The sequence below is a fragment of the Staurois parvus genome, unplaced genomic scaffold (genome assembly GCF_062004578.1).
Source record: "Staurois parvus isolate SC_StPar_1 unplaced genomic scaffold, SC_StPar_1.0 ptg000764l, whole genome shotgun sequence".
Lineage (NCBI taxonomy): Eukaryota > Metazoa > Chordata > Amphibia > Anura > Ranidae > Staurois > Staurois parvus.
Genome location: NW_028318560.1, coordinates 277830 through 391161, shown reverse-complemented (window position 1 = coordinate 391161; position 113332 = coordinate 277830). Strand labels below are relative to the sequence as shown.

Below are 113332 nucleotides of genomic sequence, written 5' to 3'. Positions count from 1 at the left end.
CGCAGTAGTTGTAAGGGGACAGGATCCAGGGGGAAGGTGGTGAGACAGGCTTCTGAGAAAACCTTTGTGACCTCTTCTGTAGTAGCGAGGTCAAAAGAGGAAAGTGTTGAGGGAGGTTTAGTATAAGGTATGCTAAGTGGGATGGATGTCTGTGCAGTGGAGATTCCCCTACGAAATGATAAAGGTCCAGGCCTTCAGGTTTTAGAAAAGATAAACCATATTCATAACTGCCCAGTCGGCAGTTATGAATATGGTTTATCCTTTCTAAAACCTGAAGGTCTGGACCTTTTTTGGGAGAGATATAGGAAGTGCAGGGGCCTTCAGCAGTGGCGAGGTTTGGTGGCAAAGGTGGTTTCAAGGTAGCCTTTGATAAAATTCCTCTTTTGTTCTGGAGAGGGATTATGGAAAATATCATCCGCCTGATCCTTACCAGAACTGTAAGCAAGGCATAGCAGTTAAGACGGTCATTGGCCTGAAAGACAGTACAGGCTCCCTGATAAAGTCCAGATTAGGGATCTTGGAGATCTTTGGGTCGTATTATGCAGACCTCCTGGGAAGAAAGGACCTTAGCCGGGAAAGCTTTCTGGCTTCTACTCCAGGATTGGGAAATGGTGCATTGCTTTTGATGAATTTGACAGAACCAATTTCAGTGGATGAGGTAGTTTGTGCTATAGACAAGCTGGCTACCAAAAAATCTCCGGGGCCAGATGGATTGACAGCTGAATTTTACAAGTGTTTTAAGTCCTCTGGCTCCCTTTTTAGCGGAGGTTTTTAACAGCTGTCTAGAAGAGGGTTCGGTCCCTCCCTCCATGAGGCAATCTGCTGTGATTCTTCTGTCAAAAGGTAAAGACCCCTCAATGATTGAGAACTGGCGCCCCATCAGTCTTCTCAATGTTGATAGAAAGATCTTGGCAAAATTTTTTTTTTGGCGCTTGTCGTCAGTAGCAGGCGATTTGTTGTCCAGCCATCAGCACTGTTTGGTCCAAGGTAGAAGTACCTTTTCAGCAGGTTTGGCTGTCTGAGAAAGATTTGTGTGTCATCAGCATAGAGATGGTACTTAAAGCCATTGGAGTTTATCAAATGACCAAGGGAGGAGGTGTAGAGGAAGAAGAGTAGGGGTCCAAGGACGAAACCTTGAGGGACCCCTACAGAAAGAGGGAGTGGAAAGGAGGAGATAGAGTTATAGGTAACACTGAAGGAGAGCTGCGATAGGTAGGAGGATAACCAGGAGAGAGTAGAGACTCAGAAGCCAAGAGAGTGGAGTTTTTTGAGGAGGAGGGGATGGTCAACCGTATCAAAAGCCGCAGAGAGGTCAAGTAGTAAGAGTACGGAGTAGTGGTCATTGGTTGGGATGAGTATGGAGTAATGGCCATTGGTTTTAGCAGTTACTAGATCATTAGTGAGTTTTAGTTGGGCGATTTCAGTGGAGTGGAATGAGCAAAAGCCAGACTGTAAAGGGTCAAGAAGGTGGTCAGTGAGGTAGGAGCTCAGGTGATTGTAGACTAAGCGTTCTAAGAGTTTAGAGGTAAACGGGATCAGGGAGATGGGTCTTAAGTTGTTCAGGTTGGTGGGGTCCAGGGAGGGCTATTTAAGTATGGGAGTGATGTCTGCATGCTTTAGAGGGGAGGGGAAGGCACCGTTAGAGAGGGAGAGACTGAAGATGTGAGTGAGGGAGCATAGGATAGAAGAAGAAAGTGACCATAGTAGTTGTGAGAAGACAGGATCCAGGGGGCAGGTGGTGAGACGGGCTTCTGAGAAAACCTTAGTGACCTCTTCAGTAGTAGCAAGGTCAAAAGAGGAAAGTGTTGAGGGAGGTTTAGTATAAGGTATGCTAAGTGGGATGGATGTCTGTGCAGTGGAGATTCCCCTACGAAATGATTTGTAATATCATAAGCAGTGAGTGAGGTACTGGGTGGAGGTGGAGAAAGTAGAGAGTTAAAAGTAGAGGAGACGGCGAGGACTGGATGACAAGCTATTGATGAGAGTGACAAAATAGGCTTGTTTGGCAGTATGGAGGGAGGAATTGTATATTAAGGCAGATTTATATTGGGTGAAAGCTTAGTGTGATTTGGTTTTATGCCACAATCACTGAAGCGCGCGACTATATCTATTAAGATTTCTGGTGTTGTCAGTCTGCCAAGGTTGTAATGGTCGGGGCCTGATGCGTGTAGTTAGCGGAAAAAGTGAGTCTAATGTAGATGAAAATGAACTGTTGTAGACAGCAGTGGCCAGGGCAGGGGAGAGATTGTCATAGAGTTGGTCAGTTGCAGATGGGAAAGGAGCAGGGTTCAAGTTGTGAAGGTTTCTGCAGGTACTTGTTTGCTGCTTGGAGGGATAGGTGTTTGAAGATGAGGACACTGCGAAGGTGATGAGATTGTGATCAGAGAGAGGAAAGGGGGCATGTGTGAGGTTGTAGGGAGTGCAACAAAAAACAAGGTATGGGTATTCCCATCAGAGTGAGTGGAGGACTGTGTCCATTGTATTAAGGCAAAAGATGAGGTTAGGTTGAAGAGTTGGGATGTAGCCGGGTTGTTGATATTAATAGGGATGTTAAAATCTCAGAGAATGATAGTGGGTAGTTCAGAGGAGAGAAAGTAGGGTAGCCAGGCGGAGAAATTAGAGATGAGCGAATCGAAGTAGGCGAAGTGGAATTCGAGTCGAATATTGGAAAATTTTCGATTCGCGCCGAATCCGAAAAATAGCCTACTTCGGACGCGCGAATCGAAATTTTTCCTAAAAAGGCGGCGGACATGTGCGGCGACGGAGCGGGGATGTCTGGGAAGGCGCGCAGACAAGGCGCGCTGACCCATAATGCATTCCTTAATGACATGTGATCGCATTAGCCAATCAGCAGCCAGCCAGCCAGCACTGTGTAATGGTCGAGCTATAAATAGCGGCCATTTTAGAATTCTTCATTTGCCTCCAGTCATTCAAGAGAGGCAGACCGCTCTGTATTAGGGACAGAGTTAGGGCCACAGAAACGTTACTTGGGGACAGAGAAACGTTACTTAGGGACAGAGAAACATTACTCAGGGACACAGAATTGTTAATGAGGGCCACAGAATTGTTACTTAGGGCCAAAGAAACGCTAGTTAGGGCCACAGAATTGTTACTCAGGGACAGACAGAATTGTTACTGAGTGCCAGAGAATTGTTACTTAGGGCCACAGAAACGTTAGTTAGGGCCACAGAATTGTTACTCAGGGACAGACACAGAATTGTTACTGAGGGCCACAGAACTGTTACTTAGGGCCACAGAAACGTTATTAGGGCCACAGAATTGTTACTCAGGGATAGACAGAATTGTTACTGAGTGCCAGAGAACTGTTACTTAGGGCCACAGAATTGTTACTCAGGGACAGACAGAATTGTTACTGAGTGCCAGAGAATTGTTACTTAGGGCCACAGAAACGTTAGTTAGGGCCACAGAATTGTTACTCAGGGACAGACACAGAATTGTTACTGAGGGCCACAGAACTGTTACTTAGGGCCACAGAAACGTTATTAGGGCCACAGAATTGTTACTCAGGGACAGACAGAATTGTTACTGAGTGCCAGAGAATTGTTACTTAGGGCCACAGAAACGTTAGTTAGGGCCACAGAAACGTTAGTTAGGGCCACAGAATTGTTACTCAGGGTCAGACACAGAACTGTTACTTAGGGCCACAGAACTGTTACTTAGGGCCACAGAAACGTTACTTAGGGCCACATAATTGTTACTCAGGGACAGACACAGAATTGTTACTGAGGGCCACAGAACTGTTACTTAGGGCCACAGAACTGTTACTTAGGGCCACAGAAACGTTAGTTAGGGCCACAGAATTGTTACTCAGGGTCAGACACAGAACTGTTACTTAGGGCCACAGAACTGTTACTTAGGGCCACAGAAACGTTACTTAGGGCCACAGAATTGTTACTCAGGGACAGACACAGAATTGTTACTGAGGGCCACAGAACTGTTACTTAGGGCCACAGAAACGTTATTAGGGCCACAGAATTGTTACTCAGGGACAGACAGAATTGTTACTGAGTGCCAGAGAATTGTTACTTAGGGCCACAGAAACGTTAGTTAGGGCCACAGAAACGTTAGTTAGGGCCACAGAATTGTTACTCAGGGTCAGACACAGAACTGTTACTGAGTGCCACAGAACTGTTACTTAGGGCCACAGAAACGTTACTTAGGGCCACAGAATTGTTACTCAGGGACAGACACAGAATTGTTACTGAGGGCCACAGAACTGTTACTTAGGGCCACAGAAACGTTAGTTAGGGCCACAGAATTGTTACTCAGGGTCAGACACAGAATTGTTACTTAGGGCCACAGAACTGTTACTTAGGGCCACAGAAACGTTACTTAGGGCCACAAAATTGTTACTCAGGGACAGACAGAATTGTTACTGAGTGCCAGAGAATTGTTACTTAGGGCCACAGAAACGTTAGTTAGGGCCACAGAATTGTTACTCAGGGACAGACACAGAATTGTTACTGAGGGCCACAGAACTGTTACTTAGGGCCACAGAAACGTTATTAGGGCCACAGAATTGTTACTCAGGGACAGACAGAATTGTTACTGAGTGCCAGAGAATTGTTACTTAGGGCCACAGAAACGTTAGTTAGGGCCACAGAATTGTTACTCAGGGACAGACACAGAATTGTTACTGAGGGCCACAGAACTGTTACTTAGGGCCACAGAAACATTATTAGGGCCACAGAATTGTTACTCAGGGACAGACAGAATTGTTACTAAGGGCCACAGAATTGTTACTTAGGGCCACAGAAACGTTACTCAGGGACACAGAATTTTTACTGAGGGCCACAGAACTGTTACTTAGGGCCACAGAAACGTTAGTTAGGGCCACAGAATTGTTACTCAGGGACAGACAGAATTGTTACTGAGTGCCAGAGAATTGTTACTTAGGGCCACAGAAACGTTAGGGCCACAGAATTGTTACTCAGGGACAGACACAGAATTTTTACTGAGGGCCACAGAACTGTTACTTAGGGCCACAGAAACGTTAGTTAGGGCCACAGAATTGTTACTCAGGGACAGACACAGAATTGTTACTGAGGGCCACAGAATTGTTACTTAGGGCCACAGAAACGTTACTCAGGGACACAGAATTGTTACTGAGGGCCACAGAACCGTTACTTAGGGCCACAGAATTGTTACTCAGGGACACAGAATTGTTACTGAGGGCCACAGAACTGTTACTTAGGGCCACAGAATTGTTACTCGGACAGACACAGAATTGTTACTCAGGGACACAGAATTGTTACTGAGGGACACAGAACTGTTACTTAGGGCCACAGAATTGTTACTCGGACAGACACAGAATTGTTACTCAGGGACACAGAATTGTTACTGAGGGCCACAGAACCGTTACTTAGGGCCACATAAACGTTAATCAGGTCACAGAATTGTTACTGAGGGCCACAGAACCGTTACTTAGGGCCACAGAATTGTTACTCACGGACATACACAGAATTGTTTCTTGAGGGACACAGAATTGTTACTGAGGGCCACAGAACCGTTACTTAGGGCCACAGAAACGTTAATCCGGGACACAGAATTGTTACTGAGGGCCACAGAACCGTTACTTAGGGCCACAGAATTGTTACTCAGGGACACAGAATTGTTACTGAGGGCCACAGAACCGTTACTTAGGGCCACAGAATTGTTACTCAGGGCCACAGAACCGTTACTTAGTGCCACAGAAACGTTAATCAGGGACACAGAATTGTTACTGAGGGCCACAGAACCGTTACTTAGGGCCACATAAACGTTAATCAGGGACACAGAATTGTTACCGAGGGCCACAGAACCGTTACTTAGGGCCACAGAATTGTTACTCACGGACAGACACAGAATTGTTTCTTGAGGGACACAGAATTGTTACTGAGGGCCACAGAACCGTTACTTAGGGCCACAGAACCGTTAATCAGGGACACAGAATTGTTACTGAGGGCCACAGAACCGTTACTTAGGGCCACAGAATTGTTACTCAGGGACACAGAATTTTTACTGAGGGCCACAGAACTGTTACTTAGGGCCACAGAATTGTTACTCGGACAGACACAGAATTGTTACTCAGGGACACAGAATTGTTACTGAGGGCCACAGAACCGTTACTTAGTGCCACAGAAACGTTAATCAGGGACACAGAATTGTTACTGAGGGCCACAGAACCGTTACTTAGGGCCACATAAACGTTACTCAGGGACACAGAATTGTTACTGAGGGCCACAGAACCGTTACTTAGGGCCACAGAATTATTACTCACGGACAGACACAGAATTGTTTCTTGAGGGACACAGAATTTTTACTGAGGGCCACAGAACCGTTACTTAGGGCCACAGAAACGTTAATCAGGGACACAGAATTGTTACTGAGGGCCACAGAACCGTTACTTAGGGCCACGTAAACGTTAATCAGGGACAGACACAGAATTGTTACTGAGGGACACAGAATTGTTACTGAGGGCCACAGAACCGTTACTTAGGGCCACATAAACGTTAATCAGGGGGACACAGAATTGTTACTGAGGGCCACAGAAACGTTACTTAGGGCCACATAATTGTTACTCAGGGACAGACACAGAATTGTTACTGAGGGACACAGAATTGTTACTGAGGGACACAGAACCGTTACTTAGGGCCACAGAATTGTTACTCAGGGACAGACACAGAATTGTTACTCAGGGACACAGAATTGTTACTCAGGGACACAGAATCGTTGAATTAAAGAGTATGTCAGACAACATGCAGAGGAGTGGCAGAGGAGGCAATGTTTTAGGAGCGAGCAGACGTGGCAGCAGAGGAAGGGGTCGAGGCAGCACTATTCGCAGCCAGAGGCCAGTGCTCCCGGTGTCATCCAGCGGTCGTGTCTCCACCGACAACCCTGCCGTCATCGATTGGTTGGCTCGGTCGTCTTCCTCTTCCCAGGTCACCTCTGACACCTACAGCCAACGGTCGGTGGGTACGTCAGACACAACCGTTAGTTGGCATGGCCCGGGACCAAGCCCACTGAAATCACGTGTCCTCTACCTGCCCCTGTCCTTTGGTGTTCCCTCACCAAGCGAAGTATTGCATGCTGTGGGCTCAGCCCCACTGTACAGTGAGGAAGAGCTAACAGAGGGCGGTCAGGAACGTGGGGAGACATCCGCCTTTTCAGCAGCCAGGCGAAGAAGTACTGGCGAGGAGAGTGGCTCGGTAGCCGGTCTAGAGACAGGTCTGTCTCCTGACCCACACGCAGCCGAGGGGGCTAGTAGTGAGGCGGAGACCCTACTTGATGATGAGGAGGTTGATCGCACTTGGCAGCCACGTCGTCATCAGGCAATTTCTTCCGCATCATCAGGAGAAGAGGGTGGCAGCTTGGCAGCGAGCGAAACAGTCGGTGGGTTGCCCAGGAGACAGCAGCAGGGTCGCAGCAGTGTCAGTGGAGCCAAATGGCCACGGAGTAGAGCACCAGCTCCACTGCAGCCTACCACCACGGCCAGTAGTGGTGCCGGTGTGCACGGAGGAAGCAGCAGTCAGCCAGTGAGGAGTATCGGGGGCAAAGTTTCCTACTCGGCGGTGTGGCAATTTTTCGTCAAGCCGCCCGAGGAAGTAAACGTAGCCGTATGTCGACTATGTGGCCAGAAAGTCAAGCGTGGCCAGGGGGCCCATGTTGGGACTACAGCGTTGCGGCAGCATATGCAGCGTCGCCATTTGGTGGCCTGGGAAAACCGTGATAAAGATACGGCGGTTCTGCCCGCCCCAGCCCCCGCTCCATCACCCGCTCCGTTACTTGCTCCGTCACCCGACGTCAATCGCCCTCCATCAGCCAGTCAAGGCTCCAACACCTCTGCTGAGGGGAGTTGTCGCTCGTTGGCATCTTCCGCTCGTTCAGATGCTCCTTCTCCTGCTACTCCTCTTCACGGATTCCGTCAGCAGTCTTTCTTGGAATTCGTTTCCAAGAGACAACAGTTTGCGAGCACGCACCCGACGGTGCAAAAGCTGAACGTCCTCCTGTCCAAGTTGCTGGTGCTGCAGTCCCTCCCTTTCCAAGTGGTGGACTCAGCACCTTTCCGAGAAATGATGGCTTGTGCCGCGCCGCGGTGGAGAGTGCCAAGCCGTAATTTCTTCGCCAAAAAGGCAGTGCCAGCCCTGCATTCACATGTAGAAGAGATGGTGGGCCAGTCTTTGAGCATGTCGGTCTCTGCAAAAGTGCACGGCAGCGCCGACGTGTGGAGCTGTAACTACGGTCAGGGACAGTACATGTCATTTACGGCCCACTGGGTGAACGTGGTGCCGTCACAGCCGCACCAGCAACTTGGACAGGTCACGCCGCTTTTGCCTCCACGTTTGCACGTCCTTGGTCCACAAAAGATGTCCGCCTCTACCACCTCTTCTTCCGCCGTGTCCTCAGCCGCCACCCCCGTGCCAAGTCCCATTACCCGAGCGGCATATCACATGTGCAGGGCGCAACGGTGTCACGCTGTTCTGCACCTGGTATGCCTTGGCGAACGTAGTCACACAGGGGAGGAACTTCTCAGTGTAATGAACAGAGAAATCGACAGATGGCTGTCTCCGCGCAAACTGAAAATCGGAACCATGTTGACCGACAACGGAAAGAACATGGTGTCCGCTCTGCGTCAAGGAAGGTTGTGCCATGCGCCATGCATGGCTCACGTGTTCAATCTGGTTGTCAAGCGGTTCCTAAAATTCACCATCCCACTGCAAGACATCCTTAAAATGTCACGTAAACTTTGCATGCATTTCAGCCATTCCTACACCGCAAAGCACACCCTCATTGAGCTGCAGCGGCAGAACGGAATTCCACATCATCGCCTGTTCTGCGACATTGCAACAAGGTGGAATTCAACCCTACACATGTTAGACCGCCTTTACGAGCAGCGAAAGGCCATCACCGATTCCCTGATGTTACAAGCGGATAAAGGTACTCCCCTGTGTAACTTCGATGTCAGCCATTGGCAGCTCATGCGTGACACCTGCCGCTTGCTCAGGCCCTTTGAGGAGGCCACGCTATTCGTGAGTCGGCAGGACTATGGGATGAACAACGTCATTCCTCTGTTGCACGTCCTTGGACAAATACTGTTAACAATGGCTGGTCAGGGTGCGGTAGACGTGGCGCACAGATCTCAACGCCACATGACCCCTGTGGGGGCAGGACAGGAAGAAGAGGAGGAGGTAGAGGAGGACATTTGTGCTCAGGAATTATTGAGTGAAATGGGTGGTTTTTCCACTCAGCGGACAGGAGTGGAGGAGCAGGAGCATCTGGTAGAGGAGGAGGAGGAGGAGACAGAGGACCCAGACGCACCGTGGCAGTATGCTGTGGAGATGGAGGCAGGGAGTCCCTTGCATTCCTTGGCACAAATGGCCCATAGCATGCTCGCTTGCTTGTGTAGCGACAGCCGAATAATAACCATCAGACAGAGGGATGACTTTTGGCTGTCCACCTTGTTGGACCCTCGCTACCGTTCCAAAATGGTGGCCTTTTTCACACCTGCTGAGAGGGAGGCCAAAATAACGTACTATAAAAACCACCTATGTAGTCAGTTGGTCTCTGCCTTTGTGCGCCAACGTCCATCCTCAGACACTGTGGGCCCTGTGCGCTCGCGTTCCGCTGCCATGGCAGCAGGGGAGGGGTGGGGTGGTAGGAGCAGTGGCAGCTCCACCAGCAGCGGCTGCCTCAGTCTGCAGTCGATGATGAGTAGCTTTCTTCACCAGCGCAGTGAGGAAACTACTAACCAGCCGCAGCAGCAGCAGCAGCAGCATCAGGTGGACCTGGAGCAGGACCTCAAACAACAGGCTTGGGCCTACTTGGACAGCACCCTGCCAACCGAGGTAGACAATCCCCTTGACTACTGGGCAACGAAACTTGACCTTTGGCCCCAACTAGCTGAATTTGCCCTTGAAAGGCTGTCATGCCCAGCCAGTAGCGTGGCATCGGAGCGCGTGTTTAGTGCGGCAGGAGGTATTGTAACTCCGCGGAGGACACGACTGTCCACCCAAAGTGTGGAGAGACTCACGTTTGTGAAAATGAATCAGGCGTGGATTAGTCTGGATTTCAAACCACTAGTTCCTGACACAACTGACTAAATCCGCCATGAATCATGCCTCAAACATGTGCCACTTTCAGGTCTCCTCACACACTGCTGGTGTGTTGAATTTTTTGTCATAGGGTGCTGGCAGATTACGGGCCTCCCATAGCTGCTGCCAGGCCCCTAATCTGCCATGGGCCCCTATACCGCCTCCTCATGCTGCTGCCAAGTCCAGAGTCTCTCATGGGTCCCTGTACGGCCTCCCATTGCTGCTGTCTCCATCGCCACACTCTGCCATGTGCCACTTTCAGGTCTCCTCACACTGCTGGTGTGTTGAATTTTTTGACATAGGGTGCTGGTAGATTACGGGCCTCCTATAGCTGCTGCCAGGCCCCTAATCTGCCATAGGCCCCTATATACCGCCTCCTCATGCTGCTGCCAGGTCCAGAGTCTCTCATGGGTCCCTGTACGGCCTCCCATTGCTGCTGTCTCCATCGCCACACTCTGCCATGTGCCACTTTCAGGTCTCCTCACACTGCTGGTGTGTTGAATTTTTTGACATAGGGTGCTGGCAGATTACGGGCCTCCTATAGCTGCTGCCAGGCCCCTAATCTGCCATAGGCCCCTATATACCGCCTCCTCATGCTGCTGCCAGGTCCAGAGTCTCTCATGGGTCCCTGTACGGCCTCCCATTGCTGCTGTCTCCATCGCCACACTCTGCCATGTGCCACTTTCAGGTCTCCTCACACACTGCTGGTGTGTTGAATTTTTTGACATAGGGTGCTGGCAGATTACGGGCCTCCCATAGCTGCTGCCAGGCCCCTAATCTGCCATGGGCCCCTATATACCGCCTCCTCATGCTGCTGCCAAGTCCAGAGTCTCTCATGGGTCCCTGTACGGCCTCCCATTGCTGCTGTCTCCATCGCCACACTCTGCCATGTGCCACTTTCAGGTCTCCTCACACTGCTGGTGTGTTGAATTTTTTGACATAGGGTGCTGGCAGATTACGGGCCTCCTATAGCTGCTGCCAGGCCCCTAATCTGCCATAGGCCCCTATATACCGCCTCCTCATGCTGCTGCCAGGTCCAGAGTCTCTCATGGGTCCCTGTACGGCCTCCCATTGCTGCTGTCTCCATCGCCACACTCTGCCATGTGCCACTTTCAGGTCTCCTCACACACTGCTGGTGTGTTGAATTTTTTGACATAGGGTGCTGGCAGATTACGGGCCTCCCATAGCTGCTGCCAGGCCCCTAATCTGCCATGGGCCCCTATATACCGCCTCCTCATGCTGCTGCCAAGTCCAGAGTCTCTCATGGGTCCCTGTACGGCCTCCCATTGCTGCTGTCTCCATCACCACACTCTGCCATGTGCCACTTTCAGGTCTCCTCACACACTGCTGGTGTGTTGAATTTTTTGACATAGGGTGCTGGCAGATTACGGGCCTCCCATAGCTGCTGCCAGGCCCCTAATCTGCCATAGGCCCCTAAATACCGCCTCCTCATGCTGCTGCCAAGTCCAGAGTCTCTCATGGGTCCCTGTACGGCCTCCCATTGCTGCTGTCTCCATCGCCACACTCTGCCATGTGCCACTTTCAGGTCTCCTCACACACTGCTGGTGTGTTGAATTTTTTGACATAGGGTGCTGGCAGATTACGGGCCTCTCATAGCTGCTGCCAGGCCCCTAATCTGCCATGGGCCCCTATATACCGCCTCCTCATGCTGCTGCCAAGTCCAGAGTCTCTCATGGGTCCCTGTACGGCCTCCCATTGCTGCTGTCTCCATCGCCACACTCTGCCATGTGCCACTTTCAGGTCTCCTCACACACTGCTGGTGTGTTGAATTTTTTGACATAGGGTGCTGGCAGATTACGGGCCTCTCATAGCTGCTGCCAGGCCCCTAATCTGCCATGGGCCCCTATATACCGCCTCCTCATGCTGCTGCCAAGTCCAGAGTCTCTCATGGGTCCCTGTACGGCCTCCCATTGCTGCTGTCTCCATCGCCACACTCTGCCATGTGCCACTTTCAGGTCTCCTCACACTGCTGGTGTGTTGAATTTTTTGACATAGGGTGCTGGCAGATTACGGGCCTCCTATAGCTGCTGCCAGGCCCCTAATCTGCCATAGGCCCCTATATACCGCCTCCTCATGCTGCTGCCAGGTCCAGAGTCTCTCATGGGTCCCTGTACGGCCTCCCATTGCTGCTGTCTCCATCGCCACACTCTGCCATGTGCCACTTTCAGGTCTCCTCACACTGCTGGTGTGTTGAATTTTTTGACATAGGGTGCTGGCAGATTACGGGCCTCCCATAGCTGCTGCCAGGCCCCTAATCTGCCATGGGCCCCTATATACCGCCTCCTCATGCTGCTGCCAAGTCCAGAGTCTCTCATGGGTCCCTGTACGGCCTCCCATTGCTGCTGTCTCCATCGCCACACTCTGCCATGTGCCACTTTCAGGTCTCCTCACACTGCTGGTGTGTTGAATTTTTTGACATAGGGTGCTGGCAGATTACGGGCCTCCTATAGCTGCTGCCAGGCCCCTAATCTGCCATAGGCCCCTATATACCGCCTCCTCATGCTGCTGCCAGGTCCAGAGTCTCTCATGGGTCCCTGTACGGCCTCCCATTGCTGCTGTCTCCATCGCCACACTCTGCCATGTGCCACTTTCAGGTCTCCTCACACACTGCTGGTGTGTTGAATTTTTTGACATAGGGTGCTGGCAGATTACGGGCCTCCCATAGCTGCTGCCAGGCCCCTAATCTGCCATGGGCCCCTATATACCGCCTCCTCATGCTGCTGCCAAGTCCAGAGTCTCTCATGGGTCCCTGTACGGCCTCCCATTGCTGCTGTCTCCATCGCCACACTCTGCCATGTGCCACTTTCAGGTCTCCTCACACTGCTGGTGTGTTGAATTTTTTGACATAGGGTGCTGGCAGATTACGGGCCTCCTATAGCTGCTGCCAGGCCCCTAATCTGCCATAGGCCCCTATATACCGCCTCCTCATGCTGCTGCCAGGTCCAGAGTCTCTCATGGGTCCCTGTACGGCCTCCCATTGCTGCTGTCTCCATCGCCACACTCTGCCATGTGCCACTTTCAGGTCTCCTCACACACTGCTGGTGTGTTGAATTTTTTGACATAGGGTGCTGGCAGATTACGTGCCTCCCATAGCTGCTGCCAGGCCCCTAATCTGCCATGGGCCCCTATATACCGCCTCCTCATGCTGCTGCCAAGTCCAGAGTCTCTCATGGGTCCCTGTACGGCCTCCCATTGCTGCTGTCTCCATCGCCACACTCTGCCATGTGCCACTTTCAGGTCTCCTCACACACTGCTGGTGTGTTGAATTTTTTGACATAGGGTGCTGGCAGATTACGGGCCTCCCATAGCTGCTGCCAGGCCCCTAATCTGCCATAGGCCCCTATATACCGCCTCCTCATGCTGCTGCCAAGTCCAGAGTCTCTCATGGGTCCCTGTACGGCCTCCCATTGCTGCTGTCTCCATCGCCACACTCTGCCATGTGCCACTTTCAGGTCTCCTCACACACTGCTGGTGTGTTGAATTTTTTGACATAGGGTGCTGGCAGATTACGGGCCTCCCATAGCTGCTGCCAGGCCCCTAATCTGCCATGGGCCCCTATATACCGCCTCCTCATGCTGCTGCCAAGTCCAGAGTCTCTCATGGGTCCCTGTACGGCCTCCCATTGCTGCTGTCTCCATCACCACACTCTGCCATGTGCCACTTTCAGGTCTCCTCACACACTGCTGGTGTGTTGAATTTTTTGACATAGGGTGCTGGCAGATTACGGGCCTCCTATAGCTGCTGCCAGGCCCCTAATCTGCCATAGGCCCCTATATACCGCCTCCTCATGCTGCTGCCAGGTCCAGAGTCTCTCATGGGTCCCTGTACGGCCTCCCATTGCTGCTGTCTCCATCGCCACACTCTGCCATGTGCCACTTTCAGGTCTCCTCACACTGCTGGTGTGTTGAATTTTTTGACATAGGGTGCTGGCAGATTACGGGCCTCCCATAGCTGCTGCCAGGCCCCTAATCTGCCATGGGCCCCTATATACCGCCTCCTCATGCTGCTGCCAAGTCCAGAGTCTCTCATGGGTCCCTGTACGGCCTCCCATTGCTGCTGTCTCCATCGCCACACTCTGCCATGTGCCACTTTCAGGTCTCCTCACACTGCTGGTGTGTTGAATTTTTTGACATAGGGTGCTGGCAGATTACGGGCCTCCTATAGCTGCTGCCAGGCCCCTAATCTGCCATAGGCCCCTATATACCGCCTCCTCATGCTGCTGCCAGGTCCAGAGTCTCTCATGGGTCCCTGTACGGCCTCCCATTGCTGCTGTCTCCATCGCCACACTCTGCCATGTGCCACTTTCAGGTCTCCTCACACACTGCTGGTGTGTTGAATTTTTTGACATAGGGTGCTGGCAGATTACGGGCCTCCCATAGCTGCTGCCAGGCCCCTAATCTGCCATGGGCCCCTATATACCGCCTCCTCATGCTGCTGCCAAGTCCAGAGTCTCTCATGGGTCCCTGTACGGCCTCCCATTGCTGCTGTCTCCATCGCCACACTCTGCCATGTGCCACTTTCAGGTCTCCTCACACACTGCTGGTGTGTTGAATTTTTTGACATAGGGTGCTGGCAGATTACGGGCCTCCCATAGCTGCTGCCAGGCCCCTAATCTGCCATGGGCCCCTATATACCGCCTCCTCATGCTGCTGCCAAGTCCAGAGTCTCTCATGGGTCCCTGTACGGCCTCCCATTGCTGCTGTCTCCATCGCCACACTCTGCCATGTGCCACTTTCAGGTCTCCTCACACACTGCTGGTGTGTTGAATTTTTTGACATAGGGTGCTGGCAGATTACGGGCCTCCCATAGCTGCTGCCAGGCCCCTAATCTGCCACGGGCCCCTATATACCGCCTCCTCATGCTGCTGCCAAGTCCAGAGTCTCTCATGGGTCCCTGTACGGCCTCCCATTGCTGCTGTCTCCATCGCCACACTCTGCCATGTGCCACTTTCAGGTCTCCTCACACACTGCTGGTGTGTTGAATTTTTTGACATAGGGTGCTGGCAGATTACGGGCCTCCTATAGCTGCTGCCAGGCCCCTAATCTGCCATAGGCCCCTATATACCGCCTCCTCATGCTGCTGCCAGGTCCAGAGTCTCTCATGGGTCCCTGTACGGCCTCCCATTGCTGCTGTCTCCATCGCCACACTCTGCCATGTGCCACTTTCAGGTCTCCTCACACTGCTGGTGTGTTGAATTTTTTGACATAGGGTGCTGGCAGATTACGGGCCTCCTAAAGCTGCTGCCAGGCCCCTAATCTGCCATAGGCCCCTATATACCGCCTCCTCATGCTGCTGCCAGGTCCAGAGTCTCTCATGGGTCCCTGTACGGCCTCCCATTGCTGCTGTCTCCATCGCCACACTCTGCCATGTGCCACTTTCAGGTCTCCTCACACACTGCTGGTGTGTTGAATTTTTTGACATAGGGTGCTGGCAGATTACGGGCCTCCTATAGCTGCAGCCAGGCCCCTAATCTGCCATAGGCCCCTATATACCGCCTCCTCATGCTGCTGCCAGGTCCAGAGTCTCTCATGGGTCCCTGTACGGCCTCCCATTGCTGCTGTCTCCTTCGCCACACTCTGCCATGTGCCACTTTCAGGTCTCCTCACACTGCTGGTGTGTTGAATTTTTTGACATAGGGTGCTGGCAGATTACGGGTCTCCTATAGCTGCTGCCAGGCCCCTAATCTGCCATAGGCCCCTATATACCGCCTCCTCATACTGCTGCCAGGTCCAGAGTCTCTCATGGGTCCCTGTACGGCCTCCCATTGCTGCTGTCTCCATCGCCACACTCTGCCATGTGCCACTTTCAGGTCTCCTCACACACTGCTGGTGTGTTGAATTTTTTGACATAGGGTGCTGGCAGATTACGGGCCTCCCATAGCTGCTGCCAGGCCCCTAATCTGCCATGGGCCCCTATATACCGCCTCCTCATGCTGCTGCCAAGTCCAGAGTCTCTTATGGGTCCCTGTACGGCCTTCCATCGCTGCTGTCTCCATCGCCACACTCTGCCATGTGCCACTTTCAGGTCTCCTCACACACTGCTGGTGTGTTGAATTTTTTGACATAGGGTGCTGGCAGATTACGGGCCTCCCATAGCTGCTGCCAGGCCCCTAATCTGCCATGGGCCCCTATATACCGCCTCCTCATGCTGCTGCCAAGTCCAGAGTCTCTCATGGGTCCCTGTACGGCCTCCCATTGCTGCTGTCTCCATCGCCACACTCTGCCATGTGCCACTTTCAGGTCTCCTCACACTGCTGGTGTGTTGAATTTTTTGACATAGGGTGCTGGCAGATTACGGGCCTCCTATAGCTGCTGCCAGGCCCCTAATCTGCCACAGGCCCCTATATACCGCCTCCTCATGCTGCTGCCAGGTCCAGAGTCTCTCATGGGTCCCTGTACGGCCTCCCATTGCTGCTGTCTCCATCGCCACACTCTGCCATGTGCCACTTTCAGGTCTCCTCACACACTGCTGGTGTGTTGAATTTTTTGACATAGGGTGCTGGCAGATTACGGGCCTCCCATAGCTGCTGCCAGGCCCCTAATCTGCCATGGGCCCCTATATACCGCCTCCTCATGCTGCTGCCAAGTCCAGAGTCTCTCATGGGTCCCTGTACGGCCTCACATTGCTGCTGTCTCCATCGCCACACTCTGCCATGTGCCACTTTCAGGTCTCCTCACACACTGCTGGTGTGTTGAATTTTTTGACATAGGGTGCTGGCAGATTACGGGCCTCCCATAGCTGCTGCCAGGCCCCTAATCTGCCATGGGCCCCTATATACCGCCTCCTCATGCTGCTGCCAAGTCCAGAGTCTCTCATGGGTCCCTGTACGGCCTCCCATTGCTGCTGTCTCCATCGCCACACTCTGCCATGTGCCACTTTCAGGTCTCCTCACACACTGCTGGTGTGTTGAATTTTTTGACATAGGGTGCTGGCAGATTACGGGCCTCCCATAGCTGCTGCCAGGCCCCTAATCTGCCATAGGCCCCTATATACCGCCTCCTCATGCTGCTGCCAAGTCCAGAGTCTCTCATGGGTCCCTGTACGGCCTCCCATTGCTGCTGTCTCCATCGCCACACTCTGCCATGTGCCACTTTCAGGTCTCCTCACACACTGCTGGTGTGTTGAATTTTTTGACATAGGGTGCTGGCAGATTACGGGCCTCTCATAGCTGCTGCCAGGCCCCTAATCTGCCATGGGCCCCTATATACCGCCTCCTCATGCTGCTGCCAAGTCCAGAGTCTCTCATGGGTCCCTGTACGGCCTCCCATTGCTGCTGTCTCCATCGCCACACTCTGCCATGTGCCACTTTCAGGTCTCCTCACACTGCTGGTGTGTTGAATTTTTTGACATAGGGTGCTGGCAGATTACGGGCCTCCTATAGCTGCTGCCAGGCCCCTAATCTGCCATAGGCCCCTATATACCGCCTCCTCATGCTGCTGCCAGGTCCAGAGTCTCTCATGGGTCCCTGTACGGCCTCCCATTGCTGCTGTCTCCATCGCCACACTCTGCCATGTGCCACTTTCAGGTCTCCTCACACTGCTGGTGTGTTGAATTTTTTGACATAGGGTGCTGGCAGATTACGGGCCTCCCATAGCTGCTGCCAGGCCCCTAATCTGCCATGGGCCCCTATATACCGCCTCCTCATGCTGCTGCCAAGTCCAGAGTCTCTCATGGGTCCCTGTACGGCCTCCCATTGCTGCTGTCTCCATCGCCACACTCTGCCATGTGCCACTTTCAGGTCTCCTCACACTGCTGGTGTGTTGAATTTTTTGACATAGGGTGCTGGCAGATTACGGGCCTCCTATAGCTGCTGCCAGGCCCCTAATCTGCCATAGGCCCCTATATACCGCCTCCTCATGCTGCTGCCAGGTCCAGAGTCTCTCATGGGTCCCTGTACGGCCTCCCATTGCTGCTGTCTCCATCGCCACACTCTGCCATGTGCCACTTTCAGGTCTCCTCACACACTGCTGGTGTGTTGAATTTTTTGACATAGGGTGCTGGCAGATTACGGGCCTCCCATAGCTGCTGCCAGGCCCCTAATCTGCCATGGGCCCCTATATACCGCCTCCTCATGCTGCTGCCAAGTCCAGAGTCTCTCATGGGTCCCTGTACGGCCTCCCATTGCTGCTGTCTCCATCGCCACACTCTGCCATGTGCCACTTTCAGGTCTCCTCACACTGCTGGTGTGTTGAATTTTTTGACATAGGGTGCTGGCAGATTACGGGCCTCCTATAGCTGCTGCCAGGCCCCTAATCTGCCATAGGCCCCTATATACCGCCTCCTCATGCTGCTGCCAGGTCCAGAGTCTCTCATGGGTCCCTGTACGGCCTCCCATTGCTGCTGTCTCCATCGCCACACTCTGCCATGTGCCACTTTCAGGTCTCCTCACACACTGCTGGTGTGTTGAATTTTTTGACATAGGGTGCTGGCAGATTACGTGCCTCCCATAGCTGCTGCCAGGCCCCTAATCTGCCATGGGCCCCTATATACCGCCTCCTCATGCTGCTGCCAAGTCCAGAGTCTCTCATGGGTCCCTGTACGGCCTCCCATTGCTGCTGTCTCCATCGCCACACTCTGCCATGTGCCACTTTCAGGTCTCCTCACACACTGCTGGTGTGTTGAATTTTTTGACATAGGGTGCTGGCAGATTACGGGCCTCCCATAGCTGCTGCCAGGCCCCTAATCTGCCATAGGCCCCTATATACCGCCTCCTCATGCTGCTGCCAAGTCCAGAGTCTCTCATGGGTCCCTGTACGGCCTCCCATTGCTGCTGTCTCCATCGCCACACTCTGCCATGTGCCACTTTCAGGTCTCCTCACACACTGCTGGTGTGTTGAATTTTTTGACATAGGGTGCTGGCAGATTACGGGCCTCCCATAGCTGCTGCCAGGCCCCTAATCTGCCATGGGCCCCTATATACCGCCTCCTCATGCTGCTGCCAAGTCCAGAGTCTCTCATGGGTCCCTGTACGGCCTCCCATTGCTGCTGTCTCCATCACCACACTCTGCCATGTGCCACTTTCAGGTCTCCTCACACACTGCTGGTGTGTTGAATTTTTTGACATAGGGTGCTGGCAGATTACGGGCCTCCTATAGCTGCTGCCAGGCCCCTAATCTGCCATAGGCCCCTATATACCGCCTCCTCATGCTGCTGCCAGGTCCAGAGTCTCTCATGGGTCCCTGTACGGCCTCCCATTGCTGCTGTCTCCATCGCCACACTCTGCCATGTGCCACTTTCAGGTCTCCTCACACTGCTGGTGTGTTGAATTTTTTGACATAGGGTGCTGGCAGATTACGGGCCTCCCATAGCTGCTGCCAGGCCCCTAATCTGCCATGGGCCCCTATATACCGCCTCCTCATGCTGCTGCCAAGTCCAGAGTCTCTCATGGGTCCCTGTACGGCCTCCCATTGCTGCTGTCTCCATCGCCACACTCTGCCATGTGCCACTTTCAGGTCTCCTCACACTGCTGGTGTGTTGAATTTTTTGACATAGGGTGCTGGCAGATTACGGGCCTCCTATAGCTGCTGCCAGGCCCCTAATCTGCCATAGGCCCCTATATACCGCCTCCTCATGCTGCTGCCAGGTCCAGAGTCTCTCATGGGTCCCTGTACGGCCTCCCATTGCTGCTGTCTCCATCGCCACACTCTGCCATGTGCCACTTTCAGGTCTCCTCACACACTGCTGGTGTGTTGAATTTTTTGACATAGGGTGCTGGCAGATTACGGGCCTCCCATAGCTGCTGCCAGGCCCCTAATCTGCCATGGGCCCCTATATACCGCCTCCTCATGCTGCTGCCAAGTCCAGAGTCTCTCATGGGTCCCTGTACGGCCTCCCATTGCTGCTGTCTCCATCGCCACACTCTGCCATGTGCCACTTTCAGGTCTCCTCACACACTGCTGGTGTGTTGAATTTTTTGACATAGGGTGCTGGCAGATTACGGGCCTCCCATAGCTGCTGCCAGGCCCCTAATCTGCCATGGGCCCCTATATACCGCCTCCTCATGCTGCTGCCAAGTCCAGAGTCTCTCATGGGTCCCTGTACGGCCTCCCATTGCTGCTGTCTCCATCGCCACACTCTGCCATGTGCCACTTTCAGGTCTCCTCACACACTGCTGGTGTGTTGAATTTTTTGACATAGGGTGCTGGCAGATTACGGGCCTCCCATAGCTGCTGCCAGGCCCCTAATCTGCCACGGGCCCCTATATACCGCCTCCTCATGCTGCTGCCAAGTCCAGAGTCTCTCATGGGTCCCTGTACGGCCTCCCATTGCTGCTGTCTCCATCGCCACACTCTGCCATGTGCCACTTTCAGGTCTCCTCACACACTGCTGGTGTGTTGAATTTTTTGACATAGGGTGCTGGCAGATTACGGGCCTCCTATAGCTGCTGCCAGGCCCCTAATCTGCCATAGGCCCCTATATACCGCCTCCTCATGCTGCTGCCAGGTCCAGAGTCTCTCATGGGTCCCTGTACGGCCTCCCATTGCTGCTGTCTCCATCGCCACACTCTGCCATGTGCCACTTTCAGGTCTCCTCACACTGCTGGTGTGTTGAATTTTTTGACATAGGGTGCTGGCAGATTACGGGCCTCCTAAAGCTGCTGCCAGGCCCCTAATCTGCCATAGGCCCCTATATACCGCCTCCTCATGCTGCTGCCAGGTCCAGAGTCTCTCATGGGTCCCTGTACGGCCTCCCATTGCTGCTGTCTCCATCGCCACACTCTGCCATGTGCCACTTTCAGGTCTCCTCACACACTGCTGGTGTGTTGAATTTTTTGACATAGGGTGCTGGCAGATTACGGGCCTCCTATAGCTGCTGCCAGGCCCCTAATCTGCCATAGGCCCCTATATACCGCCTCCTCATGCTGCTGCCAGGTCCAGAGTCTCTCATGGGTCCCTGTACGGCCTCCCATTGCTGCTGTCTCCTTCGCCACACTCTGCCATGTGCCACTTTCAGGTCTCCTCACACTGCTGGTGTGTTGAATTTTTTGACATAGGGTGCTGGCAGATTACGGGTCTCCTATAGCTGCTGCCAGGCCCCTAATCTGCCATAGGCCCCTATATACCGCCTCCTCATACTGCTGCCAGGTCCAGAGTCTCTCATGGGTCCCTGTACGGCCTCCCATTGCTGCTGTCTCCATCGCCACACTCTGCCATGTGCCACTTTCAGGTCTCCTCACACACTGCTGGTGTGTTGAATTTTTTGACATAGGGTGCTGGCAGATTACGGGCCTCCCATAGCTGCTGCCAGGCCCCTAATCTGCCATGGGCCCCTATATACCGCCTCCTCATGCTGCTGCCAAGTCCAGAGTCTCTTATGGGTCCCTGTACGGCCTTCCATCGCTGCTGTCTCCATCGCCACACTCTGCCATGTGCCACTTTCAGGTCTCCTCACACACTGCTGGTGTGTTGAATTTTTTGACATAGGGTGCTGGCAGATTACGGGCCTCCCATAGCTGCTGCCAGGCCCCTAATCTGCCATGGGCCCCTATATACCGCCTCCTCATGCTGCTGCCAAGTCCAGAGTCTCTCATGGGTCCCTGTACGGCCTCCCATTGCTGCTGTCTCCATCGCCACACTCTGCCATGTGCCACTTTCAGGTCTCCTCACACTGCTGGTGTGTTGAATTTTTTGACATAGGGTGCTGGCAGATTACGGGCCTCCTATATCTGCTGCCAGGCCCCTAATCTGCCACAGGCCCCTATATACCGCCTCCTCATGCTGCTGCCAGGTCCAGAGTCTCTCATGGGTCCCTGTACGGCCTCCCATTGCTGCTGTCTCCTTCGCCACACTCTGCCATGTGCCACTTTCAGGTCTCCTCACACACTGCTGGTGTGTTGAATTTTTTGACATAGGGTGCTGGCAGATTACGGGCCTCCCATAGCTGCTGCCAGGCCCCTAATCTGCCATAGGCCCCTATATACCGCCTCCTCATGCTGCTGCCAAGTCCAGAGTCTCTCATGGGTCCCTGTACGGCCTCCCATTGCTGCTGTCTCCATCGCCACACTCTGCCATGTGCCACTTTCAGGTCTCCTCACACACTGCTGGTGTGTTGAATTTTTTGACATAGGGTGCTGGCAGATTACGGGCCTCTCATAGCTGCTGCCAGGCCCCTAATCTGCCATGGGCCCCTATATACCGCCTCCTCATGCTGCTGCCAAGTCCAGAGTCTCTCATGGGTCCCTGTACGGCCTCCCATTGCTGCTGTCTCCATCGCCACACTCTGCCATGTGCCACTTTCAGGTCTCCTCACACTGCTGGTGTGTTGAATTTTTTGACATAGGGTGCTGGCAGATTACGGGCCTCCTATAGCTGCTGCCAGGCCCCTAATCTGCCATAGGCCCCTATATACCGCCTCCTCATGCTGCTGCCAGGTCCAGAGTCTCTCATGGGTCCCTGTACGGCCTCCCATTGCTGCTGTCTCCATCGCCACACTCTGCCATGTGCCACTTTCAGGTCTCCTCACACTGCTGGTGTGTTGAATTTTTTGACATAGGGTGCTGGCAGATTACGGGCCTCCCATAGCTGCTGCCAGGCCCCTAATCTGCCATGGGCCCCTATATACCGCCTCCTCATGCTGCTGCCAAGTCCAGAGTCTCTCATGGGTCCCTGTACGGCCTCCCATTGCTGCTGTCTCCATCGCCACACTCTGCCATGTGCCACTTTCAGGTCTCCTCACACTGCTGGTGTGTTGAATTTTTTGACATAGGGTGCTGGCAGATTACGGGCCTCCTATAGCTGCTGCCAGGCCCCTAATCTGCCACAGGCCCCTATATACCGCCTCCTCATGCTGCTGCCAGGTCCAGAGTCTCTCATGGGTCCCTGTACGGCCTCCCATTGCTGCTGTCTCCATCGCCACACTCTGCCATGTGCCACTTTCAGGTCTCCTCACACACTGCTGGTGTGTTGAATTTTTTGACATAGGGTGCTGGCAGATTACGGGCCTCCCATAGCTGCTGCCAGGCCCCTAATCTGCCATGGGCCCCTATATACCGCCTCCTCATGCTGCTGCCAAGTCCAGAGTCTCTCATGGGTCCCTGTACGGCCTCCCATTGCTGCTGTCTCCATCGCCACACTCTGCCATGTGCCACTTTCAGGTCTCCTCACACTGCTGGTGTGTTGAATTTTTTGACATAGGGTGCTGGCAGATTACGGGCCTCCTATAGCTGCTGCCAGGCCCCTAATCTGCCATAGGCCCCTATATACCGCCTCCTCATGCTGCTGCCAGGTCCAGAGTCTCTCATGGGTCCCTGTACGGCCTCCCATTGCTGCTGTCTCCATCGCCACACTCTGCCATGTGCCACTTTCAGGTCTCCTCACACACTGCTGGTGTGTTGAATTTTTTGACATAGGGTGCTGGCAGATTACGTGCCTCCCATAGCTGCTGCCAGGCCCCTAATCTGCCATGGGCCCCTATATACCGCCTCCTCATGCTGCTGCCAAGTCCAGAGTCTCTCATGGGTCCCTGTACGGCCTCCCATTGCTGCTGTCTCCATCGCCACACTCTGCCATGTGCCACTTTCAGGTCTCCTCACACACTGCTGGTGTGTTGAATTTTTTGACATAGGGTGCTGGCAGATTACGGGCCTCCCATAGCTGCTGCCAGGCCCCTAATCTGCCATAGGCCCCTATATACCGCCTCCTCATGCTGCTGCCAAGTCCAGAGTCTCTCATGGGTCCCTGTACGGCCTCCCATTGCTGCTGTCTCCATCGCCACACTCTGCCATGTGCCACTTTCAGGTCTCCTCACACACTGCTGGTGTGTTGAATTTTTTGACATAGGGTGCTGGCAGATTACGGGCCTCCCATAGCTGCTGCCAGGCCCCTAATCTGCCACGGGCCCCTATATACTGCCTCCTCATGCTGCTGCCAAGTCCAGAGTCTCTCATGGGTCCCTGTACGGCCTCCCATTGCTGCTGTCTCCATCGCCACACTCTGCCATGTGCCACTTTCAGGTCTCCTCACACACTGCTGGTGTGTTGAATTTTTTGACATAGGGTGCTGGCAGATTACGGGCCTCCTATAGCTGCTGCCAGGCCCCTAATCTGCCATAGGCCCCTATATACCGCCTCCTCATGCTGCTGCCAGGTCCAGAGTCTCTCATGGGTCCCTGTACGGCCTCCCATTGCTGCTGTCTCCATCGCCACACTCTGCCATGTGCCACTTTCAGGTCTCCTCACACTGCTGGTGTGTTGAATTTTTTGACATAGGGTGCTGGCAGATTACGGGCCTCCCATAGCTGCTGCCAGGCCCCTAATCTGCCATGGGCCCCTATATACCGCCTCCTCATGCTGCTGCCAAGTCCAGAGTCTCTCATGGGTCCCTGTACGGCCTCCCATTGCTGCTGTCTCCATCGCCACACTCTGCCATGTGCCACTTTCAGGTCTCCTCACACTGCTGGTGTGTTGAATTTTTTGACATAGGGTGCTGGCAGATTTCGGGCCTCCTATAGCTGCTGCCAGGCCCCTAATCTGCCATAGGCCCCTATATACCGCCTCCTCATGCTGCTGCCAGGTCCAGAGTCTCTCATGGGTCCCTGTACGGCCTCCCATTGCTGCTGTCTCCTTCGCCACACTCTGCCATGTGCCACTTTCAGGTCTCCTCACACTGCTGGTGTGTTGAATTTTTTGACATAGGGTGCTGGCAGATTACGGGCCTCCTATAGCTGCTGCCAGGCCCCTAATCTGCCATAGGCCCCTATATACCGCCTCCTCATGCTGCTGCCAGGTCCAGAGTCTCTCATGGGTCCCTGTACGGCCTCCCATTGCTGCTGTCTCCATCGCCACACTCTGCCATGTGCCACTTTCAGGTCTCCTCACACACTGCTGGTGTGTTGAATTTTTTGACATAGGGTGCTGGCAGATTACGGGCCTCCCATAGCTGCTGCCAGGCCCCTAATCTGCCATGGGCCCCTATATACCGCCTCCTCATGCTGCTGCCAAGTCCAGAGTCTCTTATGGGTCCCTGTACGGCCTTCCATCGCTGCTGTCTCCATCGCCACACTCTGCCATGTGCCACTTTCAGGTCTCCTCACACACTGCTGGTGTGTTGAATTTTTTGACATAGGGTGCTGGCAGATTACGGGCCTCCCATAGCTGCTGCCAGGCCCCTAATCTGCCATGGGCCCCTATATACCGCCTCCTCATGCTGCTGCCAAGTCCAGAGTCTCTCATGGGTCCCTGTACGGCCTCCCATTGCTGCTGTCTCCATCGCCACACTCTGCCATGTGCCACTTTCAGGTCTCCTCACACTGCTGGTGTGTTGAATTTTTTGACATAGGGTGCTGGCAGATTACGGGCCTCCTATAGCTGCTGCCAGGCCCCTAATCTGCCACAGGCCCCTATATACCGCCTCCTCATGCTGCTGCCAGGTCCAGAGTCTCTCATGGGTCCCTGTACGGCCTCCCATTGCTGCTGTCTCCATCGCCACACTCTGCCATGTGCCACTTTCAGGTCTCCTCACACACTGCTGGTGTGTTGAATTTTTTGACATAGGGTGCTGGCAGATTACGGGCCTCCCATAGCTGCTGCCAGGCCCCTAATCTGCCATGGGCCCCTATATACCGCCTCCTCATGCTGCTGCCAAGTCCAGAGTCTCTCATGGGTCCCTGTACGGCCTCCCATTGCTGCTGTCTCCATCGCCACACTCTGCCATGTGCCACTTTCAGGTCTCCTCACACACTGCTGGTGTGTTGAATTTTTTGACATAGGGTGCTGGCAGATTACGGGCCTCCCATAGCTGCTGCCAGGCCCCTAAGCTGCCATGGGCCCCTATATACCGCCTCCTCATGCTGCTGCCAAGTCCAGAGTCTCTCATGGGTCCCTGTACGGCCTCCCATTGCTGCTGTCTCCATCGCCACACTCTGCCATGTGCCACTTTCAGGTCTCCTCACACACTGCTGGTGTGTTGAATTTTTTGACATAGGGTGCTGGCAGATTACGGGCCTCCTATATCTGCTGCCAGGCCCCTAATCTGCCATAGGCCCCTATATACCGCCTCCTCATGCTGCTGCCAGGTCCAGAGTCTCTCATGGGTCCCTGTACGGCCTCCCATTGCTGCTGTCTCCTTCGCCACACTCTGCCATGTGCCACTTTCAGGTCTCCTCACACTGCTGGTGTGTTGAATTTTTTGACATAGGGTGCTGGCAGATTACGGGCCTCCTATAGCTGCTGTCAGGCCCCTAATCTGCCATAGGCCCCTATATACCGCCTCCTCATGCTGCTGCCAGGTCCAGAGTCTCTCATGGGTCCCTGTACGGCCTCCCATTGCTGCTGTCTCCATCGCCACACTCTGCCATGTGCCACTTTCAGGTCTCCTCACACACTGCTGGTGTGTTGAATTTTTTGACATAGGGTGCTGGCAGATTACGGGCCTCCCATAGCTGCTGCCAGGCCCCTAATCTGCCATGGGCCCCTATATACCGCCTCCTCATGCTGCTGCCAAGTCCAGAGTCTCTCATGGGTCCCTGTACGGCCTCCCATTGCTGCTGTCTCCATCGCCACACTCTGCCATGTGCCACTTTCAGGTCTCCTCACACTGCTGGTGTGTTGAATTTTTTGACATAGGGTGCTGGCAGATTACGGGCCTCCTATAGCTGCTGCCAGGCCCCTAATCTGCCATAGGCCCCTATATACCGCCTCCTCATGCTGCTGCCAGGTCCAGAGTCTCTCATGGGTCCCTGTACGGCCTCCCATTGCTGCTGTCTCCATCGCCACACTCTGCCATGTGCCACTTTCAGGTCTCCTCACACACTGCTGGTGTGTTGAATTTTTTGACATAGGGTGCTGGCAGATTACGGGCCTCCCATAGCTGCTGCCAGGCCCCTAATCTGCCATGGGCCCCTATATACCGCCTCCTCATGCTGCTGCCAAGTCCAGAGTCTCTCATGGGTCCCTGTACGGCCTCCCATTGCTGCTGTCTCCATCGCCACACTCTGCCATGTGCCACTTTCAGGTCTCCTCACACACTGCTGGTGTGTTGAATTTTTTGACATAGGGTGCTGGCAGATTACGGGCCTCCTATAGCTGCTGCCAGGCCCCTAATCTGCCATAGGCCCCTATATACCGCCTCCTCATGCTGCTGCCAGGTCCAGAGTCTCTCATGGGTCCCTGTACGGCCTCCCATTGCTGCTGTCTCCATCGCCACACTCTGCCATGTGCCACTTTCAGGTCTCCTCACACACTGCTGGTGTGTTGAATTTTTTGACATAGGGTGCTGGCAGATTACGGGCCTCCCATAGCTGCTGCCAGGCCCCTAATCTGCCATGGGCCCCTATATACCGCCTCCTCATGCTGCTGCCAAGTCCAGAGTCTCTCATGGGTCCCTGTACGGCCTCCCATTGCTGCTGTCTCCATCGCCACACTCTGCCATGTGCCACTTTCAGGTCTCCTCACACACTGCTGGTGTGTTGAATTTTTTGACATAGGGTGCTGGCAGATTACGGGCCTCCTATAGCTGCTGCCAGGCCCCTAATCTGCCATAGGCCCCTATATACCGCCTCCTCATGCTGCTGCCAGGTCCAGAGTCTCTCATGGGTCCCTGTACGGCCTCCCATTGCTGCTGTCTCCATCGCCACACTCTGCCATGTGCCACTTTCAGGTCTCCTCACACACTGCTGGTGTGTTGAATTTTTTGACATAGGGTGCTGGCAGATTACGAGCCTCCTATAGCTGCTGCCAGGCCCCTAATCTGCCATAGGCCCCTATATACCGCCTCCTCATGCTGCTGCCAGGTCCAGAGTCTCTCATGGGTCCCTGTACGGCCTCCCATTGCTGCTGTCTCCATCGCCACACTCTGCCATGTGCCACTTTCAGGTCTCCTCACACACTGCTGGTGTGTTGAATTTTTTGACATAGGGTGCTGGCAGATTACGGGCCTCCCATAGCTGCTGCCAGGCCCCTAATCTGCCATGGGCCCCTATACCGCCTCCTCATGCTGCTGCCAGGTCCACAGTCTCTCATGCCATGTGCCACTTTCAGGTCTCCTCACACTGCTGGTGTGTTGAATTTTTTGACATAGGGTGCTGACAGATTACGGGCCTCCTATAGCTGCTGCCAGGCCCCTAATCTGCCATAGGCCCCTATATACTGCCTCCTCATGCTGCTGCCAGGTCCAGAGTCTCTCATGGGTCCCTGTACGGCCTCCCATTGCTGCTGTCTCCATCGCCACACTCTGCCATGTGCCACTTTCAGGTCTCCTCACACACTGCTGGTGTGTTGAATTTTTTGACATAGGGTGCTGGCAGATTACGGGCCTCCTATAGCTGCTGCCAGGCCCCTAATCTGCCATAGGCCCCTATATACCGCCTTCTCATGCTGCTGCCAGGTCCAGAGTCTCTCATGGGTCCCTGTACGGCCTCCCATTGCTGCTGTCTCCATCGCCACACTCTGCCATGTGCCACTTTCAGGTCTCCTCACACACTGCTGGTGTGTTGAATTTTTTGACATAGGGTGCTGGCAGATTACGGGCCTCCCATAGCTGCTGCCAGGCCCCTAATCTGCCATGGGCCCCTATACCGCCTCCTCATGCTGCTGCCAGGTCCAGGCGAACGTAGTCACACAGGGGAGGAACTTCTCAGTGTAATGAACAGAGAAATCGACAGATGGCTGTCTCCGCGCAAACTGAAAATCGGAACCATTTTGACCGACAACGGAAAGAACATGGTGTCTGCTCTGCGTCAAGTAAGGTTGTGCCATGCTCCATGCATGGCTCACGTGTTCAATCTGGTTGTCAAGCAGTTCATAAAATCCACCATCACACTGCAAGACATCCTTAAAATGTCACGTAAACTTTGCATGCATTTCAGCCATTCCTACACCGCAAAGCACACCCTCCTTGAGCTGCAGCGGCAGAACGGAATTGCACAGCATCGCCTGATCTGCGACGTTGCAACAAGGTGGAATTCAACCCTACACATGTTAGACCGCCTTTACGAACAGCGAAAGGCCATCACCGATTTCCTGATGTTACAAGCGGATAAAGGTACTCCCCTGTGTAACTTCGATGTCAGCCATTGGCAGCTCATGCGTGACACCTGCCGCTTGCTCAGGCCCTTTGAGGAGGCCACGCTATTCGTGAGTCGGCAGGACTATGGGATGAACGACGTCATTCCTCTGTTGCACGTCCTGGAACAAATGCTGTTAACAATGGCTGGTCAGGGTGCGGTAGACGTGGCGCACAGATCTCAACGCCACATGACCCCTGTGGGGGCAGGACAGGAAGAAGAGGAGGAGGTAGAGGAGGACATTGGTGCTCAGGAATTATTGAGTGAAATGGGTGGTTTTTCCACTCAGCGGACAGGAGTGGAGGAGCAGGAGCATCTGGTAGAGGAGGAGGAGACAGAGGACCCAGACGCACCGTGGCAGTATGCTGTGGAGATGGAGGCAGGGAGTACCTCGCATTCCTTGGCACAAATGGCCCATAGCATGCTCGGTTGCTTGCGTAGCGACAGCCGAATAATAACCATCAGACAGAGGGATGACTTTTGGCTGTCCACCTTGTTGGACCCTCGCTACCGTTCCAAAATGGTGGCCTTTTTCACACCTGCTGAGAGGGAGGCCAAAATAACGTACTATAAAAACCACCTATGTAGTCAGTTGGTCTCTGCCTTTGTGCGCCAACGTCCATCCTCAGACACTGTGGGCCCTGTGCGCTCGCGTTCCGCTGCCATGGCAGCAGGGGAGGGGTGGGGTGGTAGGAGCAGTGGCAGCTCCACCAGCAGCGGCTGCCTCAGTCTGCAGTCGATGATGAGTAGCTTTCTTCACCAGCGCAGTGAGGAAACTACTAACCAGCCGCAGCAGCAGCAGCAGCATCAGGTGGACCTGGAGCAGGACCTCAAACAACAGGCTTGGGCCTACTTGGACAGCACCCTGCCAACCGAGGTAGACAATCCCCTTGACTACTGGGCAACGAAACTTGACCTTTGGCCCCAACTAGCTGAATTTGCCCTTGAAAGGCTGTCATGCCCGGCCAGTAGCGTGGCATCGGAGCGCGTGTTTAGTGCGGCAGGAGGTATTGCAACTCCGCGGAGGACACGACTGTCCACCCAAAGTGTGGAGAGACTCACGGTTGTGAAAATGAATCAGGCGTGGATTAGTCTGGATTTCAAACCACTAGTTCCTGACACAACTGACTAAATCCGCCATGAATCATGCCCCAAACATGTGCCACTTTCAGGTCTCCTCACACTGCTGGTGTGTTCCATTTTTTGTCATAGGGTGCTGGCAGATTATGGGCCTCCCATAGCTGCTGCCAGGCCCCTAATCTGCCATGGGCCCCTATATACCGCCTCCTCATGCTGCTGCCAAGTCCAGAGTCTCTCATGGGTCCCTGTACGGCCTCCCATTGCTGCTGTCTCCATCGCCACACTCTGCCATGTGCAACTTTCAGGTCTCCTCACACTGCTGGTGTGTTCAATTTTTTGACATAGGGTGCTGGCAGATTACGGGCCTCCCATAGCTGCTGCCAGGCCCCTAATCTGCCATAGGCCCCTATACCGCCTCCTCATGCTGCTGGCAAGTCCAGAGTCTTTCATGGGTCCCTGTACGGCCTCCCATTGCTGCTGTCTCCATCGCCACACTCTGCCATGTGCCACTTTCAGGTCTCCTCACACTGCTGGTGTGTTGAATTTTTTGACATAGGGTGCTGGCAGATTACGGGCCTCCCATAGCTGCTGCCAGGCCCCTAATCTGCCATGGGCCCCTATACCGCCTCCTCATGCTGCTGCCAGGTCCAGAGTCTCTCATGGGTCCCTGTACGGCCTCCCATTGCTGCTGTCTCCATCGCCACACTCTGCCATGTGCCACTTCCAGGTCTCCTCACACACTGCTGGTGTGTTCCATTTTTTGTCATAGGGTGCTGGCAGATTACGGGCCTCCCATTGCTGCTGCCAGGCCTGTAATCTGCCATGGGCCCCGGTACTGCCTGGTCACGCTGCTGCTGGGTCCACAGTGTGACATGGGTCCCTGTACCGCCTCCCATTGCTCCCACTCTGCCATGTGCCACTTTCAGGTCTCCTCAGACTCCTGCTGGTTTCCATTTTGTCATAGGTTGCTGGCAGATTACAGGTCTCCTATAGGTGCTGCCAGGCCCCAAATCTGCCATGGGCCCCCGTACCGCCTCGTCACGCTGCTGCTGGGTCCACAGTGTGACATGGGTCCCTGTACTGCCTCCCATTGCTCCCACTCTGCCATGTGCCACTTTCAGGTCTCCTCACACTCCTGCTGGTTTCCATTTTGCCATAGGTTGCTGTATGGCCTCCCATTGCTGCTGCCTCCGCCGCCACACTGTGGCTCCAAACACTGGTTTTGGCCCCGTGACTGGCCAAATGAGTGAAGTGTGCGGTGATTCTAAGATCGACGGCACTCATCTGCATGTCATACTGACTGACAGTATTATTTCTCTTCCCCAGCAGACTCCAAGGGCATTTAAATTAAAGGTACAGTGTTCTGCACTAATATTAAGTCTCTCTGAAACCTAGAAACACCCTTTTTTAAGTTAAATTCACAGCGAATATATTCGACTCGAATCGAATATTTTCCACGAATTCGCCGAATCAGTCGAATCGAATTTTTGAATACTTCGCTCATCTCTAGGAGAAATCATCAAGAAAACGAGACACCGGTCCAGGAGGCCAGTAGATCACTGCAATCTTCAGAGAAATGAGAGAAAACAGCCGGGTGCAGTGAGTCTCGAAAGAAGAGAAGGCTAGAGAGGGAGGATTAGGGAGGAATTGAAAGGTGCTCAGTGGGGATAGAAGCAAACCAACCCCACCTCCTTTCCGACCACTGGGTCTGGGTGAGTGGGTCCAGAGAAGGCCTCCATAGGAAAGTGCTGCTGGAGAAGAATCTGCTGCTTGAAGGCAGGTTTCTGTAATTGCTAGTAGGTTAAGGGTGCGGGAGACAAAAAGGTCATGGACAGAGGTGAGCTTATTACAGACAGAGCGGGCCTTCCAGAACACACATTAAAAAGGGAGGGAGGGTTTTTGGGAGCACAGGGACTGATGTTAAATTGAGGGGATTGCGGCTATTACTGGAGGAAGAAGGGTGCCTGGTGTGGGGGTGAGATAGTGGAGGTCCAGGGTTTGGGGAGATATCTCCAGAGGTAAGGAGAAGGGTGAGGAAAGTAAGATGGGAGCGGGATGTACACAAGCCTTCCAGTCCTGGTGTTTGGGTCAGCAGGATAGTGAAGTATCAGCAGGAGGTGATGGGAGCAGTAGTAGGGAGATGGTAGCAGTGAGGGTGAGATGTACAAGTTTTTGTGTGGAGCAGAGGGGTAAAGAAGTGAGATTTTGGGAACGCAGTATAGTAATATGAGGAGGAGTAGAGGTGGCATATTAAACAGTAGATGGAGTGGGACTCAGACTTGTAGGAGATGTTTCCCAGGGTGTTTGCTTGCAGTCCATCCAGCATGCAGTAGAGTTCTTTGTTGTTTCTTTCTGCTGCTTGTGTTATCCTGCTTTAGTTCAAATGCAGCTTCACACAGAGACCTGCACTCCATCTCTGCCACCCGCCCGCCATGAGCTGGTCTAAATTTATAGGGAGATGGTCAAATGAGCAACACTTCTCCACCCCAATTAGGAACGGATAAGGATCACATGAATAGGGGGGGATGTTTCTCAAAGACAGACCAGACACAGCCCAGAGTCATAAAAGAAGTGCAAAAGGTGAGAACCAATCAGCACAGACCAAAATATATACACTAATTGTTCTGAGATTTGCAGAAAGTCTATGCCTTGCTGAAGTTGCAGTTTAGAGTGGAGATGAGAGCAGCAATTTACGCAGAGAACTGCACTCCATCTGTGATCTTTCTCTCCCTCCCTCTTTATCACTCGCTCTTTCTCTCCATCTATCTTTCTATCTCTCCTGATCTCTTTCTCTCCCTCTTTAACTCTCTATATATCTCTCTCTCCCTCCCTCTTTATATCTCTCCCTCCCTCCCTCCCTCTTTATATCTCTCCCTCCCTCCCTCCCTCTTTATATCTCTCCCTCCCTCCCTCCCTCTTTATATCTCTCCCTCCCTCCCTCCCTCTTTATATCTCTCCCTCCCTCTTTATATCTCTCTCTCTCCCTCTTTATATCTCTCTCTCTTGATCTCTCTTTTTCTCCCTCCCTCTTTATCTTTCTCTCTCTCTTTATCTCTCTTCTTCTTTTTCTCTCTTTATAACTATCTCCCTCTATCTTTCCATCTCTCTCTCTCTCTCTCTCTCTCTCTCTCTCTCTCTCTATTTCGCTCTCTATATCTTTCTCTCTCTCCCTCCCTCTCTTTATCTTTTTTCTCCCTCTTCATCTCTATATATTTATCTCTCTCCCTCTTTACCTCTTTCACTCTCTAGCTCTCTCTCTTTATATTTCTGTCTCTCATTCATGTATACAGTTATATATAGTTGTGTTCAAAATAATAGCAGTCAGACATCACTAACCGGATCAATCACTGTTTTTGGTAGAAATTATATTTCTACATGGCAAATAATTTCCTAGCAGGTGTAGTAGAGTAATAGAAATCCAACAGACCCAACAGTCATGACATGCATGCTGCTGATTCTGTGTCATTGAATCACTCATTGAAAGGGGCATGTTCAAAATAATAGCAGTGTGGAGTTCTATTAGTGAGGTCATTCATTCTTTGAAAAACAGGTGGCAATTATTGCCCTTATTTAAGGAAGGAAGGCAGCAAATGTTGTACATGCTGGTTACAGTGCATTTCTCTCTGAAATTCTGAGGAAAATGGGTCGTTCCAGACATTGTTCAGAAGAACAGCGTACCTTGATTAAAAAGTTGATTGGAGAGGGGAAAACATATATAGAAGTGCAGAAAATGATCGGCTGCTCAGCTAAAATGATTGCAAATGCTTTAAAATGGCAACCAAAACCTGAAAGACGTGGAAGAAAGCGAAAAACTACCATTGGAATGGATAGAAGAATAGCCAAAATGGCAAGGACTCAGCCAACAATCAGCTCCAGGAAGATGAAAGAAGGTGTAAAGTTCCCTGTGAGGACTGTTACAATTAGAAGACGTCTATGTGAAGCCAAGCTATCTGCAAGAAGTCCCCGCAAAGTCCCACTGTTGGAAAAAAGACGTGTGCTGAAGAGGTTACAATTTGCCAAAGATCACATTGACTGGCCTAAAGAGAAATGGAGCAACATTTTGTGGACTGATGAAAGTAAGATTGTTCTTTTTGGGTCTAGTGGGCGGAGACAGTTTGTCAGACGACCCCCAAACACTGAATTCAAGCCACAGTACACTGTGAAGACAGTGAAGCATGGTGGTGCAAGCATCATGATATGGGGATGTTTCTCATACTACGGTGTTGGGCCTATTTATCGCATACCAGGGATCATGGATCAGTTTGAATACATCAGAATACTTGAAGAGGTCATGCTGCCTTATACCAAAGAGGAAATGCCCTTGAAATGGGTGTTCCAACAAGACAACGACCCCAAACACACCAGTAAACGTGCAACATCTTGGTTCCAGACCAACAAGATGGACGTTATGGAGTGGCCAGCCCAATCCCCGGATCTTAATCCAATAGAAAACCTGTGGGGTGACATCAAAAATGCAGTTTCTGAGGCAAAACCAAAAAATAGAGAACAGCTGTGGAATGTAGTCCAATCATCCTGAGCTGGAATACCTGTTAACAGCACCCTGAAAGCGGTCTGCAAAACGCGGTGCGATGTGCAGAATCGGTGTGAATACCTGATCCGATGCTAGTGCAGACAAAAAAAAAGTCCTGCATGTTTTTGGTGCGGGTGTGGCACGCATAGAGCCATATAAAATGTATGTCTCCGATCGCACCGCACACAAATCACATGTGATTTGCACAGGAATGCGTTTCGGTTCCGCAGCGCATGTATGTAAACCCAGGCTAAATGGGCAAAGTCAGGGCCGGGACAAGGGGTGGGCAGGAGGGACAGCTGCTCTGGGCACAGTGGAGCAAGGGGGCAGAGAATAGATACAGGGCAGAAAAAACCATTCTACAATATGCATTAACAGTGGGGGAGGGGGTGCAGTTCTGCATTCTTGCCCCAGCCTCTAAATGAACTTGTCCTTGCCCTTGTACGGGCAAAGCAATGGGTTCACTTTAAAGGAAACCCTCCCAGACAACATGGAGACCCCCATTCTTATAAAATGCTGATTCCTGATTTTCATGTTCATCCTCTGGCTTCACTTCATTCACCTGCATTCTGCCTGTCATGCTCAACCACTGGCTTCATCAGTCTTGATTTCTGACCTGGAACCAGTATGTAGATAAGGACTTCTTAGTTTACCCTCATTGTTCTAATATACAGTGGAGCAAAAAAGTATTTAGTCAGCCACCAATTGTGCAAGTTCTCCCACTTACAAAGATGAGAGGCCTGTAATTGGCATCATAGGTAGACCTCAACTATGAGAGACAAAATGAGAAAACAAATCCAGACAATCACATTGGCTGATTTAGAAAGAATTTATTTGCAAATTATGGTGGAAAATAAGTATTTGGTCACCTACAAACAAGCAAGATTTCTGGCTCTCACAGACCTGTACCTTCTTCTTTAAGAGGCTCCTCTGTCCTGCACTAATTACCTGTATCAATGGCACCTGTTTGAACTTGTTATCAGTATAAAAGACACCTGTCCACAACCTCAAACAGTCACACTCCAAACTCCACTATGGTGAAGACCAAAGAGCTGTCGAAGGACACCAAAAACAAAATTGTAGACCTGCACCAGGCTGGGAAGACTGAATCTGCAATAGGCAAGCAGCTTGGTGTGAACAAATCAACTGTGGGAGCAATAATTAGAAAATGGAAGACATACAAGACCACTGATAATCTCCCTCGATCTGGGGCTCCACGCAAGATCTCACCCCGTGGGGTCAAAATGATCACAAGAACGGTGAGCAAAAATCCCAGGACCACACGGGGGGACCTAGTGAATGACCTGCAGAGAGCTGGGACCAACGTAACAAAGGCTACCATCAGTAACACACTACGCTGCCAGGGACTCAGATCCTGCAGTGCCAGACGTGTCCCCCTGCTTAAGCCAGTACATGTCCGGGCCCATCTGAAGTTTGCTAGAGAGCATTTGGATGATCCAGAAGAGGATTGGGAGAATGTCATATGGTCAGATGAAACCAAAATAGAACTGTTTGGTAGAAACACAACTCGTCGTGTTTGGAGGAGAGAGAATGCTGAGTTGCATCCAAGGAACACCATACCTACTGTGAAGCATTGGGATGGCAACATCATGCTTTGGGGCTGTTTCTCCGCAAAGGGACCAGGACGACTGATCCATGTACAGGACAGAATGAATGGGGCCATGTATCATGAGATTTTGAGTGCAAACCTCCTTCCATCAGCAAGGGCATTGAAGATGAAACGTGGCTGGGTCTTCCAACATGACAATGATCCCAAACATACCACCCGGGCAACGAAGGAGTGGCTTCGTAAGAAGCATTTCAAGGTCCTGGAGTGGCCTAGCCAGTCTCCAGATCTCAACCCCATAGAAAACCTTTGGAGGGAGTTGAAAGTCCGTGTTGCCCAGCGACAGCCCCAAAACATCACTGCTCTAGAGGAGATCTGTATGGAGGATGGGCCAACATACCAGCAACAGTGTGTGCCAACCTTGTGAAGACTTACAGGAAACGTCTGACCTCTGTCATTGCCAACAAAGGATATATAACAAAGTATTGACATGAACTTTTCATATTCACCAAATACTTATTTTCCACCATAATTTGCAAATAAATTCTTTCCAAATCAGCCAATGTGATTGTCGGGATTTTTTTTCTCATTTTGTCTCTCATAGTTGAGGTCTACCTATGATGCCAATTACAGGCCTCTCTCATCTTTGTAAGTGGCAGAACTTGCACAATTGGTGGCTGACTAAATACTTTTTTGCCCCACTGTACATGCTGGATCTGGGTCAGTGATTCCGATAGTCCTGAATTCAGAGGACCAGAAAAGCAAGCAGGCAACTAGTATTTGCAGGAGGAAGTTGGCGTTGATAGCTTCATTAACTTTAACCACTTGCCGACTGGCCAACTGTAATATTACTGGTGGCCAGTGTCTTGAGCAGGCACCGTGTCGTACTGGTACGTCCCGCTCATGTGCACTATGCACGCAAAGTGGGGCATGCAGCGGTGCTCAGTTTTGGGCCGCTGCAATAGGTCCAGATACTACATGATTGTTGTGCGATCGTGACATCTTGTAAACAATAGTTATGAATGGAATCCATTTATGGCATCATTGTTTACTATTGTGTGTGATCACTAATGATCCCATGATACCTGGGCCATTCACAGCACCCTGTACCATGTGAGTGCTGTGGCCAATCACAATAGTAAACAATGAGTCATGAATGAGAGGCGTTCATGACAGTTCAAAGGATTGTTGTTACAGCGATCATCATTGTAACAAGCAATCACAATGTAAAGAGAATAGTACAGTGACACTAAGGTGCATGTAAAAAAAATCGTAAAAAAGATAAGAATATGTGATAAAAATTCAATAAAAAAGTTTTATTTTATTTTACATACTGTCAGCAGTCAGTGTCCCTGATCACCGTCGCACCAGTCATAGGATGATGTTGTACTGCGCTAGTCACATGTATGTAAAAAAAAAAAAAATAATGAAACATTTTTTTTAATGTCATTTCTTTATTTTCCAAAAAAAATGTGGCAAAAAATTACAACTTCAAAAAACTCGCCATTCCTCTTAACACCTCAGACTGTCTACTTTCCACAAAGGGGACATTTGGGGAATACCTGAGAGGGGCCAGCTGGCTGCAGCTATGACAGATGCTGGGTGTCAGTGTTGTGTGTACAGAGGGGATGGAAGGAGTATGAGCAGAGAATGGCAGACACATCAGCAAGGAGGATGATGGAAGGATGGGATCTGCTGCTCCATGGAGTCTGGGGAGATCACAGCCAGGGAGGACTACAAGTACCAGCTGTACCCAGGATCCTGTTTCCTCTGGCTATGGAGTCACAGATCTGTAACTACTACACGCATGTTACATCTACTGCTGTTATATACTCTTATAGTGAGCAGATCTATACAGCCTGGAGGACTACAAGTACCAGCTGCACTGGGGATCCTACCTGATCAGCCTAGTGACTAGTCTCTCTCTCTTAACCTCTCTCTCTCCCTCTTTCTCTCTCTCCCTTCCTCTTTCTCTCTCTTTATAGCTCTCTCCCTCTCTCTATCTCTTTCAGCCTTTTTATATCTCTCTCCCAATATCTTTCTATCTCTCTCTCTTGATCTCTCTTTCTCTCCTTCCCTCTCTCTCTCCCTCTTTTTCTCTCTTTATATCTCTTGCCCTCTATTTTTCTATCTTTCTCTCACACTCGTTATCTCTCTCCTTTCTCCCTCTTCATATCTCTCTCCCTCTTCATATCTCTCTCCCTCTTTATCACTTTGTCTTTATCGTTCTTTCTCTCCCTCTCTTTTTATATCTCTTTTCTCCCTCCCTCTTTATTTTTCACTCTCTATTTCTATCTCTCTTTATCTCCCTCTTTATCTCTCTCCTTCTTTCTCTCTCTTTATACCTCTCTCCATCTATCTTTTCTATCTCTCTCTTGATCTCTTTCTCTCCCTCTTCATATCTCTCTCTCCCTCTTTATCACTTCCTCTTTATCTTTCTTTATCTTTCTTTCTCTCCCTCTTTATCTTTGTCTCTCCCTCTCTCTTTTTATATCTCTCTTCTCCCCCCTCTTTATCTTTCACTCTCTATTTCTATTTCTCTTTCTCTCCTTTCTCTCTCTCCATCTATCTTTCTATCTCTTGATCTCTTTTTCTCTCTCTCCCTCTTTCTCTCCCTCTCCCCCTCTCCCCCCCTCCCCATTTCTCTCTCTCTCCCTCTCTCTCTCCTTCTTCATCTCTCCCTCCCCCTCTCCCTCCCCCTCTTTGTATCTCCCTCCCTCTCTCTCTTTCCCTCCCTCTCTCCCTCTCTTTCCCTCCCTCCCTCTCTCTTTCCCTCCCTCCCTCTCTCTTTCCCCCCCTCTCTTTCCCCCCCTCTCTTCCCCCCCTCTCTCTTCCCCTCCCTCCCTCCCTCCCTCTCTCTTTCCCTCCCTCCCTCTCTCTTTCCCCCCCTGTCTCTTTCCCTCCCTCCCTCTCTCTCCCCCCTCTCTTTCCCTCTCTCTTTCCCTCCCTCCCTCTCCCCCCCTCTCTCTTTCCCTCCCTCCCCCCCCCTCTCTCTCCCCTCCCTCTCCCCCCCCTCTCTCTCTTTCCCTCTCTCCCTCCCTCCCCCTCTTTCTCTCCCTCTTAATCTCTTTCTCTTGTAAGGCGAGGACCTCATCTATCCAACCAATCTGTATCCGATCAGGCAGGTCCTCGCACTACGTTATTGTCGGTAGATCTCAAGGAGATTGTACAGTCAGACTGTAACGAGCTGTAGGGCTCTTTAAAGCGGAGTTCCACCCAAAATCTTTAAAGATTGGTCCCCCGCTCCCCATTAAGGATTGGCATCTTTGGGGAGCGGGTACCTGAAATTGACAGGTACCCGCTCCCACTTTTGCTGCAATCGCCTAGGCGATCGGAAGCGGAAGTTGTCCTCCCCCCTCCGTCCCCGTAGTCTTCTGGGACACGTGACAGGCCCCAGAAGACGACGGGGCCATTCAGGAAGTGCGGCGCTACTCACGCATGCGCAGTGGGCACCCGGCTGTGAAGCCACAAGCTGTCACAGCCGGGTGCCCACACTGAAAATGCCAGTGCCTGGAACACAGGACAGCCGGTGAAACAGGCTGCGAGGAGAAAACCGTGAGATCGAGGGACAGGTGAGTAGCTGTTTTTTAAAAAATCAGCAGCTGCAGTTTTTATAGCTGCTGACTTTTATTTTTTTATAGAATGAGTGGAATGCTGCTTTAATATTTAACAGGTTGTAACTTGGGAACAGTTTACGTCCTGCATACTGATTCCTGGACTACGGCTCCCAGAGTGCCTTGCGGCAGAACTGACTTCCTTTCATGTAGCAACCAGTAGGAGGCCTGCATGTGACGCTGCTGTGTGCAAAAGTCATGCCAGGGCTACGATTGTCATCATCAGCATCGTCTCATTTCCCTGTACAGTCCAGAGATCATCAGGACGGGTTCAGGTGGGTCTGACTTGTAGAGTTTGTTCTTAGTTTATAAATAAAGTTTTTCCTCCGGGCAATGTCAGTTGGCAACTTTTCTATTTAGTTTTGATACAACAGTTTGCTGTGAATTATTGCACCTTTGTATATCATTGTATCAATGTATCAATATTATTGTACAGGTGTGGGATCCTTAAAGTGATCTAATGAATTTACCAATGGAAGATTTGACAGTATTTTCCATGAAATGATACAAATTGTTATTTTTTTGCCACCTAAAACAACTCTTATTATTGTCTCTGCAATGGACAGCTCTACAGTCCCACAATTAGGACCCATTCACACCAGTCTGGTCCACTAAAGTGCTTTAAACAGTTCTAGTCTGAGCAAACTGTGACCTTCTTCTCATTCCCCGAAAAGTTGTCTTTTTTTTTTTGCTAGAAAATTATTTAGAAATCCCAAACATTAAATATTTTTTAAGTGGAGACCCTAGAGAATAAAATGTTTATTGTTGCAATTTTTTGTCACACGATATTTGCACAGCAGTTTATCAAATGCAATTTTTCAGGAAAAAATAAATTTCAATGCGTTTTTGTGAACACAGACACAATATAGAGCTACATAGTTAGTCTGGCTGAAAAAAGACAAAAGTCCATCCAGCTCAACCATTTAAAAAAAAAAAAAGTATAATCCTATACCCACAGTTGATCCAGAAGTTGGCAAAAAAAAACCCAGCAAAGCAGGAACCAATTTGCTCCTGCAGGGGAAACAAATCCTTCCTGATCCTCCTGAGAGACAATCAGATATTCCCTGGATCAACTTTACCTATAAATGTTATATCCAGTTATATTCTGATATTTGATCGCGTGTGCGGTTTTTATTTTTTGTGCTATAAAAAAAAATGACTGACAATTTTGAGAAAAAAAACAGTATTTTTGACATTTTGCTATTAAACATGTCCAGTAATAAAATTTTAAAAATCAAATTTCATCATAAATTTAGGTCAAAATGTATTCTGCTCCATGTCTTTGCTAAAAAAAAAATCCCAATACATGTAAATTAATTGGTTTACGTGAAAGTTATAGCGTCTACAAATGGCGGTATTGTCACGGTTCCCCCTCTCACTCCCTTGCTTCCCCCCTCACTTCCTCATTACATGTCCCTGCACCCGCACAAGCCCACATCAAAGTGGTGTGCCGGACGCCAGGGATCTGCCCCCTGCGGTGCGGTTTGCATCTCTTCTGGGCCGGACGCCAAAGAGTCTGACACCCCGCTGTGCCTGCATGTGGGTTTTCCACGTGCTGGCCACCTGGGTGTCTCCGCGCCCCCCCCCCCATTGTCTCGGCGGGCCCCGAGGTTTCCGCGCTCTGCGCTCGCCGGAGACAAAGGCCGCGCTCCCTTTGCGTGGCCGGAGTAAAGGGGCTGGGCTTGTTGCCCCTGGAAACCCAATGCCAGGCTGGCCATTGCTGGGGCAACCGGGAAGCGTCCAGCTCCGGCGATAAAGAGACCGGAGCAGGACCCGAGGAGTTCGTTCGTCCCCTGCTCGGGGCAGAGTGCTGTGAAGGGTCTGAGTTGCAGCCAGACTCCACAGCCAAGACCCTGCCAGACCCTGAAAGCCTGTCTACTGAGCACCCCTGCACCCTGCCCGCTGCTGGGTGCCCCTGGAAGCCCCTTCTGAGGGTCCCTGCACGCTGCCTGCTGTGAGTGTGCCTGGAAGCTGCCGCTGAGTGCCCCTGCACGCAGCCCGCTGTGAGTGTCCCTGGAAGCTGTCCGTTGCTGAGTGTCCCTGGAAGCTGATCGCTGGGAGTGTTCCTGGAAGCTGCCGCTGAGTGTCCCTGCACGCAGCTCGCTGTGAGTGTCCCTGGAAGCTGCCGCTGAGTGTCCCTGCACGCAGCCCGCTTTGAGTGTCCCTGGAAGCTGTCCGTTGCTGAGTGTCCCTGGAAGCTGATCGCTGGGAGTGTTCCTGGAAGCTGTCCGTTGCTGAGTGTCCCTGGAAGCTGATCGCTGGGAGTGTTCCTGAAAGCTGTCTGTTGCTGAGTCTCCCTGGAAGCTGTCCGTTGCTGAGTCTCCCTGGAAGCTGTCCTTTGCTGAGTGTCCCTGCACGCTGCCCTTTGCTGAGTGTCCCTGCACGCTGCCCTTTGCTGAGTGTCCCTGGAAGCTGTCCTTTGCTGAGTGTCCCTGGAAGCTGTCCTTTGCTGAGTGTCCCTGGAAGCTGTCCGTTGCTGAGTGTCCCTGGAAGCTGCCCTTTGCTGAGTGTCCCTGCACGCTGCCCTTTGCTGAGTGTCCCTGCACGCTGCCCGCTGCTGAGTGTCCCTGGAAGCTGCCCTTTGCTGAGTGTCCCTGCACGCTGCCCTTTGCTGAGTGTCCCTGCACGCTGCCCGCTGCTGAGTCTCCCTGGAAGCTGTCCTTTGCTGAGTGTCCCTGGGAGCTGTCCTTTGCTGAGTGTCCCTGGAAGCTGTCCGTTACTGAGTGTCCCTGCATGCTGCCCTTTGCTGAGTGTCCCTGGGAGCTGTCCTTTGCTGAGTGTCCCTGCACGCTGCCCGCTGCTGAGTGTCCCTGGAAGCTGTCCTTTGCTGAGTGTCCCTGGGAGCTGTCCTTTGCTGAGTGTCCCTGCACGCTGCCCTTTGCTGAGTGTCCCTGCATGCTGCCTTTGCTGAGTGTCCCTGCATGCTGCCCGCTGCTGAGTGTCCCTGGAAGCTATTTTTGCCTGAACTGCCCCCCTATTGTGTGCCCCGACTACCTTGGCCTGAACTGCCCCCTGCTGTGGGCCCGGATGATCTTTGTCTGAACTGTCCCCATGTTGTGTGCCCCAGATGTTATCCTTGTTGCCCCGATCAAGTGTCCCACATCCCTCAATAAAATAACCTTGTGAGCCCACTGCTCTCCGTGTGCGTTCTGTCCCACCCACACCTCAGTCGCTGGTAAATATACTGCGATTTTTTTATTTTTATTTTTTACTTGTAATGGCGGCGATCAGCGACTTATAGCAGGACTGCGGCGGACGTTTTGATACTGGGAGGAACTGACTAACTGCCATAACTGCCACTGACATCCCCAATGACACCAAGACAGTGATCAGTGTTAATAAAAAGCACTGACACTGTACTAATGGCTCTGGGCAGGAAGGGGTTAGCATGAGGGGCGATCAAAGGGTTAACTGTTTTGGGAGTGTTTTACTAGGGGGCTGTGTGTTTGTGCTTCACTGGAAGCACACTGCTTTGTATTGCCCTGCTGTACAGAGCCATTCAAAACAGTGTGCAGGAGCTGACAGGCAGGAGAACTGTTTAGTTGGAAAGCACAGGCTAGTAATCACCAGCCAGAACCTGGTGATTGACAGCTGCACCCGCGAGTGGTGGCACTGGTAGGGTGTGCGCACGCCTCACGCGGGCCCCCTACCTGGAAATGCAAAATCACGTATATATACTTGATTCTGCACACCCGTGCCACCATGTAGCAGAATATCTGCAAAAGGGCGGACGGGAAGCGGTCAAACCCCAAACCATAAAATGTCATAAATTGCAGCTTAAATAATGAAGATCTCCTGCGCTACTATTACGTGATAAATTACGTGACTGGGAGCTGCTAGCACCTAACCATATACCATGTGGAAATGAAAACTAACGAAACCAAAATGATGCAGCGCTACCCGAATAATAAAATAATACAATATGGCAAAAACAAACAAAGTGACATAAATATATATATGTGACAAAAAAAATCAGTGGATTGATTCTCTCTGGGGATCTCAATATAAAGTGACATAAAATATATAAATACCGTATTTTTCGCTCCATAAGACGCACTTTTTTCCCCCCAAAAAAGGGGGGAAAATGTCAGTGCGTCTTATGGAGCAAATATAAAGCAGCCGGTCCGGTATTTCTGCCTCAACCATGTCAGAATACCGGGCCGGCCGCTCAGCTGTTCTCTCCTGCAAGGCCTTACCTGTTCCTCGCTCCAGCGCTGCAGTCTTCCTGCGCTGGCTTCTTTGACATGTGCTGCGCTTTGTGAATGATCCGGTGTCTTCTGGGACACATGACAGGTCCCAGAAGGCGCCGGGCCATTCACAAAGCGCAGCGCTTCTCACGCATGCGCAGTGGGCACCCGGCTGTCACAGAAGCCGGCGCGGGAAGAAGAGAGAAGGACAGCTCCGCGGAAGTGGGAGCGGGTACCTGTCAAATTCAGGTACCCGCTCCCCCTCCCTCCCCAAAGGTCAGCAGTCTCTGGTCATTCCCTGCACTGTCTGCAATCTCTGGTTATTCCCTGCACTGTCTGCAGTCTCTGGTCATTCCCTGTACTGTCTGCAGTCTCTGGTCATTCCCTGCACTGTCTGCAGTCTCTGGTCATCTCCTGTACTATGTGTGCAGTCCCTGGTCATCTCCTGCACTGTGTCCGCAGTCTCTGGTCATCTCCTGTACTGTGTCCGCAGTCTCTGGTCATCCCCTGCACTGTGTCCGCAGTCTCTGGTCATCTCCTGCACTGTGTCCGCAGTCTCCGGTCATCTCCTGCACTGTGTCCGCAGTCTCCGGTCATCTCCTGCACTATGTCCGCAGTCTCCGGTCATCTCCTGTTCTGTGTCCGCAGTCTCTGGTCATCTCCTGCACTGTGTCCGCAGTCTCCGGTCATCTCCTGCACTGTGTCCGCAGTCTCCGGTCATCTCCTGCACTATGTCCGCAGTCTCCGGTCATCTCCTGTTCTGTGTCCGCAGTCTCTGGTCATCTCCTGTTCTGTGTCCGCAGTCTCTGGTCATCTCCTGTACTGTGTCCGCAGTCTCTGGTCATCTCCTGTACTGTGTCCGCAGTCTCTGGTCATCTCCTGTACTATGTCCGCAGTCTCTGGTCATCTCCTGTACTATGTGTGCAGTCTCTGGTCATCTCCTGTACTATGTGTGCAGTCTCTGGTCAGTCCCTGCACTGTCTGCAGTCTCTGGTCATCTCCTGTACTGTGTCCGTAGTCTCTGGTCATCTCCTGTACTGTGTCCGCAGTCTCTGGTCATCTCCTGTACTGTGTCCTCAGTCTCTGGTCATCTCCTGCACTGTGTCCGCAGTCTCTGGTCTTCTCCTGCACTGTGTCCGCAGTCTCTGGTCTTCTCCTGCACTGTGTCCGCAGTCTCTGGTCTTCTCCTGCACTGTGTCCGCAGTCTCTGGTCATCTCCTGTACTGTGTCCGCAGTCTCTGGTCATCCCCTGTACTGTGTCTGCAGTCCATTGGTTCAGAATATTTTTTTTTCTTGTTTTTCGCCTCTAAAACCTAGGTGCATCTTATGGTCAGGTGCGTCTTATGGAGCAAAAAATACGGTATGTGCCAATAAATCAGTGGATTGATCCTCTCTGGGATCTCAATATAAAGTGACATAAAATATATATACAGTCAGGTCCATAAATATTGGGACATTGACACAATTCTAACATTTTTGGCTCTATACACCACCACAATGGATTTGAAATGAAACGAACAAGATGTGCTTTAACTGCAGACTGTCGGCTTTAATTTGAGGGTATTTACATCCAAATCAGGTGAACGGTGTAGGAATTACAACAGTTTGTATATGTGCCTCCCACTTGATAAGGAACCAAAAGTAATGGGACAGAATAATAATCATAAATCAAACTTTCACTTTTTAATACTTGGCTGCCCTGTCCAGCCTGTGACACTTCCAACACACACACACATCGACCAAATGTCACTGTGACTCTCAAAGAGGGAGGGGGAGAATGAGGGGAGATATGTTTGTACAAGATGGATGATCCTTTGCCAAGATGGAGGTTGGAGCCAAAATGGTTGAACCGCGTCCATCTCTGTGGGCATGATTGCTACACTACGTGCAGGTGATATTGTGGATGTTCATCACCACCGATGGAAATAATCCATATGTGTCTAAAATGCCCCCTCACCTCCTTGATGTGACCCTCAAAGGGCCAAAACGCTTTTGTTATTTGATGCCAGGAATCTTTACTGGTAATGGACACCTGCTCAGGTAGATGATATCCTGCTCAGGTAGAGGATATCCCCCTCACTAGGAACAGCCAGATCCCCTCCAGTATAAAGCAGCCAGCCACCAACACACAGAGAGGATAAAGATAAAAAGAAACCTCCCATAGTGTAAATCCGTTTTAATAGGGACTCTTCAATCACAGCACAGCCAATTGCCCACTCACATTTAGTAAGATTATAACAAGCTTTTCAAAAGACCTCATGCTAAAGGTGTATTTGCATGGGAACTCATTGGGTGCAGTAAGATGGCGTCCGCGCCGTAAGTACGTCACCACGCTCGCGTCCTACGCGTTGCGTCACGCTATCGCGTGACTTTTTCAAGGCAAAGGATATGGGTGACATGCTGACATTATATAGGAGAGACAAATGTCAATCAGTGGAACCTGGGTGGACCTATCGCGGCCATTTTCTAGAAGTCCGATGATCGGGAAAGACCTGTCCTACCCTGCTAATCTCACATGACTAATTCCAGGGAGAGCTTATGAAGAAACTACTTAGAAAAACAGCATACCTAATTAAACAATACCTCAGTATTAAGTACTATTTATATTTTTATTGCTACAACCTATTGAAAGTAAAAAACATATATAAAAAAACTTTACTTCTAAAAACTATGGGTATAAACCTCTAAGCAGAAAAAAACAAATGGAGTCTAGATATTAACCCATTACAAGTTAATCTAGAGGTATATAACCCATTAACCAAATATATACAAATCTACATTACCCCTACTAAAAATATATCTTTAGTAACACATATATAAACAATACTAGGGGATATTGATAAAAAAAAACAATAAAAAAAATTTAAAAACGCATGATAAACATACAAAACATAAACGCATGGAAAAAACTAGGGATAGGGATCCTGATAAACTCTGATATAAAAATTATAATTCTAAAAAATAAATAAATATATTATTTGATACCCAATAAAAAGTATATAAATCTATTTTTAAAATTATATTATTTGATACCCAATAAAAAGTATATAAATCTATTTTTAAAATTATATATATAAAATTAATATACAGTGGGGATCGAAAGTTTGGGCACCCCAGCTAAAAATTTGTATTAATGTGCATAAAGAAGCCAAGGAAAGATGGAAAAATCTCCAAAAGGCATCAAATTACAGATTAAACATTCTTATAATATGTCAACAAAAGTTAGATTTTATTTCCATCATTTACACTTTAAAAAAAACAGAAAACTAAAAAATGTCGTCTGCAAAAGTTTGGGCACCCTGCAGAGTTAATATCTTGTACTGCCCCCTTTGGCAAGTATGACAGCTTGTAAACGCTTTTTGTAGCCAGCCAAGAGTCTTTCAATTCTTGTTTCAGGTATCTTTGCCCATTCTTCCTTACAAAAGTCTTCCAGTTCTTTGAGATTTCTGGGCTGTCTGTCACGCACTGCTCTTTTAAGGTCTATCCATAGATTTTCAATTATGTTGAGGTCAGGAGATTGTGAAGGCCATGGCAAAACCTTCAGTTTACACCTCTTGATGTAATCCCCCGTGGATTTCGAGGTGTGTTTAGGATCATTATCCATTTGTAGAAGCCATCCTCTCTAACTTCAGCTTTTTCACAGATGGCATCAAGTTACCATCCAAAATTTGCTGAAATTTTATTGAATCCATTTTTCCTTCTACTCGTGAGATGTTCCCTGTGCCACTGGCTGCAACACAACCCCAAAGCATGATTGATCCAACCCCATGCTTAACAGTTGGACAGAGGTTCTTTTCATTAAATTCTGTGCCCCTTCTTCTCCAAACGTACCTTTGCTCATTCCGGCCAAAAAGTTCAATTTTAACATCATCGGTCCACAGAACTTGTTTCCAAAATGCATCAGGCTTGTCTATATGTTCATTTGTAAAGTTCAAACGCTGATTTTTGTGGTGAGGACGTAGAAGAGGTTTTCTTCTGATGACTCTTCCATGAAGACCATATTTGTACAAGTATCTCTTTATAGTGGAATAGTGTACCACAACTCCAGTGTCTGCCAGATATTTCTGGAGGGATCGTGCAGTCAAACGTGGGTTTTGAATTGTTTTTCTCACAATCCTGTGAGCTGTTCTGTCTGATATTTTTCTTGGTCTTCCAGATGTTGCTTTAACTTCCACTGTTCCTGATGACTGCCATTTCTTAATTACATTCCGAACAGAGGATATTGACATCTGAAAACGCTTTGCTATCTTCCTATAGCCTTCTCCAGCTTTGTGAGCGTCAACTATTTTCAGTTTCAGTTTTCTAGACAACTGCTTAGAAGAACCCATGGTGCTGATTGTTGGGGCAAGGTCAGATGAGTCTGGGCATTTAAAATCTTTGAGATTGACATCACCTGGTCTTCCCAGACGATGATTGAGAACAATCCATGACACTGGCAGGTCTCAGCTTGGCAAAGGGGGCAGTGCATGCTATAAATTCTGCAGGGTGCCCAAACTTTTGCAGATGCCATTTTTTTCTTTTCTGTTATTTTGAAAGTGTACATGATGGAAATAAAATCTAACTTTTGTTGACATATTATAAAAATGTCTAATCTGTAATGTGATGCCTTTTGGAGATTTTTGCATCTTTCCTTGGCTTCTTTATGCACATTAATACAAATTTTTAGCTGGGGTGCCCAAACTTTCGATCCCCACTGTATATATATATATATATATATATATATATATATATATATATATATATATATATATATTTTTTTTTATTATTATAATGGCCAATAAAATAAATGAACCTATCTCCTCAAATGTTAATAAACCACTTGATAAATGTACTGATGATGAATGCACACTAGGTGAGTACATGTATACCCCAGGAAAGTACACCCTTACCGTCGGTGTACATAATTAATCACTAAAAATAATAAGAACACTTAAAAAACAGTCAGGTAACTATATTATTAGAATAATAAGGGATGCATAAATACTTAGAATTTATCCATGAAGTAATATGCCTAAATCAATTAAAAATCACTAATAAAGCAATTTAAATCAAACTCCACATTTAAACCTTTTGGCACTAAAGTCTGCATGGAAAAAATCGATCTTGATTCTGCTTAACTCAATGTTTGAACCTTATTACTACCTCTCCAGTGCCTTTTGTACTTTTCTATTTCCCAAAATGCCAGAGAAGATGGATCCTTATTATGATGTGTGGAGAAATGTCTAGAAACGTTATGCTCGGGGAAACCTTTTTTTAATATTCTGAACGTGTTCCCTCAACCGTTTCCATAACGGTCTCTTAGTCCTACCAATGTATTGCAATCCACACTTCCATTGTAATGCATAAATCACCCCTTCTGTTCTGCAAGAAATAAAATCTTTAATCTGAAATTCAGCCCCATTACTGTGGACAGAAAAATGATTACACTTCATATTCATTCCCTTTGTGGCCTTGCACGCGTAACATTTTTTACATGGGGGAAAAAAACTTTTTGATCTAAAAATGTAATACTTTTATGTGATACAGGAGGATCTAAAACATTTTTCACCAATTTTGTTCTTAATGTTGGAGCTCTTTTGTAGATACACTTAGGTTTTTCTGGTAACAGATCTGATAATGCTTGGTCAGCTTTAAGTAAAGGCCAATGTTTCCTAAAAACCTTTTTCACTTTTTTGTAATCCAAAACAATGGCTAGCTGATCATCAAAATCCACATTTATTTTGTAACTCAACAATCCACTACGATCCATGCTGGCAACCTCTTGTATTACCCCTTCAACTTTATTCTGCTGGTATCCCTTATCAAGGAAACGTTGAACAATAATATTAACTTGTTCCATATAATCGTCTTTAGTGGAACAATTATTATTATTATACAGTATTTATATAGCGCCAAAGGGTATGCTCAGCGCTGTACAATATAGTGGGAAACATAACATGAGACAAGACAGTAACAATACAATACACGAGGGGTTCGAGGGCCCTGCTCTTTCGAGCTTACAATCTAGGAGGGAGGGGAAGGTGGCACAGGAGGGGATGGCTGTGGGGGATGGAGTGGTGGGTGGAGTGGAGGAGGTTAGTTGTTAGGTGAGGTCGGGTGTTAGGTGAGGTTGCGGTAGGCTTCCCTGAAGAGGAGGGTTTTCAGGGTACGCCTGAAGGTGAGGAGGGTAGGTGACAGTCTGATGGATTGGGGTAGGGAGTTCCAGAGGATGGGGGAAGTCCTGGAGAAGTCCTGCAATCGGGCGTGGGAGGAGGAGACCAGGGAGCTAGAGAGTAGGAGGTCCTGTGAGGAGCGGAGGGCACGGGTAGGGTGGTATCTGGGTATCAGGTCAGTTATGTAGTTTGGGCGGCATTGTGAATGGCTTTGTAGGTCAGAGTTAGCAGTTTGAATTTGATGCGTTGGGAAATCGGGAGCCAATGAAGGGATTGGCAGAGGGGGGAAAAGATATGGAGCGCTTGGTGAGGTGGATGAGTCTGGCCGCTGAGTTTAGGATTGACTGGAGTGGGGATAGCGTTCGTTTGGGTAGGCCTGTGAGAAGGGAGTTGCAGTAGTCCAGGCATGAGATGATGAGGGAATGTACGAGTTGTTTGGTGGTGTCTGGGGTGAGGAATGTGCGTATCTTGGAGATGTTGCGGAGGTGGAGCCTGCAAGATCTAGATAGCAGTTGGATGTGGGGTAGGAACAATTCCTCCTAAGTCTGACACATTGTCCTTTAGGTATGTTTAGGAGCCACAGGGAATAATGACAGCTATCCATCGGGATATACCAGTTCCTGTCCACCCCCTTAAAAAACGTTTTTGTCATGATGTGTCCCTCTTTTATGAGGATAGTGAGATCCAGAAAATTTATCTGTGCATTAATGTGTTCCCACGAGAATCTAATATTTTTATTATTATTCAATTTATTAAAAAATAGTAATCCCCCTCTGTACCTTCCCAGACTATAAAAACATCATCTATGTATCTGTTGTACAGTACTAATCCTTTTGGGGGTGTTGGTACACTGCCTCTTTCTCCCAGTGTGTCATAAATAAATTCGCCACACTGGGGGCGAAGCGCGCTTGTGCCGATTGGATGCGGACAACCATTTTGTTAAAGATCTACCATCTTGTATATACCCTGCAAATGTCATTCTCACTCCGTTCAGTCTTCCCCCTCCCTTTTTTGAAGGAATGTGGTCTGTGTGTGTGCTGATTTCAGGAGTGCACAGGGCACAGCTGGATACGCTTCATGGTTATAAACCCAATTAGCTGGTTCCAGGATGTCTGTCAGGCTCTTGCCTTGGCCTGGTCGTAAAGCTATAAATCAGTCTGTCACTGGACCTGAAAAGCATTCCAGAATGGCAGTAAAACATACATCCCACTTGAAACCACTTTTTCATACAATTTTTATAAATCCCGGCAGGAACAAGGTACAATAAAACAAAGCATATATTCAGATAGGTCAGTTTAATACGAGTCACCTGATACCTTACACCCCTATGTGGCACCTACAGGAGAGTAGAAAGCAATATGTCCTTATCTGGAACGGTAAGATATGTCATATTTGATGCCTGGACGTTCAGGATATCATTCTGCATATTAATCTGCCAGTGGTTAGGATGCTACATGGACCTATAGAAGGGATTCGGTCATAGCCGGGGTCCCCACCTAAACACCCCTCCCCAAGTGAGGCGATTGGTTCTCTGCTTTAAGGAGACACCCTGCTGGGTTCCTAGGAAAAAGGTTGTCATGCCTGGAGAGAGAAATGAAGAGATTCTCCTTTTTAACATCAGGAACCAACTTCGGGAGAAAAGGTACCCTTTTGTTCAGGACACTTGAACTCTGCTTAAACCAAAGACTTCTGCAAGTATTCTACCTTCTTAAACTTCTTTCTTTATCTCTCTGTTGTGTTATTGCTCTCTCTATTTATATATATATATATATATATATATATACAGTATATATGTATTGGTTATATCTTTTCTGTAACTATTTTTATTGCACCATTTTGACCTTTTTAGTAATAAATCCTATTTTCTGAAAAGCGTTGAACTGTTTCTAAAGCTCTTTAATGCAAACTAAGAATCCCTGTCTCTGAAGAGCGCTACTGTGTGTTTTAAAACCTCTGGATACATCTGTCTGCGGTCACAGTGTGTATACAGACGCTTATTCAAACATCATAGTGTTACTGCTAAGATTTGTGAGTTTCCTCCTTCTCTGTACAAAGAGGTGGTGGTGGCAGTGTGAAGGGTTAATTGCGTAATTAACCTGACCCAGTAACAATCGCTCTCAGGCTGCCGACACATAGATTGTGGTCCAGTGAGCTGGAAAATCTCTGTGCAAGGTGTAGCTCAGCGTGGCATTGTTACGCAAGTGGCAGCGCGGTCTTAGATTGGCTGGTCCTTCGGTCACAAGTTGGTGAGAAGGGCTGGGGTCTGACACAGCGCCCGTCATAGCGTTCCCATAGCAACACCCTTGATTTGATGGTAAAATACTTTATCGTGTCAGAAATAATTGTGCGTCAGACAAAAGTCCATACATTCGATCAAAAATTTCCTCTGGGTCCATTTAAGGTTCCCAAGTGTTCTGAACCCTCAGCTAGTTGCTTCAATGGCGGCGTCATGACCAATAATGGTATAAAGTGATGACACATCCGCACACGCCTCAAACATTGAAGAAGGTTTTCCCTGTATACCCTCCAATAGCTGAATTAGATGTTTGATATCTCTCAAGTATGAACAAGTTTTTTTAACCAATGGTTGTAAAAATGTGTCTATGTACTGACCTAATCTAGCGAGAACAGATTTTATCCCATCGACAATGGGGCGTCCAGGTGGATTCGTAGGACTTTTATGAATTTTTGGAACTGTATAAATTATAGGGATTCTACGTGTGTCTGGAACCAGATACCTAGATTCTTTTTTATTGAGTAGACCATGATTTAATCCCTTTTTGACTAGCATATCTCTTTTTTTATACTTAGTTGTTTGGTCTTTACATAATACCTGATAAGTTCCTGTGTCATTGAGTTGTCCTTCTAATTCTTCGAAATAGTACTCTTTGGACAAAACAACAATTCCTCCTCCCTTGTCCGCTGGTCTAACTACTATATCTTGTCTTTTAGTTAATTTTTTTTAATACCTAATTCCAGCTTACTATTTGATTTTAGTTTAGGGATAACCAGCCTATCCAGATCTTGGTTAACCATTTTTTTTAAAAACATCTACCTGACTGTTATTAGAAACTTGTGGGTTAAAAAGTGATTTATTACGTAATGTGGTATAAGTAGTCTCACGGCTTGAAGCACTTTTAATCGTGCTTTTAGCCCCAGGTAATCCTAAAAATATTTCTTTATATTTAATCGTCTAATATACTTCTGGGTATCAACATAAATATCGAATTTATTTGCAGGCTATGGTGGAGCATATTTGAGGCCTTTATCGAATACCATGAGTTCTTCTGCCGTGAGGTCAGATCCACTCAGGTTAAATACCCCTTCTCCTATCACTCTCGTTTCCTTTTTGGTCTTCCGTCCTGCTCTACATCCCCTCCTTTTTGGCGGCTTCTTGGTCCCCATCCCTCCCTCCCTGGACTCCTCTCCATGTGATCTCTCTATAAAAAAACCCTTGACTGGTACTCGTATGCCAATGCATATTCATTCCTGAGTGGCTCGTACCTACTACTTAAGGGTATGGGACTCCTCCCTTCAAATCTAGGCTTGCCTGGGGTATACATGTACGCACCCAGTGTGCATTCATCATCAGTACATTTTATTAAGTTTTTTTTTTTTTTACATTTGAGGAGATAGGTTTATTTATTTTATTGGCTATTATAAAAAAAAAATATATATTTTATATATACATTTTTATAAATATATTTATTAATTTTATATATATATATATATAAAAAAATAAATATTTTGATACCCAGTAAAACGTATATAAATCTATTTTTAAAATTTTATATATATATATGTATATATATATATAATTTTAAAAATAGATTTATATACGTTTTATTGGGTATCAAAATTATTTATTTTTTTATAATTATTATTTTTATATCAGAGTTAATCAGGATCCCCATCCCTAGATAGTTTTTTCCATGCGTTTGTTTTGTATGTTTATCATGCGTTTTTAAATTATTTTTTTTTATTGTTTATCAATATCCCCTAGTATTGTTTATATACCATATTTTTCGCTCCATAAGATGCCCTGAGGAAGTCACATGACATTGTGATGCAACGCGTCGGCGGGACGTGGTGACGTATTTCCGGCGTGGCGGCCATCTTGGTACACCTGTTTTACTGAGTTGTACACCCATACATACATGCCCTCATCCGAAAGCATGAGGTCTTGAATTGGCTGCCACGTGAGTGAGAAACTTTTATATTATTTTATGCTATCTGTCCCTACTGTGGAAAATAAAATATACTGCACTATGGGAGGATCTATCGTATTTCTTATTTGAGAGATTGATGCTGCAAATTACCTGGAGAGGAGCCATTGGTGGAATATTAAGTCTTGAGAGATTTGGGTGCGACAAGGAGCAACATTTGGAGTGATAGCTATCTTGGAGGATCTGTGAGGGGGATCCACAAAAGCGCTTTGATCCGCAAGGGTCGAAGTGATGAGGTGAGAGGCTAATCCAGATGGTGGTCGGATTGTCAGAATTCACATTCACCCAAAGATCCACATGTCTTCTTGTTTATTTATGGTCACCAACAGTAGTCATTGGAAGCGCATGTTTTTTCGTTTTGTCACTATTAACTTCTTGCCGACCGCGCATAGCCGAATGACGGCTTCACCACGGCCGGCCAGTTCTGAGTGGACGTCATATGACGTCCTCCCAGAACGCGCTCTCCTGCGCGCCCCAGGGGGCGCGCACCCGGCGATCTCCGTGATCGCTGTGTCCTACGGACACAGCTGATCACGTGATGTGGTGAAAGGCCGATCCCACCGGCCTTTTACCACGTGATCAGCGGTGTCCAATGACACGCTGATCACAGGGAAATGCAAGTGCCGGTTCTCGGCTGCACTTTCCTCACGCTGTCAGATCGTGAGGAAAGTACTGCCGAGAACCGGCAGTTGTCAGAGCGGGGATCGGCACCGATCATCAGGGCACTGATGATCAGTGCCCTGATGATCGGTGCCCAGCAGTGACACCCGCAAGTTCCGCCCAGCAGTGCGCCCACTAGCCCCGCCCACCCGTTCCCAGCAGTGCCCCCACCTGTGCCCAGCAGTGCCCCCACCTGTGCCCAGCAGTGCCCCCACCTGTGCCACTCTGCAGTGCCACCTACATGTGCCACCTACCTGTGCCCAGCAGTGCCACCCACCTGTGCCCACCCACCAGTGCCACCCACCTGTGCCCACCAGTGCCACCCACCTGTGCCCACCCACCAGTGCTGCCCACCAGTGCCACCCACCAGTGCAGCCCAGCAGTGCTGCCAGTCAGTGCCACCAGTCAGTGCCCAGGGGTTGTGCCAGTCAGTGCCGCCAGTCAGTGCCCAGAAGTGATGCCAGTCAGTGCCGTCTATCAGTACCCATCATCAGTGTCACCTATCAGTGCTGCATATCAGTGCCGCCTACCCGTGGCCCCTAATTAGTGCTGTCTATCAGTGCCGCCTATCCGTGCCACCTCATTAGTACTGCCTATCAGTGCCCTTTAGTGCTGCCTATCAGTGCCCATCAGTGCCGCCTATCAGTGCCCATCAGTGCCGCCTCATCAACGCAAATCAGTGAAGGAGAAAAAATACCTCTTTGAAAAATTTTATAAAAGAAACAAATAAACTTTTTTTTTTTTTTCAAATTTTTTGCACTTTTTTTAATTTATAGCGCAAAAAGTAAAGCGCCCAGTGGTGATTAAATACCACCAAAAGAAAGCTCTATTTGTGAGAAAAAAATGATCAAAATTTCATATGGGTACAATGTTGCATGACCGCGCAATTGTCAATCAAAGTGCGGCAGCGCTGAAAGCTGAAAATTGGCCTGGTAAGGAAGGGGGTATAAGTGCCTGGTAGGCAAGGGGTTAATACCTATTGGACTTTGTGAGCACTGTTTGATGCATTGTTATATTGAGGTGTTCCCACTACACGAGAGGCACGTGTGATTCTATATTCACGGTATTATATATATCTATGTATATATGTAAATGTGTTTTTTATATGCTCTGAGTTATATGAATTTATTTTTGTAGATTTAATGAATCATGGGCACAAATTAATAATTAATAATAATTGATATCACTTTCACATTTTATTTTTATTTAAATTGATGCAATTTTGTGATCACACATCACCTATTAATTTATTATTTATGTGTATATGTACCTTAAGGAGTAGCGCTACATTCTTTATTGTATTTATCCATTGAAATGAACGCCACCTGAACACGCCGACGAGCGATTTCTCATTTTACAGCACATCCTGAAATTGGGGGCGGAATGTCCTATATGTGAACAGAGACTTTTTTCCTCTGTTTAAACCTGCTGATCTGGCCAGTAACACACCTCCTGTATTGGAGAGACACCACTCTGGAGGAATGAGCACAGGGGGCACAGCAGACAACAGCATTGTCAGTCTGGGGGGAGGGCAAAGTCTAATCTAGGGGGTGCTGGGGTAGGCTGTGCCCTCAGTTGTCCCCCCCCCCCTTCCCCATGTCTCTGAGAGTGCATCAACTGATCCATGAGCCAGTCTGACGCAGACAGTTGATGTAAGGGGGCACTCTGATGGGGGTAATTGATGTAAGAGGAGGACTTTATTAGGGACACTGATTTAAGGGGGTGCTGTAATGAGGGCACTTGATGTAAGGGGGAACTATGATGGGGACACCTGATGTGAGGGGTCACTTTGGTGGGGACAATTGATGTAAGGGGGAACTCTGTTGGGGACACTGATGTAAGGGGGCACTCTGGTGGGGACAATTGATGTATGGGGGACTCTATTGGGGACACTGATGTAAGGGGGCACTCTGGTGGGGACAATTGATGTAAGGGGGAACTCTATTAGGGACACTGATGTAAAGGGGCACTCTCTTGGGGACAATTGATGTGAGGGGGAAGTCTGGTGGGGACAATTGATGTAAGAGGGAACTCTATTAGGGACATTGATGTAAGGGAGCACTCTGGTAGGGACATTGATGTAAGGGGGCACTCTGGTGGGGATAATTGATCTAAGGGGACACTCTGGTGGGGACAATTGATGTAAGGAGGAACTCTATTAGGGACACTGATGTAAGGGGGCACTCTGGTGAGGACAATTGATGTAAGGGGGAACTCTATTAGGGACACTGATGTAAGGGGGCACTCTGGTAGGAACAATTGATGTAAGGGGGAACTCTATTAGGGACACTGATGTAAAAGGGCACTCTGGTGGGGACAATTGATGTAAGGGGGCACTCTATTAGAGACACTGATGTAAGGGGGCACTCTGGTGGGGACAATTGATGTAAGGGGGAACTCTATTAGGGACACTGATGTAAGGGGGCACTCTGGTAGGAACAATTGATGTAAGGGGGAACTCTATTAGGGACACTGATGTAAGGGGGCACTCTGGTGAGGACAATTGATGTAAGGGGGAACTCTATTAGGGACACTGATGTAAGGGGGCACTCTGGTGGGGACAATTGATGTAAGGGGGCACTCTATTAGAGACACTGATGTAAGGGGGCACCCTGGTGGGGACAATTGATGTAAGGGGGAACTCTATTAGGGACACTGATGTAAGGGGGAACTCTATTAGGGACACTGATGTAAGGGGGAACTCTATTAGGGACACTGATGTAAGGGGGCACTCTGGTGGGGACAATTGATGTAAGGGGGAACTCTATTAGGGACACTGATGTAAGGGGGCACTATGGTGGGGACAATTGATGTAAGGGGGCACTCTAATGGGGACAATTGCTGTAAGGGGGCACTATGGTGGGGACAATTGTTGTGTGGGGCACTCTGGTGGGGACAATTGATGTAAGGAGGCACTCTGGTGAGGACAATTGATGTAAGGGGGAACTCTATTAGAGACACTGATGTAAGGGGGCACTCTGATGGGGATACCTGATGGGGGAAGGACCTGTACAAGGCCATGATCACTAGAGATTATTTTGATCAAATTTAAAAATGTTAAAAATGACTTTATTGTGTAAAGATTCTATGAGATTTCAGTGATTGGTTTACATAGAGTTTCATTTTTATTGTCAGCATTAAGTTTTTATCCTTGAAAGCTGAACTCCAGGATAAGCCAATATTGTATAAATACATTCATAATCTGTATTCTTCTTTAACTCTCAGTGTGCTTTATGTATTTCTTCCAGATCTGTGCACATTTCTAGTGTGAATATTTTCTTCCTGTAATACAGACCGCTCACTGCTGCACTCTCTCCTTGTGCAGGGCGACCGGTCTTGTCTCCACCCCCTCCTGTAGTTTTCTGCAGGCAGACTGTAGTGAGTGGAGCTGTTGAGCCCCTCCTACAACCCTGCTCTGTGCACAGGCTGTGTACAGCACAGTGATGTCACTGCTAGTTTTGCAAGGTAATATCTGGGTTTGCAAAGACCTTTGGTGCACATGAAATATAATGAAAGGTTTTTATTGCCCAGAGTTCAGCTTTTAAAACTCTAACGTGGCTTCTTATTTGTCTTTGTATATTAATTTCTGTTTACATTTTCCCAACAGCAAACCACATGGCATCTGGCAGGTTACGAGTGGCAGTGATCGGCGCTGGAGCGGCAGGACTTTGTAGTGCCCGTCACATCCTCTCCCGACCTCTGGCTTTTGAACCTCCTGTGGTGTTTGAGATGACGGGACAAGTGGGGGGGACCTGGGTGTACATGGAAGAGGTGGACAGCGGTACACACATCCACTCCAGCATGTACAGAGACTTGAAGTAAGATCCCATATATGTCATCATGTGCTCTATGCTGTACTTCTAATGCTCACTTGTGTCATCAGCAGGGGCGGACTGACCATTCGTATACTCGGGCACTGCCTGAGGGCGCAGGGTCAGTAGGGGGCCCCATGAAATGCCCCTAGTACCTTTCATAGGTTTTTTTGGGTGTGGCTTGAGTGTGGGTGAGGACACAGGGGCCCCATGATCCCCTATTGCCCGGGGGCCCCATGAGTTGTCAGTCCGCCCCTGGTCATCAGGTATCGATAGAAATGTTATCACCTCGGCCAAAACATAAAATGGATCTAATAGTAGACATATGTTTCATCTGACATGCATGACACAAGTAATGTGTAACAATTCCAAACATTTATATCACATCATTTCCCCTGACAATCCCTTCATCATTTCTCTCCAGAAGTAGAGGATCATCTCTCCAATACACCTCTAATTAACCACTTCATGTCCGGACACTTTCCCCCCCTTCCAGTCCGGACACTTTCACCCCCTTCCAGTCCGGACACTTTCCCCCCTTCCAGTCCGGACACTTTCACCCCCTTCCAGTCCGGACACTTTCCCCCCCTTCCTGTCCGGACACTTTCCCCGCCTTCCAGTCCGGACACTTTCCCCCCCTTCCAGTCCGGACACTTTCCCCCCCTTCCAGTCCGGACACTTTCACCCCCTTCCAGTCCGGACACTTTCCCCCCCTTCCAGTCCGGACACTTTCCCCCCTTCCAGTCCGGACACTTTCCCCCCCTTCCAGTCCGGACACTTTCACCCCCTTCCAGTCCGGACACTTTCCCCCCTTCCAGTCCGGACACTTTCACCCCCTTCCAGTCCGGACACTTTCACCCCCTTCCAGTCCGGACACTTTCACCCCCTTCCTGTCCGGACACTTTCCCCCCCTTCCTGTCCAGGCCAATTTTCAGCTTTCAGCGCTATCACACTTTGAATGACAATTGCGCGGTCATGCAACACTGTACCCAGGGGCGGACTGACCATTTGGAAACTCGGACACTGCCCGAGGGCCTGGGGTCAGTAGGGGGCCCCCTGAGATGCCCCTGGTCCCTTTTTCATAGGCTTTTTTCAGTTTGAGCAAGGACACAGGGGCCCCATCATCCCCTATTGCCCGGGGGCCCCATGAGTTGTCAGTCCGCCCCTGACTGTACCCATATGAATTTTTTAGCATTTTTTTGAGACAGATAAAGCTTTATTGTGGTGGTATTTCTTCACCACTGGGATTTTTATTTTTTCTGCTATATAAATGAAAAAGTCCAAACATTTTGAGAAAAAAAGTGTTTTTCTTATAAAATTTTGCAAATAAATATTTCATCATAAATCTTGGCCAAAATGCATTCAGTTATCTTTTTAGTAAAAAATAAAATCAAATTAGTTTATAACCAAAAATTATAATTTTTCACATTTTGTTTTTCCATTTTTATTTTATATTTGTTTTTTTTTTTTTTAACATACTGTCACCCTAGCAGTACAGTGACACTGTACTACTTCTGGGGGGTGATGAAGATTTTTTTAATCTTTTTTTACACATTGCTTTTACCACCACTGGGATTTTTATTTTTTAGCTGTATAAATGAAAAAGTCCAAACATTTTGAAAAAAAAGTGTTTTTCTTATACAATCTTGCAAATAAATAAATCTTGGTCAAAGTGTATTCAGCTATCTTTTGTAAAAAAAACAATAACCCAAATTAGTTTATAACTAAAAATTATGATTTTTCAAAAATTATTTTTACATTTTTAATTTTTTTTTATAGTATTATATATGTTTTTTTTTATTTTTTTACATACCATAGTGACACTGTACTACTTGTGGGGGGTGATGAAGATTTTTTCAATCTTTTTTTACACTTATTGCTTTTACCACCACTGGGATTTTTTATTTTTTAGCTGTATAAATGAAAAAGTCCAAATATTTTGAAAAAAAAAAGTGTTTTTCTTATACAATTTTGCAAATAAATAAATCTTGGTCAAAGTGTATTCAGCTATCTTTTTTTGTAAAAAAAAACAATAACCCAAATTAGGTTATAACTAAAAATTATGATTTTTCAAAAAATATTTTTACATTTTTTTTATAGTATTATTTATGTTTTTTTTTTATTTTTTTACATACCATAGTGACACTGTACTACTTCTGGGGGGTGATGAAGATTTTTTAAATCTTTTTTTACACCTATTGCTTTTACACCCATAAAGGCTGTAAAAGCAATCATTTCTCCTTCTCTCTGGCTGCATTCCTGCTGCCAATGAGAAATACTGTGTGAGCTGTGATTGGTCACAGCTTGTCACATGGTAGAAGGTTAATGTGAATAGCCCTGTACCATGTGACCTCTGTGATGATTCATAGATTTCACAGGTAGTAAGCAATGATGTCAGAAGTGACATCTTGCTTACTACTCTGCATGTGATCACTGATTGGCCAATGAGTGATCACATGATCGGGACCTCACACAGAGGTCCTGTACGACGATCGGTGTTCCGCTGTGTCTGGAGGACACAGGCAGTGAATGCGGGGGCCGTTTATAAATGGCAGCCCACTATGGCACTGCTCCCTTCTGGCCTTTTATGTACATGGGAAGTGGGTAAGTGGTGCCCTTCACAGCAATCACAAAATAGAACTAAAATTCATACATACAAGTACAATGATATGAGCAAAAATATCAATCTTCGTGTATAAACACGTCAACACCTAACCATTGATACAATAAGGCTCCATGTACACGGGACGTTTTGGTAACGCTGGTAACATTGGCTGTGTAAAGTCACGTTAAAAACGTGAGTTTTTCAGCTTTTTTAGCATTTTTGCATTAGCGTTTAGCGGCATTTTCCCACGTGTAGTGGATAATAACTCCTACTCTGAATGGTCTAGGGGTGTCAGTGGCGTACCCCACGGTTCAGTGTTGGGACCCTTACTTTTTAATACATTTATAAACAATATAGGATCCGGGATTAGAAATCCCCTTTCAGTCTTTGCAGATGACACCAAGCTGTGCAGTGGAATAACGTCCTTACAGGATGTCTCCAACTTACAAGCCGACCTCAATGCTCTGTGTAATTGGGGGACTATGGGGCCAATGAGGTTTAATGTTGATAAATGTAAGGTTCTTCTGGGCTAAGAATATGCATGTATCATACATACTAGGGGGGTACAACTGGTGGGGAATCAATGGTGGAGAAGGATCTGGGGGAATCAATGGTGGAGAAGGATCTGGGGGAATCAATGGTGGAGAAGGATCTGGGGGAATCAATGGTGGAGAAGGATCTGGGGGAATCAATGGTGGAGAAGGATCTGGGGGAATCAATGGTGGAGAAGGATCTGGGGGAATCAATGGTGGAGAAGGATCTGGGGGGGGGTCAAGGGTGGAGAAGGATCTGGGGGAATCAATGGTGGAGAAGGATCTGGGGGAATCAATTGTGAAGGATCTGGGGGGGTCAATGGTGGAGAAGGATCTGGGGGGGGTCAATGGTGGAGAAGGATCTGGGGGAATCAATGGTGGAGAAGGATCTGGGAGTTCTGGTAGATCACAAGCTTACTAATGGCATGCAATGCCAAGCTGCGGTTTCTAAAGCGAGAAAAATCCTCTCTTGTATTAAAAGAGGTATAGACTCCAGAGAGAGATATCATATTCCCCGGTACAAATCATTAGTAACACCTCATCTGGAATATGCAGTTCAGTTTTGGGCACCAATTCACAAAAAGAACATTGGGGAATTGGAGAACGTACAGAGAAGGGCAACCAAACTGATAAGAGGCATGGAGGAGATCAGCTATGAGGAAAGATTAGAGGAACTGAATTTATTCTCTACTGAGAAGAGGAGATTAAGGGGGGATATGATCACCATGTATAATACATAAGGGGGATATGATCTCCATGTATAATACATAAGGGGGGGATATGATCTCCATGTATAATACATAAGGGGGGATATGATCTCCATGTATAATACATAAGGGGGGGATATGATCTCTATGTATAATACATAAGGGGGGTATGATCTCCATGTATAATACATAAGGGGGGTTATGATCACCATGTATAATACATAAGGGGGGATATGATCTCCATGTATAATACATAAGGGTGGATATGATCTCCATGTATAATACATAAGGGGTGATATGATCTCCATGTATAATACATAAGGGGGGTTATGATCACCATGTATAATACATAAGGGGGGATATGATCTCCATGTATAATACATAAGGGGGATATGATCTCCATGTATAATACATAAGGGGGGATATGATCTCCATGTATAATACATAAGGGGGATATGATCTCCATGTATAATACATAATGGGGGATATGATCTCCATGTATAATACATAAGGGGGGATATGATCTCCATGTATAATACATAAGGGAGGGATATGATCTCCATGTATAATACATAAGGGGGGATATGATCTCCATGTATAATACATAAGGGGGGATATGATCTCCATGTATAATACATAAGGGGGGATATGATCTCCATGTATAATACATAAGGGGTGATATGATCTCCATGTATAATACATAAGGGGGGTTATGATCACCATGTATAATACATAAGGGGGGATATGATCTCCATGTATAATACATAAGGGGGATATGATCTCCATGTATAATACATAAGGGGGGATATGATCTCCATGTATAATACATAAGGGGGATATGATCTCCATGTATAATACATAAGGGGGGATATGATCTCCATGTATAATACATAAGGGGGATATGATCTCCATGTATAATACATAAGGGGGGATATGATCTCCATGTATAATACATAAGGGAGGGATATGATCTCCATGTATAATACATAAGGGGGGATGTGATCTCCATGTATAATACATAAGGGGGGGATATGATCTCCATGTATAATATATAAGGGGGGATATGATCTCTATGTATAATACATAAGGGGGGATATGATCTCCATGTATAATATATAAAGGGGGGATATGATCTCCATGTATAATACATCAGTGGTTCATATAGTGAACTCGGTGTAGAGTTATTCCCCCTGAGGTCATCACAGAGGACAAGGGGGCGCTCTTTACATCTGGAGGAAAAGAGATTTAATCTCCAAACATGGAAAGGTTTCTTCACAGTGAGAGCTGTGAAAATGTGGAATAGACTCCCTCAAGAGTTGGTTGTGGCCAGCTCAGTGGATTGCTGTAGGAAAGTCCTGGATTCTTTCTTAGATACACAGAATATAACTGGATATAACATTTATAGGTAAAGTTGATCCAGGGAATATCTGATTGCCTCTCGGGGGATCAGGAAGGAATTTTTTTCCCAGCAGGTGCAAATTGGATCATGCTTTGCTGGATTTTTTGCCTTCCTCTGGATCAACTATGGGTGCAGGATTATAACTTTTTTTCTTTAATGATTAAACTGGATGGACTTTTGTCTTTTTTTCAGCCAGACTATGTAACTATGATAGTTATTAACTGTTGTCTTGTAGTTACGATCCTGTTTATATGGTTGAAACTGTATTTTGTACTTAAACTTATTTAAAAATACAAAAAATCTAATAAAAATATTGAAAGGAAAAAAAACTGGAACAGACGAAAACAGATGAAAAATGGACGAATAATTAATGTAAACTGATGAAAAATGGATCAAAAACTGATGAAAAACGGATGTAAACTGACGTAAAAGTGATGAAAAACTGATATGAATTGATCCATTTTTTCCTTGGAAAAAACGTGACTGAATGGATGAAAAAAATGGAAAAAAGGCCATTTTCACCCTAAAAACAGTTTCCAAATTTATACTCATATTTAATAAGTGCTTCAGTGCACAACACTATAACACGCCAATATTTCACAATAGATATGCCTCGATCGATCCTGCATATGCCTCATATGTCTTCATCATATAGTTACCACATCACTATAAGACTTCCGAGCGTCGTGACGTCAAGCCCCTCCCCTACACGTTACGCCACCGGGTCACGTGGCTTCATCAGGGGGAAATGATTGCACGGCTAGAAATAAAGAAGATTTGTCTGGATTTTACCAAAGTGCCAACATTTCTTTCATTTCTATGATACAGTTTTGCTACAGCTTGCATTGGCTGTCAGTCAGAGCACTGGTGTTTCTCATCAAGTGCATTAGTGAAGTGGAGGCAGCAGTGGTGCGTGTTTGTTTTTCTTTTAGGGCCAGTTCACACTACATGCATTTCAGTTGCTTTTTTTTCTGCATCCAAAATGCACAGAATGCAGCTTTTATGGTTGTTAATGTCATAGTTCACATCGGTGCTCGCAGTTCCAGTGCATTCCGGTTGCAGAAGAAAAAGTAGAACAGGCTGCATTTTTCCTGCACAGAACTGTACTGGAACTCGGGAAAACACATAAAAGCACACCGGAACGCACCAAAATGCACTGGAACACACATGTCCCTATTTAAATTAATGTCCCAAAACCGAGCTCCTCGTCTTTCCCCCTGCCCACACCCCCCCCCATCCTATCCATCATCACCAACAACACCACCATCAATCCCGCCCCGCAAGCCAAAGTCCTTGGCGTCATTCTTGACTCAAACCTTTCCTTCCAACCTCATGTCAAATCACTTACAAACACATGCAGGCTCAACCTCCACAACATCGCCAAGATACGTACCTTCCTTACCCCAGACACCACTAAACTACTCGTACACTCCCTGATTATCTCACGCCTGGACTACTGCAACTCCCTCCTCACCGGCCTACCCCAGTGCAGGCTCTCCCCGCTTCAGACCATCCTGAACTCAGCGGCTAGACTCATCCACCCCACCAACCGCTCCACCTCTGCCACCCCCCTCTGCCTATCCCTCCACTGGCTCCCGATTGCCCAATGCATCAAATTTAAACTTCTAACCCTGACCTACACAGCCGTTCACAACACTGCCCCTGACTACCTCACCAACCTGATCCCCAAGTACCACCCTACCCGTACCCTTCGCTCTTCACAGGACCTCCTTCTATCCTGCTCCCTGGTCTCCTCCTCCCATGCACGACTGCAAGACTTCTCCAGGTCCTCCCCCATCCTCTGGAACTCACTGCCCCAATCCATCAGACTGTCGCCTTCCCTCCTCACATTCAGGCGCTCCCTCAAAACCCATCTCTTCAGGAAAGCCTACCCCACCCTCACCTAACGGCCATTCTCCCTCATTCCTCCCACCACTCGATCCCCATCAGCCACTTCCTCCTGTACCACTACCCCCTCCCTCCTAGATTGTAAGCTCGAAAGAGTAGGGCCCTCTAACCCCTCGTGTGCTGTTTGTTGTTGCTGTATTGTTTCATGTATTGCCCCCCCCTCTATTGTACAGCGCTGAGCAAACCCTTTGGCGCTATATAAACTCGATGTAATAATAATAATAAATTGATGAAAAAGAACCGTAACTCATCAAAAACGAACCAGAACGCGTCAAAGGCATCAAAAACACGCCAAAAACACGCATGCAGAAACGCATCCAGAACGCATCTGGATTGCGTTTCTTCGGTGTGAACTGGCCCTTGAGAAGAGATTTTGGGGTTGATTTACCAAAGGCAAACAGACTGTACATTTTGCAAGTGCAGTTGCACTCATTTTCCCCAGAGCTTAGTGAATGCGGTGAAGTTTCACTTTGTAAGGAATACCCAATCAGGTGCAGGGAAAGGGGGAAAAAATAGAGCATTTTTACACATGATTGGATGGTGGAGATCAACACAGCTTCCACTCATTTACTAAACTTTGGAGGACATCCGTGCAACTGCACTACCAAAGTGCACAGTCTATTTGCCTTTAGTAAATCCGCCCCTATACGTGTCTTTTTTTGCCAAAAATTCAGACTTCTGAGAATTGTTTTTATTTCTAGGGCTCATTTTTTTGCACTAGATCAGTGGTTCTCAACCTGTGGGCCGCGACCCCTTTGGGGGTCGAACAACCCTTTCACAGGGGTCGCCTATGACCATCGGAAAACACATATTTCTGTGGTGTAAAGAGCAGCTACTGTGTAGAAAGCAGCTACTGTGTTGAAAGCAGCTACTGTGTAGAAAGCGGCTACTGTGTAGAAAGCGGCTACTGTGTAGAAAGCAGCTACTGTGTAGAAAGCAGCTACTGTGTAGAAAGCAGCTACTGTGTTGAAAGCAGCAGTATTGGAGGTGAAACGACACTCATGAATTATAATTACTGGGTAAATAATTTTATGGTTGGGGGTCACCACAACATGAGGAACTGTATTAAAGGGTCACGGCATTAGGAAGGTTGAGAACCACTGCTCTAGATAAACACAAAAAAAACAAAACAACAAAACAAATATTTTCTATGTGCCCGGAGGTGTGGTAAAATAAAGACATGTAGCATTCTACCGCGGCATACAGGAAGATGTCACGTCACCGCAGAGTGGTGCAACGCACCTCCGGGCTGCTGTGTGGAGACAAGAGCGAAGTGTGACTTTGCACGGGGCAATTGTGGCACAGCCCTACTCACTTGAATGCGCATGTTTGGGAGGCCTTGTTGCCCACCAAAGATGAAAGGAGGTTTCAGTTGCGCCATGTGTGCAAGAACCCCTACAGTCAGAATTTCCCAGAATGCACCTCTGCTCTTGCACATGGCTCGTCCTCGCCATCCAAAGGGGATGCCGGGGTACCATGTTTCTTGGAGTTGAAAGTAATGCGTGTTGTTTTTGGGTGTTTTCTTTGCATTCTGGGCTTAGAAATAACATTTACATGTTAAAATCTATCCAAACTCATGAACAAAAATGGAATATATTGCAGCATACCCAGGGATTTTTTTTTCAGGGGGAATACATTTCCGCCACCTCCAGCACTGAATGTATGTTATTAGCAAGGGGTGCTGGCTGCTGGGGGGATCTATTGTCAATGAAGGGGATCTATATTTGCATGATAGTCTATTGTCGCTGGTGGGGGGTCTATTGTTGATGGGGATCAATTATTGCTGGAAGGGATCTACTGTTGAAAGAGTCATCTATTTTTGCTAGCTGCTGGAGAGTCTATTGATGCTGGCTGCTGGGTGATAGCTGCTGGGGTTCTATTGTTGCCTGGGTGATATTTTGTTTTTGGGGTCCATTGTTGCTGGAGGAATCTGTTGTTGAAAGAATCGTCTACTGTTGCTGGCTGATGGAGAGTCTATTGATGCTGGGTGATAGCTGCTGGGGTTCCATTGTTGCCTGGATGGTATATTGTTTTGGGGGTCCATTGTTGCTGGTGGGGGATCTATTGTTGTTGGGGATCAATTGTTGCTGGAAGGAATCTACTGTTGAAAGAGTCGTTTATTGTTGCAAAAATACTAAGACCCCAAACCATTGGGGTTTAACATTAACTTGAGCAGGCTCAGATCTTTGGGGGTTGCTGTGGTGGGCTGTGCCCCCCCCAGTTTTAGTTGTGCCCCCCCCCTTCCCCAGGTTTCTGAGAGTGCATCCACTGAACCAGCATGATAGGGACACCTGATGTAAGGGGGGACATTCATAGGGACCCTGATGTAAGGGAGGACTCTGATTGGGACTATTGATGTAAGGAGGTACTCTGTTGAGAACCCTTATGTGGGGTGGGACAATGATGGGGACCCTAATGGGAATCTGGGTGTGAGCTGGTACTGTTATGGGGACCTTAGTGTGGGGTGGGACTCTGATGGGAATCTTGAATTGGGGTGGGACTCTGATGGGGACCTTGATGTGGAGTGGGACTCTGATGGGGACCTTGATGTGGAGTGGGACTCTGATGGGGACCTTGATGTGGAGTGGGACTCTGATGAGTACCTTGATGGGGGGTGGGACTCTGATGGGAACCTTGATGGGTGGTTGGACTCTGATGGGGACCTTGATGTAGGGTGGAATTCTGATGTGGACCTTGATGTAGGGTGGAATTCTCATGCGGACTTTGATGTGGGGGAGGACTCTGATAGAGTCACCTGATGTAAGGTGGAACTCTGATGGGGACATTGATCAGAACACCTGATGTAAGGTGGAACTCTGATGGGGACATTGATCAGGATAAACGATGTAAGGTGGAATTCTGATGGGGACATTGATCAGAACACCTGATGTAAGGTGGAACTCTGATGGGGACATTGATCAGAACACTTGATGTAAGGTGGAACTCTGATGGGGACATTGATCAGAACACTTGATGTAAGGTGGAATTCTGATGGGGACATTGATCGGAACACGCGATGTACGGTGGAACTTTGATGGGGACATTGATCGGGACACCCAATGTAAGGTGGAACTCTGATGGGGACTTTGATTGGGATACCCGGTGTAAGGTGGAACTCTGATGGGGACATTGATCAGGACACCTGATGTAAGGTGGAATTCTGATGGGGACATTGATCAGAACACCTGATGTAAGGTGGAACTTTGATGGGGACATTGATCTGGACACCCGATGTAAGGTGGAACTCTGATGGAGACCTTGATCAGAAAACCCGATGTAAGGTGGAACTTTGATGGGGACATTGATCAGAACACCTGATGTAAGGTGGAATTCTGATGGGGACATTGATCGGAACACCTGATGTAAGGTGGAATTCTGATGGGGACATTGATCGGAACACACGATGTACGGTGGAACTTTGATGGGGACAATATCGGGACACCTGATGTAAGGTGGAACTCTGATGGGTATTTTGATCTGGGAAGGACTCTGATAGGGACACTTAATGTAAAGGGGGACTCTGGCAGGGACATCCGGTACAGCCTAAAACATACTATTGTTCCCTGGGCACTTCTACACCCCCCTGGGCACTACCTATCTGACAATACTTCCAGGTGGTGACAGAAGGTACACTGGGTGAACAGGGAATGTGGATTCTCTATAACACTATGTGACTCTCACATAGTGTTGATCCTATGCCCCCAGACTTTTCTCTGCACCCCCAGATCAGATGGACTAGATCCAACCCTGAACATGAGTTTGCAATGAATTCTTACTTGGCCCCTGAAAGGCACGTTCCTGACATCACACCACGCAGTGAGTTGCAATCTGCAGTAATGTTAGGCAGAAGCCTTGTAATGTATGTAGACAACCTGTATATACGTCGGCTTTAAGGAATCCAGAGCTGCATTAGAGGGCTCCTAAATTCTGGCATATTACCCCCCACTGAATAAAAGAATGATGTTTTCATGAAGGATCGTTCATCTGTATTTTCCACATGTTTTCCCCTACAGTACCAATCTTCCTAAAGAGATCATGGAGTTCCCAGATTTTGCCTTTGACCCATCCCTGCCCTCCTTCATCCACCACTCCGAAGTCTTGAAATACCTGGAGGGTTATACAGAAAGGTTCTCCATCCGACCCCACATCAAGGTGAGAAGGAGAAACATTTCGGTGAAGATACTGGGCAGGCATTCAACACATATACTTCAACACATTCATCCCTTTATATCATAGAGCAATGTTCAGGTATATCGTCATTATTTATGTATTTAGAGTAAGTATGAAGCAATGGTCAGATTTCATGCCTTTAGTGTGGGAGATTTACTAAAACTGGATCACTCATAGTCTGGTGCAGCTGTGCATGGTAACCAATCAGCTTCTAACCTCAGCTTGTTCAAATAAAGTGTTACTAAACCCACAACAGGAAAATCGGTCTGTATATGGAGTAAAGCATGCTTGTTATACTCACTGTGGAACCTAAGGGGTTAATCTTCTGCATTGTGTAAAACATCTGTTTAATCTTGCCTTCTCTGATCTTCCCCTTCTTTTAATGTCCCCAATCCATCTGCTAATAGAACAGAGCATTGGGGGCAAGCTGCACATGCTCAGTTTGGTGTGCATTACTAGAGTGTTTTTTTTCTTGGGAGAGTGGTCAGCACAGGCTCAATCAGAGCTGTCCAGACAGGGGGTCAGGGGTCCTGCAGTCTCATAGAACTGTCAGAGGAGAATGAAAAATCCTCCTACAAGCTTTAACTAGTGCTCTGCTGGACACTGATAGAAGTCACAAGACTGCTGTAACTGCTGATAAGAAAAGGTATTTAGCAGTTTATATTTACTAAAATAATTGCATTTCCATGTTGTGTGTACTGTGGGAGAGCAGATACAGTGAATGCAGGCTCCAGGAAGAGCGGATATAGTGAATGCAGGGTCCGGGGAGAGCAAATATAGTGAATGCAGGGTCCCTGGAGACCGGATATGGTGAATGCAAGGTCCGGGGAGACCAGATATAGTGAATGCAGGGTCCGGGGAGACCGGATATAGTGAATGCGGGGTCTGGGGAGACCGGATATAGTGAATGCAGGGTCCGGGGAGACCAGATATAGTGAATGCAGGGTCCGGGGGAGACCAGATGTAGTGAATGCAGGGTCCGGGGAGAGGGGATATAGTGAATGCAGGGTCCGGGGGAGACCAGATATAGTGAATGCAGGGTCCAGGGAGACCGGATATAGTGAATGCAGGGTCCGGGGGAGACCAGATATAGTGAATGCAGGGTCCGGGGGAGACCAGATGTAGTGAATGCAGGGTCCGGGGAGACCAGATATAGGGAATTCAGGGTCCGGGGAGAGCGGATATAGTGAATGCAGGGTCCGGGGAGACCAGATATAGTGAATGCAGGGTCCGGGAATACCCGATATAGTGAGTGCAGGGTCCGGGGAGAGCGGATATAGTGAATGCAGGGTCCAGGGAGACCAGATATAGTAAATGCAGGGTCCGGGGAGAGCGGATATAGTGAATGCAGGGTCCAGGGAGAGCAGATATGCAGGGTCCTTGGGAGACTGGATATAGTGAATGCAGGGTACAGAAAGACTGGATATAGTGAATGCAGGGTCCAGGTAGACCAAATATAGTGAATGCAGGGTCCGGGGAGACCAGATATAGTGAATGCAGGGTCCGGGGAGATTGGATTTAGTGAATGCAGGGTCCGGGGTTTAGTAACACTTTAAGCTTTGACAATAAACCCAAGAAGCTGATTGGTCCTCTTTGGAGGAGGCAACTGCAGAGATCTCATTCCAGTGAGTAATAATCACCTCTGGTGGAGGGAGAGATTTTTCAGAGAGAAGATGGCTTACCTAAAGTCCTGTATGATGCTTTCACATGTGACTACTGCACACTGTCCACTAATGTGATTGACAATGTACTGTCAAGTGACCCTGGATAGTATGTCAATGTGATGTGACTGCCATTTTCCAAGTACCAACAGTAAAGTGCGTCAACCCTGCTTGGGCATATAAAGGTCAGCAGCCAGAAATGTCGTGTGGGGGCCTTTGGTGTGGAGTGGGACTTAATAAGGTGGAAGGTACATTCTTAGCAGGAGGGTCATTGTTCTAGCAAGGAGAGGAGCAGGGCAAGGACTTGTACTCTTAGTACCAACATCCAGCCAATCTCAAGCCCCTACTTACAATGCATCCTGCCCTAGAGTGGTTGTTATGGTGCTGGCGGACAGCCTGCCCACACCAAGGAAACTCCTGAAACCCAGGGCAAGCCTGATCCTGTGCTCATGGGTCCCAAATGACACCCCTGCTGAAAACCACTGTCTAAAGCTGGCTTTACGCTAGAAGAATTTTGTTCAATGTTCGAATCGTTAGTGGGGTCAAACCGACATTACTTTTCAACCGCAGTGACAAGAAAGGTTGAAGGAGCAGGATAAAGATTGTTTTGCTTGAATGAACAGTGAATGTGGTTTTCGTTCGGTAAAGTCGTATGCTTAAAGCAAATGAAAATTTGAGATACTTTCGAACTACATTCGTCGAGCTGTTGAATGTACTGAGAATTTTTGTCCGCATTTTCATTTGAAAAATCTTCTAGTAGCCAGCTTTAGATAATTGTCTAAGAGGAGTTCATATTAAAAGATTTCTCCTGACTTCCTGTTCCAGCGATATCCATTGGATTTTGTATTTTCCATCACCTGGTGACAGGAGTGGAAACATTTTCCATACATGGGGCACAAACAGCAATAGAAACCTTACAGCCTTTGAATCCTTCCATACTATCCAAAACCAAAAAAAAGGATATAGATATACTTTATTTGGTACATTGTTATGCCTAGGAAATGCAAAAGGCTCCCCCAAGAATAAAATAATAAAGACATGTTAGGGGGGTTATGGATCCTTTTCATCTGTGGACTACAGGAACCTCAAGAAGCTACCAAAGGTTGAATTGTATGTAGCGCTACCCCTGCCGAATCCGCTTGATAGTGCTTGTCCCCAGTGGTTGCCCTGACCTTGCAAGCCTCCCGACACCTCTGACACTCTGGGTTCAGACACATTTCAACTGTATAGAATATTATTGACACAATTCGTTCCTAACACCTCTATATTAGACTTTTTCAAAAGAGTAGGTTACGGGACTAATGGGTTTGGGATATACAGTGCAACCCCAGTTAACGTATAAAAGCAGCGCACTGGTAAAATAGAAATAATCAATTAGCAACGTTTACCAGATTATACAATCATGAGTAGTAAGCTTCAGCTATTTAATTGCAACACCAGCAGTAAGAGAAGGTAGAAAAGGCTTGTTGACTTATCAGCTCCCTCTGTGCCACCTGCGCTGCAATGGAGCATGCAGAGAATTATGTGAATGTATACTCCGAAATAAATAGATATAAGTACCCTAAGTTGAATAACAATGGCCTTAGAAGAGAAAAAGTCCCTTTAACTAGAGATTGCGACTTGAGTTCTGCGATATTTAAAGTTCTTGCTATGAGGGTAGCATCTGTCTTCTGCTAGCAATGGTGGGGCCCATAAACATTATTGAATATTGGTAATTCAATGAAGTTAAACAGATAAGCCATGGTACTACTCAAAGCAAAGTTCTCCTGGTAACTTAGGTGTAAAATGTGTCTGCATGCAATATCTCTAGAGTGTTGACTGAAATAGGTTGGGCATCTGTCCGCTCACCAATCCTATGAATAGCACAGCCCCCTAGGAATGAGAGTTTTTGCCCAGACTCTTAGCTGCTTGCAGGGATGTGCAGACATACCACCTGATGGCCTGTCAGCGCAGCGTGCAGAGATGTCTGTGTGGAGTGACCCTTCCGATGCAGAGAAGCTCATGCAATCCCGATGTGGCAATCAGCTTCACCGCTGTGCTGAACTGATTTGCAAAGTCCCGCAGCAGTAAACAGCAATCTGTCGCTGGAGAAGAACGGCAGTCCCCTTGTGTTCAGCTCGGAATCCCACACCAAGAGAGTAAGCCAGTCCCATGCTGTAGAATATATTTGATTCCCAGCATCCTTCTCCTTCACCAGCTCTCTGGCAGTTGTAGTTGTCAGCACTCAGGAATATAGTATGTACTGGCTATAGGACTACAGATCCCAAGATCCTCTACTGTTAGAAGAACTAACTCTGCTAACAGGAAGTGATGTAGCAGTCCCAGTACTGGGCACTAGGGGGAAAGGACTAACCATAGTCTCATCTGTAAATGTCCCGGAATGGCATAATTATGAAGCCAATACCTGTCTACATGTACAATGCTACATGTCAAACCCAACTGAAGTTTATTTTGAAGTACACTCCAAACAAAAGACCCATCTAGGGTGACACCATTCCTCCTGTACAAATGGAGTGATTGAGTGTAGCCACTATAGGACCGGAAGTGTGTAACTGCCAGGATCAGCAGGTAAAAAATAAATAAAAAACTAATGCAGTCGTCATATCTTAGGAGTGGTAAGCTGACATTTTTAGTTTTTGGTCTGAGTACTCCTCAAGCCTCTGTCCTTTTGTGCTTTGCAGTTTAATACCCGGGTGGTGTCGATCACTCCTTTACTGGAGCAAGGGAAGAACTCCGAGGTCTCCTGGGATGTGATCTCCCAAACTCAGGACAACAGTGATTCTGTGACAGAACGGTTTGATGCCATCATGGTCTGTGTGGGGTAAGAAACAGAGGTCCTCTAGATGCCGAACCTAGGTCTGGATTTCCCATCCCTCTTCTCACTTCATTTGGGTTCAAAAAGCCTAATAGTCTTTTCATGTTTGTCACTAACGAGTCACCCAACCTCTATATCTGTTGGTGCCCTCATTTGTGTACAGTAAGTAGACGTTCAAATTCTTAAAGAGGAATTTTACTCCCTCCACCCACTTTTTTTTTTTCTATAGTCCCCCTTACCTGTTATCCTTTGCTAAGGAGCAACAGCCTGTTTTCCACGTGCATATTTTCTTCTGGGACCTCTGTAGGAGTCTGGCTGTCTTTTCTGGGTTCAGGAAGCTGGCCCCTGTTGATGCGCACCAGCTCCCCCTGACCACTGTGTTTCTCTGCTTCTGCGGCCTCCTGGAATACATGACGTTGATATCTCAGGAGGCTTCCAAGAAGGGAAGACCTCATTCTTGCCTAGGCGCCTGGGGGGGGGGCAAGGCAGACAAAAGAAGGTTCCTAGTGCTTCTGGACAGTGTTCGCACATCCAAAAGTAGTCTCCACCACTGTTGAGTAATGACCAGGGGCGGACTGACAACTTATGGTGCCCCCGGGCAATAGGGGATCATGGGGCCCCTGTGTCCTCGCCCACACTCAAACCACATCCAAAAAAGCCTATGAAAGGTACCAGGGGCATCTCATGGGGCCCCTTACTGACCCAAGTTTCCGAATGGTCAGTCCGCCCCTGGTAACGACACATCAGTCCCCTCGCACTAGTGTCATCACTGCAAACCAGACATTCAGGGCCCCGGTGCAAGAAACCATGAAGGGCCCCCTTCCCTCTGAGACCGGGTCCCTTTACTCCCATCACAGGGCACTTTATTACGGTCCCGGAGGGGACCCTTTCACACGTTCTGCAGCAGTCACCCTTCCTGCCTTCTTGGGTGCCCCCACAGTGGTGGAACCTTTGCAACCCTGGTAGTTCCCCCACTCCTCTTCTGTATCTGGAGAGGACCTCATCACTGGAAAGCCAATAGTAAGTGGTGACATGGACTCCCAAAGAAGGATCCCATCCCTGTAAAAAGTATGGAGAAGACTTGGGATTGGAAAGTCACGTGACTGTGGCTTTAGGTAAGCAAAAAGGGCATTTTTTTAATAATGCCATGGAACAGTTCGAGGGTGCTGGGGGAATAAGGGGGTCTGGACATCAGCTTTGACCATTGCCTACATATCAAAAATTAAAAAAATGCATTACTCAATAAACCTGACACCTCCATTTCTTTTATTCTGTAGACATTACTCCCATCCATATGTACCAGACATTGAAGGGTTGGAGGAGTTTCAAGGTGAGAAAATCCCATTCTTTTTGATAGTTTATGAAATATAGTTGGTGAAATAAATCAGTTTACAGGTGAAAACTGATTTCCATGTTCGGTGGGTGGAGTAGTTAAAGGATAAGTTCACCTTTTAACAAAAAATAATAAATGCACATTTATTTGCAGGTGAAAAAATGTGCATTTTATTATTTTTTGTTTCTGGAGCCTCTAAAGCACAGGTGTCAAACTGGCGACCCTCCAGCTGTTACCAAACTACAAGTCCCATGAGGCATTGCAAGATTGACTGTTACAAGCATAACTCCCAAAGGCAGAGGGATGATGGGACTTGTAGTTTCGCAACAGCTGGAGGGGCGTCAGTTTGACACCCCTGTTCTAAAGCATTGCACCAGCGATCAGCAGATCGCCAGTGTCATCAGGTCTCCCTCTGACCTGTCACTGTATCTACTGGGACGGCTCCAACTGGCCACATCAAGGGAGAGGAACTGACATTGTTCCTCCCTCTCTCTGAGATCAGAAACTGGAAGCAACAAAGATTTCGTCACTTCCGGTTTCGGTTCTTTGTTTGGAAGACATTACTGGCTTGTACAAGTATCTGATCAAACCGATCTCTGCTTGATCAGATGTTTTGGAGGCCAGAGGAGACATCTGGGCTCTAATGGACCCCTGATCTCTCCAAAAAGAGGACCTGTCATGCTTATTGCTATCATAAGGGATGTTGTTCATCCCTTGTGATAGCAATACATTTGATACAAATAAATAAAGGGTCTATGACAAAAAAAAGTTTTAAATAACATAAATAATAATAACAATAAAGAAATTAAAGCGCCCTGTCCCCCCGGTTCTCATGCGCCAATGCAAAAGCATACGTAACTTCTGGACACGTGTAAATGGTGATCACGCCACACATGTGAGGTATTACCGTGAACATCAGAGCAAGAGCAATAATTCTAGCACCAGACCTCCTGTGTAACACTAACCTGGAAACCTGGAAAGGTTTTTAAAGCGTTGCCTATGGAGATTTTTAGGTACCGTAGTTTGGAGCTGTTCCACGGGCATACGCACATTTAAAGCATGACATATTAGGTATCTATTTACTCGGCATAACATCATCTTTTATACTTTATCAAGAAATTGGGTATTGTACTGTACTTGTAAGCAATAAAATTTATTCAAGGGTCTTTTTTCCCAGACAAATTGCCTTTGGAATACACCCACCACTTTATGGTCTAGGGCAGGGGTGGGCAAACTTTTTGACTTGAGGGCCGCAATGGGTTCATATATTGGACCCGGGGGCCGGACCAAGAGTAGATGAATGATGTGTATGTGTCATCCATAGTAAGTATAGTAATATTCCCCCATAGTAAGCATAGTAATTAATCCCCCATATAGTAATTCATCCCCCATAGTAATTCATCCCCCATATAGTAATTCATCCCCCATAGTAATTCATCCCCCATATAGTAATTCATCCCCGATAGTAATTCATCCCCCATAGTAATTCATCCCCCATATAGTAATTCATCCCCCATATAGTAATTCATCCTCCATAGTAATTCATCCCCCATATAGTAATTCATCCCCCCATAGTAATTCATCCCCCCTATAGTAATTCATTCCCCATATTATTTCATCCCCCATAGTACTATTCCCCCCCAAGTAGTAAGCCAAGTCCCCCCTGTGTCAATTCACTTACCTTTGCTCCGCGCGTTCCTCTCGCCGTGTTCCCGCGCCGTTCTGGTCTTCAGGGCGGACTGTGAGAGGAGCCTAGCTCCCCTCACGTTCGTCACGCTGCCCCGCCTACACACATCCTGACAGCCAATGTATCCCACGCCGTTCCGGTCTTCAGGGCGGACTGTGAGAGGAGCCTAGCTCCCCTCACATTCGTCACGCTGCCCTGCCTACACACATCCTGACAGCCAATGTATCACGCTCCGCGGGCCGGATTAAAAGGTCCGCCGGGCCGTAGTTTGCCCATTGCTGGTCTAGGGCCTCTGCTTAAATATATAAATATATGTATGCAGAGATATATATATATATATATATATATATATATATATATATGATATGTATATATAAAATGTTTGGGGCTCTCAGTAATTTTCTAGCATAAAAATGTAGATATTTACATGCAGTATCTCCCAGAAGTGAGTCCACCTGTCAGGAACGGACTTGTCAGTGGTGGTGGGACTCACCTGCCTTGTGGGCTGCGGTACCAGGGCTGACCAGCGGGTGCTCTCAGCAACCAGAAGCTCACTTCTGCAATCAGCCATCACCTGAAGCTGATTGCAGGAGGTGTATTTAAGGAATGGCCAGACCTGCAGTTAGTGCCATGGTGTAATGTTTCCCATGAGCCCCCTGTACCTGCATCCTGGCTGCTTCTTGCCTGATCCTGCTTTAATCCTGACTCTGCATGAACTCTGCCTGTCCTGACCTCGGCTATTCCTGACTACTTTTCCGCCTGCTCCTTGTACCTTGCCTGCCCGTTTGCTACCGACCTGGCCTGCCCGACTACGTTTAGTATTGTTCTTATTGTTATCTGTTGGAGGTTTGGTTGCACTGTTTATGTTTAGTCTTGCACTGCGTTTATGTATTGTTTAGTCTTTAATAAATTGTATTTTTTATACTATACCTGAAGCCTGTGTTTCCCAGTGTCAGTCCACACATTTCTGGTCATACCCGGATCCCTAACAGAACACCAAGGCCATTCCTGACCAGAAGTGGCTACACAGGGAAGCCATCTTGGCTTGTTGTTGATGGAGGATGCATCCTAAGGAGGTTGAGTACTTGTCTCTGCTAGTCTTGGAAGACAGAGTATACGGCTATCAGATTCTGAAGAAGTATGCCAGGGATCAGCTGCTAGAGTGCATGCGGGTTGCTCATTCACTAGTGGATCGGGGGAACAGAGTTTTCTGAGGTGTAGCCATTGATCCAGGTTTGTGCTGAGTTGGCTTTGTCCTGTACCCCTGGAAGCAGGGATGACCACATTTTTTCCCCCATTTAGTGCAGATCAAGTGGAATCACTGGTATGGTTGTTGGAGGATGATCCAGATTGCTTCCATGAGCATTATGCAGCTTGTCCATCACATGTGCTTAGGGATTGTATAAACGCAGTGCAGTCTTTGGTCAGACAGGCTATGTGTAAGTTGAGATTCGTTCAACCTGTATTACAGACATGGTCAGATTTGTTACACCCAGCCTCAGTCAGCTTGCAAAAACCCAGTCCTGCTTCTAACCTATTTCTTCAAAGCTCTATTCCTGCATTCCCGACAGCACCTCCAGTTCCAGCCCAGTATACCCTGCTATCTACCACATGTCAGTACCCTGTTCCCACTCACTGCACCTATCCTGCCTTTAATCCTGTAAAGAAGCCCTCTGTAGCAACTGCTCCCTCCTTTGTTCCATCCCCCAGCTCTTCTCTGTCTTCAGCTGCTCTATCTGTTTACAGTCCTGCGTCTACTTACAGTGCTCCAGTAACTAAAACCAGGAAGAAGCGAAAATTCTTTCCAACCAGTACAATCCTGCCAGTATCCAAACCGGTCAGCCTGCCGTCCGAGAATCCGCCTTCCGTTTTTCAGCCTGATGCCCTGATGCCTGATGACCCAGTGTACGCTACCCAGCCTGATGACCCGATCCGGCCTGATGACCCGATCCCGCCTGATGACCCGGTGCCCGCTGTTCTGCCAGATGACTCGGTGCCCGCTGTTCTGCCAGATGACTCGGTGCCCGCTGTCCTGCCAGATGACTCGGTGCCTGCTGTCGTGCCAGATGACTCGTTGCCCCCTGTTGTGCCAGATGACTCGTTGTGCCAGATGACTCGGTGCCCGCTGTTCTGCCAGTTGACCCGGTGCCCGCTGTTCTGCTAGTTGACTCGGTGCCCGCTATTGTGCCAGTTGACTCGGTGCCCGCTGTCGTGCCAGATGATTCGGTGCCCGCTGTTCTGCCAGATGACTCGGTGCCCGCTGTTCTGCCAGATGACTCGGTGCCCGCTGTCGTGCCAGATGACTCGGTGCCTGCTGTCGTGCCAGATGACACGGTGCCTGCTGTCGTGCCAGATGACTCGTTGCCCCCTGTTGTGCCAGATGACTCGTTGTGCCAGAAGACTCGGTGCCCGCTGTTCTGCCAGTTGACCCGGTGCCCGCTGTTCTGCTAGTTGACTCGGTGCCCGCTGTCGTGCCAGTTGACTCGGTGCCCGCTGTCGTGCCAGATGACTCGGTGCCCGCTGTCGTGCCAGATGACTCGGTGCCTGCTGTCGTGCCAGATGACTCGGTGCCCACTGTCGAGCTTGGTGACCCAATGCCCGTGGTTCTGCCAGATGACTCGGTGCCCGCTGTCATGCCAGATGACTCGGTGCCCGCTGTCTTGCCAGATGACTCGGTGCCCGCTGTCGTGCCAGATGACTCGTTGCCCCCTGTTGTGCCAGATGACTCGGTGCCTGCTGTTGAGCTTGGTGACTCGGGACCCGCTGTCGTGCCAGTTGACTCGGTGCCCGCTGTCGTGCCAGATGACTCGGTGCCTGCTGTCGTGCCAGATGACTCGGTGCCCACTGTCGAGCTTGGTGACCCAGTGCCCGTGGTTCTGCCAGTTGACTCGGTGCCCGCTGTCGTGCCAGATGACTCGGTGCCCGCTGTCGTGCCAGATGACTTGGTGCCCGCTGTCGTGCCAGATGACTCGGTGCCCGCTGTCGTGCCAGATGACTTGTTGCCCCCTGTTGTGCCAGATGACTCGTTGCCCGCTGTTGTGCCAGATGACTCGGTGCCCGCTGTTGAGCTTGGTGACCCGGTGCCCGCTGTCGTGCCAGATGACACGGTGCCTGCTGTCGTTCCAGTTGACTCGGTGCCCGCTGTCGTGCCAGTTGAATCGATGCCCGCAGTCGTGCCAGATGACTCGGTGCCCGCTGTCGTGCCAGATGACTCGTTGCCCCCTGTTGTGCCAGATGACTCAGTGCCCGCTGTTGAGCTTGGTGACTCGGTGCCCGCTGTCGTGCCAGTTGACTCGGTGCCCGCTGTCGTGCCAGTTGACTCGGTGCCCGCTGTCGTGCCAGATGACTCGGTGCCCGCTGTCGAGCTTGGTGACCCAGTGCCCGTGGTTCTGCCAGATGACTCGGTGCCCGCTGTCGTGCCAGATGACTCGGTGCCCGCTGTTGTGCCAGATGACTCGGGGCCCGCTGTCGTGCCAGATGACTCGGTGCCCGCTGTTGTGCCAGATGACTCGGTGCCCGCTGTCGTGCCAGATGACTCGGTGCCCGCTGTCGTGCCAGATGACTCGGGGCCCGCTGTCGTGCCAGATGACTTGTTGCCCCCTGTTGTGCCAGATGACTCGTTGCCCGCTGTTGTGCCAGATGACTCGGTGCCCGCTGTTGAGCTTGGTGACCCGGTGCTCGCTGTCGTGCCAGTTGACTCGGTGCCCGCTGTCGTGCCAGTTGACTTGGTGCCCGCTGTCGTGCCAGATGACTCGGTGCCTGCTGTCGTACCAGATGACTTGTTGCCCCCTGTTGTGCCAGATGACTCGTTGCCCCCTGTTGTGCCAGATGACTTTTTGCCCGCTGTTGTGCCAGATGACCCAATGCCCGTGGTTCTGCCAGATGACTCGGTGCCCGCTGTCGTGCCAGATGACTCGGTGCCCGCTGTCGTGCCAGATGACTCGGTGCCCGCTGTCGTGCCAGGTGACTCGTTGCCCCCTGTTGTGCCAGATGACTCGGTGCCTGCTGTCGTGCCAGTTGACTCGGTGCCCGCTGTCGTGCCAGTTGACTCGGTGCCCGCTGTCGTGCCAGATGACTCGGTGCCCGCTGTCGTGCCAGATGACTCGGTGCCCGCTGTTCTGCTAGTTGACTCGGTGCCCGCTGTCGTGCCAGTTGACTCGGTGCCCGCTGTCGTGCCAGTTGACTCGGTGCCCGCTGTTGTGCCAGATGACTCGGTGCCTGCTGTCGTGCCAGATGACTCGGTGCCCGCTGTCGAGCTTGGTGACCCAATGCCCGTGGTTCTGCCAGATGACTCAGTGCCCGCTGTTGTGCCAGATGACTCGGTGCCCGCCTTCCTGCCAGATGACTCGGTGCCCGCTGTCCTGCCAGATGACTCGGAGCCCGCTGTCGTGCCAGATGACTCGTTGCCCCCTGTCGTGCCAGATGACTCGGTGCACGCTGTTGTGCCAGATGACTCGGTGCCCGCTGTTGAGCTTGGTGACTCGGTGCCCGCTGTCATGCCAGTTGACTCGGTGCCCGCTGTCGTGCCAGTTGACTTGGTGCCCGCTGTCGTGCCAGATGACTCGGTGCCTGCTGTCGTACCAGATGACTCGGTGCCCGCTGTCGAGCTTGGTGACCCAGTGCCCGTGGTTCTGCCAGATGACTCGGTGCCCGCTGTCGTGCCAGATGACTCGGTGCCCGCTGTCGTGCCAGATGACTTGTTGCCCCCTGTCGTGCCAGATGACTTGTTGCCCCCTGTTGTGCCAGATGACTCGTTGCCCGCTGTTGTGCCAGATGACTCGGTGCCCGCTGTTGAGCTTGGTGACCCGGTACCCGCTGTCGTGCTAGTTCACTCGGTGCCCGCTGTCGTGCCAGATGACTCAGTGCCCGCTGTCGTGCCAGATGACTCGGTGCCTGCTGTCGTGCCAGATGACTCGGTGCCCGCTGTCGTGCCAGATGACTCGGTGCCCGCTGTCGTGCCAGATGACTCATTGCCCCCTGTTGTGCCAGATGACTCGGTGCCCGCTGTTGAGCTTGGTGACTCGGTACCCGCTGTCGTGCCAGTTGACTCGGTGCCCGCTGTCGTGCCAGATGACTCGGTGCCTGCTGTCGTGCCAGATGACTCGGTGCCCACTGTCGAGCTTGGTGACCCAATGCCCGTGGTTCTGCCAGATGACTCGGTGCCCGCTGTCGTGCCAGATGACTCGGTGCCCGCTGTCGTGCCAGATGACTCGTTGCCCCCTGTCGTGCCAGATGACTCGGTGCCTGCTGTTGAGCCAGATGACTCGGTGCCTGCTGTTGAGCTTGGTGACTCGGTACCCGCTGTCGTGCCAGTTGACTCGGTGCCCGCTGTCGTGCCAGATGACTTGGTGCCTGCTGTCGTGCCAGATGACTCTGTGCCCACTGTCGAGCTTGGTGACCCAGTGCCCGTGGTTCTGCCAGTTGACTCGGTGCCCGCTGTCGTGCCAGATGACTCGGTGCCCGCTGTCGTGCCAGATGACTCGGTGCCCGCTGTCGTGCCAGATGACTCGGTGCCCGCTGTCGTGCCAGATGACTTGTTGCCCCCTGTTGTGCCAGATGACTCGGTGCCCGCTGTTGTGCCAGATGACTCGGTGCCCGCTGTTGAGCTTGGTGACCCGGTGCCCGCTGTCGTGCCAGATGACACGGTGCCTGCTGTCGTTCCAGTTGACTCGGTGCCCGCTATCGTGCCAGTTGAATCGATGCCCGCAGTCGTGCCAGATGACTCGGTGCCCGCTGTCGTGCCAGATGACTCGTTGCCCCCTGTTGTGCCAGATGACTCAGTGCCCGCTGTTGAGCTTGGTGACTCGGTGCCCGCTGTCGTGCCAGTTGACTCGGTGCCCGCTGTCGTGCCAGATGACTCGGTGCCCGCTGTTGTGCCAGATGACTCGGTGCCCGCTGTCGAGCTTGGTGACCCAGTGCCCGTCGTTCTGCCAGTTGACTCGGTGCCCGCTGTCGTGCCAGATGACTCGGTGCCCGCTGTCGTGCCAGATGACTTGTTGCCCCCTGTTGTGCCAGATGACTCGTTGCCCGCTGTTGTGCCAGATGACTCGGTGCCCGCTGTTGAGCTTGGTGACCCGATGCCCGCTGTCGTGCCAGATGACTCGGTGCCTGCTGTCATTCCAGTTGACTCGGTGCCCGCTGTCGTGCCAGTTGACTCGATGCCCGCAGTCGTGCCAGATGACTCTGTGCCCGCTGTCGTGCCAGATGACTCGGTGCCCGCTGTTGAGCTTGGTGACCCAGTGCCCGTGGTTCTGCCAGATGACTCGGTGCCCGCTGTCGTGCCAGATGACTCGGTGCCCGCAGTCGTGCCAGATGACTCGGTGCCCGCTGTTGAGCTTGGTGACCCAGTGCCCGCTGTCGTGCCAGATGACTCGGTGCTTAATGTCGAGCTTGGTGACCCAGTGCCCGTGGTTCTGCCAGATGACTCGGTGCCCACTGTCGTGCCAGATGACTCAGTGCCCGCTGTCGAGCTTGGTGACCCAGTGCCCGCTGTTGTGCCAGATGACTCGGTGCTTACTGTCGAGCTTGGTGACCCAGTGCTCGTCGTTCTGCCAGACGACTCGGTGCCCGCTGTCGTGCCAGATGACTCGGTACCCGCTGTCGTGCCAGATGACTCGTTGCCCGCTGTCGTGCCAGATGACTCGGTGCCCGCTGTCGTGCCAGATGACTCGGTGCCCGCTGTCTTGCCAGATGACTCGGTGCCCGCTGTCGAGCTTGGCGACCCGGTGCACGCTGTCTTGCCTGATGGCCCGGTGCCCGCTGCCTCGCCTGATGGCCCGGTGCCTGCTGCCCAGCCTGACGTGCCTCTGCCTGCTGCCCAGCCTGACGTGCCTCTGCCTGCTGCCCAGCCTGACGTGCCTCTGCCTGCTGCCCAGCCTGACGTACCAGCTCCTGATGCCCAGCCTGCTTCTGGAAATTCTGTGTCCAGCAATCTGCCTTCCTGCAGTCTCCTGCAAAAAGATAGGCCTATCAGCAGGAGACCCAGCCACTTACTTGATTCCGGTAGTGGGATGTCCAGCCAGTTGCCGGACCCAGGCGGTGGAACATTTGGGCCATTATGAACTGTTTGGAGCATCCTGAGGCCGCTCCTTGAGGGGGGGGGGTACTGTCAGGAATGGACTTGCCAGTGGTGGTGGGACTCACCTGCCTTGTGGGCTACAGTACCAGGGCTGGCCAGCGGGTGCTCTCAGCAACCAGAAGCTCACTTCTGTAATCAGCCATCACTGGAAGCTGATTGCAGGAGGTGTATTTAAGGAATGGCCAGACCTGCAGTTAGTGCCATGGTGTAATGTTTCCCATGAGCCCCCTGTACCTGCATCCTGGCTGCTTCCTGCCTAATCCTGCTTTAATCGTGACTCTGCATGAACTCTGCCTGTCCTGACCTCGGCTATTCCTGACTACTCTTCCGCCTGCTCCTTGTACCTTGCCTGCCCGTTTGCTACCGACCTGGCCTGCCCGACTACGTTTAGTATTGTTCTTATTGTTATCTGTTGGAGGTTTGGTTGCACTGTGTTTATGTTTAGTCTTGCACTGCGTTTATGTATTGTTTAGTCTTTATTAAATTGTATTTTTTATACTATACCTGAAGCCTGCGTTTCCCTGTGTCAGTCCACACATTTCTGGTCATACCCGGATCCCTAACACCACCCCTCACATTTTTGTAAATATTTGATTCTATCTTTTCATGTGACAACACTGAAGAAATGACACTTTGCTACAATGTGACATAGTGAGTGTACAGCTTGTATAACATGTAAATGTGCCGCCCCCCTCAACATATCTCAACACACAGCCATTAATGTTTAAACCACTGGCAACAAAAGTGAGTCCACCCCTAAGTGACATGTTCCAAATTGGGCCCAAAGTGTCAATATTTTGTGTGGCCACCATTATTTTCCAGCACTTCCTTAACCCTCTTGGGCATGGAGGTCACCAGAGCTTCACAGGTTGCCACTGGAGTCCTCTTCCACTCCTCCATGATGACATCACGGAGCTGGAGGATGTTAGAGACCTTGTGCTCCACCACCTTCCGTTTGAGGATGCCCCACAGATGCTCAATAGGGTTTAGGTCTGGAGACATGCTTGGCCAGTCCATCAACTTTACCGTCAGCTTCTTTAGCAAGGCAGTGGTCGTCTTGGAGGTGTGTTTGGGGTCGTTATCATGTTGGAATACTGCTTAGCGGGCCAGTCTCTGAAGGGAGGGGTCATGCTCTGCTTCAGTATGTCACAGTACATGTTGGCATTCATGGTTCGCTCAATGAACTGTATCTCCCCAGTGCCGGCAGCCCTCATGCAGCCCAAGACCATGACACTCCCATCGCCATGCTTGACTGTAGGCAAGACACACTTGTCTTTGCACTCCGCACCTGGTTGCCACCACACACGCTTGACACCATCTGAACCAAATCAGTTGATCTTGGTGTCATCAGACTACAGGACATGGTTCCAGTAATCCATGCCCTTAGTCTGCTTGTCTTCAGCAAACTGTTTGTGGGCTTTCTTGTGCATCATCTTTAGAAGAGGCTTCCTTCTGAGACAACAGCCATGCAGACCAATTTGATGCAGTGTGCGGCGTATGGTCTGAGCACTGACAGGCTGGCCCTCCAACCTTTCAACTTCTGCATCAATGTTGTCAGCACTCATACGTCTATTTCCCAAAGACAACCTGTGGATATGACGCTGAGCGCGTGCACTCAACTTCTTTGGTCTGCCATGGCGAGGCCTGTTCTGAGTGGAACCTGTCCTGTTAAACCGCTGTATGGTCTTGGCCACCATGCTGCAGCTCAGTTTCAGGGTCTTGCCAATCTTCTTATAGCCTAGGCCAGTGGTCGGCAAGCCGCGGCTCGCGAGCCACATGCGGCTCTTTACACGCTTTAATGCGGCTCTTGTGTGCCGGGAGCCCGCTCCCCTCCCTCCTCTCGGGCGGCAGGGACTCTGCAGCGTGATCCAAAAAAAACCAGCCAGGGCAGCGCGCTCAAATGCAATGATTGGCCAGTCTCGCTGCCACTCACATCCTGATAGCCAGTGATTGGCTGTCAGGATGTGTGTAGGCGGGGCAGCGTGACGAACGTGAGAGGAGCTAGGCTCCTCTCACAGTCCGCCCTGAAGACCAGAACGGCGCGGGAACACGGCGAGAGGAACGCGCGGAGCAAAGGTAAGTGAATTGACACAGGGGGGACTTGGCTTACTACTTGCTACTTACTTACTACTACTATATGAGGGATGAATTAATAGGGGGGATGAATTACTGTATGGGGGATGAATTACTATGGGGGATGAATTACTATAGGGGGGATGAATTACTATAGGGGGGATGAATTACTATGGGGGATGAATTACTATATGGGGGATGAATTACTATGGGGGATGAATTACTATATGGGGGATGAATTACTATATGGGGGGATGAATTACTATATGGGGGATTAATTACTATATGGGGGATGAATTACTATGGGGGATGAATTACTATATGGGGGATGAATTACTATATGGGGGATGAATTACTATGGGGGATGAATTACTATATGGGGGATGAATTGCTATGGGGGATGAATTACTATATGGGGGATTAATTACTATATGGGGGATGAATTACTATATGGGGGATGAATTACTATGGGGGATGAATTACTATATGGGGGATGAATTACTATGGGGGATGAATTACTATATGGGGGATGAATTACTATATGGGGGATGAATTACTATATGGGGGATGAATTACTATGGGGGATGAATTACTATAAAAACTTATTGAAACTAAAAACAGTGTACCATCCTATGTATTTTCAGTTTTAAAAATGTGGGTCTCAAAATAAATTTCAATCGTGGTTTTGGCGAGATTTGGCTCAGTTGAAAAAAAAGGTTGCCCACCACTGGCCTAGGCCATCTTTATGTGGAGCAACAATTCTTTTTTTCAGATCCTCAGAGTTCTTTGCCATGAGGTGCCATGCTGAATGTCCAGTGACCAGTATGAGAGAATGAGAGCGATAACACCAAATTTAACACACCTGCTCCCCATTCACACCTGAGACCTTGTAACTCTAATGTGTCACATGACATCGGGGAGGGTAAATGGCTAGTTGGGCCCAATTTGTACCTTGTCACTTAGGGGTGGACTCACTTTTGTTGCCAACGGTTTAGACATTAATGGCTGTGTGTTGAGTTATTTGAGGATACAGCAAATTTACATGTTATACAAGCTGTACACTGACTATGTCACATTGTAGCAAAGTGTCATTTGTTCAGTGTTGTCACATGAAAAGATAGAATTAAATATTTACAAAAATCTGAGGGGTGGACTCACGTCTGGGAGATACTATATATATATATATATATATATATATATATATATATATATATATATATATATACATACATTGTATACAGTCCAGGGGAGGAGTGGACTCACTTCTGGGAGATACTGTATATGTGAGATGTGTCAGAATTGTCCTGGGAGTCAAATGGCTAAACATACACCAAAAATGCAGAATGTAGGACTTTTATAAATGCACCACACCCACAGCGCATTGGTGTGAAGAGTTCCATAGAATATTTCATGTATTTTTATACCATTTTTTAAACACCAAAAGCTCATCAAAACTAATTAGTGAGAGGGCTCTTATTCTCATCACTTTTTGTCCTAAATTAAGGAAATTCTCTTTACTATCAATAATCTAATTGACATATTTGTGGGACTTTTTAGGCACCATTATTTGAATACTAAGGTATCTGATATACATTATTTATGAATAAAATTGTATCATCACAAAAAGTCCATAAAATTGCATTTAATATTAAGGCTATCATATATTGCTTAACCTCCCTAGCGGTCTGATTATGTCAGTATTTCTGTGCTCAAAGTGGTACATTTTTTGCATGGAAACATGTCTTTTTTTTTTTTCTATTGTAGGCCTGTAATTCTTAGTAATAACTCACTGAAAACTGTCCGAACAAGAGTCTAGTAAACATCCCGGGGATGATAAAACTTGAAACATGAAATCATAAATTATAATATAATAAGTAATCGTAAAAAATAATAATATAATAATAAATTTAATTCAATAATATAATCAAACCAAAAACACTGAAATCTGAAATAGAGCGCCAAGTTCGCACATCGCTGAGCTCAGTCGCAGAATCGTTTTCAGTGTTTGATGACGAATTTCCCCCACGAATCATTATCACTCAATTCTGCAAGTGGTTCTGATTTACTATCGCTGTTCTCTAGCCGGTCTAAAACCACTTTTGACCTAAAGGGACGCTTTTTGGACGCCATGGACGTTTCTCAGTTTCCAGGCAGAAAGAACAGTAAAAATGCAGGCAGGGCGCCGGACAAAGCACTCGGGACAAAATGTATGTGAAATGGTTTGATACAGGAATGTTATACTATGTGATTTTAGTGTATTGAGTGAATGTCACTTTTAAAATTTTTGAATCTCCTGCCGGTTCCGTTCCCTGTATGTCCCGTACGTCCCGACGCTCGCAGGGGACAGAACCCGGAAGACGGATGCCGATATCGGCTGGAGGAGATATCCGGGGATGTTGCAGGGGGGACATCGTGGGAGCGCAGGACAAGGAAAGTGCAAGAGGGAATCCCTGAGCAAAGCTGCAGTGTATTCCCGAGTGTAGCTCAGGGTTACCGCTTTTGGTACTGAAAGTTAACCCCAAGCTATACTCGGGAATACCTCCAGGGGGGTTAAAGTGGTTGTAAACCTCATACATGAAAAATGAAGAAAGTGTGTCCCTCTATAGTGTGTACTTATCTCAATTAAGAGCAATAAGTGTAATTTCTGTCTGCTGCTTCATTCCTCTATCAGTGTGAATCACTTCTGACAAGTTTTCCTGACACCAAGAGAAAAATGGTGACAGGGGAGGGAGCTCCAGCAGATTGACAGCCTCAGCTCTGTTCCTGTGTGCTGTGTGAAGGGGAGGGGAGTGTGTCTCTTTCCTCCTATCAGCTCTCAAAGCTCTCCTCCCTGAGCTCTGCAGAGAGTAACTTCAGCTCTCCTCCCCCTTTTTTCTGAACTCTCATACAAGCTTTTTAATTCAGCACTCTGAACAGATGTAGAGAAGAGAAGACTGCAGATAGACAGGTACAACGTATGTAGATGGATTTGTTTTATCTCTGTGTATCACCAGTCACTTCAATGTGTATATGTAATGGGTTTACAACCACTTTAATCCTCATACAAAGAAATACAATTTCACGCTCTACATTCCACCAATCGTCATAAGTGCTAACAGATCTTGAAAAACGTATTCTTGTGTGGAAATCCACAGCATGTTGATGAGGGGGAAAGGAGGAACCAGGAAAGGTAAAACATGAGCAGGTTGAACTTTTGTTTTAATTACATTTTGGCTGAAGCAGAGTTTTAATTGTGTGCTAAGTGGGAGGTTCTGCGTGCTTTACTCATACTACAGTGACCAATGGCATGACTAGGAAATGACATTCCAATGTTTCTGTGGTTACCAGATTTGCACAGTAGGATCATTTGAATTTTTGGGCTAGTTTTTTAAAAATCCAAGCATTTCAACTGATAAAAATTAAAAGATCATTATAATAATATTAAATGGCAGACTTCATTGTGTAATTTCCACACCTTTTTCCAGGTCAAGTGTTGCACAGCCATTATTACCGCTACCCAGAGGTCTTCTCTTCCCGTTCAGTTGTCATCCTGGGTGCAGGACCATCTGGAATTGATATTGCCCTGGAGATGTCTTCATATGCTAAGCATGTCAGTCTTAGCCACCGAGGTCCTCCTCTTCAATGGACCCCACCAGAAAGCATCTCCTTGGTGCCTCCAGTGGTTCGAGCTACCTCCACGACTTTTATTTGTGAAGATGGGACAGAAATTATGGCAGACACTATGATTTTCTGTACCGGTTATAAATATAACTACCCGTTCTTGTTGACTGGAAGTGAAGTAATAGTCAACCAGAAGACAGATCTGAGAGATAGGTTGACAAGAAAAAATATGGATAAGCTTGACGAACTAGCCTCTGAGAAACTAAATGTGAAATCGGTCCTTCCCAGAATGGATTTGTTGGAGGATGAAGACGTTGTTGGAACACAAGTGGAACAGGGTCATCTTCCTCCACTCTACAAGCACCTTGTTCATGCTCGCTACCCTACTCTGAGCTTCATCGGAGCTGTCAAAATTGTGATCCCTTTCCCATTGTTTCATTGCCAGGCACAGTTTTTTCTGTCTGTCCTGGAGGGTAAATGCCAGCTGCCTCCTCCAGAGGAAATGCTTTTAGAATCCCGTGAAGAAGTCTTAAAAACCCAGAGTTCTGGGATACCCTTAAAATATCTTCACCGCCTTGGAATGAACCAATGGGAGTACAACCAATGGCTCGCAGATACAGCAGGATTTGAGCCCTTGGCTCCAGTATTCATAAAACTATTTGAAGCCATTCGGGACACCCGGAACATCGACCCTGCATTATACCGAAGGCTTAACTTCCAGATCTTGAACAGGGAGGAGTATGAGACTAAGGGAGAGGTTCCACTTCCTTTTGTTGAATACTTTGTGCAGTCACATGCTTACGAGTCGGCATGTAGTACTAAGTGCATACTAGATCACATCAGTTCCTTCAGCACCGAAAGTGATAACATTCAATGAGATAAGCAGTATTACTGTAAATCAAAGAGCACACATTGAGGCATTCTGATATAGACTAGAAAAGTTTCATCACCATCAGTGATGGGCAGCAGCTTCAAACTTAAGGGGACTAACTCTCAGTTCCTTAGCTGTTTTTGCTCCAAGGGCATTGCTACTGCAACTTGGTCCGTACTTGGACTGTGGAGGATATGGTGTGGGTCTTTGGGCCTACCCTGAAGCCTAGGGGGGTATGTATGGCTGTCAGGTTCTTTCCTCCCCTGCCTTGGGGTGTCTGTCTTTGGGAGAGCCTCCCACCTAGTAGTCATTTGTTGGCTTCAACTGATCATGAGGAGAGGGGTCCGCTGAGGTTTTTGACTAGGTGGACCTGAGTGTCTCTTACCCCCTCCAGGAGTCTTGCACGCTGGGGGAGTCGGGGTCCAAAAACACACCCTAAGTGAACTTTTTTTGTATGTGTTCACATGCATTTTTTGTTTACTTTTTGTGCACTGCACCATGGGCTAAAGAAAAAAAAATGATTGGACCATGGCAAGCCCGTCACACATGTGTAAATGGTGATCACGCCACACATGTGAGGTATCACCGTGAACATCAGAGCAAGAGCAATAATTCTAGCACCAGACCTCCTGTGTAACTCTAACCTGGAAACCTGTAAAGGTTTTTAAAGCGTTGCCTATGGAGATTTTTAGGTACCGTAGTTTGGAGCTGTTCCACAGGCATACGCACATTTAAAGCATGACATATTAGGTATCTATTTACTCGGCATAACATCATCTTTTATATTTTATCAAGAAATTCGGTGTTGTACTGTACTTGTAAGCAATAAAATTTATTCAAGGGTATTTTTTCCCAGACAAATTGCCTTTGGAATACACCCACCAATTTATGGTCTAGGGCCTCTGCTTAAATATATATATATATATATATATATATATATATATATGTATATATATATAATGTTTGGGGCTCTAAGTAATTTTCTAGTGTAAAAATGTAGATATTTATATACAGTATCTCCCAGAAGTGAGTCCACCCCTCACATTTTTGTAAATATTTGATTCTATCTTTTCATGTGACAACACTGAAGAAATGACACTTTGCTACAATGTGACGTAGTCAGTGTACAGCTTGTATAACATGTACATTTGCTGTTCCCTCAAAATATCTCAACACACAGCCAATAATGTCTAAACCGCTGGCAACAAAAGTGAGTCCACCCCTAAGTGACAAGGTCCAAATTGGGCCCAAAGTGTCAATATTTTGTGTGACCGCCATTATTTTCCAGCACTGCCTCAACCCTCTTGGGCATGGAGTTCACCAGAGCTTCACAGGTTGCCACTGGAGTCCTCTTCCACTCCTCCATGACAACATCACGGAGCTGGTGGATATTAGAGACCTTGTGCTCCTCCACCTTCCGTTTGAGGATGCCCCACAGATGCTCAATAGGGTTTAGGTCTGGAGACATGCTTGGCCAGTCCATCAACTTTACCGTCAGCCTCTTTAGCAAGGCAATGGTCGTCTTGGAGGTGTGTTTGGGGTCGTTATGTTGGAATACTGTTCAGCGGGCCCAGTCTCTGAAGGGAGGGGATCATACTCTGCTTCAGTATGTTACAGTACATGTTGGCATTCATGGTTCCCTCAATGAACTGTAGCCCCCCAGTGCCGGCAGCACTCATGCAGCCCAAGACCATGACACTCCCATCACCATGCTTGACTGTAGGCAAGACACACTTGGCTATGCACTCCGCACCTGATTGCCGCGACACACGCTTGACACCATCTGAACCAAATCAGTTGATCTTGGTGTCATCAGACTACAGGACATGGTTCCAGTAATCCATGCCCTTAGTCTGCTTGTCTTCAGCAAACTGTTTGTGGGCTTTCTTGTGCATCATCTTTAGAAGAGGCTTCCTTCTGAGACAACAGCCATGCAGACCAATTTGATGCAGTGTGCGGCGTATGGTCTGAGCACTGACAGGCTGGCCCTCCACCCTTTCAACTTCTGCATCAATGTTGTCAGCACTCATACGTCTATTTCCCAAAGACAACCTGTGGATATGACGCTGAGCGCGTGCACTCAACTTCTTTGGTCAACCATGGCGAGGCCTGTTCTGAGTGGAACCTGTCCTGTTAAACCGCTGTATGGTCTTGGCCACCATGCTGCAGCTCAGTTTCAGGGTCTTGCCAATCTTCTTATAGCCTAGGCCATCTTTATGTGGAGCAACAATTCTTTTTTTCAGATCCTCAGAGTTCTTTGCCATGAGCTGCTATGCTGAACTTCCAGTGACCAGTATGAGAGAGTGAGAGCGATAACACCAAATTTAACACACCTGCTCCCCATTCACACCTAAGACCTTGTAACACTAACGTGTCACATGACATCGGGGAGGGGAAATGGCTAGTTGGGCCCAATTTGGACCTTGTCACTTAGGGGTGGACTCACTTTTGTTGCCAGCGGTTTAGACATTAATGGCGGTGTGTTGAGTTATTTTGAGGAGACAACAAATTTACATGTTATACAAGCTGTACACTGACTACGTCACATTGTAGCAAAGTGTCATTTCTTCAGTGTTGTCACATGAAAAGATAGAATAAAATATTTACAAAAATGTGAGGGGTGGACTCACTTCTGGGAGATACTGTATATGTGAGATGTGTCAGAATTGTCCTGGCAGTCAAATGGTTAAACATACACCAAAAATGCAGAATGTAGGACTTTTATAAATGCACCACACCCACAGCGCATTGGTGTGAAGAGTTCCATAGAATATTTTCTGTATTTTTATACCATTTTTTAAACACCAAAAGCTCATCAAAACTAATTAGTGAGAGGGCTCTTATTCTCATCACTTTTTGTCCTAAATTAAGGAAATTCTCTTTACTATCAATAATCTAATTGACATATTTGTGGGACTTTTTAGGCACCATTATTTGAATACTAAGGTATCTGATATACATTATTTATGAATAAAATTGTATCATCACAAAAAGTCCATAAAATTGCATTTAATATTAAGGCTATCATATATTGCTTAACCTCCCTAGCGGTCTGATTATGTCAGTATTTCTCAAAGTGGTACTTTTTTTGCATGGAAACATGTCTTTTTTGTTTTCTATTGTAGGCCTGTAATTCTTAGTAATAACTCACTGAAATCTGTCCGAACAAGAGTCTAGTAAACATCCCGGGTATAATAAAACTTGAAACATGAAATCATAAAGTATAATATAATAAATAATCATAAAAAATAATAAATTTAATTCAATAATATAATCAAACCAAAAACACTGAAATCTGAAATAGAGCGCCAAGTTCGCACATCGCTGAGCAAAGTCGCAAAATCGTTTTCAGTGTCTGATGACGAATTTCCCCCACGAATCATTATCACTCAATTCTGCAAGTGGTTCTGATTTACTATCGCTGTTCTCTAGCCGGTCTAAAACCGCTTTTGACCTAAAGGGACGCTTTTTGGACGCCATGGACGTTTCTCAGTTTCCAGGCAGAAAGAACAGTAAAAATGCAGGCAGGGCGCCGGACAAAGCACTCGGGACAAAATGTATGTGAAATGGTTTGATACAGGAATGTTATACTATGTGATTTTAGTGTATTGAGTGAATGTCACTTTTAAAATTTTTGAATATCCCTGTATGTCCTGTACGTCCCGACGCTCGCAGGGAACAGAACCTGGAAGACGGATGCCGACATCGGCTGGAGGAGATGGCCGGGGACGTTGCAGGGGGAACATCGCGGGAGCGCAGGACAAGGTAAGTGCAAGAGGGAATCCCTGAGCAAAGCTGCAGTTTATTCCCGAATGTAGCTCAGGGTTACCACTTTTGGTACTGAAAGTTAACCCCGAGCTACACTCGGGAATACCTCCAGGGGGGTTAAAGTGGTTGTAATCCTCATACATGAAAAATGAACAAAGTGTGTCCCTCTATAGTGTGTACTTAATTAAGAGCAATAAGTGTAATTTCTGTCTGCTGCTTCATTCCTCTATCAGTGTGAATCACTTCTGACAAGTTTTCCTGACACCAAGAGAAAAATGGTGACAGGGGAGGGAGCTCCAGCAGATTGACAGCCTCAGCTCTGTTCCTGTGTGCTGTGTGAAGGGGAGGGGGGGTGTTTCTTCCCTCCTATCAGCTCTCAAAGATCTCCTCCCTGTGCTCTGCAGAGAGTAACTTCAGCTCTCCTCCCCCTTTTTTCTGAACTCTCAGACAAGCTTTTTAATTCAGCACTCTGAACAGATGTAGAGAAGACTGCAGATAGACAGGTACAACGTATGTAGATGGATTTGTTTTATCTCTGTGTATCACCAGTCACTTCAATGTGTATATGTAATTGGTTTACAACCACTTTAATCCTCATATAAAGATTTACAATTTCACGCTCTACATTCCACCAATCGTCATAAGTGCTAACAGATCTTGAAAAACGTATTCTTGTGTGGAAATCCACAGCATGTTGATGAGGGGGAAAGGAGGAACCAGGAAAGGTAAAACATGAGCAGGTTGAACTTTTGTTTTAATTACATTTTGGCTGAAGCAGAGTTTTAATTGTGTGCTAATTGGGAGGTTCTGCGTGCTTTACTCATACTACAGTGACCAATGGAAATGACATTCCAATGTTTCTGTGGTTACCAGATTTGCACAGTAGGATCATTTGAATTTTTGGGCTAGTTTTTTAAAAATCCAAGCATTTCAACTGATAAAAATTAAAAGATCATTATAATAATATTAAATGGCAGACTTCATTGTGTAATTTCCACACCTTTTTCCAGGTCAAGTGTTGCACAGCCATTATTACCGCTACCCAGAGGTCTTCTCTTCCCGTTCAGTTGTCATCCTGGGTGCAGGACCATCTGGAATTGATATTGCCCTGGAGATGTCTTCATATGCTAAGCATGTCAGTCTTAGCCACCGAGGTCCTCCTTTTCAATGGATTCCACCAGAAAGCATCTCCTTGGTGCCTCCAGTGGTTCGAGCTACCTCCACGACTTTTATTTGTGAAGATGGGACAGAAATTATGGCAGACACTATGATTTTCTGTACCGGTTATAAATATAACTACCCGTTCTTGTTGACTGGAAGTGAAGTAATAGTCAACCAGAAGACAGATCTGAGAGATAGGTTGACAAGAAAAAATATGGATAAGCTTGACGAACTAGCCTCTGAGAAACTAAATGTGAAATCGGTCCTTCCCAGAATGGATTTGTTGGAGGATGAAGACGTTGTTGGAACACAAGTGGAACAGGGTCATCTTCCTCCACTCTACAAGCACCTTGTTCATGCTCGCTACCCTACTCTGAGCTTCATCGGAGCTGTCAAAATTGTGATCCCTTTCCCATTGTTTCATTGCCAGGCACAGTTTTTTCTATCTGTTCTGGAGGGTAAATGCCAGTTGCCTCCTCCAGAGGAAATGCTTTTAGAATCCCGTGAAGAAGTCTTAAAAACCCAGAGTTCTGGGATACCCTTAAAATATCTTCACCGCCTTGGAATGAACCAGTGGGAGTACAACCAATGGCTCGCAGATACAGCAGGATTTGAGTCCTTGGCTCCAGTATTCATAAAACTATTTGAGGCCATTCGGGACACCCGGAACATCGATCCTGCATTATACCGAAGGCTTAACTTCCAAATCTTGAACAGGGAGGAGTATGAGACTAAGGGAGAGGTTCCACTTCCTTTTGTTGAATACTTTGTGCAGTCACCTGCTTATGAGTCGGCATGTAGTACTAAGTGCCTACTAGATCACATCAGTTCCTTCAGCAGCGAAAGTGATAACATTCAATGAGATAAGCAGTATTATGTAAATCAAAGAGCACACATTGAGGCGTTCTGATATAGACTAGAAAAGTTTCATCACCATCAGTGATAGGCAGCAGCTTCAAACTTAAGGGAACTAAGTCTTAGTTCCTTAGCTGCTTTTGCTCCAAGGGCATTGCTACTGCAACTCGGTCCGTACTTGGACTGTGGATGATATGGTGTGGGTCTTTGGGCCTACCCTGAAGCCTAGGGGGGTATGTATGGCTGTCAGGTTCTTTCCTCCCCTGCCTTGGGGTGTCTGTCTTTGGGAGAGCCTCCCACCTAGTAGTCATTGGTTGGCTTCAACTGATCATGAGGAGAGGGGTCCGCTGAGGTTTTTGGCTAGGTGGACCTGAGTGTCTCTTACCCCCACCAGGAGTCTTGCATGCTGGGGGAGTCGGGGTCCAAAAACACACCCTAAGTGAACTTTTTTGTATGTGTTCACATGCATTTTTTTTGTTTACTTTTTGTGCACTGTACCATGGGCTAAAGAAAAAAAAATGATTGGACTATAGCAAGCCCGTCGGTGACTCCCCTACAGATCCTGTTGCTTTAAGCTGGCCATACATTATACATTTTTCAGATTCAATTTCCTTTAGATTTACCTTCGACTATAGTTATTCACCCTGAGGTCATCACAGAGGACAAGGGGGCACTCTTTACGTCTGGAGGAAAAGAAATGTAATCTCCAAACACGGAAAGGTTTCTTCACAGTGAGAGCAGTGAAAATGTGGAATAGACTCCCTCAAGAGTTGGTTGTGGCCAGCTCAGTGGATTGCTCTAAAAAAGTCCTGGATTCTTTCTTAGATACACAGAATATAACTGGATACTAACATTTATAGGTAAAGTTGATCCAGGGAATATCCGATTGCCTCTCGGGGGATCAGGAAGGAATTTTTTTCCCAGCAGGTGCAAATTGGATCGTGCTTTGCTGGGGGTTTTTTGCCTTCCTCAGGATCAACTGTGGGTGCAGGATTATACCTTTTTTTTTTTTATGGTTGAACTGGATGGACTTTTTTTCTTTTTTCAGCTGTACAAACTATGTAACTATGTATAGAGTGCAAGGGCCTGCCTGGTTGCATACAAATTGAAAGTGTTAAGGTTTGAGCTCATATTAAATCTAAAGGAAAATTGAACAAGAAAATTGTATAATGTATGGCCAGCCTTAGTGTTGGTCCTACCCATTATGACGTGGTCAGAATTTAGAATGGATTGCCAGTATATCTCCATAAGGAGAGTTTTCTATACTCATTGGGGGTGATTTACAAAGTCTGATAAAGATTTAGACATCTTTTACATGTACAGTAAATCTGAATTGAAAGTTAATTTATAATGACAGCAAAAAAGCTGTGTCAATTTACCTGTGCTGGGTACTGGGTCAAGACATTGGTCAGACTTTTGTCATTTTAAATCTGTGTCTATATCACTCAGTGGTGCGGTGTGCACACTAGAAACTAACACCAAGTCCAAAAAAAAGGGAGCGCACAAAAGTGAAGCGCACCAAAAAGTGCACAGGGTGTAGACATTATACTCATCCAAGGAGAAGAAAGAACCATGACCCTAATACCCTGGGGTGCAAGACTCCTGACAGGGACTGGGGTACTCATAGTCCACCCAACTATAACCAGGCAGACCCCAATTCTTCAGAGGACCTGATCTAGAGACCACTGTCCAAGAGGAAATTTCCACTCATTATGGAGAGATTTCCTTTCCTTTCCTGTTGTGTCTTTGGGAAGAAATCTCCCCAGATGCCCAAAAGGTTTTTCTTATTCCTTACTCTTACTAATCTCTACTCTACTAATCTAAAACACAACATATACATATACTTCAAAGTGACCATTTCTTTTTTTTTTAATTTGTGTAAATTTTTATTAACCATTTCAATACCGGGCAATTTTACACCTTCCTGCCCAGGCCAGTTTTCAGGTTTCAGCGCTCTCACAGTTTGAATGACAATTGCGCGGTCATACAACATTGTACCCAAACTAAAATTTTAGCCTTTTCTTCACACAACTAGAGCTTTCTTTTGGTGGTATTTAATCATCGCTGGGGTTTTTATTTTTTGCTAAATTAACAAAAAAGACCGAAAATTTTGAAAAAAAAATACGTTTTTCTTTGTTTCTGTTATAAAAGTTTGCAAATAAATAATTGTTCTTCATAAATTTAGGCCGAGATGTATTCTGCTACATGTCTTTGGTGAAAATAACCCAAATTAGGATGTATTTTTTAGTTTGTAGGAAAGTTATAGAGTTCACAAACTATGGTATAGATCTGAATATTGATCAATCCTGAAGTACTGACAGCCAATCCAATTTCTTGAGGTCCAAGAATGTCAGAATAGTACAGATATCCCCCAAATGACCCCTTTTTGCAAAGTAGACAGTCCGACGTACTTCATAAGAGGCATGGAGAGTTTTTTGAAGTGGTATTTTTTTTGTCATAATTTTTCGGAAAATGAAAAAATAAAAAAAATTATTTTCACTATTTTTTTTTTTTTACATACTGTAACCAGTGCAGTACAGCGTCATCATATAACTGGCATGGCGGTGATCAGGGACACTGACTGGTGACAGTATGAAAAAAAAAAAAATATATATTTTTTTTTATTTTAACTTTTTTATTAATTTTTTTTTCTTTTTTTTAAGATTTTTTTTTCATATTTACCATAGTAACATTGTACTACTTTGGGGAAGTGATCAGTATTTTTTTTTTTTACACAATTTGCTTATAGCAAAGAATTACTTTGCTATAAGCAAGCATTTACCTGAACGACATCGATTCATTCAGGTTTTTTTTTTTTTTTTGTGCTTAGCTGTGATTTGGCCACAGCTAATCACATGACATGTGCATGTGATCGCTGTGACCATTCACAGCTAGACACTAGTATACAATGCATGGCATGAATTAAGCCATCCATTGTATACAACTGTCATGTGACCTGCTGTGATTGGTCACAGCAGGTCACAGCAGGTCACATGGTACCGGCAACGGGGGCCAGTACTCAGATCTGTCATCGGCCGTGTCCGAGGTACACGGCCGGTGACAGATCGCGCCGCTGCGCGGCTCTGCAAGCGCGCAAACTGCTCATGTGCGGGAGCACGCCATATGGCGGCCTCCCGGAAAGCTAATACATTTTTACGGACGCCATTTGGCCATAGGCCGAGCATCAAATGGTTAAGGGCCGATGCCCAATTTTTGAAACATTCCACATATTCAACAAAAACACAATGTGTATAAAAGGTACAGTGACAGAAAGCTATCATCAATTCAAAAATAAGCGATGTCAAGGAAAAAAAAAACATGAATATATATGAACAGCATGTCAATCAGCATTTTTGAGACCATTTCTTTTTTTAATGCCAATGGAGGTCAAAGTAAGAGGGTCACATGGCTCCCCTCCTTCTTAGCACTACATTCTCCATTTTCTTTTACTCATCTGCTGTTTATTTAGTAGATTTTTTCCAGAAATACTGAAGATTTAGAGACATTGTATTAATCCAGTGACAATGTCTTATCTTTCAAGAACACAACCTCAAAAACACTTCTATCAGGAAGGCCCTCAGTCCCTTCCAAACAAATACATTCATATAGAGAGGTGCTGGGGATCAAGTTTGTGTACTCTTTTCCAGGGGCGGACTGATAACTCATGGGGCCCCTGGGCAATAGGGGATCATGGGGCCCCTGTGTCCTCATCCACACTCAAACCACACCCAAAAAAGCCAATGAAAGGTACCAGGGGCATCTCATGGGGCCCCCTACTGACCCCTAGCACTCGGGTAGTGCCCAAGTTCCCAAATGGTCAGCTGCCCCTGCTACTTTCTATTCTATCTAGCCTTGCTATTTGTATTGGTGACCACTGACACTGAGACAAAATATAATGAAAAATCTAAACTTTATAGTTGTTGCTGGATTAAAAGGAATGTCCAGAGGGGGATCTGTGACCCAGAGGAAGGCAAACTCTAACAGAATTTGTGTACCGAACACATGGTATCTTTGCCGAGAAGAAGGCTGTGTCTTTGCACACCACAGGGGTTGGATTTCCATACCTTATCCAGCCTGTGTCCTGTACTATACAATTGAGATAGATAATTATGAGAACATTTTATAACAGACTAGCAATTTTTTTTTTATGAAAGTTAAATTTTAATTGTAGCAAGTCACTAATTTGTTCCCACGCTTTTTTCAGGTCAAGTGTTGCACAGCCATTATTACCGTTACCCAGAGGTCTTCTCTTCCCGTTCGGTTGTCCTCCTGGGTGCAGGACCATCTGGAACTGATATTTCCCTAGAGCTGTCTCCACATGCTAAGCATGTAAGTCTTAGCCACAGAGGTCCTCCTTTACAGTGGACCCCACCAGCAAACCTCGCATTGGTGCCTCCAATAGTTCGGGCTACTTCCAATAGTCTGATTTGTGAAGATGGGACAGAAATTATGGCAGACACTATGATTTTCTGTACCGGTTATAAATATAACTACCCATTCTTGTTGACTGACAGTGACGTAATGATCAACCCGAAGATAGCCCAGAGAGATAGGCTGATGAGAAAAAATGTAGATGAACTTGAAGAACTGGAATCTGGGAAAGGGCTTCAAAAAAATGAAGAAAACCCTCAGGTAAATGAAACTCTATATGAGAAACCAGTCCCTCCTAGAGTGGACCTGTTGGAGGATGAAGACATTGTGAGAACTAATGTGGAGCAGGGTCATCAGCCTCCACTCTACAAGCACCTCGTTCATGCTCGCTACCCTACTCTGGGCTTCATCGGAGCTGTTAAAACTGTGCTCCCTTTCCCATTTTTTCATTGCCAAGCACGTTTTTTTCTATCTGTCCTGGAGGGTGAATGCCAGCTGCCTCCTCCAGAGGAAATGCTTTCAGAATCCCGTAAAGAAGTCTTAAAAACACAGAATTCTGGGATACCCCTGAAACACATTCACCGCCTTGGAACAAACCAATGGGAGTACAACCAATGGCTTGCAGATACAGCAGGATTTGAGCCATTGGCCCCTGTGTTCCGCAAAATATTTGAGGCCACTCGAAAGTTCCGGAATATGGACCCTAGATTATACCGAAAGCTTAATTTCCAGATCCTTAACAGAGAAGACTTTGAGATGAAGGGAGAGGTTCCACTTCCTTTGTTGAAAGCTTTATGAAGTCATTGCCTACTGGTTGGCATGTAGTACTAGGTGCAGGGGCGGACTGACAACTCATGGGGCCCCCGGGCAATAGGGGATCATGGGGCCCCTGTGTCCTTGCCCAAACTCAAAAAAGCCTATGAAAAAGGTACCATGGGCATCTCATGGGGCCCCCTACTGACCCCGGGCCCTTGGGCAGTGCCCAAATTTCCAAATGATCAGTCTGCCCCTGACTAGGTGCCTACTGAATCACAGTAGGTCCATCTGCGCTGTGAGTGATAGCTTTCACCAAGATGAGCTGTATTCCTGTGGGCAAAGGAGGACACGATGAGGCCTACCATGTGGTTCTATTGTGTTTGTGAATTGTGGTCCATGCATAGGCTGATTGACGTGCTGCTCTTTAGTTTTTATTTATTCAATTAATTCATCATTTACTGTTAAGGAAGCACGGTCTTTATTTTTCTTGAGGCACACTTTTGTTGGCCAGTAAAGTTTCATCACCAGTGAAGAGCTGAAGCGTGAAACTTGAGGTACTAACCCATAGCTGCTATTGTTCCAAGGGCATTACTACTGCAACTGGGTCAACCAATGGACTGTGGCAAGCATGTGATGCTGCTGCTTTAGTGTCAGGAATACTCATTATGGTATGGTCAACATTTAGGAGAACTGCAATGTAACCTAGGTTTACACCAACGCAGGTGGCGTTTGGCCCGTTTCTGCATTGCGGTTTGCGCTGCGATTTTGCACCTGCATTTTTATTGCATTTTTTTGCTGCGTTTTTTTTTTTTCATTTTTACAAAAAATGTTCTTGTTGCTAGACAGATTTAAACTGCAAAACGTGGAAAAAATTTAGCAAAAACGCAATACATGCTTTTCTGCAGTGTGTCCATTGAAGTCTATAGAACCAAAATAGCAACTTTTTGCGTTCAAAAAAGTCCCTGACCCTTTCCAAAAAATGCACCCGGTGAAAACACGGAGATGTGAACGTGTCCCATAGGAAATCATGTTACATGGACTGCACTGCATTTCTGTAAAACGCTGCGGAAAACGCTTAGGTGTGAACCTGGGGTTATACTTTATTCATGAACTGGTAAATAGGCAATTTTTTCATAATTGGATGGCACAGCCATAAGGTTATCATTATGCAATCAGTAAATGCATAAAAATTATTTACTCACTGACCTCAAAGCATTCCCCTTCACCAGCCTATCTTGCAATATCCCAATATAGGTCCAAAAATCTGACTCTAAGATTGTATTTTCCAGATTACCAGCATATGGAATCCTCATGGATTTGCTTATCATTACAGTATATCTGAAGCCAATCTTTTTTTGCTGGTATAGATGGAATGGGGATGGTTTAGAACCTCTACCAGTTTATTTCCATCTCCACTGGGGAGATTTACCCTTTCTGTTTGTCCTGGTTACCATCCCACATGGAAGAAAAATATACAGTCAGGTCCATAAATATTGGGACATCGACACAATTCTAACATTTTTGGCTCTATACACCACCACAATGGATTTGAAATGAAACAAACAAGATGTGCTTTAACTGCAGACTGTCAGCTTTAATTTGAGGGTATTTACATCCAAATCAGGTGAACGGTGTAGGAATTACAACAGTTTTCATATGTGCCTCCCGCTTGTTAAGGGACCAAAAGTAATGGGACAATTGGCTTCTCAGCTGTTCCATGGCCAGGTGTGTGTTATTCCCTCATTATCCCAATTACAATGAGCAGATAAAAGGTCCAGAGTTCATTTCAAGTGTTCTATTTGCATTTGGAATCTGTTGCTGTCAACTCTCAAGATGAGATCCAAAGAGCTGTCACTATCAGTGAAGCAAGCCATCATTAGGCTGAAAAAACAAAACAAACCCATCAAAGAGATAGCAAAAACATTAGGCGTGGCCAAAACAACTGTTTGGAACACTCTTAAAAAGAAGGAACGCACTGGTGAGCTCAGCAACACCAAAAAACCCGGAAGACCACGGAAAACAACTGTGGTGGATGACCGAAGAATTCTTTCCCTGGTGAAGAAAACACCCTTCACAACAGTTGGCCAGATCAAGAACACTCTCCAGGAGGTAGGTGAATGTGTGTCAAAGTCAACAATCAAGAGAAGACTTCACCAGAGTGAATACAGAGGGCTCACCACAAGATGGAAACCATTGGTGAGCCTCAAAAACAGGAAGGCCAGATTAGAGTTTGCCAAACGACATCTAAAAAAGCCTTCACAGTTCTGGAACAACATCCTATGGACAGATGAGACCAAGATCAACTTGTACCAGAGTGATGGGAAGAGAAGAGTATGGAGAAGGAAAGGAACTGCTCATGATCCTAAGCATACCACCTCATCAGTGAAGCATGGTGGTGGTAGTGTCATGGCGTGGGCATGTATGGCTGCCAATGGAACTGCTTCTCTTGTATTTATTGATGATGTGACTGCTGACAAAAGCAGCAGGATGAATTCTGAAGTGTTTCGGGAATATTATCTGCTCATATTCAGCCAAATGCTTCACAACTCATTGGACGCTTCACAGTGCAGATGGACAATGACCCAAAGCAGACTGCAAAAGCAACCAAAGAGTTTTTTTAAGGGAAAGAAGTGGAATATTATGCAATGGCCAAGTCAATCACCTGACCTGAATTCGATTGACCAATTCACTTGCTGAAGACAAAACTGAAGGGAAAATGCCCCAAGAACAAGCAGGAACTGAAGACAGTTGCAGTAGAGGCCTGGCAGAGCATCACCAGGGATGAAACCCAGCGTCTGGTGATGTCTATGCGTTCCAGACTTCAGGCTGTAATTGACTGCAAAGGATTTGCAACCAAGTATTACAAAGTGAAAGTTTGATTTATGAATATTATTCTGTCCCATTACTTTTGGTCCCTTAACAAGTAGGAGGCACATATGCAAACCGTTTTAATTCCTACTCCGTTCACCTGATTTGGATGTACATACCCTCAAATCAAAGCTGACAGTCTGCAGTTAAAGCACATCTTGTTCGTTTCATTTCAAATCCATTGTGGTGGTGTATAGAGCCAAAAATGTTAGAATTGTGTCGATGTCCCAATATTTATGGACCTGACTGTATTTTAAATTTTTATTTTTAATAAAAAATATTCTCCGCAAATATATTGACATATATTTGAGATACTACAATTTTGGCCATATGTAATATATATATATATACAGTTGTGTTCAAATTAATAGCAGTCAGACATCACTAACCGGATCAATCACTGTTTTTGGTAGAAATGATATTTCTACATGGCAAATAATTTCCTAGCAGGTGTAGCAGAGTAATAGAAATACAACAGACCCAACAGTCATGACATGCATGCTGCTGATTCTGTGTAATTGAATCACTTATTGAAAGGGGCATGTTCAAAATAATAGCAGTGTGGAGTTCTATTAGTGAGGTCATTCATTCTTTGAAAAACAGGTGGCAATTATTGCCCTTATTTAAGGAAGGAAGGCAGCAAATGTTGGACATGCTGGTTACAGTGAGGAAATTCTGAGGAAAATGGGCCGTTCCAGACATTGTTCAGAAGAACAGCGTACCTTGATTAAAAAGTTGATTGGAGAGGGGAAAACATATAAAGAAGTGCAGAAAATGATCGGCTGCTCAGCTAAAATTATTGCAAATGCTTTAAAATGGCAACCAAAACCTGAAAGACGTGGAAGAAAGCGAAAAACTACCATTCGAATGAATAGAAGAATAGCCAAAATGGCGCGGACTCAGCCAACAATCAGCTCCAGGAAGATGAAAGAAGGTGTGACGTTCCCTGTGAGGACTGTTACAATTAGAAGACGCCTATGTGAAGCCAAGCTATCTGCAAGAAGCCCCCGCAAAGTCCCACTGTTGGAAAAAAGACATGTGCTGAAGAGGTTACAATTTGCCAAAGAGCACATTGACTGGCCTAAAGAGAAATGGCGCAACATTTTGTGGACTGATGAAAGTAAGATTGTTCTTTTTGGGTCTAGTGGGCGGAGACAGTTTGTCAGACGACCCCCAAACACTGAATTCAAGCCACAGTACACTGTGAAGACAGTGAAGCATGGTGGTGCAAGCATCATGATATGGAGATGTTTCTCATACTACGGTGTTGGGCCTATTTATCGCATACCAGGGATCATGGATCAGTTTGAATACATCAGAATACTTGAAGAGGTCATGCTGCCTTATGCTGAAGAGGAAATGCCCTTGAAATGGGTGTTCCAACAAGACAACGACCCCAAACACACCAGTAAACGTGCAACATCTTGGTTCCAGACCAACAAGATGGACGTTATGGAGTGGCCAGCCCAATCCCCGGATCTTAATCCAATAGAAAACTTGTGGGGTGACATCAAAAATGCCGTTTCTGAGGCAAAACCAAGAAATAGAGAAGAACTGTGGAATGTCGTCCAATCATCCTGGGCTGGAATACCCCTTCACACCTAAGGGTAAAACAAATCTAAATGCCTAAGCACAATTTTGCAACGTTGACATGTGATAATAAAACCGTACATATCACCACAACTACTTTGTACATCCGGGTGGATTATACCGCGTTTTTTTCAGGACAAATTGGGCTTTCATTTGGTGGTAAATGGTAATGGATAGCTCCTAATTTCTTTTTATTATCAAAGGAAAACTGGCCCAAAGTAGTAAAAAAAAAAATAATTTTTTTAAATTTAGCTGTGTGTTTCTGTTACGACCACCAAAGAACAACCCAAAATAAATTCTCCAGCTCTTGACGATTGCAGCGATACCATATATGTGTATGTTATTTGTTGTTTGTACCCGGAGTACAGCCCAGAAACAATAGTGCACATTTTGTTTGTCTTTTTTTTTTACCTAAAACACACTGACATTAACACTAACTGACACTGATACCATTTTTTTAAAAAATCCTGACCTTTGACCCTGACCTTGACCCAAACACTAACCCTGGCACTGAACTAGATCAAACCTTGATCTAGGTATTTTTCTTTATTTTTTCATTTATTTTTTAATATTTATTTATCTTTTTTTTTTTTTAACAAACATTTTTTTCTCTGTATGCCAGGAGTTAGAGAGATACAATGTATACTAGAATGTATATAATGATACAATGTATACTAGAATGAATATCATGATACAATGTATAATAGAATGTATGTAATGATACAATGTATAATAAAATGTATATAATGATACAATGTATAATAGAATGTATGTAATGATACAATGTATAATAGAATGTATATAATGATACAATGTATAATAGAATGTATATAATGATACAATGTATAATAGGATGCATATAATGATACAATGTATACTAGAATGAATATAATGATACAATGTATAATAGGATGTATATAATGATACAATGTATAATAGGATGTATATAATGATACAATGTATACTAGAATGAATATAATGATACAATGTATAATAGGATCTATATAATGATACAATGTATAATAGAATGAATATAATGATACAATGTATAATAGAATATATGTAATGATATAATGTATAATGGAATGTATATAATGATGCAATGTATAATAGAATGTATATAATGATACAATGTATAATAGGATGTATGTAATGATACAATGTATAATAGAATGTATGTAATGATACAATGTATAATAGGATGTATGTAATGATACAATGTATAATAGAATGTATGTAATGATACCATGTATAATAGAATGTATGTAATGATACCATGTATAATAGGATGTATGTAATGATACAATGTATAATAGAATGTATGTAATGATACAATGTATATTAGAATGTATGTAATGATACAATGTATACTAGAATGTATGTAATGATACAATGTAGAATGGAATGTATGTAGTGATACAATGTATAATAGAATGTATGTAATGATACAATGTATAATGGAGTGTATATAATGATACAATGTATAATAGGGTGTATATAATGATACAATGTATAATGGAATGTATATAATGATACAATGTATAATATGATGTATATAATGATACAATGTATAATGGGATGTATATAATGATACAATGTATAATGGGATGTATATAATGATACAATGTATAATGGAATGTATATAATGATACAATGTATAATAGGATGTATATAATGATACAATGTATAATGGAATGTATATAATGATACAATGTATAATAGAATGTATATAATGATACAATGTATCTCTCTTCTCCATTCATAGAGAAAGAAAAAAACAAGGGGGCCGAGCTGTACAGTGACTGATCACTGTGATAGCCAATCAGAGGCTATCACAGCAATCATGTGACCTGGAATTGGGAGTCCCGGTTCCCGATCGTTAGAATGGGACCTGGGGCTCTCAGTGACACCGCGGCCTCGGTGCTGGGAGCGTGCAGTGCGGCGCACTCCCAGCATAAAGACAGGTACGCAAATATGCGGCCCCACGGAAAAAAGCCCAGTTCTGTGAGGCCGCATATTGGTGTAACGTCGGCGTCCACGGATTAAATGTATACAAACCTCAGAACATAGTAGGAAGGCCTTCAGTTCCCTTTAATCCTTCAGCCCCCGCCCCCCTATAAGCTTACAGTCGATTGTGGTTTCAATTATGTCCTTTGTCCTTATTTATCAACTTATTTAGAATTTTGATGGCCTGTCAATAGGCAGTAACGGAGACAGGTGTAGCTGTGCTTTGATCCTCTAATGCAGTGGTCTCCAAACTGTGGCCCTGGGGCCAGATGTGGCCCTTTGCCTGCTTATATCTGGCCCTTGGTCCCTTATTCCCCCCACTGTCAAACAGTGGGGCATTATTCCTGCCACTGCCACTGACAACGGGGCTCTATTCCTCCCACTCACACCAATAATGAGGGTACTATTCCTCCTACTAACACCAATGATAGGGAACTTATCTTCCCACTGACACCAATGATGAGGCACTATTCCTCCCACTGATACCAATGATGGGGCACTATTCCTCCCACTGACACCAATGATGGGGCACTATTCCTCCCACTGACACCAATGATGGGGCACTATTCCTCCCACTGATACCAATGATGGGGCACTATTCCTCCCACTGATACCAATGATGGGGCACTATCCCTCCCACTGACACCAATGATGGGGTGCTATTCCTCCCACTGACACCAAGGAAGGGGCACTATTCCTCCCACTGACACCAATGATGGGGCACTATTCCTCCCACTAACACCAATGATGGGGCATTATTCCTCCCACTGACACCACTGATGGGGCTCTATTCCTCTCACTGACACCAATGATGGAGCACTATTCCTTCCACTAACACCAATGATGGGACACTATTCCTCCCACTAACACCAATGATGGGGCACTATTCCTCCCACTAACACCAATGATGGGACACTATTCCTCCCACTGATACCAATGATGGGGCACTATTCCTTCCACTAACACCAATGATGGGACACTATTCCTCCCACTGACACCAAAGATGGGGCACTATTCCTTCCACTGACACCAATGATGGGGACTCTTCCTCCCAGTGACACCAACAATGGGAAATTATTCCCCCCAATACCATATTCTTCTCCTGCTGGTCACTGTCCAGTCCTCCTAAAGTTTGAAGGACAGTGAACTGGCCCTATGTTTAGAAAGTTTGGTGACCCCTGCTCTAAAGGAAAACTGCATATTTAATAAGGGAATATGGCTGCTCAATATTACATGCATAATGAAGCACTTCAAATAGAAATATTTCTAGAAAAAAAGAATATATATATATATTTTTTAATCAGATTTGCACATATGAACATAAAAATATGATTCACTCTATTAAATATAAATACCCTATTTAATTATATAATATAATTCCTCAATTTGTTGATTATTCATGTTTCCTGTGTATCATTCCTTGCACAATAGATGTACTTCCATTGGGAGCTGGCATGGCAGAGAAGGTGCAGAGCAGGGAAGGAATCTATTTTCAGTATCTGCCTACAATGCATTTTTAATGTGTCTTCAATTTACCGATCCTTTGTTTGTCCTGTTTATGGTTCCGGCCCATTTCTGCAGAAACCAGAATGTGTATTGGGGTACAAATCAAACCCTGTGTTTGATGTTTCTTTGAAGTTGCAGTAAAGAGAGTCCTCTACTGTGAGCTTTGATCTACAGTACATCACACCTAATCAAACCTTCTACAGAGTGTGCAATAAATGTTCATTTACTTATCTCCAGTCACTAAAATAAAATCAATTACTAATATAAAATAAAGTATTTACTCAGATAAATTAATTATATTTAAATAGAAATTATTTTAATAGTTTTATAATTTTTATAGAAATAAAAATAATTTTATACTATTTGACTTTTTTTGTAAGGTATTTAATTTTCTTAACTTTTTTTTATATTTAAACCTGAAATATTGAATGATCTTTTAAATAAAGCCATTCCAAATGAAATAAAATAAACTCTTTACAAACATTGTTATCACTCCTTTTTTATTTATTTGGAAAAGTAATTTTATTAATGTTATCAATTACTAATATAGAATAAATTATTTACTCAGATAAAATAATTATATTTAAATAGAAATTATTGTCTAATAATTTTATAATTTTTATTGAAATAAAAATAATTTTATACTATTTGACTTTTTTTGTACTTGACACCATCATTACTCTTTTATGCATAACCATTCATTTAAATGTGTCTTTATTTTTAAATTTGTAACCAAAATAACATATTGGATTTGAAAAATAAAACTCTTAGGTGTCTTATTAAAAAACAAAAATAATTTTATACTATTTGACTTTTTTTGTACTTGACACCATCATTACTCTTTTATGCACAACATAGAAATTAATTGTTTTATTAACCATTCATTAAATGTGTCTTTATTTTTTAATTTGGATAATAACATCGAATTTGAAAAATAAAATTCTCGGTGTCTTATTAACTCTTATTAACAGGTGTTTAATTTTCTTTTTGAACTTTTTATGTTTAAACCTGAAATATTGTATGATCTTTTAAATAAAGCCATTCCAAATGAAATAAAATAGACTCTTTACAAACATTGTTATCACTCCTTTTTTATTTATTTGGAAAAGTAATTTTATTAATGTTATCAATTACTAATATAGAATAAAGTATTTACTCAGATAAAATAATTATATTGAAATAGAAATTATTGTCTAATAATTTTATAATTTTTATTGAAATAAAAATATTTTTATACTATTTGACTTTTTTTGTACTTGACACCATCATTACTCTTTTATGCATAACATAGAAATAAATTATTCTATTAACCATTCATTAAATGTCTTTATTTTTTAATTTGGATAATAACATCGGATTTGAAAAATAAAATTCTTAGGTGTCTTATTAACTCTTATTAACAGGTGTTTAATTTTCTTTTTGAACTTTTTCTGTTTAAACCTGAAATATTGTATGATCTTTTAAATAAAGCCATTCCAAATGAAATAAAATAGACTCTTTACAAACTTTGACACCATCATTACTCTTTTATGCACAACATAGAAATGAATTGTTTTATTAACCATTCATTTAAATGTGTCTTTATTTTTAAATTTGTAACCAAAATAACATATTGGATTTGAAAAATAAAACTCTTAGGTATCTTATTAACTCTTATTAACAGGTGTTTAATTTTCTTTTTGAACTTTTTTATATTTAAACCTAAAAATATTGTATGATCTTTTAAATAAAGCCATTCCAAATGAAATAAAATAGACTCTTTACAAACATTGTTATCGCTCCTTTTTTATTATTTATTTGGAAAAGTAATTTTATTAATGTTATCAATTACTAATATTAAATAAAGTATCTACTCAGCTAAAATAATTATAGTTGAATAGAAATTATTTTCTAATAGTGTTATGATTTTATAATAAAAAATAATTTTATACTATTTGACTTTTTTTATACTTCATTTCTCTTTTATGCATAACATAATATTGTACGATCTTTTAAATAAAGCCATTCCAAATTAAATAAAATAGTCTTTACAAACATTGTACTTGACACCATTACTCTTTTATGCATAACATAGAAATTAATTGTTTTATTAACCATTCATTAAATGTGTCTTTATTTTTAAATTTGTAACCAAAATAACATATCGGATTTGAAAAATAAAAATTCTTAGGTATCTTATTAACTGGTGTTTAATTTTCTTTTTGAACTTTTTTATATTTAAACCTAAAAATATTGTATGATCTTTTAAATAAAGTCATTCCAAATGAAATAAAATAGACTCTTTACAAACGTTGTCACTCCTTTTTTATTATTTATTTGGAAAAGTAACTAATTTTATTAATGTTATCAATTACTAATATAAAATAAAGTATTTACTCATGTAAAATAATTATATTTGAATAGAAATTATTGTCTAATAGTGTTATAATTTTTATTGAAATAAATATAATTTTATACTATTTGACCTTTTTTGTACTTGACACCATCATTACTCTTTTATGCATAACATAGAAATGAATTGTTTTATTAACCATTCATTAAATGTGTCTTTATTTTTAAATTTGTAACCAAAATAACATATCGGATTTTAAAAATAAAAATTCATAGGTATCTTATTAACTCTTATGAACAGGTGTTTAATTTTCTTTTTGAACTTTTTTTTATTTAAACCTAAAAATATTGTATGATCTTTTAAATAAAGCCATTCCAAATGAAATAAAAGAGACTCTTTACAAACATTGTTATCACTCCTTTTTTATTATTTATTTGGAATGGGAAATTATTCCCCCCAATACCATATTCTTCTCCTGCTGGTCACTGTCCAGCCCTCCTAAAGTTTGAAGGACAGTGAACTTAGAAAGTTTGGTGACCCCTGCTCTAAAGGAAAACTACATATTTAATAAGTGAATATGGATGCTCAATATTACATGCATAATAAAGCACTTCAAATAGAAATATATCTAGAAAAAAAAAAAATATATATATAATTTTGTAAGCAGAGTTGCACATATTAACATAAAAATATGATTCACTCTATTAAATATAAATACCCTATTTAATTATATAATAT

At 46.8% G+C, this 113332-nt stretch overlaps 3 protein-coding genes across 3 annotated transcripts; all 3 read left to right on the top strand.

The window, feature by feature from the left end:
- Window positions 1-39999: 39999 nt before the first annotated feature.
- LOC149444914 (uncharacterized) lies at window positions 40000-92225 on the top strand. Its single transcript, XM_089654404.1, has 6 exons — window positions 40000-40178; window positions 58736-58946; window positions 70106-70244; window positions 74605-74744; window positions 76016-76068; window positions 90374-92225. The coding sequence occupies exons 2-6, from the start codon at window positions 58744-58746 to the stop codon at window positions 91384-91386; spliced, it is 1548 nt and encodes a 515-aa protein (XP_089510530.1). The 5' UTR covers window positions 40000-40178; window positions 58736-58743; the 3' UTR covers window positions 91387-92225.
- A 2669-nt stretch (window positions 92226-94894) lies between these two features.
- Window positions 94895-99317, top strand: LOC149444913 (uncharacterized). The gene has a single exon (XM_089654403.1). It carries the CDS (start codon window positions 96263-96265, stop codon window positions 97169-97171), a length of 909 nt encoding a protein of 302 aa, XP_089510529.1. The 5' UTR covers window positions 94895-96262; the 3' UTR covers window positions 97172-99317.
- Window positions 99318-100501: 1184 nt separating this feature from the next.
- LOC149444912 (uncharacterized) lies at window positions 100502-102949 on the top strand. Its single transcript, XM_089654411.1, has 2 exons — window positions 100502-100556; window positions 101369-102949. Exons 1-2 carry the CDS (start codon window positions 100502-100504, stop codon window positions 102331-102333), a joined length of 1020 nt encoding a protein of 339 aa, XP_089510537.1. The 3' UTR covers window positions 102334-102949.
- Window positions 102950-113332: the final 10383 nt, after the last annotated feature.

Excerpts from the sequence above, each read along its gene's own strand:
- LOC149444912 (XM_089654411.1), top strand. The coding sequence starts at position 100,502 with ATGTCAATCAGCATTTTTGAGACCATTTCTTTTTTTAATGCCAATGGA. Across the intron at positions 100,557-101,368 it reads TAATGCCAATGGAGGTCAAA|GTCAAGTGTTGCACAGCCAT; the intron begins GTAAGAGGGTCA and ends CGCTTTTTTCAG.
- LOC149444914 (XM_089654404.1), top strand. The coding sequence starts at position 58,744 with ATGGCATCTGGCAGGTTACGAGTGGCAGTGATCGGCGCTGGAGCGGCA. Across the intron at positions 58,947-70,105 it reads AGCATGTACAGAGACTTGAA|TACCAATCTTCCTAAAGAGA; the intron begins GTAAGATCCCAT and ends TTTCCCCTACAG. Across the intron at positions 70,245-74,604 it reads CCATCCGACCCCACATCAAG|TTTAATACCCGGGTGGTGTC; the intron begins GTGAGAAGGAGA and ends TGTGCTTTGCAG.
- LOC149444913 (XM_089654403.1), top strand. The coding sequence starts at position 96,263 with ATGTCTTCATATGCTAAGCATGTCAGTCTTAGCCACCGAGGTCCTCCT.